At 45.7% G+C, this 121,896-nt stretch overlaps 2 protein-coding genes and 1 long non-coding RNA gene across 5 annotated transcripts; 2 read left to right on the top strand and 1 right to left on the bottom strand.

Moving 5' to 3' along the window:
* Positions 1–817: 817 nt before the first annotated feature.
* Positions 818–106,376, top strand: COL26A1 (collagen type XXVI alpha 1 chain). 3 transcript variants are annotated; one of them, XM_079955756.1, is made up of 14 exons: positions 818–1,369; positions 22,317–22,439; positions 27,092–27,195; positions 87,198–87,259; positions 90,767–90,923; positions 92,513–92,602; positions 94,401–94,553; positions 98,747–98,839; positions 100,762–100,823; positions 101,212–101,274; positions 102,490–102,534; positions 103,801–103,885; positions 104,821–104,961; positions 105,808–106,376. In XM_079955756.1, exons 1-13 carry the CDS (start codon positions 1,212–1,214, stop codon positions 104,952–104,954), a joined length of 1,329 nt encoding a protein of 442 aa, XP_079811882.1. In that variant the 5' UTR covers positions 818–1,211; the 3' UTR covers positions 104,955–104,961; positions 105,808–106,376. The 3 variants fall into 3 exon arrangements, with proteins under 3 accessions (XP_079811882.1, XP_079811880.1, XP_079811881.1); XM_079955754.1 differs by having other exon boundaries at positions 819–1,369; positions 104,797–104,961; XM_079955755.1 differs by having other exon boundaries at positions 821–1,369; positions 27,098–27,195; positions 104,797–104,961.
* Positions 31,665–32,334, bottom strand: PFN4 (profilin family member 4). Its single transcript, XM_079955927.1, has one exon. The coding sequence runs from the start codon at positions 32,317–32,319 to the stop codon at positions 31,840–31,842; it is 480 nt and encodes a 159-aa protein (XP_079812053.1). The 5' UTR covers positions 32,320–32,334; the 3' UTR covers positions 31,665–31,839.
* Positions 106,377–109,553: 3,177 nt separating the features above from the next.
* Positions 109,554–110,361, top strand: LOC307204374. The gene is made up of 2 exons (XR_013833651.1): positions 109,554–109,708; positions 109,992–110,361. It is a non-coding gene; the product is annotated as an uncharacterized lncRNA (long non-coding RNA).
* The last annotated feature ends 11,535 nt before the right edge of the window (positions 110,362–121,896 follow it).

Raw genomic sequence — 121,896 nt, 5'->3', positions numbered from 1 at the left:
CAAAACCCCAAAAGACACAAGCAAAGTACAGTTCCATATGGGTTAAGTAACAAAGTCCAAGTTGTGAAAGGGGAAAAGCGAGAATAAAAGTTTTCTACACATCAACAAGGAATGTGTGTGTTATTTGATAATCAGATAATCAGAGAGCCAGTGTGGTGTAGTGGTTAAGAGTGGTAGTCTCGTAATCTGGGGAACCGGGTTCGTGTCTCCGCTCCTCCACATGCAGCTGCTGGGTGACCTTGGGCCAGTCACACTTCTTTGAAGTCTCTCAGCTCCACTCACCTCACAGAGTGTTTGTTGTGGGGGAGGAAGGGAAAGGAGAATGTTAGCCGCTTTGAGACTCCTGAAGGGGAGTGAAAGGCGGGATATCAAATCCAAACTCCTCTTCTTCTTCTTCTTCTTCTTCTTCTTCTTCTTCTTCTTCCAGATTTGCCAGGCATGTGATGAAAATGATGCTTCCACTGTATATGTAATCAACAAATGCCAAATCATATAAAAAGCACTTAGAGGTTCTGCTCCTTGTGGACATCTCAAAATAAGTGCAATTTTCAAGGCACTATATTAATGGATCTGTTTTGCACTTGGGGGACATATTATTAATGATTGACTGTCAGCTACTCTGAGGTTACTGAGTGGCAGAAGAACAGTATTTACATACAGGCGAGAGGGGGAAAGGCCACCCTCCCCCTAAAGGAGCAAGAGACTTGACTTGCGCCTTCAGGCAAGGTTCATTCCAAAGTTTCGCGGAGCTGCTGTGCCACCTCGCCACTCCTGGCTTGTTCCAAGACAGCTGCTGCTGGAGCAGCCGCGACGACGACGCCCTTGAAGGGTTAATCCGAAGCCCCCCCACTCACGTCCCCACCTCCCGCCCCTTTCGGAGAGAGCCGCTGCGAAGCAACCTCGCTCTGGTTTGAAAACGCACCCGCAGGCTGCTTGTGCGCCCAGGGCGCACGGAGCTCGCGCTTTGGCCACTGGGAAGCCTCCGTCTCTTCTCCGGCTGCTCCCCCAAACAACCAAGAGCCCCCGACGGCAAATCCCTCTCCTGTCTCTGGTCTCTTTCTCTCTCAGCCCCGTTCCCGCGCGGGGCCCTCCGCAGCCTGGGGACGATGCGCCTCTGAGTGGCTCGGTTTTGGGAGACCCCCTCGCCGCTTTTGCGCGCCCAGGTTGCAGCCGTCCAAAGCGCTTCTCCAAGCCGAGCGGCCCTTCCCAAAATGCCGCTGGCGTTCTTTTGGTGCTGCTTCTGCTTCTCCTTTTGGGGATGTACCCTCGGGACGGGATTCCTCTACCAGTTCCCAGCGTCGGCCTTGCAGCACAACTACCCGGAGCAGAGTTCCGGAGGGCCGTCGGGCAATGGCTTTGCCAATCGCCGGTGAGTGACTCAAGCTTCCCTTCCCAGCAAATCCCAGGGTGGTCTGTAGGAGCGAGGAAAGGCGAAGTTCAGGAGCACCGCTGGGGATGGGAGGCTGCTATTCTAGTTTACCGAGGAGTAAGCTCCAGAACTCCATTGAAGTGCGACTTAACTTCTGAGCAGACACACACACACACACACACATTCATGGTGACTTTTCTTTTGGTGATGAAGAGACAGCCTTTGGGGGGGGGTTGTTTTGAAAACTAGCAAAACCATGAGAATAAAAACTTTTGCGGAAAAAAACCCATGTATATAGTCAGTTGGACAAGCCTGCAGTAGATAAACTGAGCTGCATTGTTGTTGTTAATTATCCAGCGGTTCTCTCCATTTTAATTCTTGCAACAACCCTTTGAGGTAGACTGGACTGAGAGGCACTGATAGGCCCAAGATCACCCAGTGAGCTTTCTGGCTTTGAGAGAAAGCAGGATACGAATTCTCCTCTCCCAGCGTTCCTAGTCTGTCTGGCACTCTAACCACTACACCACGCTGTCTCTCAATAAACCTGAAGGGGGTTGTGTTGTGAATCTTATCCTCAATTCAAATAGATCATAAAGAAGGCTTTGCTCCTAAACTGCTCAATCCGGGATGGGGATGCTGTTGTTGCTTTGTGAGTCTCTGTATTGAACCACCACTAGTGTCCATCTTTGTCAAGAGCAAAGGCGTCCAGGTCTTACCTACATGATCATTTGACCCCCCTCCACTCATTCATTTCAATTCCCGGAGGAAATAGTGGGGAGTTCCAGGCACAGGGAGTGACAAAGGAGAATGGGTGGGGTTTTTATAGGAGCAGGTGACCTTCGATTGGCTGAGAGCAGTAGAGGTGGAGTTATTTTTGTGCTGTAAAAAGTGTGAATGAAGCCATGTTTTAAGGGTCTGGTCATTATTTATTAGGGATGGGTGGCTATGTCTATTTTTGATTATCTCAGTTTCTCTGTTTTCCAGTCCTAAATTCAAGTCCTTTCCATTTCTGCATCAGTCTGTGATTATTATTTTTGAAGTCCTCATAAAGAATTCATCAGTGTGTTAGTATTAATTTCTCCCAACACACACATTTTTAGATACAATTTTGCCTAAAATGTGAGTATTTTCACAGAACAATTTCCCCTTATATAATCACAGAATCATAGCACTGTAGAGTTGGAAGGGACCTCAAGGGACATCTAGTCCAGCCCCCCCTGCAATGCAGGAATCCAATGGATTTTAAAATGTTATTTACACAAATGCATGTACAGTGGTACCTCGGGTTACATATGCTTCAGGTTACATACACTTCAGGTTACAGACTCCGCTAACCCAGAAATATTACCTCGGGTTAAGAACCTTGCTTCAGGATGAGGACAGAAATCGTGCTCTGGAGGCGCAGCGGCAGCAGGAGGCCCCATTAGCTAAAGTGGTGCTTCAGGTTAAGAACAGTTTCAGGTTAAGAATGGACCTCCAGAGCAAATTAAGTACTTAACCCGAGGTACCACTGTCCAGTATTTTTGTGCACACTGTTTCATGGTATATACATGTTTGACTGGAGAAGCATGAATTTTGGAGGATGGCTGGGTTTTGGTTCGCATAACCTTTTGGAAATGGCAGATTAAATAGATTCTCCTTGAAATCTTGAGATGGGTCAAGTTTCTCCTCCATCCCTATCCCCATTTTGGAAAGTGGTCTGAATGCTCATCTGCTCTCTGTGCAGTCCAAGGCCTCTTGAAATATCACCCCCAAACTTGGCCCAACAGTGCTTGAGATGGGGGAGTCAGTTTTTGTCTTAACTTTGGATTTCATTGGGCACCATTTTGAATCAAGATGGTGGACCATACCATTCTAAATTGTGCTGCTCAGGAGGTTTCTGAAAATAGATAGAGGAGTGGGTTTTGTCCTATGTTTGGAAATCATCGGGTGCCGTGTTAGATCAATATGGTGGACGAAACTGTTCCAACCTGTGCGGTTTGGGACACCTCTGAAGATACTGCCACTCAGTTTGGCGTGACAGTTCCTGAGACAGAGGAGCAGATATGGCAGCAAATGAATAGGGTTGTGCACTGGATTCAGCCCAAGCCTGATTCCCAAAACAAAATGGGTCAAGTGGATCCAGGCTCTGACCAAGTGGGGTCGAGACAGCCCCAGATTATTCCTGGTCAGGTGCCAAGAGGACTTTCAAACAACCCTGCACTGTACTTTGGCTGTGCATGCCTGTTCCCAGCAGGGTAACACATGTGCACAGTCAAACTGAGCAGGATGGAATCTTGCTGGTTGCAGACATATGCTTTGTCTGTGCATTGTCTCGGTCCAGTATACCTGAAGGAGCGTCTCCACCCCCATCGTTCTGCCCGGACACTGAGGTCCAGCTCCGAGGGCCTTCTGGTGGTTCCCTCACTGCAAGAAGTGAGGTTACAGAGAACCAGGCAGAGGGCCTTCTCGGTAGTGGCGCCCGCCCTGTGGAATGCCCTCCCATCAGATGTCAAGGAAAATAAACAACTATCTGACTTTTAGAAGACATTTGAAGGCAGTCCTGTTTAAGGAGGTTTTTAATGTTTGATGTTTTATCGTGTTTTTAATATTCTGTTGGGAGCTGCCCAGAGTAGCTGGGGAAACCCAGCCAGATGGGTGGGGTATGTATAAATAAATAAATAAATAAAATAAAATAATAGTTATCCACGTGTTTGTTTGCTATGCATTTGAACACTTTGTGGTGCCTATTTTGGTGTGGCATTTCCCGAGTTGGAGGAACTGGTTTTCATCTATGTTTGGTTACCAATGGGGGCCATTCTGAATCAAAATGGCTTACTGAACCATTTCAAACAGCACTGATTTGGACACCTCTGAAGGTATGGTTGCCCAATTTGGCATGATGGTCCCCAAGATCACGTGATTCTTGCTCTACATTTGGAAACCATTGGAGGCCATTTTGAATCAAGATGGGGACCAAATTGTGCTGGCTTGGACACCTCTGAATAGACCACCCCCAAATTTGGCATGGTGGTTTCTGAGGTTGAAGATGAGGGATATGTTTTTTATTTGGATATACTGTAATTGGTTGTTCGGGGTAGTGGTAGCAGGCAGAAAAACTAATAATTACATTATCCGTTTACATATACTGTATCAGTATCTTTTGACTTCCAAGCTACGTCAAGAACTGCCAGCTAAGTGCCATAGATATACCCAGTAGGTCACTGTGTTCTGCAGGCAAGTTTCTCCTTCCAAGTCCCTAAAATGGGTGAAGAAACTCTTGGCCACAGGCTATTTTTGGCCTTCTGACACCCCCCCCCTCTGCTCCTTCTTCTCCCTCTGACCACTCATTGTTGTCCCACCACCAGTTCCCTTGGGGGTTCCCCAGCTGCCCCCCCCCCTGCATCCAGCCGCTCCATGACACCTTATAAAGGATGGTTGAGGGAGCCAGGTATGTTTAGCCTGGGGAAAAGAAGACTGATAGGTTATATAGGATAGGGTTGCCAAATTTCAAAAAGTAAAAACCAGGACACCCCAAAAGTTGTTGAGCTTTTTAAAGGAAGACCACAAAATTGTTCAGCTTTTTAAAGGGAAATCCAAAAGTTGTTGAGTTGTTGTTTTTTAACAAATATGCCTGAACCACTGAATTCAGGTTACAAGGATATTCTGACTAAACATTATGAAGAATTTCTGATGCTAAGAAGAAGAAAAGAAGAAGAAGAGTTTGGATTTGATATCCTGCTTTATCACTACCCGAAGGAGTCTCAAAGAGGCTAACATTCTCCTTTCCCTTCCTCCCCCACAACAAACACTCTGTGAGGTGAGTGGGGCTGAGAGATGTCAGAGAAGTGTGACTGGCCCAAGGTCACCCAGCAGCTGCATGTGGAGGAGCGGAGAAGCAAACCCGGTTCACCAGATTACGAGTCTACTGCTCTTAACCACTACACCACACTAGCTCTCAATGGCTCTCAATGGCAGAACAGACTCCCTCGGAAGGTGGTGGGTTCTCCTTCATTGTAGGTTTTTAAGCAGAGTTTGTTGAATGGTCATCTGTCAGGAATTCTTTAGCTGTGATTCCTGCATTGCAGGGGTTGGACTAGATGACCATTGGGGTCCATTCCAAATCTATGATTCTATGATTTTATGATTAAGGCAACAGAACAATAAAAGTTGATACACACAGTAGGGTATGTTGAGTTTTTGAGCTTGCAGCTTCCAAAAATGAGGGGTGCTAAGAAGTTGTAACATGACTTAGGAATTCAAAAGATATTTTGGTTATAGTTTTCCTTGGTAAGTAAAACGTCTGTAAAATTACATAGAAATCATTAAAAATGATTGTCAAGTACTTACAGTTATATATTAATATTATTTTTATTGTTTATTATTATTATTTAGCATTACCTGACATTTTCAGAAGGTAAAATTCTTTGGTTTTCCAAAAGCAGTCTATGTGCATCTTCATGAAATGTAGTCTTACCAAGATAAATGTTGTCCCAAGCTAACTGTTGTCCATTCACAAAAAATAATAGAATATTTGAAACCCTCACACCCAAAAACCAAATTATTTAGACCCCTTACCAAAGAAATTTGCAAAAATGAAATTTCACCCACTAAAATAACATGCCCTAATGCACAGGGTCATTAATTTAATAAATATACACAGTGGTACCTCGGGTTACAGACGCTTCAGGTTACATACGCTTCAGGTTACAGACTCTGCTAACCCAGAAATAGTGCTTCAGGTTAAGAACTTTGCTTCAGGGTAAGAACAGAAATAGTGCTCCGGCGGCGCGGCGGTAGCAGGAGGCCCCATTAGCTAAAGTGGTGCTTCAGGTTAAGAACAGTTTCAGGTTAAGAACGGACCCCTGGAGCGAATTAAGTACTTAACCCAAGGTACCACTGTATATATAAATTGATATGAAATACATTTGTGTCACCACCTCCTTTTTAAAGGAGAATAAAAATGTAAAAAAACCAACTTTAAAACTCTCAGCTAGGAGGGACAGAGGAGGTTAGTAATGTCATTGTTCCTGGCCTATTAGTGCCAAGCATGGGGGCAGCTTCTGTTTTAAAACATAGGGAATCAATCAGCCATACCCACCGATAACAGTTCTGCATACAGGTTCTTTCCTATAGATCAGTGACTTTCAATCTGTTAGGGCAGCCTTTGCCAACCTGGTGCCCTCCAGGTATTTTGGGACTGATGGGAGTTGTAGTCCAAAACAGCTGAAGGGCAACATATTGACGAAGACTGTAATTTATATATTTATAAGTATTATATTTATACAGATTTATATACTACTCACACATTTGGGTCCCTTCCAACTCCACAATTATATATGATTGATTACTCACTCACTCAAGTATTTCTTTCTATGTTTCCCAGTGTGCCATTGTCCCAAGGCATTATGGGAATTTTAAAATGGTGGCTTATAGCCATCTGCTGGATGGTGGGCAGTTTTCAATACTGATGGGCCTTTGTGAGGTGCATTCGGGGGTGCTGGGTGTTGTCACCGGCCTGAATGTGAGCTGGAAAGAGTTTCTCCAAGGTGGAAAATGTGGACCTCGCTGTAGTGGAAGTCACAAGCCTGGAATATCATTTCTTCCAGTAGAGGGAGCACCTCTAATTTCCAGAACAAGCATTACCAACATTTTGGAGAACAGCTGTGAATCTGGACCCCATACCTTGCTTCCGAAGAGATCTAAGTTCCCCAGCCTAAATGAACCAGCCTAAAGTTGTCAATGACCTGGAGCTGAGGAAGCCCCGTAGAAATCAGTCCTAAGGCTGACCCACGTTGGGAGGAAAAGACGAGAATCGAAAGTACAGACTGATTGTACAAACGTATGAATCTTCCACCTTTAAATCTTTAAATGCAAATGTGGCCTGTATCACCGGAGGGAAGGGAGAAGCTGGCGAGCGCATGCCAAGGATTTTGTGCCATTGTCCACATCAGAACCACACATTTACATCACTCTTCCACCCACTTTAAACAGTCATGGCTTCCCCCAAAGAATTCTGGGAGCTGTCGTTTGTTGAGGGTGCTGAGAGTTGCGCAGAGACCCCCTATTCCCCTCCCAAAGCTATCATTCCTGGAGCGGTTTAAGCAGTCAATCCCTCTTCACAGGGAATTCTGGGAATTGGAACCCTATGAGGAGAATAGGGTTTTTTCCTAAGAACTCCCCTAAAAATAAAAAAGGAAGAAAACCACTTTACTATCCCGGGGGGGGGGGGGGGAATGGTCCCTGCCAGAAATCTCATAACCAAAAGGTCTAGAAACATTATACTTTTTGACAAAAAGTTAGCGTGTGTCTGTGTGTGAGAGACGCACCTACCCAATTCAGAGCTCTTATTATATGCTGGCACGGGACGGCTTGGCTCCTGTTCAGGTCTGGCTCCAGAATAAATAAACGTAAAGCTCGCCTCGTTTCCTTCTCCCCCCCATCTGCGCCTGCCAGACTTGAAGGCTTGTGGGGTGGTGGGCCTGGGGGAGAGACCTGCTGTTTCTTTTCTTTTCTCCCCCCCCCCCCCCGCCTTCCCTCCTTTCCTTCCCAGTTCCTTGATGTGGTTTCTCCCTTCTGGGAGTCAGTCTTTGCATTTGACCTTTCCACAGTTGGCTTGAGTTAGTGGGTCAAGCTGAGCATGTCAGGAGATGGAGAGGGAGGTCGGGGCGGGGGCAGCGAGGGAAACATTAGGAGCTGCCGCTTTGGGGGGCGGCTCTGTCTGAACGGGCGCGGTGGCTGCGCGGACCTGATGGGAAGCAGTGGCTCGGCCTCCTGGGCGGCTTTATCCTGGGAATTTGTCGTGTCGGGGTTCTGCCAATCTGCTGATTTTCCTGCATCCCTCTCAAGTCATTAACGTAATAGGAAAACACTATAAAATGCAAACTCTCCAAATATCCCTATTTTCAGGGGACAGTCCCGGATTTACGGAGGCCGCCCCAGTTTCTGAATTGATCCCGGAATGTCCTGCTTTCCCTTAGGATGCCCCTATTTTCATCAGAGAAATGTTGGAGGGTATGGAAGATGAGCCCTGCTGGATCAGGCCCATTTTAGCCCAGTGTCCTGTTCTCCAAGTGGCCAACCCACAAGTGGGAGAGCCCTCTACTTTCCCATGGTTTCCAGCAAGAAGTGTTTCTGCCTCTGGGGTTGCCAGGTCAGGAACATACCAGACCCTCAGATTTCAGGGCCCAAACCTAAGATTTAGGGATGAGCCCTGTTGATGCCACAGGGGTGGCCCCTGTGATTCTTCCCCCTCCCACCACTGAGCCTTGGAGATGGGGGTTAATTGGGAGGAGGGAGCAGAGGAAAGCAGACCTTCTAAGGAGCCTATGCAAAAGTCTACAGCCAGCTTCTGCCGGGCTGAAGCTTGCAAGCTGCACGTATAGTCTTCTTCATTAAAATGTGAATTAATTAAAGGCATTCTTGCTCACCTGGAGAGTCAAGCCCTCCCCCTGCCACCTGGAGGGGGCCAGGCGATGCTGGATATTTCAGCTCAGCCCTGCTGGTTTGGCAACCCTAACTGCCTCCAGGCACACAACATTCTGTATTAAAAGTAAATTACGTTAAATTAAAAGTAAAGTATATTTTAAAAAAATATATAAAGAGATCCAGTGTGGTGTAATGGTTGAGGTGTTGGACTAAGACCTGAGAAACTAGGGTTCTAGTTCCCCTTAAATTATGCAGCTCACTCAGTGACCTTGGACCCCCCGCTGTCTCTCATCCCAGCATACAACACCTCACAAGGTTGTTGTGATGACAAAATGGGAAGGGGAGAACCATGTAGATTGCTTTAAGCTTCTTGGAGGAAATCTGAGATATAAATGCACCAAGCAAACAAACAAACAAACAAACAATGCATTCAATATTAAATGCCCCATTAGTAATACAGCCGTGTCCTAAAGAGGGTGAAAACATAGCCTTTAGATAATGCTTTTGAGCATCCAGAACTCTTTTCAAGTACAGCTTTGTTTTCACTTTTACAAACGCTGTTCAAGATAGACTAGTATTGCCACCTCCATATTTCAGAGACCTATGTGTAGCTGAGGCATAAGGAGAGCATAAGATGTGGGCCATAAGGTGTGGACCACACTCTGCCCAATTTTTTTTTTGGGGGGGGGGGCAGCGTGCGCGTGTGATGTCATGGCACACACATTTGATGTCATGCATTAGGAGGAGGTCCGGCAGGGCCTGCCACAGCTACGGGTAGGCGCGGCAAGGCCTGGCACACCTGTGGGTCGGCCTGCCGCAGGCCGCAGAAAATGGAGGAGGCCTGGCCCTCTCCTTGAATTTTGTTGGGGGGTCTTTAGCTCCTCCCCCCCAATGGCACCCCTGGTGTAGGCCTTTTATTCTGTTAACTGGGAGTTTTTGTTTTAAGAAGTTTGTCCTGAGCGGGACTCAGTAGATGGGAGAAGCAGAGCAGAATAGGCAGATGCGGTTTTAACCCAAGCGCTTAACCTCAGAGATGCCATGAACTTGTGAACCAAATCACCTCATAACTCAGCAGCATGAAGAAATACAGGATGGGAACTTGCTTTTACACAAGCCAGTGCCTCTCACTTCACATTTACAGAGATAAGCTGCTCTTGATTGCCCGTAAGCTCCGAGCAAACCTTTCTTTCTTTTTCTTTAAAAAATGCATTTATTACATAGTGCAGAAATGTGGGCTGGACAGCATCTGAGTAAGCCAGGCCAAGAAGAAAAAGCGAGGGGAGCAACTGTTTGAAGAAATACAGCACCTTCCCCGCGACACCTTGGGATTCATTTATTATTATTTTTTACAAAAAAGAGCTGCATGGAAACACACTTTCAACCGGACCGTGAGCCAAGTTAAATGGATCAGTTGCTCAGGCTGAGCCAAAAAGCAAATTATCGGAAGGGCAGCATACAAACGAACTTGGCTTCTGAATCCGTCCAGCTTTAGGAGTTGGGAACTCCTGGGCACTGTGAAGGAATGCTGTTTCCTGGTTCTGTATAAAATGTCCTGAAAAACAAAAATCACTGTGGAATCCTATACATTCCTGCTTAGAAGTCTTTGCTTAGAGTTTGGTGGTGCTTACTCCCAGCTAAGCAGGCATCAGAGCCAGATGGCAGGGTCTTCACCAAATATAGAACCAGGAATATAAAATAGCACTTTAACAAAAAGTCTCATCATATTTGATCCAAACATCTCTTATGTTTTGCAGTCCATTCCTGGTAAAATCACAGTCTCCTTCAGAAAGTGCTGTATCTCCTCTTTTTTCCCTAACAACTATAAACAGCTGCTAGGAGACCCTGATTTTTGTCAGGACTGCAGGGAATGGGAAAGAGGTTTCCCTCCACAAGAAACCTGGGGTATGATTTTGGTGCTCCCCTGCGGTTGCTATGCAGCAAACGTATTCAGAGGTACAGTGCCTCAGACTATGGAGGTTGTCAGTGTTTGTAAAAAGCAAAAAAAAGAAGGAAAGGGTTCTGACCTCCCTTTGTCTCTTCAGCCTGGTCCTCGGACCCTTGTCTGCATAAAAGAGTCCACGAGAATATCCTTGCAGAGTTTTTTTCTTAAAAGTCTTTGTGCAAAACACGACTGAATAACTATACACACCAGCACTAACTAACCAACCAACCAAAACACCAGCCTCAGCACAAACTAACATTTCTCACTTATATATACAACTTGGTGCAGACCGCTGAGTCATGCTGACCCAGCTTTATTCGCATTAAAGAATCAGCGGCCATTTTAGCCGTGACAGAGGTTTCATTTCACTACTGGTGCTGGCTTGATAGATCTGTCCTCTCCCACGAACATGTCAAATCCTCTTTGAAAGCCAGTATTATCTGCTTGTTTGATTTCCGTCCCACCTTCCTAACAATGAACTCACCTCAAAAAGGGTATTGAAGAATTGGAAAAAGTTTCAGAAAAGGGCAACCAAAATTGTCAAGGGGACGGAGCCACTCCCCCTGGAAGAAAAGTTGCAGATTTGGGGGCTTTTTAGCTTAGTGAGTACGGTAAGAAGTGATATGATAGAAGCTTATCCAATTTTGCATGGCATGGAGGAAGTGGGCAGATAAAAGTTTCTCTTTCTTTCTCATAATACTAAGAACACGTGGACGTCTCATGAAGCTGAATGTTGGAAGATTCAGGACAGAGAAATGAAAGTACTTCTTCACGCAGCGTATAACTAAACTATGGAACTCCCTCCCACAGGAAGCGGCAATGGCCATCAGTTTGGATGGCTTTGAAAGAGGATTGGGCAAATTTATGGAGGGCAAGGTTTCCCAATGGCTACTATTAGCCACAATGGTGACAGTCTTTCTCTGGTGTTGGACCGGAGGCAGAATTGTTTCTGAATGCCTTTCCTCTCCGGCCCTATTTCATGCTCGTCACAAGTGTCTACGGCCATACTGTTCTGAATGCTCCTGCTCTTGTCAGATCTCGGAAGCTAAGCAGAGTCACGCTTGGTTAGTACTTGGATGGGAGACCGCCTGGGAATATGGGGCTTGCAACAACCCTGTGAGGTATTTCCATCTGATAAATTGTGATTGGCTGCAACGTCACAGGGTGTGTTTAATGGCTGAGCAAGGATTTCAAACTGGGTCTCCCCACTCTGAGTCGGACACTCTAACCACTATACCACATCTAGTCTGGGTAGTGAAAAGAACTCCCAGAGCTTTCCCCTTGCCTCTCTTAAATCTACTTCTAATGGATTTAAGTGCGTGATCCCAAGTTCTTGGAGACAGATAGGCAATATTGTACCCCCCCTCCCAGATGTTGTTGGTCTCCCAGCTCCAGCCAGCCTCTGCCAACATGACCAGCATTCAAGCATGATGGAAGTTGGAATCCATAAGTCCCTAAGATGAGTCTGCTGGATCAGGCCAATGGCCCACCTAGTCCAGCATCCTGTTCTCACATTAGCCAACCAAATGCCTGGAGGAAACCCATAAGCATCATTTAAGCTCCTGAGGTTTCCAGCAACTGGTATTCAGAAGCTTTGCTGCCTCCAATTCAGCGATGTCTGGGGGCCTCCACCCTGGCTATGCCTGGCTTAGTGTTTGGAAAGGGAAGGCGAAAATATCCCTCTTCCCCACAATGCCTGATTATTATTATTTTTTTTTTTGGACTAAACAAATTTGGCAGATTTTTCTTCCTAAACTAAAACAGGTATCCACTCCCCCTGCCCACCTGATATTTTTGATTGCCTCTTTCTGCCCCTTTTCCCAGCTCTAAGATCTTTTCTTTATTATTATTACCTTTCTCCAGCTCTAGGGCCTTTTTGAGAGGCTGTAACTTCTCCCATACACTCACGCACACCTTCACTAGCACTCGATGTCTGAAATAAAACACTTGCTCTTAGCACAAGTGCTGCATTCCCTGGTGTGTCTCGGATATTGCGAGAAACAATTGTGGGGCCTGCCATCCCTCCCTCCTCACTTTGGCAAGAACCGCTGCTTTTTGGCAAGGGTTCTTCTTCCTATGATGCCTGTCTGTATGTGTGTTTGTGGGTGCATTACAGTGTGTTGTGCTAGTGTGTGGCATGCTTTTCCATTCGGCCTTATTCCTCTTTGTTACCTTGTGGTGAGTGTGAAGGGGAGTGTGGTCATGCCTTGTGACCAGGGATTTTAAAAGAATAAAGGGCTCTCTTGGTTGTTTCAGCAGGATAGCAATAGCCACTGGCTTAGATGGTTTGTTTGTTTATTTAAAGCAGTGGTCCCCAAACTTTTCTGGGCCACTGCTCCTTTGGTTCCATAAACTCATCTCCAATGTTTGTGCATTCTCTAGCAATATCTACCCTATCCTATGAAAAGCATTATCCAGGAAGCGATTTGCACCACCCATTTTAAGGAAGATAGTAATAAAATTCAGAACAGGAACAATTAATTGCACATTTATATAAAGTCCGATTCAATTTGTTTGAATTAATTCAACAAAATCAATGAATGTGATCCGGTGATACCAGTTTTCAATGCTTTTTTTTCTGGGGAGACGCAGGGGCATGCATACCCCTAAACATGTTGTGAATCTCAGTTTGGCCAGCGTGGTGTAGTGGTTAAGAGCGGTGGATTCGTAACCTGGTGAACCGGGTTCGCGTCTCCGCTCCTCCACATGCAGCTGCTGGGTGACCTTAGGCTAGTCACACTTCTCTGAGGTCTCTCAGCCTCACTCACCTCACAGAGTGTTTGTTGTGGGGGAGGAAGGGAAAGGAGATTGTTAGCCGCTTTGAGACTCCTTAGGGTAGTGATAAAGCGGGATATCAAATCCAAACTCCTCCTCCTCCTCCTCCTCCTCCTCCTCCTCCTCCTCCTCCTCTTCTTCTTCTTCTTCTTCTTCTTCTTCTTCTTCTTCTTCTTCTTCTGGCAGTATTTCAGTATGAGTAGGAAAATGGGAGTACCCCTAGACAAAAAAAGCACTGCCAGTTTTTCAAGGTCTGATAGTCACTTATACCTCCAGCGCCACCTAGGTAATCCCACCATTCCCAGGAGGCGGTACCACTCACTGAGAACCACTGCTGGGGAAATATACCAGTTGTGGGGAGGGAGGGGGGTCACGACTCGGCAGAGTCAAAGGGAATGTATGGTGTTATTACAATTTGTTGGAAAAGAATATGTAAGGAAAACAATAAAAATTTACTTAAAAAAAAATAGAGAGAACCACTGCTGGGTGGGTGGGTGTGGTTTGCACAGATTTTTCATCCAGCAAGATAGTTCAAGTGCAATATCACTGCAAGAGCTGTCATCTTTTGCACCAATCTGTATCCTCCTATCTATCTGCACACCCAACTACTGCCACAATTTAAGAAAGGGCGAAAAGACTGCTGTACTTAACCTTCTTGCATTTAAAGGACCAAGGATATTAAGCTGGGTGTAGTGCAAGCCTGTTGAGCTGCACAATCTGTGATCCCACCACTAGCTCCATATTCCCATTCCCCCCCACCCTGCATTTTTAAAGCAAAAGTTCAAAACGTCTTTGTTGAATTCAGCCAGCCCCCTTTCCCCTCTCAGAAGCAATGACCTTTGAGTTTTTATTGAAATTCCTCTCCCCTCTTGAAGAGAAATGAGATCTCTCTGGAATGAAACACTATGGAGAAGCTTGGGTGTGGTTGTGGGGGGGGGGGGGAAACCCTCTCCTTATCAAAACACTCCCACTATTTTCTGTGCCCTCAGAGCTGATCTCCATTAAATATCGCACAGAGACCTTTCCTCCTTAGGAAAACAAGGAGATAATTCGGTGCAGTTGTTTGAGCTGATAACAAAAGCTTTAAAGGCAGCCCACAGCTCTGAGATCCATTCCAGCCATGCAGAGGCACAGAACTGTGTTTCTTTGAGCAACAGATCCTGATATTATTTATCTTTCCATTTATTTCAAGGATCTTTACCTTGCTTGGATGGAGTGGTCCTGCATCCCCATCACTCCATCTGCTTGATGGAACTGACCTATTCTCATTGTACCGTTTACAGACCCAATTCTGGACCCAACACGCTCTGCAACTGAGGCCCAGAATCTCTGTGTGCCCCCTCCACGGGAGGTCTGGAGGGTGGCAATATGAGAACAGGCCTTTTTGGTGGAGGCCCCCTGCTTGTGGTATGCTGTCCCCCATCCCCATCACTCCATACCTTTAACGGACACGGAGCAATGGATCCAAACTACAAGAAAGAAGATTCCACCTAAACATTAGGAAGAACTTCCTGACAGTAAGAGCTGTTCAACAGTGGAATTTGCTGCCAAGGAGTGTGGTGGAGTCTCCTTCTTTGGAGGTCTTTAAGCAGAGGCTTGACAACCATATGTCAGGAGTGCTCTGATGGTGTTTCCTGCTTGGCAGGGGGTTGGACTCGATAGCCCTTGTGGTCTCTTCCAGCTCTATGATTCTATGATTCTATGACTGATTCACCAGCTTCCTCTTGTAGATCCTATCCTCTGTTACAGGGTCACAGGTTTGGAAGGTTTGGGACACAAGATATCATCCAGACGACCTCCCACCATCCCTATAACAGTATATCACTCTTGTTCTGAATTGCTTTGGGACTTTTCCTTTTGCAGGAAGTGGCTCATATGTCCGCTTATCACACAAATGCTCTCTACCAGTGATTTACCACATGATTTAACAATAAAAACAGCAATAACAATGCATTTAATTGTAATAACGCTTTACTCTAGTGTAAGCATTTCAGTGCACATTGCTTGATCGGAGAACTGCACTGTAAAATTTGTAAAAGGGGTGAATTTTGGCCATGCTTTGGTTCGTGAATTGTTTCTGGAAAAGTAAATGAGGCAGATTCGCCTTTAAATGTGAACTGGACTGAATTCCTTCCCCTGCTCCTGCAGTGGCCCAGGTGAAGCAGAGAACCCCCAGGGGGGCACGGTACTGAGAACCCCCCCCCCAAAAAAAAACCCTGGCAGCCCTCCCACTTATACTGAAGTAGCCCAGTCCATAAATATAAACTCTGAGCAGAGAGTGAACCCTGTAAGGCATTTTTTTTGTAAAGCTTTTGTTAAATCAGTTGCTGATGGACATAGTTTTGAAAGACACAGCAGGCTTGTGCACTTGGGGAGTTGAAATCTGAGCTGTTACATTTTGCTCAGCGTATCTGTTGCTATCCTGGGCTGGGGCCAGCTGCGTTCCTAACTTTCTTGCACCAGTACATCTGTATGTAATAGAGTTGACGGGGGTGGGGGGCATCTATAATCTCTAAAACCTAAGATGGAGGTCTTTTCATTACCGTTTCGTCTTAGGGCTTTGGAACGCTTTTGCACATCAGTGGGGCTGTTTTAAGATATTGGTTTAAAGGAAAGGAGAATTCCCGCCCCCCAACTCACAGACGTCAACCAGTATCTTGCCTGTACCACTTCAGACTGTGTAGCTCATGTGGTTGTGAACTGCACCATTCCTCCCACTCCAGAAAAAAAAGATTCCTTGCATATAGAAAGCTAGCTGCCACTGAGAACTCAAACCCTTCTCCCTTCCCTTACAACTAGGTATCTTTTGGATGGGCTGTAAGCGGGATTATTCAGATGTATAGCTGCATCATCTTGACCCAAAGTCCATTACAGTGGTACCTCAGGTTAAGTACTTAATTCGTTCCGGAGGTCCGTTCTTTTTTTTTTTTTTTTAATAATTTTTATTCTTTTTTCGAACACATAATAAAAACAGAACAAGACAAACAGAAGAAAAACAGAAGAAAAACAAGAAAATCAAAACACAAGCAAAAACATACAAAACAATTAAACCAATATAACTTCAAAATCATAGTTTCATACCCTTCTTTCTTTTGACTTCCCCATACCTCCCCATCCCTGCATCCTTGTTTAGTGATTCTTTAGCAACCCTTTAGTCAATTGTCTTAATTCCCTTTCATAAAATTTCCTTTAGTTTTTTAGTTACTGCTGCAGTTCTCTGCCTCTTACCCCCTGACATCTTAACATTCCTCAATTTTGCAATAGTTTTTAAGATATATTTTGAATTTCTTCCAGTCCTCTTCCACTGTCTCCTTCCCCTGGTCGCGGATTCTGCCCGTCATCTCAGCCAGTCCCATAAAGTCCATCACCTTTGTTTGCCATTCTTCCAGAGTAGGTAGTTCTTGCATCTTCCAATACTTTGCCAGTAGAATTCTTGCTGCTGTGGTGGCATACATAAAGAAAATCCTATCCTTCTTTAACACCAATTGGCCAACCATGCCCAAGAGAAAAGCCTCTGGTTTCTTAGGAAAAGTCCACCTAAGGACCTTCTTAATTTCATTATAGATCATTTCCCAGAAAGCTTTAACCTTTGGGCAGGTCCACCAAAGGTGGTAAAAAGTGCCTTCAGTCTCATTACATTTCCAACACTTATTGTTAGGCAAGTGGTAAATTTTTGCAAGCTTGACTGGGGTCATGTACCACCGATAGATCATTTTCATAATGTTTTCTTTTAAAGCATTACATGCAGTAAATTTAATACCGGTGGTCCATAACTGTTCCCAGTCAGCAAACATAATATCATGACCGATATCTTGTGCCCATTTAATCATAGCTGATTTCACCGTTTCCTCCTGTGTATTCCATTTCAACAGCAAGTTATACATTTTTGATAAATTCTTAGTATTGGGTTCCAACAATTCTGTTTCTAGTTTTGACCTCTCTTTCTGGAATCCTATTTTCCTGTCCTGTTTGAATGTCTCATTTATCTGATGATAATGCAACCAATCTCGAACCTTGGGCTTTAGTTTCTCATAACTCTGAAGTTTAACCCTTTCACCATCATATTCTAAAATTTCATGATATTTTGGCCATTTAGAGTCCATATTAAGCTTTTTTACTTCCCTCGCCTCCATTGGTGACACCCACCTGGGGGTTTTACTTTCCAACAGATCTTTATATCGAATCCAAACATTATACAATGCTTTCCTTACAATATGGTTTTTAAATCCTTTATAAACCTTTACCTTGTCATACCATAAATATGCATGCCAACCAAAACTATTGTCGTACCCTTCCAGATCCAAAATGTCCGTGTTCTCAAGAAGTAGCCAGTGTTTCAACCAGCAGAAAGCTGCCGATTCATAATAAAGTCTTAAGTCCGGCAGGGCAAACCCCCCTCTGTCCTTTGCATCAGTTAAAATCTTGAATTTTATTCTGGGCTTTTTGCCCTGCCAGACAAATTTTGATATGTCTTTCTGCCACTTCTTGAAACAGTCCATCTTGTCCAAAATCTGCAGCGTCTGAAATAAAAATAGCATTCTAGGCAATACATTCATCTTAATAGTAGCAATTCGGCCTAACAAGGAAAGTTTCAGCCTTGACCATATTTCCAGATCTTTCTTTACTTCTAACCAACATTTTTCATAATTATCCTTAAATAAGTTCACATTCTTAGACGTTAAGTTTATCCCCAGGTATTTTACCCTTTTCGTTATTTCCAAGCCGGAGGTCCGTTCTTAACCTGAAACTGTTCTTAACCTGAAGCACCACTTTAGCTAATGGGGTCTCCTGCTGCCGCCGCACCTCCGGAGCACGATTTCTGTTCTCATCCTGAAGCAAAGTTCTTAACCTGAAGCACTATTTCTGGGTTAGCGGAGTCTGTAACCTGAAGCGTATTTAACCTGAAGCGTATGTAACCTGAGGTACCACTGTATAAGAACATAGGAAGAGCCTGCTAGGTCAGGCCGGTGGTCCATATCGTCCGCCATTCTGTTCTCACAGATGCCTGTGGGAAACATGCAAGCAGGATTCAAGCTAAAGAGCACTCTCTGGCCTCCCGGGGTTTCCAGCCGCTGGTATTCAGAAGCATTATTGCCTCCAACTGTGGAGGTTAGAGCATAGCCGTCAGGGCTAAGAGCCGCCAGTAGCCTTATCCTCCATGAATCTGTCTAATCTGGCTTTTAAAACCATTCAAGTTGGTGACCATCCCTGTCTCCTGTGGGAGGGAGTTCTATAGTTTAACTATGCGCTTCATGAAGAAGTCCCTTTTTTTTAACTTGTCCCGAATCATTTTAACTTCTTTGGATGTCCACAAGTCCTTGTGATGACCTGGGACTTGGGCTTGGACTCGGAACCAGAGGAGACGCGGTCCGCCTCAGGCATCATCTGAACCAAGTCTGGGGCCTGATCCTGAAGAGTCCCTGTCTGCACAGGTTCCCCTGCAACAAACGCCAGTTGGGCCGAGTTAGGGTCCTGAGCCTGCCCTGGCTCCAGATGTAGGGATTACCTTGTTGCCTTCAGCTGGGCCACCTCTGACACCTGCTCCACTACAGGTTGGGTCAGGGGAGGCCCCTGGGTCCAGTAACCCACCGACGTCTCCCGAGCTGCAGAGACTAAGGTCTGAGAGAAGGAGAGACCTGAGTACTCACAGAAGGAGTGCTTGCCTTCGGGCGAAACAGGGAGGTGAGTCACTGGGGGATCAGGACTGGACACTACCCCGACAAAGATAAAAGGCTGTGGGATCCCACTCCAGGGAACAACATTGCTGTATGCTAGATCCTGCCTGAGATCCTGTACCTATCCTTGCCTGGTTTCCTGCCTCGTGTCCTGCCTTGGCCCTGTCGGACTGACTTCCAGTGGAACCTTCGGATTCTGGACTGGACCTGGACCGTGTTTCATGGGTTACCCCCGGGCCCAGCACAGTCCTAGTGTTATGAGAGAAGGAGAAACATTTTCTCTATCCACTTTCTCCATGCCATACATCATTTTATAAACTTTTATCATGTCATCTCTTTCTTGTCTTTTCTCTAAACTAAGAAGTCGTCGACACCTGCAATCTTTCCTCATAGGACTGTCACTTCATTCCCTTTATCGTTTGAGCTGCTCTTTTCTCAACCTTTTTGAACTCTTCAATATCCTTTTTGAGGTGAGATGACACAACAAAGATTTGAGTAGATCTTAGCTGAATTAAACAGTCTCATTTTCTCTACACAGTGGCAGTCTACCTGTTGTTGTTTTGTCGGGTATGCCAGAATCACAAGTGCATGAAGAATACTTGCTTATAATGCGTTAAGTCTACACTGCTCCTGATAGTACGACTGTGAGTTGTGTCCTACTATGCAAAGGACAAGTTCTCTCTGTGAAGGGGTTTTCTATCTGTAAGGCTGTCTGGTTTAAAGAACCCCAAGAAGGTATGCCAAGCACACTCCAGATATTGAAAAACAATACAGGTCCAAAATTGGATAGGCTGCACGTTGAGACTCCACTGTGAAATCCCGCTCTTTCCCTCTAACTTACCAGGATGCAAAAATCAGGCCATAGGTAGGTAGGGAACCATGGTATCATGCACAGACCCTGAGAGTCATGGGAACTTCCATATCCATGGCTCCTTGGAATCCTGGACATTGATTAGGGTTGCCTGAACTCCAGGTCTGACCGGAAGCATTCAGGTTTGCGAGTGTGCCTAGATAAGACTCTCAGAATCACACAGGAACATCTGGGGCACACAAAAATCTAACATAAAGGACGCTTCTTCCATGTGTTTTGTGAAAATTCAGCAGACTCCATTATTCACTTGAAAGTTGTTGTTGTTAAAAAAAAAAAAGCCTCTCTCTTAGTCTTAAAATTACAGCTCTGTCTGGTCAAAACCATGTTACTCCCCTAAAGATTAGAGGGTGCATCTGACAGACTGAGAAGAGCTTTTTAATTAGGTGGCTTGCTTTATTGCTAGGAAATCCTTCATCCTGGGATGCAGGCTTTGAAGTGCATAGGGCAATGTAAACAATGCTTGAGTGCCGTCCCCTCCAGCGGTAAATCTTTTCATGGAGTTTAATTCTGCTTAGATGACGTTCCACCTTGTTTCCTTTCCTCCAGGTCCATTGGCACAAAAATGATAGCTACCCTCTCAGTAGAGGTAGTGCTAGACGTCGGTTCTGTGGTTTCCTCCCAGTAGCTCTGTGCATTCTCTAGCATCTAAACAGGGGCTGGCCAACATTATATTTATTTGGATGCTCATCCTATTTCCAGGGAGAGCTGAAACAAGCTTGTTTCCCAAATGCAGTCTTTGTGGGGCTGCCCTTTGACCTGGTTCAGAAGCTCCAGCTGGTGCAGAATGTGGCAGCCAGATTGCTGAGGGGGCCTTCAGGATGAGAACATGTGACACCTTTAATAACAACAACAGCAGCAACAACAATAATAATTTTATTATTTGTACCCGACCCATCTGACTGGGTTGCCCCAGCCACTCTGGGTGGCTTCCAACAGAACACAGTAAAACACCATACATTAAAACCTTCCTGATACAGGGCTGCCTTCAGGTGTCTACAGAAGGTTGTGTAATTTATCTCTTTGATGGGAGGGCATTCCACAGGGTGGGTGCCACTACTGAGAAGGCCCTCTGCCTGAAAAAAGGGGGGAAAAGACCCGCAGTGAGGTAGATGGAAGTCACCTTTAAAAAGTAGAAGACTATCTAATCATGATGTAAAATCCTGGAGACATATGGTTTTGAACCATTAACTATGGGTGTTTCTTCATGATCTCTCTTTTTTTTTTTTGTATTTTGTGTACCTTGTGTTGTTTTGAAGATGAATGGAATACTTGTAATATCTAATGCGGCAGCTAGACTGGTGACTGGGAGCGGCCCCCAAGACCATATAACACCGGTCTTGAAAGACCTGCACTGGCTCCCAGTACGTTTCCGAGCACAATTCAAAGAATTGGTGCTGACCTTTAAAGCCCTAAATGGCCTCGGCCCAGTATACCTGAAGGAGCGTCTCCACCCCCATCGTTCTGCCCAGACACTGAGGTCCAGCGCCAAGGGCCTTCTGGCGGTTCCCTCCCTGCGAGAAGCCAAGTTACAGGGAACCAGGCAGAGGGCCTTCTCGGTAGTGGCACCTGCCCTGTGGAACGCCCTGCCACCAGATGTCAAAGAGAAAAATAACTACCAAACTTTTAGAAGACATCTAAAGGCAGCCCTGTTTAGGGAAGCTTTTAATGTTTAATAGGTTATTGTATTTTAGTGTTTTGTTGGAAGCTGCCCAGAGTGGCTGGGGGGACCCAGCCAGATGGGCGGGGTATAAATAATAAATTATTATTAGTAGTAGTAGTATGAAACTAATAAAAAGCACTGCAGAGAGAGAAAGAGAGAGAGAGAATGCCCTCTGCTTGCTTCCCCACTTCTTGCAGTGAAAAGCATGGTAAGGTAGCACCTTGGACAGCCCCAAGGGAAACCTACACTGGCAGGCTTGAATGTCGTTCTAACAACCAGAAAACTTAGGCAGAGCCTTAAATTGGACCTCCAGCTTCCTTTGAGCATCTAGCTCCTCCCTAATGGGCGGAGCCTCTGCTCTTAAAGGGGTCCAAACTATTTCAGGAGCCATGCGTTCTGGCAGTGCGGGGACGGCTGTGGCTTAGCTATGGTCTCTGCGCTGGACTCCTTGGGAGGGCTGTGTCCTAGCAGCAGCCCTAGTGGACCAGCCAGTACTGGAATTTTTAATAATATCTAGTCCCCCTCTGTTCTGTGCTAGTTATTCCACCTTCTTGATTTGCAGCAGTCAGCGATTTGGCCTTAATGACATCGAGTTTGCCTTCTGTTCCTCTCTGCAGGCACTGGTGTCAACACACGGTCACCCGGACTGTTTCCTGCCAGGTGCAGAATGGCTCGGAGACTGTGATCCAGAGGGTTTATCAAAGCTGCCGGTGGCCGGGACCTTGTGCCAACTTAGTGAGGTAACCGCTGTCTGAATAAGTTCTCCTGGCTTGGTTGGAATGCTGGATTTTCTGCTCAGGGTTGTAGGGGCAGGCTGCTCGCCATCACAGAGAAGGACCCAAGTAGTTGAGAGACTGCCTTGTACACCCACCAGATCACTGCAGTCTGTGGGAGAGTTTCTCCTGCAAAGATCTCAGAAGCCCTCTCTGCAGGAGCTCAGAGCAGGGCCTTCAGGGTGGCTGCCCCTGTCCTGTGGAATCGCATCCCTGTCGAGATATGATAGTCGCTCCCTAGCTGCACTTTCTGGAAACAGTTGGAGACTTTGTTGTTTTGACGGTCTTTCCCAACTGGATAAAGGCATCTTTACTACAAGTGTCCACTTGTTAAGGTTTTAGTTTTTGTTTTCAATGTATTGGTTGACCCCGCCCCCCCCATTTTTGATCATCTTATACGCAAATTGCCTTGAGATGGTGGTTTGGAAGGCAATTAATAAATTAATTATAGTAGTAATAATAAAAAAGTGGTTCTGAAGGGAGTGAAGAAGTTAAGAGTGTATAAAAATACCTGCTAGTTCAGGCCTGCTAGTTCAGGTCTAAACCACACAGCCTAGACAAGGTAAAGGTGTACAAAAGTTTTAAAAACCATATTGTGAGGAAAGCATTGTATAACGTTTGGATTAGATATAAAGATCTGCTGGAAAGTAAAACCCCTAGGTGGGTGTCACCAATGGAAGCTAGGGAAGTAAAAAAGCTTAATATGGACTCTAAATGGCCAAAATATCATGAAATTTTAGAATATGATGGTGAAAGGGTGAAACTTCAGAGTTATGAGAAACTAAAGCCTAAGGTTCGAGATTGGTTGCATTATCATCAGATAAATGAGACATTTAAACAGGACAGAAAAATAGGATTTCAGAAAGAGAAGTCAAAATTAGAAACAGAACTGTTGGAACCCAATACTAAGAATTTATCAAAAATGTATAACTTGCTGTTGAAATGGAATACACAGGATGAAACGGTGAAATCAGCTATGATTAAATGGGCACAAGATATCGGTCATGATATTATGTTTGCTGACTGGGAACAGTTATGGACCACCGGTATCAAATTTACTGCATGTAATGCTTTAAAAGAAAATATTATGAAAATGATCTATCGGTGGTACATGACCCCAGTCAAGCTTGCAAAAATTTATCATTTGCCTAACAATAAGTGTTGGAAATGTAATGAGACTGAAGGCACTTTTTACCACCTTTGGTGGACCTGCCCAAAGATTAAAGCTTTCTGGGAAATGATCTATAATGAAATTAAGAAGGTCCTTAGGTGGACTTTTCCTAAGAAACCAGAGGCTTTTCTCTTGGGCATGGTTGGCCAATTGGTGCTAAAGAAGGATAGGATTTTCTTTATGTATGCCACCACAGCAGCAAGAATTCTACTGGCAAAGTATTGGAAGACGCAAGAACTACCTACTCTGGAAGAATGGCAAACAAAGGTGATTGACTTTATGGGACTGGCCGAGATGACGGGCAGAATCCGTGACCAGGGGAAAGAGACAGTGGAAGAGGACTGGAAGAAATTTAAAATATATCTCAAGAACAATTGTAAAATTGACGAATGTTAAGATGTCAGGGGGTAAGAGGTAAAGAAATTGCAGCAGTAATCAAAAAAAACTAAAGGAACTTTTATGAAAGGGAATTAAGATAATGGACCTAAGGCTTGCTAAAGAATCACTAAACAAGAATGCAGGGATGGGGAGGTATGGGGAAGTCAAAAGAAAGAAGGGTATGAAACGATCAGTTGGAAATTATGTTGTTTTGTGGTACTTTTGTTATCTGTTTGAAAAACGAATAAAAATTATTATATAAAAAAAAATAAACCACACAGCCTAGGGCTTGCCAATCAGAAGGCCAGCGGTTCGAATCCCTGCGACAGGGTGAGCTCCCATTGCTCGGTCCCTGCTCCTGCCAACCTAGCAATTTGAAAGTACGAAGTGCAAGTAGATAAATAGGTACCACTCTGGCAGGAAGGTAAACGGTGTTTCCGTGCGCTGCTCTGGTTCGCCAGAAGCAGCTTAGTCATGCTGGCCACATGACCCGGAAGCTGTTTGTGGACAAACGCTGGCTCCCTTGGCCAGTAAAGCGAGATGAGTGCCGCAACCCCAGAGTCGTCCACGACTGGACCTAACTGTCAGGGGTACCTTTACCTTTAGTAAAGGCCATTCTCACACTGGAAGCCCACAAGCAGCAGCGCTCTCTCCATTTATGAAACCCGGCAGAATACAGAGTTAACTGCACTGACAATGGAGCCCCACGTCTTTCATTCTGACCAGTGTCTGACTCCAGCCCTGACGGTACCCACTGACAGGCACAGATTTGTCTGATTTTAAAGCCATTCAAGATGGTGGGTGGGTCCTCGCCCCATCCTGTGGGAATGAATGCCACAGTTTACCTGTGCGCTGTGGAAGTGGATAAGAAAGCAGGCCCGACATGGCATGTTGAGTGTACATGCCGCATCATAGAATCACAGAACTGTAGAGTTGGAAAGGGCCTCAGGGGTCATCTAGTCTTAATGCCCTGCAAGGCAGGGATTGCAGCTAAAGATTGAGATTCAGGGATGGTGGGAGTAGGCATCCAAAACATCTGGAGGCAGCAGGCAAGGAAAGAAGGACACAGAGTTAAAAAGGAGAAGGTGCAGACAGGGCAAACACAATGGGCCAAGCAGGGGAAATGATCAAGAGGCCACACAATAGCCGCTGCGAAATAGATGATGGAGCAAATTTTCTTTCTTTTGCTCCAGAGTCCAAATTGCAAGGAAGGGCATTTCAGTTGGGCATTTGGAAGAGCTTTTAAGGACGGTGCACGATCTTGAATAGGCTGTATCGGAAGTGGGCGGGCTTAGGCTAGATGACTTTTGAGGCCACTTCAAACTCTCATGAGTCTATGATTTTTTAAAAAATAATAATTAAGGAACTGATCCATCTTTCTGATAAAGGGAGGATGAAACACTTGGGGCTTTTTTGTCATGAAACAGAAGACGACTTAAAGGGAAGGATAAAGGATAAACTCTGTTTCACCCAGTGGAACTGTTTGGCAATCGGTTTACTGGACTGACAGAAGGAAGTGCTTTTTCAGGCAACAGATAATTAACTCTGCAAATTTCACTGGCCACACAATGCTGAGATGATGGGTTTAGATGGCTTTAAGAGGGTATTAGGCAAGCTAGTGTTAGGATCAGCCTCCAGCTTTTACCAAGGTGTGCCAAGGTGGTTGTTGGGGATGGTATGTGCAAGCTTGGATCAGATTATGATTTCTTCTTTTTCTGTGAGGGGGGGGGCAGTGTTCTTTTCTGTCTGCCCTCCCAACATGTTAAAAAGCAGAATCATAGAATTGGAAGAGACCCAAAGGGTCATCTAGTTATTCTAGTACAACCCTTTGCAATGCAGGAATCACAGCTAAAATCCATTTTCCAGTTCTCGTAGAGGCTAACCAGATAGCTATAGGTTAGCATCTAGCAACTCATACTGATTTTAACAAGGCATTTTAACAAGGCAAAGGTAAGGGCAAGGAATCACCAGGGACCAAGAAATCGAAACTGTCACTGATAAATAGTCACGGCTGGAATGTTTGAACTTCACTTTTTTGGGGGTGGGGAGAGTTGTTTGTTTTAAGAGGATTTCAAGCATGCAACGATTCCAAATGCAGAACATCAGATTCCACATTTGGCACCAAAGGCTAATTCTTCAGAAACAAGTACACTTTCAAGACCGGAAACTGGTCAGGACAATATTTTTTTTGGGGGGGGGGATTGGGGAGGGGTAGAGATATGGCTTATAGCATCCTGGGACCCAAATGGAGTACACAGGAAATGTCTTCCTCCTGTGTGTTTAAAGCATTTGCCCTGCAATGCATATCAGTTTTGCAAAGAAGCCATTTGAGTACACAATTCCCTTGTAGACTGGGATCCAACTTGCAAGTCTCCTTTCTCGATTGTGCCGGCAGAAAGTTGACAGGCTCATCTGGGGCGCTTTTGAGTCCATTTGTGTGTGTTGACAGTTGAGGGAATTAGGCAGGTTTAGCTTGGAGGAGAGAAGACTGAGAGGCGATAGGACAGCCATCTTCAAATATCTAGAGGGCTGTCACATGGAAGAGGGAGAAAGCATGGCCTTGTCTTATGTTCCCATGAAACTGCAGTGAGGCTGCACCTGTACTCGCTTACCTAGGAGTCTGTACCCTTGTTAGAGTTCATCCACACTTCCTCTTGTCCCAAACTTCCACTTTCCCCTTGGGGAAAACTGTTTTTTAGCACACAGTCTGTCAGAATAAACAGCAGTGGTGTGCAGTCGATGGATTAGACTGTCCACTAAATGTTCAGGGTAAATTAAGAATATTGAAGCCTGACCCTCCTCCCCAAAGCCTGGGAAGCTTCTGCTCTTATTTAGCACTAAAGAGTGGATTTTCCCTGGAAAAGGAGCAGGACAAGTAGGAAACTGCATGGACCCATGCTTCCTAGGCCTAGGACCAGTGGGAAGTGTGGGTGAGTGTTTTGTGTTTTGTGCTGTGTCAGCCTTGCATTAGAAGAATACCTGAGCTTACTTGCAAATGTGCAGCTTTTGATATTTGCAAGGTTGGCAGGTTTGGGGCAGAGCCGTCTGCGTGACCTCTTGCTTGTGTTAGTTACAGGACTCTCATCAGACCCATGTACAAGATCTCCTACAGAACACTGACTGCCCTGGAATGGCGATGCTGTCCTGGCTTCACGGGAAGGAACTGCGAGGAAGGTAAGCATCTGTGAATGAAAGTGTGTAGAGCTTCCTTCCCGTCCCCCCATACCCTGAGTTTGCAGGATCTTCCAGTTGCACTGTTCAAATATGGAAATACAGATCTGTGGGAGTTCCTTTCCCAACCTTCTCTTGAAATGAAATCTTCTCTCTCTCCCCATCCCTGGAAGACTCTTGCATTCTACGAGAGGGTTTCAACCATTGTTGAAACTTGCTACGGAGTATAACAGAACGTCTTGACCCTTTGCTAATAGGTTCAGGTTTCTGGAAGAGAAAAAAAAAAAGGAACCACTTAACCATCACCAGCTGGTGGGCACCTCCTTAGTGCTGATGGCTACAGATTGTTTAAATTAGAATTATCTGAGGAATTTTAACTCTTAACCAGGCAGCCGACGAGGAAGGTCTCCAGCCTGCGAGGAAGTCTTGCTGGCAGCTAGCTAAACTCCGCTGTGCAATATTGCGGGCTTTAAATCTTCGCTTTTAGATTTTATCTTTTGGAAGAAAACGGCTTGCCTTCTTCACGGGCTGCCTGTCATTTGATATGCTCCACGGCTGTGTTTACGTGGGGAACTTGGAGACCGTTTGTGCTCCCCGGGAAGCACCGTCTGGGATCCTCTCATCCGAACCGCAGGCTTCCCTGCATGAGATGTAATGCTTCTGATATGTTCTGAGTGGAATTATTTATGATCTATTATTGGGTCCCAGGGCAGGTTACGACATTAAAGCACAACCATGCAACTAAATATTAAAAACAGTTTAAAACGTCTTTCAATTAGAGAAATAGGGCGAGTCCTAAAAATACACACCTCAAGCGTTGAAAGGGTAGGGCGAAGAGGCGTCTCTTCAGAATTTGCCAGAAGCTGTATAATGAAGGTGGCATGGGAGTTTCACAACTGAGGGGCTGCCACAGAGAAGGCCCTTTCCCAGGCCACCCTCACCAGGCCCTGCTTCACACCTTCCTTGGCTGGAATGTGTCCTTGAACTTTGAACACTTGCTCACCTGATATGGTCCAACATCAAGGGTTGACCCTAAACTCCCTAAGCTGGACTGCAACTCTCAGGTGCAGCAGAGGGCTCTATGCCATCACCAGAGTTGCTGCAAGATTCAGTTGCCAGTGCAGCCGCTCTCTGGTGGGGACACCATCTTCATTCCGGGCAGCAGAATGTCTTGTGCAGGCCCCAAGCAGTGATTAAATCACTAATTTGGGTCTGGCTACTGCAAACTTCCAAGTGTTCCTATTTTCTGGGGACAGTCCCAGAATTACAGAAGCTGTACTGGTTTCTGATTTGATCTGGAATGTCCTTAGAACGTCCACATTTCCATCAGAGAAATGTTGGAGCGTATGTAGTTATGCGACCCCTGAGCCAAGGATGTAAGTAACTCCACAACCTTTAGAAGACATCTGAAGGCAGGCCTGTACAGGGAATTTTAATGTGTAATGTTTTGTTATGTTTTTATATATGTTGGAAGTAGCCCAGAATGACTGGGGCAACCCAGTCAGATGGGCAGGGTGATACTAATACTAATACAGTCATACCTCGGATTACAGATGCTTCAGGTTGTGTTTTTTTGGGTTACAGACCCACCGAAACCCGGAAGTACTGGAACAGGTTAGTTCCAGGTTTTGGCGGTTGCACATGTGCAGAAGGCGCATGCGCAGAAGCACTGGATCGCAACCCCCGCATGCGTAGACGTGCTGCTGCGGGTTGCAAACACTTCGGGTTGCGAACATGCATCCTGCACGGATCACGTTCACAACCCGAGTGTCCACTGTACTAATACTAATACTAATAATACTAATACTAATACTAATAGAATCGGTTGTCCCTGTTTTCATTGGAGAGGAGAAATGTTGGAGGGTATGCTTCTGTTCTGAGGCCTCCAGTGCTTTCTGGTTTTATTCCTATGTCTCCCTAGGCCCAAAGAAGTCTCAGGTAAACCCCAAGTGATGGAACATGTCAGATTCCCTGACATTTGGAGTGAGTCTTAAGTTAATTCCTGCCTTGTTTGGGCTTCTCTCTGCATCTAGCTAAGTTGATAAGATAACAAAGAACTTAATCGGAGCTGTTGCTTCAGCTTTGGAGGGACTTTAGTCAAACAGTTCTGCTGGACGATCAGTCTCGCTTTGCTTTGTTTTCTTTCTCTCTTTTTGGAGCGAGGGGGATTTTTTTAGCTGCAGCAGGAAATGAGCCACCCAGCCTGCGGAATCCTGATATAAAGACCATATGGAAAGGGGCAGCGCAGAGGTGATGTGGGCTAGTTATTGCAATCATGCATCAGTCTGATTGATTTCAATCCAAGATGATGCTGGCACCTCCAACTAGCCTCTTTCCCCTCCTCTCATACGCTTCAAAGTTCAAAGCCCAGGGACCCTCTCCTGGGAGGCAAATGTGTGTCCCCCACCAACCCGGGAAACTTGGCGCCAATTTGAGGGCAGCCAGAAAATGACAACCTTGTTTTACTTTTGCTAATATCAGACGTCATCTCTCTCTTCTCCCGTCTTTAGACCCAAGTTTTCTTTTCTTCAAACGGAACGCTGCAAATCCGGGAAACAAAATTACCCCCTCCGCCTGGCTGATAACGGGAAGGGCAGTTTGCATGCTGCGATTCTGTCGCAGTGTAGAAACTCTGTCCCTACGACTCACATTGTTAAAAAAAAGTTGTGTAATGCATTCTGATTTAGGCGCATAGGAATCATCCTTAGACCAAGGCAGACCACTGAGATTTCCATCTCAGTATTGTTAACGCTGGCTGGCAGCAGCTTTCTAGGGTTGCAGGCAGTAGCATGCAATGAATTTTTTTTGTAGGGGAACTGTTAGGGCCAGGGGTGACAGGTGGGTTCCTGGACCGATTCAGAACATCGTGCCTCCCAGCTGATTGAATCTAGCTGACTGAGTTGCGTTTCCCCTAACTTCTGATAAGTTCTGAATTTCATCAATCTCTTTTTTTTAACACCATACACATGCACAGGTGTACAATTTGGAGAAATAAGCCATATGGGTACAAGGAAGGAGAAGTGGTGAAATGTTTCTTTTCCAGAGAGAGGATCACTAGATGACCTATTTATGACATAAGATAGAACCCTTAAAAAACTACAGATTTGTCCCAGTCATTGTTGCCAGAAGCACCAAGCCCATCATCATCATTGACGGACTTCCATCATTATTACTTTTTATTTTGATGTTTTGATCTGTTTTGTAATCCGCTTAGAGTTTTGTTTTTTTAAAAAATATATAAGCGGTATATAAATTGTAGAAATAATACAAAACAGTAAGTATAAATTAGATCAGTTTGCTTTTAAAGGAGAACTGAATCAAGTTATATATACCTTGCCAATCTCTTACACAGAATGTTCTAGAACAGAGGGGTAAATATTTAGCCCCGAGGGCTACATTCCCTCATGGGGAATCTTTTGGGGTTCACATGCCAGTGGTGGGCATGCTCAGAGTCAAAAGTGTGTGGGCCCAGAGATAAAGATTGGTGGAGCAATGGATATGATGACTCTTACCTTTGTTCTGTAGTACACCTTCCAGTCTACCCCAAATTTCTGTGCCCACACCAGTGTCAGAAACTTGGATATATAAGCTAATCATCAAATGGTACCTTAAACCTGGGTTACGGTTGCCACAATGGAATGTCTAGGTGCCATTCCCCCCCCAATGAAATTGAAGATGATGATTTTCATTTCTATACCTCTTTATATTTTAAAGGGGGGGAAATCTCAAAGCAGTTTATAACACATTAAAACATCAAATTAAACAACCCAGAATAAATCACATTCAGGCTTCAAGGGAAATAGTTCAGATCCTTCTCCAAGTAACATTTTGCTTTCCCCATATTTATTTACCTGCTTAATTTATAGAGCTGCCCCATAGCAGAAGGACTCTAGGAAGTGTGGTGTAGTGGTTAGAGTGCCGGACTAGGACCTGGGAGATCAGGGTTCAAATCCCCACTCAGTCAGGAAGCTCACTGGGTGACCTTGGAATCATTCACAGCCTCGTAACTTCCCTCACAGGGTCATTGTAGGATTTAACCAAGGAGTGAACCGTGTACTCCTTAGAGGAAAAGGTGGGATATAAATGCAGTAAATAAGCTCTTTTGCTTACCTGCTTAAGAAAGCTGGAGGCCGTCAGTTGTCAGTCACCAGCCTGACATTCAGAGAGCTTCATGTGGTCACAACTAGACTCGCGCCAGTCACAAAATGTACCTGGCACCTGGGGAATTTCTAACACTGTCTACACCCCTCCACCCAGGAAAGCAAGAACCACTATCCCAACACTTGAGAGAGGGTTGGGAGCAGGGCTGCTGGTGGTTGTGTCCTGGGGTCAAGGCATGGCCTGGAGTGTGGAAAGTCTTTAAGGGCCAGACAGAGAGGGCCACAACTTCCCCAGCCAGGAATTGCAGCCAATCAAGGCTTCAGGCCAGGGAGAACCTGAAACTATACACATATATCAATCAAGCATAAAGATTTTACTTCTCGTGCATTTAATTTTTCTCCCCTCCAACCCCACAAGTAGGATGCTTGTGAAAAGGATTTGTGGTCCTTGCATCAGCTGCCCTCTCTTGCCGATAGCGATCGGTTCTCTTGCTGGGCTGGGCTGGGCTGGGTCTCCGAGTAAAATGGCTTCATCTCCACAGCCTTTTCAGTTTCCCTTTGCTCTGAAGTAGTCTGCCAGCTTCTCCACGGCTTCCACACACACGCTGGGGTACATGCCTTGGGCGTAAGTGCCGACCACGATGAAGGTCCCAGTTTTGGCTAAAATCACCCCGTTGTCTTTCCCTTTGAGGTAGATGGAGTGGTCGTCTGCTCTGACACACTTGTAGTACCGGTCTTTGAAGTAAAGCCCGTCCCTTCTGACTTGGAGCAGCTCCTTAAAAAAGGCTTGGAGGAAGACCAGGGCTTGGCTTTGGATGTTGAAGCCCGGAGTCGTTGCCAGGATGTTGCCGTCCACTATTCTGATGAGAGCGGCGTTGGCAACATGCTTGGTCTGAGTGAGGCCGTCTATCAGCAAACTTTGTGTCTGGTTCATTTTCGTCTCTCCCTGGCTCTCTGCTGTGAAGGATTTGTCTGCTTCCTTGGTTACACAAAACAGCTTCAACTGCCGTGGCTTCTCCCAAAGCATTCTGGGAATTGTAGTTTGTTTGGTTCCCCACCAAAGGAGGTGAGATGAGACTCCTGGCTCCTGAAACGAACTAGGCCTTCTCTCTGAATTTTTCAGCTCTCGTTTCTTTTTAGAAAGCCTTCTTTAAAAAACAACACCACAGAGATACAATTCAAAGGGTGCAAGCTATATGGGAAAGGGAGCTGGTCTGGGATCAAGTAACCCCTTGCTGGCCATGCCGATTCTCACATTCATTCATTTCCTTTCTTTTTCATTTGTTGAACGTCAGTAATGACAAGCTGAGAATGTGCATTTGGCAGGAATTCCAAGGAGGTTTACCTCATTTTTTTCCTTGTTCCCCCTTTGTTTGTTTCTTTAAGGCATTTAAATCCCACCATTTAGGCAAAAGGGCTCTCAGAATGCCTTCAGAAATTCAGTATTTCTGTGTACAATTGGGAGGGGAGGGAGTTTTCTCAGGTATAGGGGGAGCGGTGCTAAAGTTAGGGTAGCCGCTTATCTTTATTTATCTTGTTTAGCGTCTATATGACCTGCTTTTCACCAAACGTCCCAGGGCAGTTAACCTCATTATAAACAACAAAAAATAAAATTGATAATAAACAATGAAAACAACTATCAGCCCTTTGTGTTGAAGACACAGATTTGCATGTGATTTTCATATTTTAATGTGTTAATGCAAATTTAGAAAAAGAATGGCGGATTTGAATAGAAGCTCAATCCATCACATCATAGTGAGGAACATAGGAACAGAGGTAGCTGCTTTATACTGAGTTAGGCTGTTGGTGTTGGTTTGTTTCATTAGTTTGAAATGGACTTGGATCATTGCTGGTCAAACAGGCCTTGCAGGTTTTGCGATGTTTCAAAAAACGTGAAGAACCCGTTTGATTTCGAGGCAAAGAAAATGCCTGTATCTGAAAGAAAGCAATACATCTGAAAAAGCCACTTCAAAAATCTCCTATAGCTTTACTATAATTTCTTTTAATGTTTCCTTTTACTGGTTCTTAAAGGCATCGTCTATCAAATGGACCATTCTCTGCGTTTTGCTCTTAAATAAAACCATTTACATTTCCAGGCTACCCCCCTGGCATTCCCCCTCCCCTCCTCAAACCCACAAAGAGCAGTCCGCTTGGGAAGACTGAGCTGAACAACACCAGATTTATTTCTGCAAGAGGCCCTGAATGCATTTGGTAATCCAGCTCCCCAAGAGATGGGCTTCCTTTGTCTGTACAACTTCCAAAAATGATCCAGGAGTTTTCCCTTTATATTGGAGCAAGATCTGGTTTCTCAAATGCTGTGTTTTTAGCCAAAAGCACACAATTGCTCTCTGCTTGGGACTACCAAGAGATTGGTGTGGGGGTGGGGCAGGGACTGTAGGAAGAAGAGAAATACGCTGTATTTCTTAAGCTCAAAAAAAGAAGCAGCGTTTTATGGGGGTGAAATCTTAAGAAACGGCAGCATCTCATAGGTTTATCCAGGTGTCCCTACTCCAGGCTAAATTTACTTTTGTTATATGCACATCATACATTTAAAGCAGAATGCTACCCTCCCCACAAAACAATACTGGTCAATGTAGTTTATTCCACACAAAACTACAATTCCCAGCACCCTTAGAAAACTACAGTGCACAGGATTATTGGGATGGGGAGAGCCATCTGTTTTAAACATATTTGTAAGTTAGTCGCAGTAGGAAGTATTTGTTCTTGTAAGTTAATGGCAGTGGGAAATGTTTGTTTGTTTGTTTGTTTTCCATCCTCTACCCTAAGGTCCCAGGGTGTGTTACAACATTAAAGCACAATGTTAAAAGCAGCTTAAAACAAATTAAAATTATAAAAATAAGATGGTTCCTATAGATTTGCACTGCAAGTGCCAGAAACTGAGGTAAAGGGTTACAGATAGGTAGCCGTGTTGGTCTGCCATAGTCAAAACAAAAAAAATTCCTGAGGTAAAGGGGTGAGTCTTCAGCATTTTCCGGAAGCTGTGCAATGAAGGTGCCAGGCATACCTCTGTGGGGAGGGAGCTGCACAACTTAGGGGCAACCACAGGGAAGGCCCTGTCTGTGCCCCCCCCCCAGCCTCTGAGGGCCAATTCTGCCAATTTCAGCACCCAAAAGAGTCTGTAGGGAAGGAAGGAGGTGGCTTTTCAGGTATTCAAATATCAAAATGTGCCACTGGAAGAATGGGGATGGAGGAGTAAGACACCTTAGGTGGTATATGTTTAAAAAGGCAGACAGTGTCACAAATTATACATGCCTTGTTCAAGATCTACCATCTAACAACTATCTGACTTTTAGAAGATACCTGAAGGCAGCCCCGTTTAGGGAAGTTTTTAATGTTTGATGTTTTAGTGTGTTTTTAATTTTTTGTTGGGAGCTTCCCAGAGTGGCTGGGGAAACCCAGCCAGATGGGTGGGCTATAAATAAATGATGATGATGATGATGATGGCTGAAGGGCATTACAATAGAAGTGCAAAACACTAATGTGTAAACAAACAAACAAACAAACAAGGGGGGAGCTAAAGGATCATCAAACCAATAAGTTGGGAATAAAAAGGTAAATGTAAAGGGACCCCTGACCATTAATAATAATAATAATAATAATTTATTATTTGTACCCCGCCCATCTGGCTGGGTTTCCCCAGCCACTCTGGGTGGCTTCCAACAGAGATGAAAAATACACTAAAATGTCACATATTAAAAACTTTAGGTCCAGTCATGGCCGACTCTGGGGTTGCGGCTCTCATCTCGCTTTACTGGCCGAGGGAGCTGGCGTACAGCTTCTGGGTCATGTGGCCAGCATGACTGAGCCGCTTCTGGAGAACCAGAGCAGCGCACAGAAACGCCATTTACCTTCCCGCCAGAATTTACCTATTTATCTACTTGCACTTTGACGTGCTTTCGAACTGCTAGGTTGGCAGGAGCAGGGACCGAGCAACGGGAGCTCACCCCGTCACGGGGATTCAAACCGCCGACCTTCTTATCAACAAGTCTTAGGCTCTGTGGTTTAACCCACCCACGTCCCTTGCGCCACCCACGTCCCTTAAGTGAATTCAAAGCAACAGGATTTAAAACATTCAAGCTACCCTAACTTTTAGCACTTGCACAGTTCAGAAAGGCTTATCCTACCTTTTCTGCAGCAAACACAGATGACGCTACCCTATGGCTGATATACTTACCTGCATCATCCAGCAGCTACATGATCTTAAAATCATCTGGTTGGCCTGCTGAGGAAGGGCTGAAAGGGAAGATTAAACTCTATCTTAACTGCAGGTTTCTCGGGATTAGCTTACAGGGACAGGAAACCATTGGCCATGCTGGCTGGAGCCGATGGGATTTGGAGTCCGTCAACATCTGGAGGAGAGCTACAGATCTTCCCACCTCTGTGCTTTACTAAAGAGAACGTGTCCTCGCTCCCATTATACGTTGAGGAGCAAGCAGTACATTATATTAACTCCCCCCCCCCCACTTTTAAAGCCACCTAACTACTCTTATTTTGAATGAAATGCAGCTGTGTGGGCCCCTGATTTCCTGCCCACCTCCCAACTGCTATTTGACCCCTAAATATGCTTTCTACTGCGCCTTTGGGGGCAGCGGGGGGTGATTTTTTGGCAGGAAACCCAACGCTGGACCCTGCTCTTGATTGGAAGGCTGATATAGAGCCTGGCCAGCTGTTTTTCCTTCAAAATAAAAATGGCCTGCATAAGCATGCATGCACATCTCACGCATGTACACATGTTTCCTGTAGCACGTAGTTTGTGCCTGAGATTTAACTTCTGCAAACCCTCTGAGGTTAGGAACTGAACCTGGAAGGCTATCAGCTGGTATGACTCGATTTTTAAAAGTTTGAAATCCTTCAAAGGTAACAGTGGGCACAAATTAGATACAGTATGGATGCATCGTACATGCATTTCGCTTGCACGATTTCAACCATATGAGTTTGGAGGCCACTGGTTGAAATCCTGCAAGTTAAATGCAAGTAAGGCAAAGAGTTCAAAAGATTTTTTTTTTTCATGCTGGGAAAGCACAGCAGAAAAGGAGTCTTTAAGCTCTTTCCCTTGCTGAGGGTGGGGAGGTGGGGCAAGAAAATCTCTACATGCCGCCTCCAGAAGCCTTGAGATGTTTGTGGGGGTTGACTCCAAGGGTTTGAGTATATCCAAGGTTTTTCCCCCCAGCCAGAACTCGCTGGAACTCAGTTCCGGCACCTCTCAGGTGGGCATCATTGCAATTAAAAGAGAACAAGGGAGGCGTTGAAGGCGAGCTCTGGCACCTCTTTTTCTAGAAAAATAGCACTGAGCAAATGCATTTTTGTGTATACAGTCGTACCTTGGGAGTTGAACAGAATCTGTTCCAGAAGTCTGTTCGACTTCCAAAACGTTCGGAAGCCAAAGCGGAATCGGAAGCTGCGGAAGCCCTGCTGGGCGTTTGGCTTCCAAAAGAACATTCAAAAACTGGAACAGTCACTTCCGGGTTTCAGTCGTTCAGGAGCCAAAATGTTCGAGAACTAGGCTGTTCAAAAACCAAGGTACGACTGTATGTGGAATCCTTGGAACCGACCCCACGCACAAGATGTGATTGAACTTTTATAGCAGTTGTCCTTTATAAGAGGGTTGTCCATTTAATAGAGGGAGCCTTTTGCTCAAGTCCCACAGCAGCTCCACAAACTGTTTTGCAAAGGAATCAAGGGTCTTGCCTTTCAGCCTTCACCCATGCGAGTAGATCCAGGCCGCCATCCACAGCTGGTTTCCCTTCATGGCTTTAATAGGAACTGTTCACACCGAAACCATTTGCGAATCGGAGATTATCTGCGGTATGTGTCGTTCTCCCGCACTCTCCCTTTTGCTTCCCTGCAAGGGATAGCGGTTCAGTGTGGATTCGAGAGCATTGTTAGGGCTCCGTTTCCTTGGCAGAAAACAACAGGCTATAAAAACCGCTCTCCAGAACAGCTGCGGAGAGAAAGGCCTTTGTGATATTCCTCCTCTGCTCCTCCACCACCGCCACTGCCCCCCTCCGCTTCCCAGCCCACTAATCGCCCCTTTTGCTGACCTGAATGAAGGCAATTATTTTGTTGTTTAGTCGTTTAGTCGTGTCCGACTCTTCGTGACCCCATGGACCAGAGAACGCCAGGCACTCCTGTCCTCCACTGCCCCCCGCAGCTTGGTCAGACTCATGCTGGTAACCTCGAAAACACTATTCAACCATCTCGTCCTCTGTCGCCCCCTTCTCCTTGTGCCCTCCATCTTTCCCAACATCAGGGTCTTCTCCAGGGAGTCTTCTCTTCTCATGAGGTGGCCAAAGTACTGGAGCCTCAGCTTCACAATCTGTCCTTCCAGTGAGCACTCAGGGCTGATTTCCTTCAGAATGGAGAGGTTTGATCTTCTTGCAGTCCATGGGACTCTCAAGAGTCTCCTCCAGCACCATAATTCAAAAGCATCAATTCTTCGGCGATCAGCCTTCTTTATGGTCCAGCTCTCACTTCCATACATCACTACTGGGAAAACCATAGCTTTAACTATACAGACCTTTGTTGGCAAGGTGATGTCTCTACTTCTCAAGATGCTGTCTAGGCCTGTCATTGCCCTTCTCCCAAGAAGCAGGCGTCTTTTAATTTCGTGGCTGCTGTCACCATCTGCAGTGATCATGGAGCCCAAGAAAGTAAAATCTCTCACTGCCTCCATTTCTTCCCCTTCTATTTGCCAGGAGGTGATGGGACCAGTAGCCATGATCTTCGTTTTTTTGATGTTGAGCTTCAGACCATATTTTGCACTCTCCTCTTTCACCCTCAATAAAAGGTTCTTTAATTCCTCCTCACTTTCTGCCATCAAGGTTGTGTCATCTGCATATCTGAGGTTGTTGATATTTCTTCCGGCAATCTTAATTCCGGCTAGGGATTCATCCAGCCCAGCCTTTCGCATGATGAATTCTGCATATAAGTTAAATAAGCAGGGAGACAAAATGCAGCCTTGTCGTACTCCTTTCCCAATTTTGAACCAGTCAGTTGTTCCATATCCAGTTCTAACTGTAGCTTCTTGTCCCACATAGAGATTTCTCAGGAGACAGATGAGGTGATCAGGCACTCCCATTTCTTTAAGAACTTGCCATAGTTTGCCATGGTCGACACAGTCAAAGGCTTTTGCATAGTCAATGAAGCAGAAGTAAATGTCTTTCTGGAACTCTCTAGCTTTCTCCATAATCCAGCGCATGTTTGCAATTTGGTCTCTGGTTCCTCTGCCTCTTCTAAATCCAGCTTGCACTTCTGGGAGTTCTCGGTCCACATACTGCTTGAGCCTTCCTTGTAGAATTTTAAGCATAACCTTGCTAGCATGAGAAATTAGTGCAATTGTGCGATAGTTAGAGCATTCTTTGGCACTGCCCTTCTTTGGGATTGGGATGTAGACTGATCTTCTCCAATCTTCTGGCCACTGCTGAGTTTTCCAAACTTGCTGGCATATTGAGTGTAGCACCTTAACAGCATCATCTTTTAAAATTTTAAATAGTTCAGCTGGAATACCATCACTTCCACTGGCCTTGTTATTTGCAGTGCTTTCTAAGGCCCATTTGACTTCACTCTCCAGGATGTCTGGCTCAAGGTCAGCAACCACACTACCTGGGGTATATGAGACATCCGTTTCTTTCTGGTATAATTCCTCTGTGTATTCTTGCCACCTCTTCTTGATGTCTTCTGCTTCTGTTAGGTCCTTTCCACTTTTGTCCTTTATTATGGAAATCTTTGTACGAAATGTTCCTTTCATATCTCCAATTTTCTTGAACAGATCTCTGGTTCTTCCCATTCTATTGCTTTCCTCTATTTCTTTGCATTGCTTGTTTAAGAAGGTCTTCTTGTCTCTCCTTGCTATTTGGAAATCTGCATTCAATTTCCTGTATGTTTCACGATCTCCCTTGCATTTTGCTTGCCTTCTCTCCCCCGCTATTTGTAAGGCCTCATTGGACAGCCACTTTGCTTTCTTGCATTTCCTTTTCATTGGGATGGTTTTCGTTGCTGCCTCCTGTATAATGTTACGAGCCTCCATCCATAGTTCTTCAGGCACTCTGTCCACCAAATCTAAATCCTTAAACCTGTTCCTCACTTCCACTGTGTATTCATAAGGGATTTGACTTAGATTGTATCTTACCGGCCCAGTGGTTTTTCCTACTTTCTTCAGTTTAAGCTTGAATTTTGCTATAAGAAGCTGATGATCTGAGCCACAGTCAGCTCCAGGTCTTGTTTTTGCTGACTGTATAGAGCTTCTCCATCTTTGGCTGCAGAGAATATAATCAATCTGATTTCGATGCTGCCCATCTGGTGATGTCCATGTGTAGAGTCGTCTCTTGTGTTGTTGGAAAAGCGTGTTTGTGATGACCAGCTTGTTCTCTTGACAGAACTCTATTAGCCTTTGCCCTGCTTCGTTTTGATCTCCAAGGCCAAACTTGCCAGTTGTTCCTTTTATCTCTTGACTCCCTACTTTAGCATTCCAATCCCCTATAATGAGAAGAACATCCTTCTTTGGTGTCACTTCTATAAGGTGTTGTAAGTCTTCATAGAATTGGTCAATTTCAGTTTCTTCAGCACCAGTAGTTGGTGCATAAACTTGGATTACTGTGATGTTAAAAGGTCTGCCTTGGATTCGTATCGAGATCATTCTATCATTTTTGAGATTGCATCCCAGTACAGCTTTTGCCACTCTTTTGTTGACTATGAGGGCCACTCCATTTCTTTTACGGGTTTCTTGCCCACAGTAGTAGATATGATGGTCATCCGAACTGAATTCACCCATTCCCGTCCATTTTAGTTCACTGATGCCCAGGATGTCAATATTTATTCTTGCCATCTCATTTTTGACCACCTCCAACTTACCCATGTTCATGGTTCTTACATTCCAGGTTCCTATGCAATATTTTTCTTTACAGCATTGGACTTTCCTTTCGCTTCCAGGCATATCCGCAACTGAGCGTCCTTTCGGCTTTGGCCCAGCCGCTTCATCAGCTCTGGATCTACTTGTACTTGCCCTCCGCTCTTCCCCAGTAGCATGTTGGACGCCTTCCGACCTGAGGGGCTCATCTTCCAGCGTCATAACTTTTATATGCCTGTTGTCTTTGTCCATGGAGTTTTCTTGGCAGGGATACTGGAGTGGCTTGCCGGTTCCTCCTCCAGGTGGATCACGTTTGGTCAAAACTCTCCACTATGACCTGTTCATCTTGGGTGCCCTGCTCGGCATAGTTCATAGCTTCTCTGAGTTCTTCAAGCCCCTTCGCCACGGCAAGGCAGTGATCCATGAAGGGGAAGGCAATTATACATCCTGGTTATTGTAAACGGACCACAGAACACCAGGCATACCTTAAAATGATGTCATGTCTAGACGAGCCATTCAGGTATAAATTATTGAGAGAGAAGGGGGGAGGGGAGTAGCTTGTTCAGTGGTTAGAATTGTAAAAAAAAAAGTTAACGAGATATTTTTGTGTTTCTCTTGTGTGTCGTCTCTTGAACGCCGTACCGTGCCTTTGGACTGGGAGAATTCTCAGCTGCCTCTTGGTTTGACAATGAGGGTTGACTTTGTGAAATTGGAGAGTTCTTCCTCGGTTTTTTTCCTCCTCCCTGCCGAAATAACCCTGTCTCATTTCCTGTTAGTACAGAGTTTTGGGGTGGGGTGGGGGCATGAGACACCTGTGTATATGAAGGTGGGCTGAATCTTCTATAAGCCGGAAGGAAGTGGCCAAATAATAATAATAATAATAATAATAATAATAATAATAATAATTTATTTGTACCCTGCCCATCTGGCTGGGTTTCCCCAGCCACTCTGGGCGGCTTCCAACAAATATTAAAAATACATTAAAATGTCACACATTAAACACTTCCCTAAACAGGGCTGCCTTCAGATGTCTTCTAAATGTCAGATAGTTGTTTATCTCTTTGACATCTGATGGGAGTGTGTTCCACAGGCGGGTGCCACCACCGAGAAGGCCCTCTGCCTGGTTCCCTGTTGCTTTACTTCAGAAGACAGTCCTCTACCAGCACTTCCCTTTGGGGCGGGGCACTGCCCCTTTGGTTTCATAAACTCACCCCGTGCCCCCCCTACCCTATAAAAAACATCACCCACTGCATAATCCACTAAGGAAGATAACAACACAATAAAATCCAAAATGATAACAATTGCACATATATTCGAAATCCAGTTACAGCTCTTTAGTTTAATTATTTCAACAAAATCTGTGAACTCGATCCAGTGATACCAGCTTTCCAAAGTCTGATCTTCATTTTCAGATCCAGTGTCTTCTCTTCTTGCTGCCCCCCCCCGCCCCAGGGATGGTACCACCCACCTTGAGAAATACTGCCCTGAACAATTTAGATCCCCAAGCAACAACATCACCCTTGCAGCCTCCCCAGCTTTTATTGGCACTCTTATTTGGGTATTGTAATAGTTCTAGGGGGTTGCTCGTGCATAAGTCGTCGCCACACCTGGCTGAGTCACCTGGGTGAACCCTTTCTATCCGGACAGCCACCCATCCGTGGCTGTCTCAGTCGCTGGCAGAATCTGTCAGTGGGAGTTTCTTGAACTTCTTCCAGCAAAGAAGTTCTTTGACGCCCAGTCACCTCCTACTCTCCCTGCGCGGAAGTCTTCTGCGCAGGGAGGGTGTGGGCAGCAGAGGACCCGTGCTCTCCCCGCTGGTCTCCGGTGAGGAGTCCAGGAGCCTTCTCTCCGATTCCCCCATCTGCCCCCCTTCTCCACTGGTGCTACGCTGATTTCCTTCCCCACCAGATGGGCTGCCTCTCTCCCTACTGGGACCCTCTCCGGCATCCCTCTGGAGCCTTCCCTCCGCCTCTGGCTCCAATGACAGTTCCCTGACAGGTATTATTACTATTACCATCTTAAATGCACTTGCTGCAAAAGGGACCTAGTCAGTTCTACCACCACAGTTCATCCTCCAGTTTCCTACATCACATTTTTAGCTATCTGCTGGTATCCTTCTAGGAGAACTCTGAGGAAAGGACTGTGGGAAGGAGATTGCATTGGAGGATGGACCAGTGGCCCCCAAGAAAGAATTTAATACCTTTTCCCTCTGTGTTTTTATTTTTATTTTTAGAGCTTTTGTGCTTTAGGGACTAATGCTTCTGTTTCCAGATGCAAAATAAGCTCTGGTTGTTTTTAAAGCATGGGTCAGCAAACTAAGGCCCGGGGGCCGGATCCAGCCCAATTGCCTTCTGGATCCAGCCCGCAGACAGTCCGAAAATCGCTGCGTGGATTGGCGTGGGGATTCTGATGGTTTGGGCTGCGCCATTTCCCCCCTCTCCCTCCCTGACACACACCGCGTCGGTGCCTCCTCCCTCCCTCCCTCCTCCTGGCTTCTCCCTGCCCTGCCTAGAGGAGGAAGGGGGCTGGGCTTTGTTGAGCCACAGTTGGCTGAGCACCATTTTAAGCAGCTCCTCTCTGGAACCGGCCCTTTCACGACGCTCATCATCCCGCCGCTGCCACCAGCCCCAGCCGCTCTCAAGGCACAGTTAAGCAGCCACTGGGGCTCGTCCTGTGCTAGGGAGAAGGGAGAGGAGAGCTGGGGGGATTCCCCTCCAAAAAATATAGTCCAGCCCCCCACAAAGTCTGAGGGACAATGGACCGGCCCCCTGCGGAAAAAGTTTGTTGACCCCTGTTCTAAAGCCTGATTTGTTAACTCTGTCAGAGAGTCTGAAGGGCACCTGGGGAGTAAAGATGGACTATTTGCCTTGGAATGCTCTGCACAGGGGATTCTGCCAATTTGCTGTGTATGTCCCATCCCCAAAAGTTGTTGGGAGAAGGCATAGAATGAGGCAACTGAATTGAAAAGAGTTGAGGCACCAGCACAGGAAAGCTACAAGTTTTGCCCTGTGGCCTATCAGTTTAGACGCCAGAAGGGCACTCAATCTCCTGCGCTTTCGCAACATTTGGTTTCCTTGGAATAAAAAAAAAAATGGAGACTATGGTGTCGTTATGATACATGGTTTTCTTTACCCATATATACAACATCAGTATAAGATAGAGGTGCTCACAGCTTTAACACTCCAACAGATCTTGCTTCCCTGTTGGGTTTCCAGGGAAGCCGCAAACCACAGCTCTTGGCTTCAGCACAGAGCAAGCCATGTCTCTGTGTCTCCAGCTTCTAGCATCCAGCAATACTCACCCCTTCTTGGCCTGTTGGTCTCCATCCTCCAGCCAACCAGGTATGGTGGGAAAAGTCCCACCCATTTATCTCTGTGGCAACCTCTTTGGACATGTAAATGACAGTATTTTAGAAAAGCATGGCTGCCGTGAAATAGGTTATCAACTGATATATATATATAGATATATATAGATATATATAGATATATATATATATATATATATATCCCCAGCTGAAGTGTTGGTAGTAGATAGATAATAGATAGATAGATAGATAGATAGATGATAGATCAGCAGTTGTGGCGCCTTAGGGTTCAAGTACCTGCATTTTCACACTAAATATATGTTGACTTGCCCACTCTAACATTTCATTTCAGTGCAAAATATGTCTCACCAGCTGCAATATATACAGTAAACACACACAAAATTGGCAAGCTGTGTACCTTGTGTTCATGCACACACATTTGCATTTATGTGTACTAAAGATGTGTAGACTCACACTGAGATTTAATTTGAGTTTTATATATCTATATACACTCTCTATGAGGTCTACTTTCTAAAAACTAAAATTCTAAAATTCCCAGAGTGGTTTAACAACCAATTTCTCTTCCCAGGAAACTCTGAGAATTATAGCTTTGTGAGGGGAATGGATTTCCTACCAATTCTCAGGACCTACATGTTCCAGGATTCTTTGAGGGACGCCATGACTGGTTAAAGGGGCATGGCACTGCTTTAAATGTATAATGCAGATGGTTCCTAAGTCTGAGCAAAGGTCCATCACCCTAGCATCCTGTTTCCCATCATAGCTGCCTATTAAGCTTTAGAATTTTGCCTCCACATTTTGCTTTCTAACTTTCTTTGTCTGATTGACACTTACGGTTCCTAGAAACTGGCATTCAGAGATGTACTGCCTCTGACAGTGGCGGCAGAGCATAGCCATCATGGCTCAGTGAGGGAAATAGGGGTCTCCCAACAACTCTCAGCACCCTTTACACATCATAGTTCCCAGGATTAGGAGAAGCCACGATTGCTTAACGTGCTGTGCTTTAAATCTATAGTGCAGATGGGGCCATATTAGAGCTCTTCTTAAGATTTTGCTGCTTAAGAGGGGAAGTGGTTTTCTTAACCATCCTTTCCCAGGAAGACTGAAATGGGTGACAGGCAGGCAAAATGCCTTGGACTACAATCTTAGACTTGATTGCTTCCCCCTCTCCTAATTTTCCCCTCGCAACCTCCCTGGTGCTTAACAGCTAACAAGTAAGGGTAGCGCAAGAGAATCAGCTCACTGTCAGAAAGTTTCAGAATTAATGGGATAGTGTCCGATTCCAAAAAACCCGCATAAATTACATCCTGGAATCCATTATGTCTTGCTCTTGTTCGACAGGAGGAAACACGGTCTATATAGTGAAATAAAAGACATCCTGGAACCTATTATACTCTCTGAGAAAAAGACAAAAGGAACACAGGGAAGGATGTTATAGGATCGACGGGTCTAATAAATGAAGTGTTGGCATCCTTCTTCCACCAAGACGTGGATTAACAACAGATGTATTACACTAATGTCTATTTATACGTTAATCTAAAACAACTGCATTGCTGTTACGGACAAGAATTCTGTATATTCAACTCCCTCCAACTTCACTCCTCACCCCCCCCCAAATATTGATTCTGCTTCTAGGACAGCCTTCCACAACATTGTACCCCCCATATGTTCTGGACTACAACTCCCATCATCCACGGCTATGCAAGCAGTGGCTGATGGACATTGTAGTCCATAATGCCCAAATGGACTGGGCATTATGTTGGGGGGAGGTTGCCAAAGTTGGGGAAATGAAGTCAGATGGAGGGTGGGGGATGGAAGGATTGGTCAATTTAATCCTCTCCATTTCTCCTTTTTCCAGTCTTAAATTCAGGTCTCCACATTTCTGCAACCATTTTGCATTAAAAAAATCCTCATGGAAATTCTCCAGCATTGAATTTATCCTAATAAACACATTTTTGTATGCAGTTTTGAGGAATGTACATACTTTCCTCAAGCAGTATCTCCTAACATAACACAGTTGTGTATGTTATTTTCTCTAATGTATTAATTTATATGCAAGCTTTCCCCTAATATATGCATTTCTGCAAACATTGTTCGGTTGGAGAAACGTACCACAGAATTCAGACTATAACCTTTAAAGGATGGCTGTTATTCGGTTTTTGGAAACCGCAGGTTTTTAGAGTTCCCTTCAAATGCAAACCAAAACCAATTCTGCCCATCCCCAGTTGTGGCAGAGGACATAAGGCACCCCAAAGTTAGATGCATAAGAGGAGAATTATGAATTTGTACCTGTCATTTAACCAGCACTCTTGCTTCAACACTTCGTTTCATAACTGAGAGTCAGACGATGTTCCCTGAGTCAACAACACATATCACCAATAGCTTAGACAGCCCACACCTAGTTCAGTGGTGTATCCCGATTTCAAGAGATGTCAAATAAATCTGGAAATACCTGCTAGTTTCTCTGGGTCTAGCCCATTAAGGACATCCACCTGAACACTTGTAATGACAGCAATTATAACATATCTGGACTGTGTTGGACTCCTCTGAAGGAACAGGTATGCCATCTAGGGATGCTATTGGCATCTGTCCGCCTTGGGAGACAATGGAGGAGTGTGCCTTTGGGGTTGAGGTCAAACTGTTGGATGGTTGCAGCGCCTGCAGTGACTGTAGAGACCGAATTGGGAGAGACATGTTTTGCTGCAGCTGAGCAGATGAAGGTGTCCTGTTGTGCTTCTTCCAGTAGTCATTTCTCTTCCGGTCACTGCTGTGAATGCACAGATTGACTGTCTGTCTCCAGGCACTGCAGTCGTCTGTAAGGGATTCCCACATGGGAAGGGTCAATGTTGCCAACCTTCATGTCACGTCTTACAAACAGCAGTACAGTGGTACCTCAGGTTAAGTACTTAATTCGTTCCAGAGGTCTGTTCTTAACCTGAAACTGTTCTTAACCTGAAGCACCACCCCAGCTAATGGGGCCTCCTGCTGCCGTTGCGCCGCCGCTGCGCGATTTCTGTTCTCATTCTGAAGCAAAGTTCTTAACCTGAGGTACTATTTCTGGGTTAGCGGAGTCTGTAACCTGAAGCGTATGTAACCCGAGGTACCACTGCCACCCCTGTTCACTGTGGGAATGTTCAGGGTGGCAGGAGAGGATATATTGTTTATTCATATCCTTCCTAACTTGCACTAGCAAGTTCCTTTACTTAGCAGAGTGCATTCCCCTTTACACAGCAGAAAATTAGTTGCCAACCCGTGTGAGTTTCTTAATACAATAGGCAATTCAACCTGGCTTGTCCAGATTGAAATGTGTTCTAATATTTTCCTGGTAAGACCCCTTGAATCCCCCCTAAAAGAATAAAGGCACCACAGTCTTAGTCACAAGTAATAAAAAGAAAGTTTACTCACAGTCAAGCAGAGTGCAGTGTGATCCCTGAAGGCAGGCTTTTAGGCTTAAAGTTACAAACTTATACTAACAGGTTTACCCTATAAGGGAGATGACCTCAGGGACCGCTTGGCTGGCAACCAGCAGTTCATTCCAGGAAGTTTGCAGGACGAAAAGAAGATGGAGAAGAGAAGAGTGGCAGCATGCCTTGTCCTTTTACCAGGTCTGGAAAGGTCATGCCCACCTACTAGTCACATGCAAGGAAGGATGTTCCAGACCAGGAGGAACAGGAAGTTTCGACTGGCTGGAATCAAACATTTCCTTGCATGTCCACTCTAGGAAAACAAGGAATGTTGTATTTGACTGCTCCCAGTGGATTACACCCCACATTCACTCCATGCACCAAACCTGCCTACCTGACAACTTCTTTGGTGGCTCCCTGTCCTTCACACCTAGCTAACTGCTCCTCTCTTTACATCTGACCAGACCCTCCCCACCCTTTACAGCTGCCCCATGCCCTTGCCTATCCTTTCACAGTTGTCTCCAAGCTTGTCCCCCTTATAAAGGAGGTTGGGAGGAGCTTTGGAGAGCACTTTGACAAACTGCTTTCTATAGCACCTCCTCTCCATCATTAAACATCTTGCCTGGGCTGCCTGCCACCCGCGCTGCTTGCTCGCTTGCCTGCCTGCCTGCCTGCCATTCTGTCATCGGTCCTGACCATTGCCCATAATGGCTGCCACGCATGGAGGGAGACAGCCAGTGTGGTGTAGTGGTTAGAGTGTTGGACTAGAACTTGGGAGACCGGGGTTCACATCCCCACCAAGCCATGAAACTCACTTTGTGTGACCTTGGGCCAGTTGCTGCTTCTCAGTTTAACCTACCTCACAGGGTTGTGGTGGGAAGTCAGTGAGGAGAGGGACAACCATGTATGCCAGGGGTCAGCAAACTTTTTCAGCAGGGGGCTGGTCCACTGTCCCTCAGAACTTGTGGGGGGCCGGACTATATTTTGAGGGGGGGGGAATGAACGAATTCCTATGCTCCACAAATAACCCAGAGATGCATTTTAAATAAAAGGACACATTCTACTCATGTAAAAACACGCTGATTCCCGGACCGTCCACAGGCCAGATTTGAAGGCAATTGGGCTGGATCCGGCCCCCGGGTCTTAGTTTGCTTAGCCATGATGTATACCCATCTTGAACTCCTTGGAGAAACAAGGTAGGATGTGAATTTAATAAATAGTTCGACAACATCTGGAAGGTACTACACTGTCTACCTCCCTCTCCCCGTTTAAAGAAAAAATATAAATGTATCATGTAAAGGGGCCCAACAGTTTATCGATTCTGTTCTAGAAACATCTGACAGATTTATAGCCGTCTCGCCTCTTCCTCCCGATTTGTACAACCTTTATTCCTTTTGCTTCCCCTGCCTTTTCATCTTGAAGGGAGCTGCATAATGCAACTTAATGTACCTCACGCTGTTACTCTTCCTTCTCCACCTGCTGGGTGTGGGTTCAAGCCATTGGGGAGTACTGAGGGGCAGGCAGGAAGAAAAAAACTGATGGGAAAACAGGGTTGGATGTTAAGCAACCCCCTCCACCCCATTTTGCAGCTTTTTATTTGTTAATAAGAGTTTAAAGCCTCAACCCCACCCACTCCCTCTGTTCCTCCTCTTTAAAGTCGCAACTTCAGCCGACAACCCGAAAAACTTTTTACATTTGATCTCTCAATGGAGTTCGTGAACTGGTTGCTAACGGTTACTATGATGTTAGACATCTGGGAATAGCCCTAATCAAATAAACTGCTGACTCAGTTAGGCTGGATAAACCCAGACTAGTGAATTATTAGGTTTGACATAATGTTATATTTATTTTTTCCTTGTGTTCAGATGTCTCTGGCGAACAGGCCCTGTCTGAAAAAAGGATATACAGGGTTTTTTAGTTGTTGGGTTGTTTTTTTTAGTTGAGGCAGATAACGGCGCTATATCCCTGACATAAAAGGCTTCTGCTCAATCAGTGCGTGTTCATCTGGCCAGCGTTTTGGAGAATTTGCCAACTAAAGAAGCCACAGAGACTTTTCGTTGCTAAGTTAACTATGAAGACATATGTGTCTGTATACGAGAGAGAGAGAAGGGTGTCTGGCGTTGCTTGGGAAATCTAAGAAACAAGTGCAGTATTAAAATCAGTACAGTTCTGAACGCTTTGGTCCGCCATCTTGATTCCAAATGGCGTCTGATGGTCTGAAAACATAGAAGAAACCCTTTTCTTCCATCTCAGGCACTGTCATGCCAAATTAGGCGATGATATTCCAAGAGTCATCCAAATGCATAGAGAACAGATGGACAGACAAACCACTTTCCTAAACGCACGCGCGCACATACACACAAACACAGTGCTCATGCTTTCTCCATCATTTTATGGGGATTGGGGGTGCAATGTAAAAACACCCCCCGCCCGCCCCATTCAGATCAGGAGCAGCCATCTTTTCCCCCCTTAAGATGTAGCATTTTTAAAAAATTAAAAAGGTGAGGGGAAACCCTAGCAACCTCATGTTAAGATAAGAAGACATAGGAACATAGGAAACTGCCTTACAAAATGTCATACAGTTGGCCCACCCAGTTCAGTACTGCTTACACTGGCTGGCAGTGGGCTTTGATGGCCCCTCAGAAATAATTTTAGGATGCAATCCAAACTTCCTATGTGCAAGGCAGGTGGGGGGGGATTGTTGGTTAGAATGGCAAAGCTGCCCCTTCACCCAGCCCTGCTGGCCTCTGCCTGCTCATTTACTCAGATGCTGCCTGCCTGTGTCTGGTGTGTGTGTGTGTGTGTGTGTGTGTGTGTATGTAATGTAGCTAGAAAGCAAACAGAAGAATGAATCACACCGTTCTGTGTAATGTATAGTTTGAACCTCAGACAGAAGACCTTTGCCACGCTTGCCAAATTTGTTTCCCATCATCTGCCATTGAGTGTGCAAAACTTTGCTTGGCAATTAAAAGGATTTAAAGACTCAGAACTAGGAGACTGGTGTGACGCATTGCCCTGGCACCAGTTTGTTACTTGGCTTAATAGTTTAGAAGTGAGTTAATCTCTGAGCTTAATTGAATTGAAGGTGTCATGTCAAAAGATAAACAGTGTACGCACAACCTCGGTTAAAGGCTCTGGCACCAGTTCTTCTGTAGAAATGGAAATGTTTCCTTTTGCGGAGGGGAGCCTGTGTATAAAATGGGAGGCTGAGTAGCGTAATTAGATCACAGGGTGGTTTAATTTCTTGTTTATTGTTTCGTGAGGAATTGATTGTGGTTTCTATTTACCTTGACTTCTTGGGCAGGTGATGCTTGATGGTCGTTTCTGACAATAAAATTAAAATATGTTCAGGGACAGCCAAAATGATCAGGGGCCTGGAAACCAAGCTTTCTAAGGAACAGTTGAGGGAGCTGGGTATGTTCAACCTAGAGAAGAGAAGAATGAGAGGTGGAATGAGAACCAGCTTCAAATATCTGAAGGTCTGCCGCATGGAAGATGGAGCAAGGAAGCTTCTCAGCTGCTCCAGATTGCAGAACCTGAACTAATGGATTGATAGAATCATAGAGTCAGAAGGGACCCCGTGGATCATCTACCATGCAGGAGCTATGCACCCATACAGGGATCAAGCCTTGGCCTTATCAGCACCATGCTGTAACCACCTGAGCTGATTCAAATGACAATAAAGGAGATTTTGACTGAACCTTAGGGAGAACTTTCAGGCAGTTAGCAGCCGCTCGATGATGGAACAGGCTGCCTCAGAAGACTCTTGCGTTGGAGGTTTTTAGAAGGCCACCTGTCCAGGATTCTTTCGATGTGAATTTGAGAGGATGGGCTGGGGCGGGCTGCGGCAGGGAGTACTAAGATTTGAGGTGAAGCTGGCACAAAAAAAGATGTGGGAAAGTGGATGCAGCACCTCTGGGTGACACGAGGAGGATCTGGCGCAATGTACCCACCTCAAGATTTGGCTCCTCTCCTGTAACACCCTCCTCCCCCAGTGCCCCAACACAGCGTATTCCTCCCCAGAGTTGTCAATGGGCAGTTCCTCCAGTCCCCTGCCAGACTGCCAGACTTCCCCAATGTGGTGCTTTCCTAATAATAATAATAATAATAATAATAATAATAATAATAATAATATAATTTGGACCCCACCCATCAAACACTAAAAACTTCCCTAAACAGGGCTGCCTTCAGATGTCTTCTAAAAGTCAGATAGTGGTTTATTTCCTTGGCAACTGATTGGAGGGCATTCCACAGGGTGGGTGCCACTAACAGGAAGGCCCTGGTTCCCTGTAACATTAGTTGTTGCAGTGAGGGAACCACCAGGAGGCCCTCGGAGCTGGACCTCAGTGTCCAGGCAGAACAATAGGGGTGGAGACGCTTCTTCAGGTATACTGGGCCGAGGCCATTTTAGGGCTTTAAAAGTTAGCACCAGCACTTTGAATTGTGGTGGAAAACGTACTGGGAGCCAATGTAGGTCTTTCAGGACCGGTGTTATATGGTCTCAGCAGCCACTCCAAGTCACCAGTCTATCTGCTGCGTTCTGGATTAGTTGTAGTTTCCGAGTCACCTTCAAAGGTAGAGCGTATTGCAGTAATCCAAGCGGGAGATAACCAGAGCATGCACCACTATGGCAAGACAGTCTGCAGCCACAGGGCTGGCCATAGTATTGGGAAAAGCAAGGTGATGGTCTCACGCCTTTGCCTCTGACCAGTGGCTGCTCTCCAAGGTCTCTCAGGCTGCAATCCAACTGGAGTTGCTGAGGATGGAGCCTGGGACCTTATTTATTTATTTTTTATTATTTTTTGCATGTGGGGCACATTCTCTATCCGGCAAGCTATAACTTCCCCACTGGCTTTGCTCTTCCATCAGACATCATTAGCTGTGCTCATGGACCCTATGACTGTCTATATGCCCAGGCACCTTGTGATGGGGTTGAGTTAATTGGCTTAAACATTAATGTTTAGCTTTTTGGTATGTAACCTATTGGCAGCTGGTGCTGGTGCCAAAACGCAGCGGAGAGTGAAATTCGAATAATACCTTTTATTTCCATTTGACTGCGCGGTGGTAAAAATAGGTTGGCGGGGGCAGGAAGTGAAAGGTAGCTGGCAATTGCTATCCTTCCTTTTTGATTAAAATGGATGGCTTGTTAGATATTGAGCACAACAATGTCTTTCTACAGGACCGCTGTGCTTCTGTTACAGCAATGAAGCCTATTCTGTTTTTGTGCAGCTACAACAACCACCTTTTAGTGCAGCAGCACCCAAACTATGGAACTGCAGGCCTTTTTTTTAATTTCAAACTATTTATATTTATTTTTATTTTCTGTACTAAAAAAGAAACCTATTCACATAGAGGAACGCGCTTGTTCAGTAAAAGCAACAGGTATGCTTTCTTTAGGTAAAGGTAAAGGTAAAGGTCCAGTTGTGACCGACTCTGGGGTTGCGGTGCTCATCTCGCTTTATTGGCCGAGGGAGCCGGCGTACAGCTTCTGGGTCATGTGGCTAGCATGACTAAGCCACTTCTGGCGAACCAGAGCAGCGCATGGAAACGCCGTTTACCTTCCCGCCAGAGCGGTACCTATTTATCTACTTGCACTTTGATGTGCTTTCGAACTGCTAGGTTGGCAAGAGCTGGGACCGAGCAACGGGAGCTCACCCTGACGTGGGAATTCGAACCGCTGACCTTCTGATCGGCAAGTTCCAGGCTCTGTGGTTTATCCCACAGCGCCACCCTCTTCCCTTCCACGCTTTCTTGACAGTAACTTAATTCCACCCTTGAAAATTTAAAAGACAACAGCAAATAGGCAACTGCTCCCCACCTGCAGAAACTAATAGTCTTGATGGTTCCAAGTATTATAGTCTTTGTCATATTACACAGCAGCAGAAAAACAGGCCAAGGAAGTAGTTAACAGTTAATAGAATTAATTTATAAATAATCCAATCCAATCCAATCCAATCCAATCCAATCCAATCCAATCCAATCCAATACAACACAACACTACAATACAATACAATACAATACAATACAATACAATACAATACAATACAATACAATACAATACAATACAATACAATACAGGAGAAGGAAAACTCCAATCCTAAAGCTCTGCTGCCTTGCAGGGTATCTTCAAGAAAAGAAAAGGCTAAGGAGTAAACCCTTTACAGTGTTACCTCGAGTTAAGAACTTAATTCGTTCCAGAGGTCCATTCTTAACCTAAAACTGTTCCTAACCTGAGGTACCACTTTAGCTAATGGGACCTCCTGCTGCTGCCACGTGATTTCTGTTCTCATTCCTAAAGCAAAGTTCTTAACCTGAGGTACTATTTTTGGGTTAGCGGAGTCTGTAACCTGAAGCGTCTGTAACCTGAGCCTCTTTTACCCCGAGGTACCACTGTACAAATCCGGAGTAGAGTCCCTAAGACGGTTGGAAGGCGCCTTGTATGCCTCCTTCCGGCAACTACTTCAACCAAGCTGGTGCCAAACGTATTGCTCTGCTTTCCGTTAGACCACATCCGCAAGCCCAAGGGGGGCGGTTGTGGTCTGAGCAGCCCTGGACCTCCTTACACCATCCAACCTTTGCTTGGAAACCTCCATGGAAGGAGAGTCCACCACCTTCTGAGGGAGTCCGTTCTGCTGTTGAACAGCTCTTCCTGTCAGAAAGTTCTTCCCGATGTTTAGCCAGAATCTCCTTTTTTAATAGTTTGAATCCATTGGTTCGAGTCCTCCCCGCTGGAGCAGCAGAAAGCAAGCTTGCTCCCTCTTCCATTTTTGCAGCCCTTCAGGTATTTGAAGCCTAGAATTGCATTCAGAATGGGCAACAGGCCTGTTCCTTAAAATGCAAATTCTGCGCTCTCTCTCTTTCTTTCTCTAGCCTTTTTATAGTGTAAAGCTTCGTTAAGTTCTCCAGAAAGCCTCTTTGGTAATTTAAGCCCTCCCTGGGAGTAATTCAATGTGTGGTTTAATCATCGTTACTAACGGTAGATTAAATAGTCATAGGAAAACAGAAAAATACTTGCAGTGCCATAGCAACTGCTGCGTGACTCAGGACACAGGCAATTGCGACCCCCTTCCTCGCTTCCAAAGCAACTCTCTTGGCTCCCTGTGATATCAGAAACACAGCAGCAGCTGTGGAAATATGTCAGGATGATCCTCAGTTTGCAGGACAGGGCAATTTGCCCTCTATCAAATGGCAAATAAAATGGTGGGCAGGGACATATTTCACTTGGATACAAACAGGGAATTTACTCATCCTACAACCAGGCTCTTGAGAGTCCCATGGACTGCAAGAAGATCAAACCTCTCCATTCTGAAGGAAATCAGCCCTGAGCGCTCACTGGAAGGACAGATCCTGAAGCTGAGGCTCCAAGACTTTGGCCACCTCATGAGAAGAGAAGACTCCCTGGAAAAGACCCTGATGTTGGGAAAGATAGAGGGCACTAGGAGAAGGGGACGACAGAGGACGAGATGGTTGGACAGTGTTCTTGAAGCTACCAGCATGAGTTTGACCAAACTGCGGGAGGCAGTGGAAGACAGGAGTGCCTGGCGTGCTCTGGTCCATGGGGTCACGAAGAGTCGGGCACAACTAAACAACAGCAACAACACAACCAGGCTCAGACAGGGTTGCCATCTTTTTCTCCCTCTTTCCCAGCCAAAGTTAGGAGAAATTTCTGATCTGTTTGTGAGTTGGACTGCCTGCTGCCTCACCCTTGCTGGAGGTGTTTAAGGAAGGACTGGGTGTGCCATTTGTCAAGAATGCTGTAGTGTCATGCTAAAGTCCATAAGACTTCATGATAATCACAGCCATCCTGCATCCCATAAGATTATACCACCTTCCTTGATTACACAACAATTTTATAATTTGCACTCTTACAGGTGCCACCTAATATCCATTCCGTGATTGCAAGAAAATGACTTTTCGGTGTGGCAGCACACATCCTTTGGAACTTCTTGCCGATGGATAGTAGGCAGGTGCCTTCACTGCAGTCTTTCCAGTGCTTGTTTAAAACCCAGATGTTTAGAAAGCTGATGCAAGTTTTAATCTGTTTTTAGGTAAAGGTAAAGGTACCCCTGCCCGTATGGGCCAGTCTTGCCAGACTCTAGGGTTGTGCGCCCATCTCACTCTAGAGGCCGGGAGCCAGCGCTGTCCGCAGACACTTCTGGGTCACGTGGCCAGCGTGACAAGCTGCATCTGGCGAGCCAGTGCAGCACACGGAACGCCGTTTACCTTCCCGCTGGTAAGCGGTCCCTATTTATCTACTTGCACTTTGATGTGCTTTTGAACTGCTAGGTTGGCAGGCACTGGACCAAACGATGGGAGCGCACCCCGCCGTGGGGATTCAAACCGCCGACCATACGATCGGCAAGTCCTAGGCGCTGAGGTTTTACGTCCCTGTCCCTGTCCCTGTCCCTGTTTTTAGTCTTTTGTTAATTCAACTTTTTGAAAGGCTTAGATTATTTCTCTTAGTGCTAATTTTACTCTTTTATCTTTTTTGTAAACCGCTTTGAGGGTTGTTTTTTTTTGGGGGGGGGGGTTTGCAACCAAGCGGTCTATAAATGTTGCGAAAGAAATACCGGTAAATGAAATAATTATACAATAATAATGACAATGATAATAATTAGGAATGCATTTCAGCAATGAATGTCTTGCACACCATTCTCTTGAAACGAAAGCTTCTTGTGTTTTCAGTGCTCCCAAATAATTTATTGCCATTATTATTATTCATATTATTATTATTATTATTAAAATTTGTACACTGCCCTTCACCTGAAGATCCCAGGGCAGTTCACAACAGAAAAAAAATACAAAATGAGAGTACAAAGTACGTAATAAAAGAAAAAGCAAAGCAAACCAATAACCCCCCTCCCACAAGCACATTTAATTGCTTAGCTTTGGAGCATACAGATGTTCTTCCTGTGTGCCTTCTTCAGAGAGACCCTGGAAGCCAATCCTCAGTGGCTGATTCACATCCTTATACTCTGCCTGGCTCCAATCAGCACAAAGGATGAGAAGACTTCTTCTCAGTAGCTACATTGGTGTGCGTGTGCGTGCTGCTACACGCTGTTACATGCTTGATGCACAACTCTCGCTTCTGACGATGCACAACGCGTGCGTGACTGTCGCACTGGGAGGTTGATAGCGAGAGGAGGCCAGTCCTCACCGCATGGCATGGCGTTGTGCTCAGCTCCTGGCTCTCTGGCCCTGCAGAGGAAGTGAGCTTGGCGAAGGGGGTGGAGGCATGATGGGACGCATGGTCCCTACTCACCCTGCCCTGGAGGCTGGACTGGGAGGCGCAGCAGAGGCAGTGACCCATTGGGAGACAGCACAACGGCTTGGCCATGAAGTCCTTTTGCTGCTACTCCAGCTGACCTTGTGGGACCCCCACAGTGAAATGCCCCCAGGACCCTTTAGACCAGTGGTTCTCAACCTGTGGATCCCCAGATGTTGTTGGACTACAACTCCCATCATCCTTGAGCTGTGGCCTTGCTAGCTAGGGGCGATGGGAGTTGTAGTTCAACAACATCTGGGGACCCACAGGTTGAGAAAGGCTGCTCCAGACAGTCCTGGTCACTCCATCGTGAGAACAGCACTGGTTGAAGGAGGCTGACCATCTGGCTCTGTGCTTAGTCTCCTCTGCCCCCTCAAGCTTGGGTGTTTCAGCCCCGTTCCAACAGACATTGTGGGGGCTGGAGACACCTCAGCCCTATAGAGTTGACAGTGATGCTTCATTTTTCATGCTCATGGGGCAACTCCAGGACTCTGGAGACAGGAAGCCCTTTGAGACCCTGCTTAACGGGCCTCCAACGGGCCGCCACTCTGAAACACTACATGATCGGTCACATCCTGTACTGCAGAACCTAGAGTGGGCAGATCACCTTCCAGGTGTGACCGTGGCGATTCTATGTGGCTCCATCCTAACTCACCTGCAAACGACCGGCCTTCCTGTCCTTTGCTTGGAAACTGTTCCCCGCACTCCCTCTTCCCGCACCTGGAAGGACAAAGGCCCTCTTGTGCAATCTGAAGTGTCAGCTTGGCCAGAGATCATTGGAAACGAGATGCTGATCCTGTGTCAACTCGGTGGCCAAGGAAGGGAGCCCACTTCCCCTTCAGCTACACCCTGGCTGATTCATGGGGTGTTTCCCCTTCTGATCCTCTCTGGCAGCTCATGAATTTATCGCCAAACCAGAATAATAAAAACATCAGCAAAGTTGTATCTGTTCCATGGCTCTGCTGATGTGGGAGAGGTGTGAGGAAAGGGCGTTTTGTTCCATGCTCCTGACACTCCATAGCTTTGGGTGGGTAGACAGTGGACCTGTTCTTCTCGAGGTGAACAGGTCCAGAGCTTTGACATGTGTTGCTGAGCTACTCAGATCCACCCACAGAACTGGGGCTGCAGTGTTCAGTTCATTCGTTGGTTAGGTTTTTAATGAGGAATTATTTTCAGTAAATCTGATTATATATACGAGGGGCTGCCACCCCTGCTTGCACAGCTGGCCAACCAAACCTTCTCCCACCCTCTCCCACCCCTTCCCCTATCTTGCCAACCCTTTACAACTCACCCAACCAGTCATCGCCTCCCAGCTCTGTAGAGCCCCCCCCATATCTGTACAGCTCATCCCTGCTTCATTCAAATCTTTGCTGTTGTTAAGAGCTGCTTTCTGACATCGCTGCCCTGAGCCCGGCTTCGGCTGGGGAGGGCGGGATATAAATAAAAATTATTATTATTATTATTATTATTATTATTATTATTATTATTATCATTAAAATCCAGGATTGTGATGTAGCACTTGTTGTTGTTGTTGTTGTTGTTGTTTAGTCGTTTAGTCATGTCCGACTCTTTGTGACCCCATGGACCAGAGCACGCCAGGCACTCCTGTCTTCCACTGCCTCCCGCAGTTTGGTCAAACTCATGCTGGTAGCTTCGAGAACACTGTCCAACCATCTCGTCCTCTGTCGTCCCCTTCTCCTTGTGCCCTCCATCATTCCCAACATCAGGGTCTTTTCCAGGGAGTCTTCTCTTCTCAGGAGGTGGCCAAAGTACTGGAGTCTCAGCTTCAAGATGTAGCACTACAAATGTTCAAATGTGGACTGCGTGATGACAGACTTGCGTTTTTATGTGTATAGGAAGATGTATAACTGAGCCAAAGTTTCTCAAAGACCTGCCCTTCCAGAAACATTTTCTCACCTTTTTTTTGGAGGGGGGCACCTGCTATTTCCCCTGATATCAATGCTAACTTCTCTACCTATAAGCTTTTACACAAACTGTGAAAAGTTTGATGTGTTTCAGATGTCCATTCTATGTATTATCTTTGATAATTTTTCTCAATTTCTGAGGTTTCCCTTTCTTTTCTGCTTTTTAAATCCTTTGCTAACTTATCTGAAAATCGATAAAAAATACTTTAGAAAAAAAAGAATTACAAGACCATAAATGATCTGCACCTTCTTAGAAGTTATATTCCTTATATTCCTCTTAGAAGAGATGTTGCCTCTTCACTCCCACAAAGGGTCACATCACTGGAAGTACTGTCGTAGCTTGGTTCTCAAACGCCTTGGTACTCGTACGTTTTGGCTCCCGAATGCCGAAAACCTGGAAGTAAGTGTTCTGGTTTTCGAACGTTCTTTGGAACTCGATGTCCAACGCGGCTTCCGTGGCTTCCGATTGAGTGCAGGAAGTTCCTGCAGCCAATCGGAAGCCGTGCTTTGGTTTTCGAACATTTTCGGAAGTCAAACGGCCTTCTGGAACGGATTACGTTCGAGAACCAAGGTACCACTGTTTTACCTGCAGCGACATTTGCATGTGTTAAGAATTCTCCCCTGCCCCCCGGGTTAAGTAGCATTGCTGGATTGCCAACATACGCAGATGTAATTGGACAACTTAAACAGGTACGACTGATCAACTGACTATAAAACTATAAAACAGGTACGGTTGATCAACTGACTATAAAAAGAAAGAAAGCTGAGAATTTTATGCAGTAGCTGTGTCATGGAGTGGGGGGGTGGTTCTTGAGAGCAGTAAAGGAGAAAGGTGACAAGACATTTTCATGTGACATTTCTTGCTCTTTTATGGGCATCATTCACCAAAGTGGTTGCACATGGAACTTTTGGCCCAGGTACCATTTGACGTAATGCTTCCTCCATGCTTCATGCTTGAGGTGGGTCAAGCACGCTGGCTGAGGGCACCCATGGATCTCATGTCCTTTTTCGGCCTGTTTGTATTTTTATTTTTGCTGTTGAAACGTTGCAAACATATTGCAAGCACATGTTCTTGGCATGGGATATTTTTAACCCCCCCCCCCTAAATTCCAAATCCTGCTATGCATAACAAGGAAACCTAAAAGCTGAAAACCACATTAGAAAATGATGTGTGGGGCGAGGTTGTGTATTTGTGTGAGGTTACTCTTTCGCTAATGGTTCAGAGCTTTCATTGTTGTTGTTTTGTTTAAAGAGGTGGAAGAAGGCATTCTGGCCACTAGCCAGAGAACAGGCATGCTCTTAATAACACAAATGTATAACTTTTTCCAGCACCCTCAGAGCAATGCAATTCAACCCAGGGACATAGGAAAATGGCCTGAGTTAGACCATTAGTCCACCTGGCTCATTATTGGCTGTACTCAGTGTTTTTCAAACTATCTGATGTGGCCGTTCCACCCGCCCCCCAATTTGCCAGAGGCTTTGCTCTGCTTCCACAGTCGTCAGAAACCACAGGAGAGGAGAGGGCTCCTGTCCTCAAATCTTGCCTGCGTGCTTTATTATTTATTACAATTATTTTTAAAATTTCAAGAGTGCCCTTCATCCAAAGATCACAGGAAGGTTTACAATGTAAAACCACAAAAATACACACCATAATAACAAACAAAAACAACCCCCTGGCCACAGGCCCATAGGTGAGTTAATTAGCCAAAAGCCTGGGAGAAGAGGACTGTTTTTGCCTGGTGCCTAAAGATGTGCAGTGAAGGCGCCAGGTGAGTCTCCCTGGGGAGCGCATTCCACAAGCGGGGAGCCACCACAGAAAAGGCCCGTTCTCATGGAGGAGTCACATGAAGAACGGCCTCACATGATGATTGCAGGGTCCGGGTCAGTTCATAGCAGGAGAGGCTGTCCTTGAGGTATTGCAGTCCTGACAGTAGAACGGACTACCTTGGGAGGTGGTGGACTCTCCTTCCTTGGAGGTTTTTCAGCAGAGATTGGATGGCCATCTGTCATGGATGCTTTGGTTGAGATGCCTGCATTGGAGGTGGTTGGACTTGTTGTCCCTCAGGGTCCCTTCCAACTCTACAATTCTGTGATTCTAAGCATGAACTCTGCCACTGAGCAGTAGCTCCTTCCCATAAATCTCCAGGTACCTTATTTTTGCGCCATTGCTGGGGAATTCCTCCCATGGGTTAATGAATGTCAACCAACTAGACCTAGAACCACGACCATTCCTCACTACGCTTCAAATAACTCTTTTCCACCAGCGTCTGTTTCTTCTGTCCACTTTGAGGTTTACATCTCACGGCCTCTGAATTGTTTAGCAGTCTTGATTTAACGGGGTTGGCTTTTCAGCTCTCTGCTGTGACGCACCTCAGCAAACAGTATTTTACAGAAAGGAGACAAATGCTGGATCCGGCAGTTTGGAGGGCCTTACCTCCTCCCTAAATCAAAGCTCTTTTATTGGGATATGCTGGAAGGAGTGTGGGACTTATGGAAGCCTGGCTGGCCTGTGTTCATGCTCTCATCTGGATCTGATTCTCTCTGCTTTGGGTAAATGAAAAGTGGTTTCTCTGCCGTTTGGCATGGCGTTCTATGCAGAGAAGTCAAGATGAACCAGAGAGAACTGTGTGTTATGTTGCAAAGAACAAGCCATGGCTGTGTCCCCTGCATAGGAGGCAACTCCTAGGGCCTGAGGTCCCTTCTGGCCCCCCAATAAAATTTTGAGGGGGCCAGACTCCCCCAAAGTTAGCCAGGTAAGCCCCAACCTCCATAATTGATCACATGGCATGGTGCATGCACACCATTTGAATGGCAATACCCATTATCTTTGCGGGGGTCCTTCAAATATTTTATTGGGGGGGTCTGAAGACTCCTCGGCCCCAACTTCATAGGAGTTGGTTCCCTGTCTCCTATGAAACATTCCAAGCAAATGTCAGCCTAATTGCGTTCGAGGAAGAAGAATCACACCCAGAGGAGCATATGTAGCTTTTTGCAAACGAAACAAAAAATGTGCATTGTGACTAGTCCGGTCAGCTTCAGAGCATGGAATAAGGGTCTTCTCTTTTGCCTCAGGCAGCAAAATATCTTGGGCAGGCCCTGCTTCACAAAATCCTGGAGCAAAAGACTGAAAGCACTTAGAGAATATCCAGCTGCCTCTTCCTGCTGGTTTCCTCCCATCCCCTTGCTTCCCACCCCACACCCCCCTCTGGAGCGCTCTTGACATGTCTCCAGAATGCGGAGCCCTGGATCCAGGTGTCTGAAATGAATGCAGACTTTGTACAAGTCGGACCAGGGAGGAGGGTTATGGTCTTGCTGTTTCCCCCTTTCCTTAATGCTTTCAAGACAAGAGAATGCGGACGGCAGATCACCCCAGATGTCTGGACAGTATATCAACCCCGGGTTCACGCTTGACGTTGACTCAGCGTGTTTGAGAGGAATCTTTGACCTCTGTCTGGTTCAGAAGGAAGAAGCCATAACTTTCCAATCCCAGTTGCTTCGGGAAGGGACGTCACTTTCGAATGGCCATCCCAGCTGTGTGCAAGGATACATCTGCACCTGGGGATAGACAAATCTGTCAATTTGGGTTTCTCGTTTTTCCAGTCTCGAGCTCGGTGCACCACATTTCCATATCAGTTTGCAGTTTTGTTTTGTTTTTTTAAGGTCCATGGAGAAAATTCACCAGCATTTTAGTCTCCATTTCTCTTCTTTTTGCATGCAGTGTTGCCCGATAGACACATTTTTGCAAGCAAGCTTCCTCAATGTTGTGCAGTGATGTACATTATTTTCATGAACAAATGCATTCTTCTATACGCTTCCTCCTAATGTGTACACACGTTGGAAACTTGCACGTGAAGAAGTGCAAATATCCCTTCATTGCAGGGGGTTTGACTAGATGACCCTTGAGGTCCCTTCCAACCATAGCTGTCAACTTTCCCCTTTTCTTGCGAGGAATCCTATTCGGAATAAGGGAAGTTCCCTTAAAAAATGGAAAAGTTGACAGCTATGCTTCCAACTCTATGATTCTAAGATGCAATTGCACTGAATAATCAAATGAGGAGAAGAGGCACCTGACCAAAAAAAAGGGAGCCATTTATTTTTTAACTCTATTTTTTTAAAAAAAGAAAAGAAGCCATTGGTTTCAAAATAGCATCTGATTCCCTCTCCGATGACCCCCAGAAACCATTGCCATCATTACAACAATTTGCTGAATCAAGCTCTTTGCGTTGGGATAATATGCTACTAAGTGCTTCTCACATGTATTGCTTTTGGGATGGAAACTGGAGCGAGCTCCCAGAGGTCTGTTTAGAATTTGCTCTTCTGTAATTTCCATGTTATGTTTCCTTGTTCGGCGGTCAGACTTGGAAATGTTTGTTGGCATTCCGTGTGTGTCGAGATTTGGTGTGTTGCATGTAGGGGAGGTTCTGCTCCAAGCCAGCGCACCATGGGAACCACCATGACAAAATCAATTCACTATATATTTTTTATGGCCTGCTGGGGGTCAATCGACTCCTTTGCTTTTTTTCAGCCCCGGGCAGATAGCAAAGGAACAAGTTCATTAAAGTCCTGGGTGGGCCAAGAGATGCCCGATTAGCCAAGAGCATGAACTCCCATCTCTAAACCTGGAAGGGAGCCTTAGAAGACTACGCTTCAGAACCTGGTGGTACAACCCTACATCTTTTAAGAGCATAATAACACAGGAAAAGCCTGTTGGATCAGGCCAATGGCCTATCTTGCCCAGCATCCAGTTCTCACAGTGGCCAAGCAGATGCCTGAGGGAAACCAACAGCAGGATTCAAGCACAAGGAGCCCTCTCCCCTCCACGTCGGTGCCCATAGTTTTAACTATGCACTGTGTGAAGAAGCTCCTTTATCCCGAACCTTCCAACATTCAGCTTCATGGGAGGGACACAAGTTCTACTAGCATCATATTGGTTACCATCACAGCCTCCTGTGGCAGTGAGTTCCACAGTTTAACTATGCCCTGTGTGAAGAAACTCCTTTATCCTGAATCTTCCAACATTCAGCTTTGTCGGATGGCCACAAGTTCTAGCATCCCGAGAGAGGGAGAAAACCCTTTCTCTCTCCATGCCAAGCATACCGTATTTTTCGTTCCATTAGACGCACTTTTTTCCTCCTAAAAAGTAAGGGGAAATGTGAGTGTGTCTTATGGAGTGAATGGCACTGCGCAGAGAGGTAGAGCTGCGCAGTGCCCCTTCAGCGAAGTGGGAGGAGGAAGGGAAGCGTCTCCTTCTGTTCCTTCTCCAGCTTCGCTGAAGGGGTGCTGCGCCTTCTCCCTCTCTGCGCAGCGCCTCTCCTGTGAAGGAGAGGGGCTGTGCAGAGAGAGAGAGAACTGCGCAGCGCCCCTTCAGCGACGCGCCTGTCATGCAAAGCCGGAGGAGGAACAGAAGGGACTCCTTCTGTTCCTGTTAAGTTGTGGGCGAACATATCAGACGGCACAGTGATTCTTCCAAAGCAGCTCTTTATTTGTAACCTGGAACAGAACTGAACTGAGGAGCTCAGTCAGCCTGCTTATATACAGCTCCAGAACAATGTAACTGTTGCCATTTTCTAAAACTATCCAATCACTGAACATCACTTTCAATCCTTCATTTGCATACAAACTATCCAATCACTGAACGTCACTTTCGATCCTTCATTTGCATAACTATTTACTGTATCCCCCTGCTGGCCCAGGGTGAGAACTTCAGTACATAACACCTCCTTCTCCAGCTTCACTGATGGGGTGCTTCGCCTTCTCCCTCTCTGCGCAGCGCCTCTCCTGTGAAGGAGAGGGAGAATTGTGCAGCGCTCCTTCAGCGACACGCCGTCCTGGCTTCTGCCTTAGCCATGCACAGCCTCTTCGGGCAGGGGGAGCCTTCATTTCGCTGTCCTGAAGAGGCTTGGCGCGGTTATCCCAGAAGCCAGAACAGCCACACGGTATCCCAGAAGCCAGATCCCTCTTGCTGTTCTGGCTTCTGGGATTCAGAATAATTTTTTCTTGTTTTCCTCCTCCCAAAACTAAGTGCGCCTTATTGTCTGGTGCATCTTTTGGAGCGAAAAATATGGTAATTTTATCAATTTCTATCACATTGTCTCTCACGCGCCATTTCTCTAAGCTGATAAACTCCACAAACGCTGCAACTTTCCCTCAGAGGGAAGTTGTGCCATTCCCTCAATCATTTTGGTTGCTCCTCTCTGAGGGAGACTAAAATGGACAGGCTTTCCTATCTCTATCCGCAGTCCTACAAGGTTGTCTGCATCCACAATGGAAACTTGGTCGAAATTTCCACAGTAACCGCAGGTAACCTTAGCCATAACGGCCCCTCCCGGCTTTGCTGCCCTCAACATTTGGTCATCACCCAGCTCACCCGCCAACCATGACATAAGTCCAAAAACATCTCAGCTGACACCCATGGATTCTTGGGTTTTGCCGCATTTCTCATGACTTTGAGAAACATGTACAGTGGTACCTCGGGTTAAGTACTTAATTCGTTCCAGAGGTCCATACTTAACCTGAAACCGTTCTTAACCTGAAGCACCACTTTAGCTAATGGGGCCTCCAGCTCCTGATGCACCGCCGGAGCACGATTTCTGTTCTCATCCTGAAGCAAAGTTCTTAACCTGAAGCACCATTTCTGGGTTAGCGGAGTCTGTAACCTGAAATGTATGTAACCTGAAGCGTATGTAACCCGAGGTACCACTGTCATGAGAGATGGATGTCTAGCTGGATTCCTTGAAATATGTAGAACGGTTATGCCTTGAACATGCTATCAGGGTTGCAAAATATCAGGATGGGAGCATGCACAGCCTTGCTTACAGCCTGCAAGCAGAATTCTGTTTGCCTGCATCCTGCAAAGGGCCACCTCTGCCTCCCACTTCCTCTTCCCAGAGGTGAAGAAATTTATCCGTACTCAAGGACAAGAAAATGTATTTTTCAAGTGTGCTTGAGGCCATTGTACATCTACTCTTAGAATGCACTGAATGCATTCTACAGGAATCCACAGGTATAATAGGGGGGTATTTTAGGGACGTGGGTGGCGCTGTGGGTTAAACTACAGAGCCTAGGACTTGCCGATCAGAAGGTCAGCAGTTCGAATCCCCGTGACTCGGTGAGCTCCCATTGCTTAGTCCCTGCTCCTGTCAACCTAGCAGTTCGAAAGCACGTCAAAGTGCAAGAAGATAAATAGGTACCACTCCGGTGGGAAGGTAAATGGCGTTTCCGTGCGCTGCTCTGGTTCTCCAGAAGTGGCTTAGTCATGCTGGCCACCAGCTCCCTTGGCCAATAAAGCAAGATGAGCGCCGCAACCCCAGAGTCGGCCACGACTGGACCTAATGGCCAAGAGTCCCTTTACCTTTACCTATTTTTAGTTAGGGGATGGAATTGGGAAATGGGATTGGAAGAAGTGGAAGTACAGCAGAGAGGATTCATAGAAGTGGAGGAGAGGGTTGGGGAAATAGGGGTTTGAGAGAGGCAGCGGGGTGTAGTGGTTAGAGTTTTGGGAGGGTGCTTTGTGATAAAAATGCATCATCCCAGATTTATGGGGAAACGAGGCAGAATGGCACTTTGGAAAGACACAGATCGGAAATATCCATCCATTCATTCCTTCTATTTATAGACCACCTTTTCCTACAAAGGAGCTCAAGGTGACGTTAGTGGTTCTCTCCCTAACCCCCACAACAACCCATTGAGGTAGGTTAGGCTGAGAGGCAGTGACAGGCCCCCTAAGGTCATCCAATGAGTTTTGTGGCTGACTGGGGATTTGAACCTTGGTTTCCCAGGTCGTAGTTTGACACTCTAACCACTAAACCACACTGCCTCTGACCTGATCTGTCTATCCCTAAAACACGGGACATCTTACAGTGGATGATGAGAGGTCGAATGGTTATTGTTCCATTGTTATACTTACTTCAAATGTGTTGGGATACAACATGAGTCCGGGAGGGGGAGAGGGGGCATTCACTGAGACAAAACAGATACACCCAGATGGTTCATAAGGTCTAGTTCATGGCCCAAGTCATAAACATCTGCTTAAAATAATGTTCTACGGTGGGGAGCATAAAAAGGGAATTAAATCTTTACTTCCTCTTCCATGGCTATATGTTTGTCAGCTGGAAATCCGATACACCAGGCAAATATTATTCCTTGCAGTTGCTGGCTAGAGTATGATTTTGTGTGTTTGAGGTCCGGTGGGTGGGAAAACAATTGGAGTGTTTGTGTGTGTGTGTGTTTCCCCAGATTTTGAAATGGAAAATGTTTCATTAAAATAAAAACCAACCCAGAGGGCACCATCTGTAAAAACCGAGTCTGTCATTTACTGATATTCCTTTAGTGTTATGCCTTGAGTCACATGACCTGGGCAGTTTCTTAGGCTTTTAGTTTTGAGTTTTAGCAGAGGGCCTTAGAGCCTCCTCTGAATAAAGCTCTGAATAAACTATTCCTCATTCTTGGTACCTGTTATTGGACCCAGAAACGTTACATGGTGTCAGAAGTGGGGAATGAGGAGCACGATGCATTAACTGGCTGACCCATTCATTGGGGATGCCAAACATCGACTTGAAGGTGCATAACAATGCCCTGGATTTTAAACACTGGTTCAGTTTTTCATTGGTGCCTGGCTTTGCTTGAGTATTCTAAGAAACAAAACAAAACAAAACAAAATCAGTTTTGAAAGTAGTGTTTAAAACCAGTGCAGTTGTGAAAGGTTCAATCCACAATCTTGATCCAAAATGGTATTCAATTGTTTCCAAACTTGGGGTGGGGGGTGGGACTGCTCCTTGATCTCAGGAAGTACCATGAGAAATTCAGTTGAAGCCAGTGCAGTTTTGAAAAATATCAGTCTGAATCAAGATGGCATCTATCGAATCACAGATGAAAACCATAATGTAAAATTTGGCTATGATATCTGAAGTGGTGTTCAAATAATATATAGCAGATTGTGCTCCCCCCCTATTTTTAACTCCTCTATATTTGGCCGGAAAAGCAAACAGTTTTTAAATGAGCCATGCCCAGTAGATTTAAACACTTAAAGAATATTGAGCCTGCTATGGCAGGGTGAAGTGACTTCCTTCTGACAGGTGTCGGTGGTAGGTAGGAGCAAGAATTTATTTTATTTTTTTATTTCACAACATTCATATAGTGCTTGATTGTTATAAAACCTCAACATTGTGTGCACACAAAAAGATGCCTGAGACGTTTGTTGGGGCACCATTTGGGCGACTGTTTCAAAGCAAAGGGTAACATTCAACTCTAGTCCTGCTCAGAGTAGACCTATTGGAAGTGATGGACATGACTAACTTAGCTTCATTGATTTTGGTGGGCCTACTCTGAGCAGGATTAGCATCTGGGGTTACCACTGGCTGCGTTGTGTTCAGATCTGATTCTGTCTCCCATGGGGATCCAGGGTCCTAGTAGTGGTCAGCACCATGGATAGCTCCAAGTGAGCAACTTGCTCTAATGAAGGCAGAGAGCCAACTGAGCCTTTGAAAAGTCTCTGCTTGCAGATTGCCTTTCCCAGGTTCTGCCCTCTTGTGGATAACTTTAGAGTCCTAAAAGCCCAACCCTGTGGCCTGAAGACAGGCACTCCTCTTCTGTCCCATAGCCTGGTATGCTCCCTGTACCACCGGGTGCCTTGGGAGGCATTGGGTTCCCCAGGCTTACAGGAAGGTTGTGTGTTAGGGAAGAATAAGCCTTGCTGACACTGAGTCAGCATGGCTTCAGCGAAGGTGAGCTCTGTCTCACTGACCTATCAAAGTTATTTGAGAGTGTCAACAACCAAACAGATAAAGGTGATCCCAGCTCTGCCCCTACAGGCCTGGCGGTATAGGAGATTGTTCTATGGGCTCCTGTCAGCCTTGAGCTCAGGGACCTCCCAAATTCAGCCCCTGAACTTTGTGTGTGTGTGTCTCCTGTTATTCTTTTTTTAAATAACTTTTTTATTCAAAATTAAAACAAAACATATTACCCAGAAACATATCATCCTTATTTCCCCCCCATTTTTCCTCCCTCCCCCTCCCTCCCCCCATAGAACCCACCCACCCACAACTTCCCTCAGTTCCAGTCTTTGGTTTCTCTAAAAATGCTGTTTTCTGCAGGTTACACAGTTGTATAGATCCTCAAACTATTTAGCTGATTATTATCAATAAAAAGTTTGTGAATGTTTATTCAAAGTCAGCCAAGGTGTCCAGTTTGCTTTGTTGTGTCTTCAAATACTTTGTAAAGGGTTCCCATTCATCTTTAAAGTCACAGTTATCCTTGTCCTGTAGTTTGTATGTCAGTTTTGCCAGTTCTGCATAGTCCATCAATTTTTCTTGCCACGATTCTTTAGTTGGGGTTTCTTCAGTCTTCTATCCTTGTGCTATTAAAACTCTCGCGGCTGTGGTTGCATACTGTCAGGGAACTGCCATCGGAGCGCAAGGCGGTGGCAGGGCTCCCAGATGCAGGGGAGGGAACTAGCAGGGAGAGAGGGAGAACTTCCGCTGAGGAAGGAGAGGAGGAGGAGGGGGCGTCGGAGGGAAGGCTCAGGGACGCTTCCAGCGAGGGCAGCGGAGAGAGCTCAGGACCTCCCATTGGGACGCCCACTCTGCGCAGAAAGTTGTCGCGCAGGGAATCTAGGCGGAGACTCACTGTCAAGGAGCTTTTATGTTGGAAGAAGTTTAGGAAATGCCCACTGATGGATTCTGCCAGTGATTAAGACAGCAACGAAGTAAGGGCTGTCCGGTTAGGGAAAGTTTTAACCCAAACACTCTGCTTGGAGCAAGTTTGCGCTTACGCACAAGCAACCCCTTATCCCTTTACACATACATGAAGATGTTTTTCAGCTTTTTTTGCAGATCTTTCCCTACGATCCCTAATAAAAATGCTTCAGGTTTTTTAACAAATGTTAAATGGAACATTTTCTTCAATTCGTTGTATATTCAGCACCTGAACTTGATCTGGATTTATAGCTGGGGATTCTGCTGTCTCTCATGCTGAATCTTGGTTGCTGCTAGACTCTGGGGTCATGACAGGCTGTTTGCCCTCCCAGCGACTGACACACGAAGAAACAAGGATTATAGACATATAGAGCAGAGATCTTGCACCCACAGGCTGCCAGTTTGTTTCCAGACCTGTTCCAAGTTGCTCACGTTAATGTTTAAAGTCTTAAGCAATTTGGGCCCAAATACCTGAAAGACTGCCTCCTTTCCTACAGCCCTTCTTGGGTGCTAAGATATGCCCGGGGGGTGGCTCTTGGTTGTCCCACCATCCTTAAAAGCTCCTAAGTTGTGGAACTGCCTCCTTGCAAAGGTGTGTCTTGCATCTTCAGCTGTCAGCGAATCCTGAAGATGCACCTCTTTATGTTCTGGCAAAACAACAAATGCAGTAAGTTTATTTTGCCCTTGACAAGCAAAGACACCAGCAGGGAAAACCATTTCTGGGCAACTTGCAAAGTTGAGTTAAAACAGTATCCTGTTGAAAACTGTTCTCGGGGATGGCTCTGCTGCCACAGCTGAGATGTGGAAGTTCAGTCGAAGGAAAATGTGTAACCGTATTAGCTCCGCTTAAGGGATTGCCATCCTCCCAGAGTTAGCCAGTGGGAATTCTGGGGAATTTTGGCAGAGGAGAAAGATGGCACCCCCTTTCAGATGCCGCCATTGCGGGTGGGAGAGGGGCAGTGGGAGGGAGAAAGGAGGGAGAAAGGAGATTAACTTCACATATGTTACTCCACTTGGGCTGGTGGTTCTTGTTTCATGCTATTAATCTTCAGTTATCATTTGATACACTGTTCTGATCACGACTGAGACAAAATCACCTGCTGCTCACTGGGAACATTTTCAGCCGTGTCTAAAATCCGCCCCAAGGTTTTCAACGATTGTTTGCTTTCCAGAAGCATTTGCCAGTCTATTTGCATTTCTCTCTCTCCCTTCCTTCCTTCCTTCCTTCCTTCCTTCCTCTTTCTCTCTCTTTCTCTTTCGCCAAAATTTACCTTCATTTATTGGCTATCTAGCACTCACTTGTCGTCCCTGGTTAGCTGGGATCATCCACATAACTAATGAGGAGGCTTTGGATGATGATGATGATGATGATGATGATAATAATAATAATAATAATAATAATAATAATAATAATAATAATAAATTTATACCCCCACCCATCTGGCTGGGTTTCCCCAGCCACTCTGGGCAGCTTCCAACAAAAGATTAAAAATACGTTAAAACATCAGTCATTAAAAACTTCCCTAAACAGGGCTGCCTTCAGATGTCTTCTAAACGTTGAAATCTCGGCCGAATTAACTTGCCTTCTGTCTCAACCTCCTCACTGTGCCCAACCGCTGCCCCCTCCCTTTGATGCCAGGGCTCACAAAGAATCACCTCCAGCATTTTTCACCAAGCTGGATTTGAGAAGCACATATAACCTAGGTATGCCAGGGATTCTTTGGCTGTGAGTCCATCATCGCAGGGGGTTGGACTAGATGACCATTGGGGGTCCCATCCTACATTGTGATTCTGTGATTAGAGTGCCGGGCTCTGTGTTGGAGAGAAGGGTTGGACGTGGGCGGAAATGCAGTTGTCCTTCCAAAAACAATGGGAGAGGGGAGTGTGATTTGGGAGCGGGTAGCATCCAGAGCAAATTACAGAGCACATCTTGCGTGTGTTGTTCTTTCCTAGGGTTCACCGACTTTGGAGTTTCCTGTTTGAAGGCTGAGCAATAACACAAAGGTTGTAATTTATCTTAGTCACTCAACGTCAAGGCAGCCCCTCCGCTCCCAAGTCTGTGGCGCGATCCTCCTGAGTGCACTTCCATCCTTTCCTTTTCCTTTCTTGCTGCAAAGGGCAGGCACCTCCTGAGAAAATGTGGCTGTGTGTACTTTGAGCCGAGAGCCACCATCTCTTCCCGGGATGACATAGTTAAGTGCAAAGCACTTCAGTAACTCCAGCTTGCCCGTAAAAAAGATTATAGGCCCTGGGAAGGGAAGTGGGGGACTCGGGCATCCGTAAAAGTTTAAAGCAAACGGCGGGTTGTGCTGTGGAAGCCCTAGACAGTCTTTCGTTTTATTTTTAGAAAGCAATCTTGGCTACTTTTCCCTGGGGACAATGTGAAACCTAAGGGCTCTACTTTTGCAGATACAATACAGTGGTACCTGGGGTTACATACGCTTCAGGTTACATACGCTTCAGGTTACATACGCTTCAGGTTACAGACTCCGCTAACCCAGAAATAGTACTTCAGTTTAAGAACTTTGCTTCAGGATGAGAACAGAAATCATGCTCTGGCGGTGCAGTGGTAGCAGGAGGCCCCATTAGCTAAAGTGGTGCTTCAGGTTAAGAACAGTTTCAGGTTAAGAATGGACCTCCGGAACGAATTAAGTACTTAACCCGAAGTACTATTGTACTGTATTCTGCATTCAGCTCACTGCCTGTTGTACAATGTGGCTCAGTGGGCAGAGAAGCTGATTTGTATGTAGACCAGACTTCCTCAACCTCGGCCCTCCAGATGTTTTTGCCCTACAACTCCCATGATCCCTAGCTAGCAGGACCAGTGGTCAGGGATAATGGGAATTGTAGTCTCAAAACATTTGGGGGGCCGAGGTTGAGGAAGCCTGATGTAGACGGTCCTAGATTAAATCCCTGATGTTTCCACATAGGGCTGGGTGAAATTCTTTATCTGGAAAGCCCTGGGAAGCCACTGCCATTGAATGTAGGCAATGGTGAGCTCAATGGACCACTGGCCTACTTAGAAAAGGCACCTTCCTTTGTGCTTAATAATGACGGAATTTAACCTACAATCTTAAACATGCACTTTTAACAACAACAACAATAATAAAAAGCACAGGGAGATCACAGCTTACACACATTTAACTTGTGCGGTTTTGGCTGCAAGCTGTTGAAGAAGGGTAAAGGTAAAGGGACCCCTGACCATTAAGTCCAGTCATGGCTGACTCTGGGGTTGCGGCGCTCATCTCGCTTTATTGGCCGAGGGAGCAGGCGTACAGCTTCCAGGTCATGTGACCAGCATGACTAAGCCGCTTCTGGCGAACCAGAGCAGCGCACAGAAACGCCGTTTATCTTCCCACCGGAGCAGTACCTATTTATCTACTTGCACTTTGACGTGCTTTCGAACTGCTAGGTTGGCAGGAGCAGGGACCGAGCAATGGGAGCTCACCCCATTGCGGGGATTCGAACCACCGACCTTCTGATCGCCAAGTCCTAGGCTCTGTGGTTTAACCCACAGTGCCACCCACGTCCCTCTGTTGAAGAGAGGCCAATTCAAATTGTGCAGAAGAACTTAAAAGCTGTTTTGTGCCACATCTGCATGGGGTTACCTGGCAGGGAAAGAGCTTGTTTGCTGGGGAGAAGCCCAACTCTAGGATGCTTAATTGTGAGACAATCCATGAGTTTCCATGAACCATCTTTGGGCCAGTCTTTGGTTGGGTGGTAAGGTAGAAATATTTTCATAGAATCATAAAACTGTAGAGTTGGAAGGGACCCTGAGGACCATTCCCCTGCAATGCAGGAATCTTTCGCCCAAAGTGGGGCTTGAACCCACAACCCTGAGATTAAGAATCTCATGCTCTACTGAATGGGCTATCCCAGCTATCCCAGATTTTATTTTAATCCACCTGTCGATTAAAATTCTGCTGGGGAAGGGCCATGCTAGAACATCTGGCTTGCATGTAGAAAGCCCTGAGTTCAATTCCTGGCATCCCTAGGTGGTGCTGAGAATGCCTGAAACCTTGGAGAACCAATGCCAGTCATTGTGTACACCCAGCATAGGCAAACTCGGCCCTCCAGATGTTTTGGGACTACAACTCCCATCATCCCTGACCACTGGTCCTGTTAGCTAGGGATCATGGGAGTTGTAGGCCAAAAACATCTGGAGGGCCAAGTTTGCCTATGCCTGGTGTAGACAACACTGAGCTAGAAGCACCAATGATCTGGTGGCGTAAGGCAGATTTCTGCCTCCTATTTAAAGCTAACACCCTCCTCCTTTATTTCTTTAATCCAGTTCACCATTTTACACTCTCGTAATTTTCTGCTGATATGTTTTGGCTGCAGGCCAGGACCTGAGACTCTGTGCTCATATGGTTTCAATAAAACAACAACAACCCCCGAAAGCAGACAATACGTCTTCTTGAACATGGCTTCCTGTAAGATTGGAGGGTGATAGCGAGCAGCTAATATTTTATCAGAAGCAGATAGACATCTGATGCTGTGGATCTGCATTAGCTAGGAAAGCATCATGGGCACAGCAGTTTGTGGAACGAGCCCATCAGTCTTTCGGACAAAGAAGCGAGCGGACAACGTTTTATTTCGCAGAGATTCTTAGATTTAGCCGCGTTACTTAAGAAGATAATAATAATAATTTAAGAAGATAAGAAGAGGCGTTTGGCAATGGGAGATTAGATTAGGCAGCATCCCTCTGCATTTTAGCGGCTGGCATTTGATTCCTATCTTCGTGCACCTTTTCTCAAGGATTTAGCTAAGGCTTATCTAGCTGCCTCTTGCAGGCTTGTTAGCCTGCTAGGAGTGAAGCAGGCTGACAGCAGGATCCGAACTGGCAGCAGCACAGAAGCAAAAAGAGAGATAAGTTGTCTGAGTGAAGATTATAAGGCAACTCCCAATGACTAAAGTGGAGGAAGGCCATATTCTGGTTTTGTTTTGTTTTTTAAATTAAAAAACCCACTTGTGCTAGCGTTGCATCTCACCTCTGTGCGTAGCTGCCAACTTTTCCCTTTTCTTGCGAGGAATCCTATTCGGAATAAGGGAATTTCCCTTTTAAAAAGGGAAAAGTTGACAGCTATGCGTCTGTGTGCTTAGTAGCAATAGGAGCCCAATAAGAACTGCCTGGCCAGATCAAACTGAATCTCTAGTCTAGTATTCTGTTTCCAGCAATAGACGGGATAATCCATGGGGTGCAAAAAAGTTCAGGTTTGTTCCAAACATAGGAGCCAATTGCTAGAGGCTTCTAGCAGAGAGGGCAGGTTGAACAGGCAGCCGCAACAAGGAGGAATAGGAGAGGCTGCAGAAAGGGCAGCAGGCAGCAAGGTTTGGCCAAACCAGGGGCCCCAGCAGGAACCCAATGGAGCCAACCTCTCATTGACCTGAAGATGCAACCTATATGACTACATAGAACTGAATTCTCATTCTATTTATTTGCACTTGTTTTGGAGTTGTTGTTTTTTTGCAAATGCCTCCAGACACGAGCAAGGGGTTGCAAATGTGGAATTGGGCTTGGGAACCTGCATCTATGCTGGGGAAGGGTTTGGGTTTTTTAAAATATATATATATTTCATTGCAGCGAATCAAACAAATTGATGCAATAAAAATAAGGGAGGTACAAAAAAGCAGTGCAGTATATCCAGAAAAAAACTTAATATTAGGTTGGTAGAGAACTTAAGACCACGAGGAATGCCAAATGTCATGTTGTGCTGTACAGAGGGAGTCCTGTGGGTCTGCATTTGTTGTATATAAAACAAAACCCTACCAAAAAAGCGTATAATGTTTCAGGGTATTCCAAGCTTTTGGCAACACATAATTTACAAGTTGTTGTCCCTCCCCCCCAGCCAATGCTAAACTCCACATAAAAAAAATAAAAATACAAAAGTAAAAGTAAAAGTTCTGTAAGGTTTTCCATTTTGGGGCAATTTTGAGGTTCTGGCAACCACCGCCGTCCCCGTCAAGAGTTCCCGAGAGCTGAAACCTTTCAGCTGATTGTCCCATAGATTTAGTAAACAAAGCTGTTGTGAAATTGGAACAGGATGTTTGGGTAATCTCTTGACAAATCATTGTCCAGAATGGAAGGATCTATACTCTGAAGGTGCTCTGGCTGCCAGTGTGGTACAGTGGTTACTGTTTTGGACTAGGACCTGGGAGACCAGGGTTCAAATCTCGCACTCAGCCATGAGGCTCACTGGGTGATCTTGGAGGCCCATCACTGCCTCTCAGCCCAAACTCACAAGGTGGCTCTTCTGGGGGTTATATGAAGAGGGTGAGAACTATGTCCGCCACCTTGAGCTGCTTGGGGTGGGGTGTAAATGCAAGAAACAAGCAAGAAGGCACAGACTGTGGTGTCATCAATTCAGTCCTTATAATGAGTGGAAACCTCTATTAACCACTGTGGTGAAGAGTTTTAGCGGATGGAGCATTGGGCTAAGACTTTGTTCTGCCACGAAACTTACTGGGTGAGAGTGGGCCGTAGCTGTCCACTTTTCCCTTTTCCTGCTAGGAATCCTATTCGGAATAAGGGAATTTCCTTTTAAAAAAGGGAAACTGAGCCAGTTACAAACTCTCAACCCTAACCCACCTCACAGGGTTGCATACCCTCTAACATTTATCCATTTAAAATAGGGACGTCCTTTTTAATAATAAGAATAAGAATAAGAATAAGAATAAGAATAAGAATAAGAATAAGAATAAGAATAATACCACCTCACCAATCTGACTGGATTGCCATGGCCAATCTTGGCAACTTCCAACATATATAAAAACATAATAAACTATTTAACGTTTTTTTAAAAAACCTTTCCTATACGGGGCTGCCTTCAGATGTATTCTAAAGCTTGGCTTGGGGAAGATACCCTCCAACATTTATCTGATGAAGGTCGGCGGTTCGAATCCCCGCAACGGGGTGAGCTCCCGTTGCTCGGTCCCTGCTCCTGCCAACCTAGCAGTTTGAAAGCATGTCAGAGTGCAAGTAGATAAATAGGTACCGCTCTGGTGGGAAGGTAATTGGCGTTTCCGTGTGCTGCTCTGGCTCGCCAGAAGCGGCTTAGTCATGCTGGCCACATGACCCGGAAGCTGTATGCCGGCTCCCTCGGCCAATAAAGCGAGATGAGCGCCACAACCCCAGAGTCGGTCACGACTGGACTGGAACTAAGGAAAAGTGGAACATTATGGGGATCAAATCAGAAACCAGGATAGCTCCTGTAAATCCAGAAAATAGGGACCTTTGGAAGTTCTGGGGGTTGTTGTGTGGATTAAACGAGGAGAGGGAGAATTGTGCACCCCACCTTGAGCTCCTTAGCCAGGAGGAAGATGGCTAGAAATGCAGTCACAAAATAAATAAATAAACTGCCTGCCTAACAGGGCAGCTGTGAGCGGATATGGGAACAGAGCCATGTACCCCACCTTAAATTCCTTGGAGGGAATAGTGGGGTCATTTGCGAGGTTAAAATGGGGATAACGCCCAATATGTTACCCCTGAGCAACATAGACAGATAGAAAAATAAATGGATAAATATTGCTATCCTTCCCCGCCCCCGAGATATACTCCCTGGAAGCAGCTCTGCATGAATCCTTCAGGTTAAATTAGATCAACCTGCATTAATTGTCTGCCTCTAAATATATTGTATTTGGCCCAGAAAGTCATATAAATCAAGGATTTAAAAAGTCCTCGTCCCAAGCAGGTGGAACCTCTGTTTCCATGTAAAAACATATTTCTACTTTGGCACTCGCCCTACAGGATTCTCTCATAATCCAAGGCTCTTTCTTTTTCTTTTTTTAAAAAAGGAAATATTTATGAAACGTATAAAACATAAGTCCTTCTTTCCAACCAGCTTTCTAGATTCCTTGCCAAGCGTAGTTTTCTCTGAGCCATAGGAAGCTGGACGGAGAGGGTTTTTTGGTTTTTTTACAGGAATCTTTGCAGAAATGTCCTCCTTGTGGAATACACATTGCTTACATTACAGCACAGTCCCCAATGGGGAGAGTAAGAACTCTTTGCTGCTCTTTTTCAGCTTGGGGGCCATGTTCCCTTCTGGGCAGGCTTACAGGGGCCACATGAGAAAAGTAAAAATGTCAATGTAAAAAAAAAGGGAGGGGAGCCAATGGCAGAGGAGTATATTCCAGAACAAGTCATCACAATTAAAATACAGTGGTACCTCGGGTTAAGTACTCGTTCCGGAGGTCCATTCTTGACCTGAAACTGTTCTTAACCTAAAGCACCACTTTAGCTAATGGGGCCTCCTGCTGCCGCCGCGCCGCCGGAGCACGTTTCTGTTCTCATCCTGAAGCAAAGTTCTTAACCCGAGGTACTATTTCTGGGTTAGCGGAGTCTGTAACCTGAAGCGTATGTAACCCGAGGTACCACTGTAACTTGGGGCCAGTTTAACAACTTGGGCCCAGTTTTCCTGCAAGAAAACTGCAGAGGAGGGCAACCAAGATGATAAGGATCGGGAAACTAAGCCTTAGGAGGAGCGCTTGAAGGAGCTGAGTATGTTTAGCCTGGAAAAGAGGAGACTGAGAGGAGATATGAGAGCCTTCCTCAAATATCTCAAGGTCTGTCACATGGAAGAGGGAACATGCTTGTTTTCTCCTGCTCTGGACGGGAGAACTTGAACCAATGGCTTCAAGTTACAAGAAGGGAGATTCTGACTAAACATTCGGTAAAAACATTCTGACAGTGAGAGCTGTTTGACAACGGAGAAGTCTGCCTCCGGAGGTTGTGGATTCTCCTCCTTCCTTGGAGGCTTTTAAGCAGAGGTTGGATGGCCGTCTTTCATGGATGCTTCAGCTGAGATTCCTGCATTGCAAAGGGTTGGACTAGATGACCCTCAGGATCCCTTCCAACTCTATGGTTCTATGATTCTATGATCACCTTACCCTAGAGAGGCGCACTCGGTCGCTTTCATTTGTAGAACTGGCACAGTTAACAGGCGCCACATAATACCCACAATACCCATTTAATCTGTCAGAACACACCTTTGAAACTCTCTGCCTATTGACAACACTGCACTCTTTTTGCTGCCCGCTGAAAATACAGTGATACCTCTGGTTGCGAACGGGATCCGTTCCGGAGGCCCGTTCGCAACATGAAAAGAGTGCAACCCACACCGGCGCGTCTGCGATTCGGCACTTCTGCGCATGTGCGTGACATCATTTTGCGCTTCTGCACATGCGCAAGCGGAAAAACCCGGAAGTAATCTGAAATAACATAACATGAAGCAAACGTAACATGAGGTATGACTGTATTTCTGTTTCAAGCCTACCTAGATAGGTAGAACGTTGGCACGTTGTCAGGAGTGGGCCAGCAATAAATCACAAGGAGTAAGTCAAGTTAACTGTTTATTAGAAGAAACCAGGCCTGCTCAGGAGTTGCAGGCCTATTGAGCACAGCAACTCTTAATCTCGGTAGGTCTGCCCTCTATGAGGCAGCTGTGGAGACTGAGGGTCCCTGACTTCCCACAGCTGCCCCACTCGCACTGGCCGTCATTCTCCTTCCTAGCAGCTACAGTGGTACCTTGGTTCTCAAATGTTTTGGTACTCAAACAACTTGGAACCCAAACACTGCAAACCTAGAAGTAAGTGTTCCGGTTTGTGAACTTTTTTGGAAGCCGAACGTGCTCCGTTTTGAGTGTTACACTTCCATTTCGAGTTCCATACTTCCGTTTTGAGTGTTACACTGAGGTCTGTCTGTTTTTGCTATTTATTTTGCGTTTTTGTTTTTGCGGCACTTTTTGTTTTTGCGACTGTTTGGAACCCTGTTCAGCTACTGCTTGGTTGATTGTGTGACTGCAGTACATTGTTTACTGCTTTTATTTTATATCAGTGGTCTCATTAGATAGTAAAATTCATGTTAAATTGCTGCTTTAGGGGTTGTTTTTAAAAGTCTGGAACAGTTAATCCATTTTGCATTACTTTCTATGAGAAATCACGCCTTGGTTTTGGAACGCTTTGGTTTTGGAACGGACTTCCAGAACGGATGAAGTTTGAGAACCAAGGTATCACTGTACATTAGGAAAGACCTACCAGCTAAGGTCATTCTCTCACAAAGAAACATGTCTGGCTAGATCAGCAGCCTCTTCCTGCTCCCTTAGAATCTAACTCCAGGACACCAAGAATTGAAAGGGACTCTGTTACAAAATCTGCTTTTTTCCCTTAGCAGGCTTCCTCAACCTCGGCCCTCCAGATGTTTCTGGCCTACCACTCCCATGATCCCTAGCTACCAGGACCAGTGGTCAGGAATGATGGGAACTGCAGTCTCAAAACATCTGGAGGGCTGAGGTTGAGGAAGCCTGCCTTATCGGGTATCCAAGAGCCCGTATAGAGTCCTTAAGTCGGTTCCCTATTGGTAGGAGAAAATAACCAGAGGCCAACCAGAGAATATTGAGAAGCAACACAGCTCGTAAGTCTAATCTGTATTGTTGTTGAATCAACTTGTTGGGCAGAGTGAGCTAAGATATTTGAAGATTCTGTGTTTAGTGAGATAGGCAGTTCTAGTATTTTTTTCTAAATTTGCACCCGTACCTACAAATTTGTTGTTGCTTAGTTGTTTAGTCATGTCCGACTCTTTGTGACCCCATGGACCAGAGCACGCCAGGCACTCCTGTCTTCCACTGCCTCCCGCAGTTTGGTCAGGCTCATGTTTGTAGCTTCGAGAACACTGTCCAACCATCTCGTCCTCTGTCGTCCCCTTCTCCTTGTGCCCTCCATCTTTCCAAACATCAGGGTCTTTTCCGGGGAGTCTTCTCTTCTCATGAGGTGGCCAAAGTCTTGGAGCCTCAGCTTCAGGATCTGTCCTTCCAGTGAGCACTCAGGGCTGATTTCCTTCAGAATGGATAGGTTTGTTCTTCTTGCAGTCCATGGGACTCTCAAGAGTCTCCTCCAGCACCATAATTCAAAAGCATCAATTCTTCAGCGATCAGCCTTCTTCTGTATTAAACTGTTGCAACAGGGTCCTCACTCACCACATGCAGGAGGGAGGAGGAACCCAGAACAATGGTGTGCAAGCCCTTATATAGATTTTTGAAATTGCCACCCTGTAGCCCAAGACCACCCCCAATACATCATACATACATCACAGAAAGAGGTGGTCCCCAGCAGAAATACATCACAGGGGGCAGTCAACAGCAGAATCCTGTCTGGCAGGAAACCTGTTAATGGTCATTGACTGCTTTTACCTGGGCATCCTGGCCATTCTTTTGTGATGATAAATACTTAATTCCTGAGTCCAGGTCACAGGCTCACCCTATTCATATCTTAAATGTGCCCTTAAGGCAGGATTTGTGAGCACAGAGACAATGGAGAGGGTTTTCCCATTTCCATCCAAACTGCAGAGGAATTTTTGAGGTCACTGGGAGAGTCAAAATGATTTCTGTCTTGTTCTCCTGTACTATTTCAGACACGTGGTTTACATACGTATGTATGTGTTTGCCTTGTACATTTTGTTGTTGTTTAGTCATTTAGTCATGTCCGGCTCTTCATGACCCCATGGACCAGAGCATGCCAGGCACTCCTGTCTTCCGCTGCCTCCCGCAGTTTGGTCAAACTAAGGCCTGGGGGCCAGATCCAGCCCACGCCTTCTAAATCCGGCCCGCGGACGGTCCTGGAATCAGCGTGTTTTTACATGAGTAGAATGTGTGCTTTTATTTAAAATGCATCTCTGGGTTATTTGTGGGGCATAGGAATTCGTTCATATATTTTTTTTCAAAATATAGTCCAGCCCCCCATAAGGTCTGAGGGACAGTGGACCAGCCCCCTGCTGAAAAAGTTTGCTGACCCCTGCCTTAAATTCTTATAACACCGCCAACCCATATTACCAAAGCATTCTGTTCCTCTTCCCTCTGGACTGTGAAACACTTGCTTTTCCCAAGCTGGTAAATGCATGCAGTTGGAAATTGCTTCGGTGTGCACACACTAAAAAAAGAAAGAAAAAAGAGAAGAATCTGAGCTCAGATTTGAAAATAGATTTCAGGTCTCCTGCGAAGGCTAATCAGGAACCTCCGGGGATTTCCAGAGGAGGTAAAAGGTTGCTTAGGAAGCAGCTTTGTACCTCGATTAACATCTGCAGATTTGTTGTAAGGGAAAGCCTTGGGAGCTCTGGGAGCCGCACATCTGCTCGGCAGATGAGCTACCTAAAAGCGCACAACAAGAGGGGCTTTTGTGATGGCAGCAAGGCACATCTGGCGAGAGGGAAGTTTGGATGCCTGCCTTTTGCCACCCTTGAAAAAAAAAAGCAGGGAAAGGGGATAAAGCAGGTTTAGAAGGAACTGAAGTCCCCCTGTGGTGTGCACACATGCCATTTACTCCAGAGGAGTCCCACAGCAGCAGATGGGAAGCAGTGCTGAAGGAAAGTGGAGGTTCAAGGCCTGGGCTCCTTGGGATGGACCTGCCTCCACAAAGAAGATACAGTGGTACCTTGGATCTCAAACGCCTTGGTACTCAAATGCCTTGGTTCTCAAACACCGAAAACCCAGGAGTAAGTGTTCCGGTTTTTGAATGCTTTTCAGAAGCTGAATGTCTGATGCGGCAGTCAGCTATTGTTTCTGGGGTGCCTGCACCATTCGGAAGCTGTGCCTTGATTTTCAAACATTTCGGAAGTCAAGCGGACTTCCGGAATGGATTAGGTTTGGCGCTTTTGTTTTTGCTATTTATTTTGCGTTTTTGTTTCTGAGGCTTTTTCGGCTAATTTGTTTTTGTGACTGTGTAGAACCCAGTTCAGCTACTGATAGATTGATTGTGTGACTGCAAAAAAAAATTTAAATTTTGATTTTTATCATCTACAATACTGTCTTATTTATTTTATAGTACAGTACATTGATTATTGCCTTGGTTTTATGGATCGATGGTCTCGTTAGAAAGTAAAATTCATGTTAAATTGCTGTTTTAGGGGTTGTTTTTAAAAGTCTGGAACAGATTAATCCATTTTGCATTACTTTCTATGGGAAAGCGCACCTTGGTTTTGGAACACTTTGGTTTTGGAACTGATTTCTGGAACGGATTAAGTTTGAGAACCAAGGTGCCGCTGTATTTATCTTGAAATGGTAAGCTTGTGTGGCTGGGCCTCCTGCAAAATCAGCCTCTGGGGTCCCTTGTGGAAATGGCAAGAATGATAGCCGTCACAAAGGAATGGGTAGGCAGAAAGAAACCGTTAGTGATAGATCCTCTGGTTGCTAGATGAACTCCTTGAGGGATGCTGTTGGGGTTTTTGCAAAGGCTGTTAAAGAAAGCACAAAAGGGGAACTCTCTGGTAAGTTCTCTGTCCTGAAATCTGGGCAACACAGATATAAGATATAAGAATCAAAGGCACATTGGAATGCCTCCTTTTTTTAAATCCCTGCAAGTAGAAAACCAGTCAAATGACTGGATTAGAAGTTCTCTCCCTGAAGATCTGGTTTTCTACTTGCAGGGAGTCTCTCAGAATCTTTCTGAAATTTGCAATGAAGAGAATTTTGGAAGAACTGTTTTTAAACGTGTGGGGTTTTTTTTGGTTTTTTGAGGGGGCATATGGAATTACCTGACTTTCCAGAGTGAAACCAATGCCTTAGAAACCCTCCATTGGCCCATATTTCTTCAGTTTGCAGTCATAGAAGGTGCTGCGTGGAGGTTTGCCACAGCTTACAGTTCATTCACGTTTTCCTCCCACTGAAGTCCTGATGGGCATGAAACACACCTTGATAAAACACTACAATAAAAGGAAACTTGGTGTAAAAACACAGCTTGATATCATACAGCCCCTAGCACAGTGTGTTACGATGGCTGCAGCGTTCAGAGAAATCATTAAGTGGTCTGCCAAGACACCAAACAATTTTCAAGTAGTCTGGGGGTTTGGGAGGGTTCTCCTGGTCCTGCGTTACATGACTGATTGCTAGTGAAAAGCCCTGGAAACGAGGGACTTTCAGTCTTGGCAACTGATTTTCGTGAAGTAAGACCACTGGAAATAAGCTGCTCTGCTCATTAGGCCTGACACTCAACGAAATCTGTGGGGTTCGTGTTTTTGCTAATACAGTGGACACTTGGGTTGCGAACGTGATCCGTGCGGGATTGCGATCTGGCGCTTCTGCGCATGTGCAAAGCGCGATTTAGCGCTTCTGTACATGCGCGACCGCCGAAACCCGGAAATAACCCGTTCCAGTACTTTTGGGTTTCGGCAGGTGCGTAACCCAAAAAAACGCAACCTGAAGCGGCTGTAACCCAAGGTATGACTGTAAAGAGTTCAACTTCGAACAGTGTGGTTACTGACCAGCATGCTCTGGCAACAGTGACAATCCTGTGGGAGGGAGTTCCGTAGATTAACCATGCCCTGCCCTGAAGGAATTCTTTGTTCTAGGTTTGCTGAACCTTCCTCCATTCCTTTTCATTGAATGACCATGAGTTTGGGCATTAATGAGAGAGAACGATTTGTTGCTGCCGTTTAAAATATTGCTGCTGAAGAACCTGCCATAGGAGGCTCACCTTAACCCCGTCCTCTTTTTCTTCTCTGGTAGATTCTCCTCCAACCTGTTGTCCTACCCCCACCCCCGCTTCTTTGCACTACAATTCCCATCAGCCTCAAGCCAGCACAGGGTGGAGAAGGATGGCCTACACTGTGGCCATAGCTTTGCCAATGCTGCCATCTAGTGGCTTGATATATAGCATCGTTGCTATTGCCTTGGTCCAAGCGGCTAATTTCATAAAATGTGTGAGCCCACAAGCAGTGGCCCTTACTGTGGGATGGATGAAACTTTGTGCAGTCGGTATTTATTTGTGTTCATGCATAATTCCGTTCCATGCTGTTTCTGCCTTTGTCTGCAAATGATTTTTTAAAAACAACTTTGCATGAAAATTCATAAAGGTAAAGGTAAAGGTACCCCTGCCCGTACGGGCCAGTCTTGACAGACTCTGGGGTTGTGCGCCCATCTCACTTAAGAGGCCAGGGGCCAGCGCTGTCCGGAGACACTTCCGGGTCACGTGGCCAGCGTGACATCGCTGCTCTGGCAAGCCAGAGCCGCACACGGAAACGCCGTTTACCTTCCCGCTGGTAAGCGGTCCCTATTTATCTACTTGCACCCGGAAGTGCTTTCGAACTGCTAGGTTGTCAGGCGCTGGGACCGAGCAGCGGGAGCGCACCCCGCCGCAGGGATTCGAACCGCCGACCTTTCGATCGGCAAGCCCTAGGCGCTGAGGCTTTAACCCACAGCGCCACCTGCGTCCCATTGAAAATTCATACTTGAACGCAAATTTAATTGCATATCAAAAATGTCCTAAAAACACACTCTTATATCCAGTATGATTCTTAGATAGAGAACTGCACTGCTAAATTTGGAGAAGTGTGAAAACAGAAGGATTATCAGTTGATAAGAGCATGAGACGCTTAATCTCAGGGTCGTGAATTTGAGCCCCATGTTGCGCAAAAATATTTCTGCATTTCATTGGGTTGAACTAGATGACCCTTGGGGTTCCTTCCGACTCTGCAATTCCATGATTCTATGATCCATGCGTGAGCCCAGGAGCTGCAGATCAGAGAAGTTGGCACTGGGATTCACAGAAATAAAACCCCTCTAGCATCCCTGCTCACATGGCTACCGGTGTCTGAGAAGCATCCAGAGCCCAACTAGAAACCCCTTGAATAACAAAATTGGTGTCAGCTTGGAAACAAAAGTGGGGCTGTCACGAAAAAGATGAGAAGTTGTTGCATACCTGGGGGAATCCCAAGAAGATACAGAAGTACATTCCTATTACATTCCTAGGGGACTTCTGGGAGAAAATTGTTTTCTCTCCCGCTGCCCTGGCCTGTTTGCTAGCAAGTGCCACCAGCTTCACTAGCAGGTTTGGCCCAATTTTGCCCCCTTCCCCTCCTGAAAATGTTAAATTTGCTAAACTTTTTTTTACAAATAGATGCCTTTTCTTCTACAGGTGCAATCGCGAATTCTCCATGAATTTGCCCAATCCTCTCTCTTTTTTTCTTCATATAATTTTTTATTAAATGTTCTGTTTTACAATTTAAAGTACTCATTTTTACATCCTTAAGATATCGACGACTTCCCTTCTTCTCTTTCCATGGTTCATTTTACATATCATAAATCCCTGCGTGTTTTACAAAAGCCATACCATTCAGTATTCCGTTATTATATCTGTCAAAACTTATTTACACTGTCAAATTTATCTTAATGCTGCCAGCGTTTTCAGCTGTACACAGTTATTTCCCATATTTTCAATAAACGTTTTCTAATCTTCTCTAAACGTATGTTCTTCTTGTTCTCTTGTTCTATATGTTAAGTCTGCAAGTTGCACATATTTTGTCAACTTAAGTTGCCATTCTTCTTTGGTTGGGACCTCGCTCGTTTTTCATTTTTGGGCTAACAAAACACAGACCACAGCAGTGGCTTTCATAAATAACCTTTTTGACCCCTGGGAATTTCTGACTGAATTATCCCCAGCAGGAAGGACTCTGGTTTGTCCAATCATCTTTTATTTATTTTTATTTTTTTAATATATTTCTTGAAGTTTTTGAACAACAAATAGAGTTGCAAAGTAAATATAAAAAATAGAAAATACAGAATTACAAAAGTACATAAAAGACAAAAGGTTACAGAAAACAAATTAGAAAGAAAAGAAAACAACAACAACACAAAGTTAAAAATAAGTCTATCTTTTCATTGCTTATACTTCATTTACTTAATTTCCTGACCCCCTCTCACCTCCCTTTTCTATATTCCAAATCAGATATTTAGTTCAGCAAATCCTTTCCCTCTATGTTTTAGTCTTAATCCAATATCTTAACACATTGTAACTTTATACTTTCATCTATTATCAATCTATTTTTGCACATTGATTCTAACCTTATTGCTAAAACCACTTCGTTTCAATCCAACATCATTTTAACTTTCATTAATTTTATAGTGTTTCTGCAAATAGTCTTTAAATTTTTTCCAGTCTTCTCCCACCAACTCTTCTCCCAGGTCTCGGATTCTGCCGGTCATTTCCGCCAATTCCATGTAGTCCATTACTTTCATCTGCCATTCTTCCAGGGTGGGTAGACCTTGTGTCTTCCATGTCCAATCATCTTTTAAAGCCATCCAAGTTAGCGACCATCACTGCCTCTTGAGGAGTGAGTTCAATAGTTTTAATTACGTCCTGAATCTCCCAACATTCAGTTTCATTGGATGTGTCCATGAATTCTAGTGTTTTGAAAGAGGGAGACAAACTTTCTCTTTCTACCTACTTTCTCCATGCCATGCATCATTTTATAGACTTCTCTCATGTTGCCTCTTACTGGCCTTTTTATAATTGAAAAAGTCCACAACACGGCAAGATTTCCTCATAAGAGAGTCCCATAATCATTTTGGATGCCCATTATTGAACCTGGATGGCGGCAGGCTGCTCTCAGTCGGTCCTGCAATTTACAAGAATGGCCACTAGCAACAAATGTCACTAAGAGAATTCTGCTCCACATTTCCAAGCTACACTCTTGGGTATTGATTGATTGATTGATTGATTGATTGATTGACTGATCGATAGATCAATCAATCTGAGAGAGAGATCTGTGCACCGACTTATTAATAAATGATCCAACTTTACAGAAGGTCAGAAAAATTAGCTTTCTTGCCTGATTGCTGCAATGTGTTTGAAAAGCGTTATTTGCTAAAACTGCTGAGAATCTTGCGACTAATCTGTAATGAAAGAAAATGACGTTCCTTGGTTTGGAGATCAATACGCACCGTGAAGGATCTTTTTGTGTATTTTTGCTTCTTTGTATAAATATTTGTCCCTAGAGGAGATTTCATTTATTTATAGTTGATCTAATAAAATAGTTCACTGAATGATGGGAATTGGGAATGGAGATGTTTCCTCCCACAAAATGACTTTCTTCTTAACCAATAGCTGCTGAAAAATTATGGCTGACAGTCCCCAGATACGCTGGTGGTTCTTTGCAACTCTCATTGTGATTTGACAACCAACCTCCTAACAACTCTCAGCATCCTTAACAAACTACAGCTCCCAGAATTCTTTGGGGGAAGTCATGACTGTTTAAAGTTGTGTCATAGTGCTTTAAATTTATGGTGCAAATGTAGCCTTGAAGACATTCTGTTGCTGTCAGGGGGAACTGTATAGAGAAAAAACATGGCAGCCCCATGTAAACACTGGAGACAACCATGTTTCTCCCCTCCCCCTTACAATTCCCCCTGAGGGGAAGGCAATGGCATCTTGAAACTAACTGCTTATTTATTTTCATATTCAACCTAGGAAAGAGGGTTTTTCTTGACATTTAGTTGTGCCAAATACAAATAACTTGTTAGAATCCGCCACTCAGAAAGTCTTTTTTGCCTGAACAGTGGGGCAGAAGCAAACAATAAATGTTAATACATATATGAAAATAAAAAGAATGGCAAATATTTCAAAATGTTGTTAATTTCTTTTTAACTGTGTTTCCCCTGTCCCCCTTTTTAGAATGTATGAATTGCACGAGACTCACAGATATGACTGAGAGGCTGAACACCCTTGAAGCCAAGGTAAAGTATTATTATTATTATTTCTATTACTACTACTACTAAAAGGTAAAGGGACGCCTGACTATTAGGTCCAGTCGTGGACGACTCTGGAGTTGCGGTGCTCATCTCGCTCTATAGGCCGACGGAGCCGACGTTTGTCCGCAGACAGCTTCCGGGTCATGTGGCCAGTATGACTAAGCTGCTTCTGGCGAACAAGAGCAGCACACGGGAACGCCATTTACCTTCCCACCGGAGCAGTACCTATTTATCTACTTGCACTGAGTGCTTTCTAACTGGCAGGAGCAGGGACCGAGCAACGGAAGCTCACCCCGCCGCGGGGATTCGAACTGCCGACCTTCTGATCAGCAAAGCCCTAGGCTCTGTGGTTTAACCCACAGCGCCACCTGCGTCATCTACTACTACTACTACTACTACTACTACTACTACTATCACTACTATCTATTACCTGCCCTTCACCCCAAGGTCCCACTGTGGGCTACAACAATTAAAACACATTACAGTAATATTAAAATACAGTATTACACTATATTTGAAACAGTTTTAAACAATAAGCTTCTCAAGGAAGAGTTGGATAGGCTAAGGGCTCTTATGCCCTAGAAGCATAGAATCTTAGAATTGGAAGGAACCCCAGGGGTCATGTAGTCCAACCCCCTGCAATGATGGAGTCACAGCCCAAGAATGGCCATCCAACCCCTGTTTAGAAATCTCCAGTGAAGGAGAGTCCACCACCTTCCAAGGGACTCCATTCCATTATCAAACAGCTCTTGATGTCAGAAAGTTCTTCCTAATGTTTAGTCGGAATCTCCTTTCTTCTCACTTGAAGCCATTGGTTCATGTCCTCCCCTCTGGAGAAGGAGAAAACAAGCTTGCTCTCTCTTCCATGTGACAGCCCTGTAGATATCTGAAGCTGGCTATCATACCTCCTCTTAGTCTCCTCTTTTGCAGGCTAAACATTCAACGCTAGCTCCATACAGCCAGCTAGATTCTGTTCAATCTTGTAGGGTGGGCTTCCTATTTTTTAGACCAGCTTCCCCCAAACCTGGTAGCTTTCCAGGTGTTATTGGACTACAACTTCCATCCTCCCTCCCTGGTGACTATGTCAGGTGAGGCTAATGGGTGTTGGGCGAGTCCATCATCATCTGGAGGGCTGCAGGCTCTCCCCATCCCTGCTGTACAGTGTCCACCCAGAGGCCCAGTTTCTGGGGAACATGAGGAGGCAAAGGCTACTGGACTCAGATCCTGCTGGTAGGATCCCCAGAATCACCTTGTTGGGCAGAGTGACCTAAGATATTTGAAGATTCTGTGTTTAGTGAGATAGGCAGTTCTAGTATTTTTTTCCAAATTTGCACCCGTACCTACAAATTTGTTGTTGTTTAGTCGTTTAGTCGTGTCCGACTCTTCGTGACCCCATGGACCAGAGCACGCCAGGCACTCCTGTCTTCCACTGCCTCCCACAGTTTGGTCAAACGCATGCTGGTAGCTTCGACAACACTGTCCAACCATCTCGTCCTCTGCCCTCCCCTTCTCCTTGTGCCCTCCAGCTTTCCCAACATCAGGGTCTTTTCCAGGGAGTCTTCTCTTCTCATGAGGTGGCCAAAGTATTGGAGCCTCAGCTTCACAATCTGTCCTTCCAGTGAGCATTTAGGGCTGATTTCCTTCAGAATGGAGAGGTTTGATCTACTTGCAGTCCATGGGATTCTCAAGAGTCTCCTCCAGCACCATAATTCAAAAGAATCAATTCTTCGGCGATCTGCCTTCTTTATGGTCCAGCTCTCACTTCCATACATCACTACTGGGAAAACCATAGCTTTAACTATACGGACCTTTGTTGGCAAGGTGATGTCTCTGCTTTTTAAGATGCTGTCTAGGTTTGTCCTTGCTTTTCTCCCAAGAAGCAGGTGTCTTTTAATTTCGTGACTGCTGTCACCATCTGCAGTGATCTACCTACAAATTAGCATGTGCAAACCTGGGTCCTCTTTCACCTCTTCCTTTTGGTGATGCATCTCCTCTGTTTTTGGACAAGATTCTCCCTTAGCCACTCTGCACCTGATGCATGCTTCTCCGTGGCTTTGCAATCAGATGGCGAGTGTCGTTCATCTGGCTATGAGGACAGCCCTGATCTACACACACTTTATGAATCCCCATTTAATGACTAGATTTCTCGCATGACCACATTCCCTAGCCTGTTATTGTGAAACCCGCCCACATATTTTAACAAAAACCCTCCAGAATGCGGATTAAATGTCTGCTATAAATCCCAGCTTCCAGGCACTCCGTCTCAAACCTTCCAGTATTTGACCTGAGCTGGTGTCCCCCAGTCCAGTGCAAGAAGTAGGCCAGGATGATTGGAACGTCACAAAATAACATGACACAAATCATAGATACGATTGATTCCGCATGGGATTGATAGAATGACCCGCATCATTTCTGCATGGTTGTAGTTTCCTATAATGCAGTCCCGGTTTTTCAATGGGTTCCAAAATGGAAAAAAGGAATTCTTTTCTTCCTATATACATACAAATGTAAGGCCGTCATCACACAGCCCTTATTGGAGGATTGGCTCATCACAGTCCTTGATTTGCATGAAGACAGGCATAGGCAACAACTCCTAAGGCCAAGGCACTTTGGGGCCTTCCAATGTTTATTTTTTTATGAGGGGGCCACCATTCCCATTATTCAGAGGGTGGAAGAGGGCAAACACGGAGCTGAGTGTGGCTTGGCTTCGGTGGCTGGCGGCTCCTGCTGCTGCTGCCACCACTGGCCAACGGTGACTTCCCCCATCTTTCACTTGCGAGGCAGGGGGAGTGGATGCCGCTGGCCTATGGGGCCATGCTGTCACTGTGTTAGGGTCCACGCCTGGCTCCTCATGATGTTGTGAAGGAGCGTCTCCACCCACATCGTTCTGCCCGGACACTGAGGTCCAGTTCAGAGGGCCTTCTGCCGGTTCCCCCACTGTGAGGTTACAGGGAACCAGGCAGAGGGCCTTCTCGGTGGTGGCACCCGCCCTGTGGAATGCCCTCCCATCAGATGTCAAGGAACACTATCTGACTTTTAGAAGACTTCTGAAGGCAGCCCTGTTTAGGGAAGTTTTTAATGTTTGATGTTTCATCATATTTTTTATATTCTGTGGGGAGCCACCCAGAGTGGCTGGGGAGGCCAGGCCAGATGGGTGGGGTATAAGTATATGATGATGATGATGATGTCAGGAAGTTGCGTCGGGCCCCTGCAATCTTTTTCAGAAGTTGGTGCTTTTGAAGTCAGGAGCAAAAAGAGAAGGCAGGTTTTTAAATGGTGGTTTTAAACAACTATAGGGGTTTGAATAGTGATAGGGCTGCTGTAAGAAGCTGAGGGGTTTGGCTGAACAAGTATCATGTGGCCTCTGTAACAGTCCCAGTTCTGCAGGTCAAATTGGTTGGAGTGGGCATTTGCAAGGTAAGATGACCTCACGGTTAAACTGGTCTCTCAAGCTGTTTGGGGCTCCGGTTGATTGTTATGACTTGAATCCAGATCCTTCTGCTCGAGGCTGCAGAGCAGGCTCCGCCGTCGGAAAATGACCTGCCGATTGGAAAGACGACAGTCCCCACGTGGTACGACGACTTGGTGCCAGATGCCATTCCGCTGGCCAATCCAGGGACCATCTTGAGGAAAGCAACAGGACCCATTGGTGAGCCAACTGCAGAGAATCCTTTCCCAGCCCATCACGCTGGGCGAAGGAGAAGCCGGTCAGATTGCAGCCTGATCTGTGTCGCTTTTGCATGCGATTATCTGTAATTTTATTTGTTTACTTGCAGCCCAAGTCCGTTCCATCCCACTTCTGAATTACAGGGCTTTATTTCATTTATTCACTTGCAGCATTTATACCCGACTGGTTTGCAATAGCTGCTGTTAGTCCAATAAATTAATTTAATTGGTTAACATTTTTCTCATGGGGTTGTCGCCCAAGTTAGACCACAGGGAAAGCTCTGATAAATCAACAGAGGGCCATTGAGTCCAGTATATTGTTTACTGTAGTAGCGGACCAGGAAGTTACAGAGGCAACAAACAGCCCTTGTCTGAATCTAAACAGATAGAAAAAACACTGTGAAAATGTGTGTGGTTTTTTTTTTTAAAAAAGTTGTAAAATATATAGTACAGTGGTACCTTGGTTTACAACCATAATCTATTCCGGAGGTCCGTTTGTAAACCAAAACAGGTTGTAACCCAAGGCGCACTTTCGCCAATGGGGCCTCCCAAAAAAATTTCTTAATCCCCCCCAAAATATGGGTTGTAATCCAAATAAAGGTTGCAAACCGGGACACCCACTTTGGTTGTAATCCAAATAAAGGTTGCAAACCGGTTTGACGTGTTTGTAATCCAAAATGTGTGCAAACACGTACCACTGTATATGGAATTTGCCATTAGCCCATCAGTGCCATCTAGTGTTACATTTGTATAATGCACTTAAAACACACTTAAAATGTTCTATTTGCAGCTGTATAGCTGAGTCCCTGGTATGGCTAGCATTGGAGCTCACCCTCCTTCTCCAGAGACAGGAGAGAGCCTCTTCCCATTTTTGATGGTGTTTGATGACATTTTCACACCTGTGCCCCACGGAGGACCTTAAGGTCCATAAATAGCAACACCCTAGAGGTCCCAGGCCCTAAGGAAGTTAGATTAGCTTCAACCAGAGCCAGGGCATTTTCAACACTGGCCCCGGCCTGGTGGAACACTCTGCCTCATGAGACCAGGTCCCTGCAGGATCTGATTTCTTTCCGCAGGGCCTGTAAGACAGAGTCATTCCGCCTGGCCTTTGGCTTGGAGCCAATTTGATTCCCTCCCCCTCTTTCTTTTTTTCCTTTCTCCTCCTGTGATGAGGCTGCATTTTAATGTTTTAATGTTGTATTTTAATCTTGTTTTTAAGCCGCATTCATTCAACTTGTTTTTATTATTGGTTGTTAGCTGCCCTGAGCCTGGCCTTGGCTGGGGAGGGTGGGGTATAAATAATAATAATAATAATAATAATAATAATAATAATAATAATAATTCATCGAGAAGGCATTTTCTCTCAGAGTCTGCCATTGTATGTTTGTGTGTGTTTTCATTTTGAATCCTACTGGCTCATCTCTCCACCCAAGCCCACCGCTTGAGTTGACCTGAGCGAATTGCACTCTGCTGTTGCTCAAGGTGCTCTCTTCCATGTTACATATTTGTTTTGCAAAGGGGTGCAGCTTCTTATCTTTTCTGCCAAACTGTTTGTGCCCTCAATGTTTTCAGGATTACCGGGGCCAGCTGGGAAACCAGGACCGCAAGGCCCGAAAGGTGAAAAGGGAGAGACTGGTGAGAGGGGCCCGTCTGGACCACCAGGTGAGTCTCGGGAGGAAGGGCCACAGCTCAGTAGTAGAGTGTCTTCCTTGCAAGCAGAATATCCCGGGTTCAAACCCCAGCATCTCCAGGCAGGGATGTAGTTTCCCCCTCACAGACCTATTGGTGGCTGTCTACCAGCTGCATCTGGTATGCCAGCTGAGACCCTACCTGCCTCTGCACAGTCTCGCCAGAGTGGTACAAGCCCTGGTTATCTCCCGCTTGGACTACTGCAATGCGCTCTATTGTGGGGCTACCCTTCAAGGTGACTCGGAAACTACAACTAATCCAGAACACAACTGTCACACTGGTGTCTGGGAGTGGCTGTTGGGACCATATCATACCAGTCCTGAAAGATCTACATTGGCTCCCAGGACATTTCCGAGCACAATTCAAAGTGTCGGTGCTGTCAGGATGCTGTCAGCGGCCCCCCCAGTTGGTTGCCCAGGAAAGTATAAAGACAAGGAAAAGTTTCTTGCAGTCCTTTTTTATTTCAAACTTTACAGAGAGAGGCTATAGAACCCAGCCTCTTGGATAATGACATTGTCCTGAGTGAATCTCCATCCCCTTCTCTCCTGCTTCCTCGTTCGTCATCATCATCACCTCCTCTACATGTGCTGCTAAGTGCCTTCTGTCTCCAAGCTCTTTGCTCTCCTACTTTTAAGGCTTGCTAGGTTCTGGGAGATGGTGGGCCTGGGATGCTTTCAAATGACAACATGTCAGCCAGCTGCTGGTCTGGCTCTGCCTGCTCCTCCTCTCCCATTATTTCCCAACTTTCCCCCTCATCTGCCCCTGAGCTTTGACCTCCCTCAAACCACTGTTATAAGTCTATACTGTCTTCCTTTTCCTCCTCCCTGGAAGGGTCAGAATCGGGAGGCGGTCTCCAACTTTCCTCCTCCTCTGCCCAGCCCCTGACAGGTGCTGACTTTTAAAGCCCTAACCGGCCTTGGCCCTGGATACCTGAAGGTGTGTCTCCACCCCCACCGTTCAGCCCAGACACTGAGGTCCTGCTCTGATGGCCGTCTGGCAGTTTCCTCACAGCAAGAAGGGAAGTTGCGGGGAACCAAGAAGAGGGTCTTTTTGGTAGTGGTGCCCACACTGTGGTACACCCTCCCATCAGATGTCAAGGAGATAAAGAACCATTCAACTTTTAGAAGACATCTGAAGGCAACCCTGTATCGGGAAGTTTTTTTAATGTGCAATGCTCTGTTGTGTCTTTGTATATTTTGTTGGAAGCCGCCCAAGAGTGGCTGGGGCAAGCCAGTCAAATGGGTGGGGTAGAAATCAACAACAACAACAACAACCATTCCCAAGAACCCTTAACAAATGACGGCTTCCCCGGATTCTTTGGTAGAAACCATGTGCTTTCAATGTGTGTTGGATGCGCTTTAAATTTATGGTGTGGCTCTCTCCTTGCTGGCTGGTCTCGACTTCTGGCTTGGTAGTCACCGTTCCTGGTCCCCAGCTCAACTCAGACTCCTGTCCGAGGCTCAAAGCTGACACACGGAGGATCTCTTGCTCCTTGATCCACCATGACTGCCTCCTGGAACATCTGGAACTTGCATGTAAACACATGGTGCTTGATGTTCCAGCTGTGGCGCGGCTGTGACTTGGCAATGGAACAGCAGTGCATGTCCAGCCAGGCTTTGGTGCTGGGGGAGAAGCTCTCAATCAGTGCTCCTCGTGTTCCAGGGTGACGCCTTGGCACCTGGAACAGGACCTTGCTATCTCAAGTGCATGCAGTGCTAGCATTCTCCAAATGCCTGGGTAATCCCTGACTTCTCTTTGTTCTGGTTCGCAGGGCTGCTTGGGCCTCCGGGACCCAGGGGATATCCAGGTGAAACCGGCATTCCTGGCCCTCCGGGACCCCCGGGACCCCCAGCATCTCCTGGCTTCCCATTAACCTTCCAGCAAGGAGTTCTGTACTCGCTGCAGCCCAACGCTGAGAAAGAAAGTAGGTCTCCTTCCATTTCGAAGAGGAGCCAATCATCTACTTCACTCAGTGGCCCTCAAACCTTTTTCTCTGGGACACACTTTCAGAATAAAAATCTGCTCATGCCAATTTTTTGTATTGCTAGGAAATACATTAGCAAACTTTTCTGAAATTGTGATATGTAAGGCCTTCTTAGGGACGCAGGTGGCGCTGTGGTCCAAACCACAGAGCCTAGGGCTTGCCGATCAGAAGGTCAGCGGTTCGAATCAACACGACAGGGTGAGCTCCCGTTGCTCGGTCCCTGCTCCTGCCAACCTAGCAGTTCGAAAGCACGTCAAAGTGCAAGTAGATAAACAGGTACCGCTCCGGCGGGAAGGTAAATGGCGTTTCCGTGCGCTGCTCTGGTTCATCAGAAGCGGCTTAGTCATGCTGGCCACATGACCTGGAAGCTGCATGCAGACAAACGGCGGCTCCCTTGGCCTATAGAGCGAGATGAGCGCACAACCCCAGTGTCGTCCACGACTGGACCTAATGGTCAGGGGTACCTTTACCTTTAAGGCCTTCTTAAACCAAACGTGAAGGGGAAAGTCTGACATATTTCTCCATCCTTGGGCAGCGGTCAATCTGGCTGCATCCAGATGTTTTAGGACAACGTGCTTGGCCACTGGTCATGCTGGCTGGAACTGATCATCCCCGAAAGGTTTCCAGAGTGGTTTACAACGATCGGTGAGAAGATCCTGCGAGGTCTCCTGTTCTCAGGCTCACAAATCTAAGAGGCACAACCCTGGGGGTTGTGGAGAGGGGGAAAGCACGCTCAGGCACTAATTCTTAGCTTGGTGTTTGGTGACAACATGATTGGGACTTGGCACGGGGATAGCAATATAGTTCAACAGTGTGTGATGTTTGGGCTTGCTAGCTGCCTTGGGTTTCTTTTGAGAATTCGGGAATGTGCATTTTTAGAATAAATACCATATTTTTTGCACCACTTTTTTCCTCCTAAAAAGTAAGGGGAAATGTCTGTGCGTGTTATGGAGGGAATGCCTACGGGGGCGGGGGAGATCTGCTGCAGTTGTGAGCAGAGGATCCATGGTTCCCCTTCCTTCCCTCCTCCGTGGCTCGCTTTGAAACAGCAAAGCGGGAGAAGAGCCGCTGAGTGGGGAAGAGAGAGGGACAGAGAGCCTGCTTCTTTAAAGGAGCAAAGCGGGAGAGGAGGGGAGCCACTTACACGAGTCCTATCCGGTTGGTTCCTCCCCTTATACCCCTCTTCATTATTAGCAGCATCCTTCTCCACCCACCCCACGTGTGCTCCTTGTCCCTTGAGTGCTTTTCCTTCCCTCCCCACTTAAAACGTGGTTACAAAGCACGGATCCACATGGGTCACCCCAAATTCACCATCAGATCACATAGCATGTCCATGGCTACATCTTGCACCAAAAAAATCACGCACCCACTGTTGCCTGGGGTGCAAAAACGCAGTTACAAACATGGATTCACATGGCTCCTCAGGATTTTTGCATTGGGCTACTCCAAACTCACTGTCAGATCACGTGTCTGTGGCCACAGCATGAACCACAAAAATCATACATCCCCTGTTTCGTTTAGAGTATTTTTTTTCTTGTTTTCCTCCTCTAAAAACTATGTGTGTGTTATGGTCGGGTGCGTGTTATAGAGCGAAAAATATGGTATATAAAGCAAGTGTGACACACCAAGCAGCCTCTACATAGCTTGCTCTCATAAGAACTTAAGAGCCTGCTGGATCAGGCCAATGGCCAATGACCAGTCCAGCATCCTGTTCTCACTGTGGCCAACCAGATGACCCCATGGCAAACCCTCAAGCAGAATTCGAACACAAGAGTCCTCTCCCTTCCTGTGGTATTCAGAAGCGTTGCTGCCTCCAGCCGTGGATGAGCTATCTTTGAGATGATGTATCTTTGAATTCTACATGCTGGAACACCAGCAATGTGGAGAAATGCTGTTGTCCTCATGTCCTGCTCATGCGCTTCACAATAAGTACCATATTTTTCGCTCTATAGGACACACTTTTCCCCCTCCAAAATTTAAGGGGAAATGTGTGTGCGTCCTATGGAGTGAATGCAGGCTCCTTGGCTTCAGCGATAGCAACGCAAAGCCTCCGAAGCACAGAGGGAGCGCTCCCTCTGCGCTCCGGAGGCTACGCTTTGCTTTCGCTGAAGCCTGGAGAGCGAGAGGGGTCGGTGCGCACCGACCCCTCACGCTTTCCAGGCTTCAGGGATAGCCACCTGAAGCCTTTGGAGCGCAGCGGGACCTCGCGCTGCACTCCGAAGGCTTCGGGTTCCTTTTGCTGAAGCCGGGAGAACAAGACTCTCCTGGCTTCAGCAGAGAGGGAGAGCTGCGCAGCGCCCCTTCAGCCAAGCGGGAGGAGAAATGGAAGGGGCTCCGTTTCTCCTGCCACTTCGCTGAAGGGGTGCTGAGCAGAGAGGGGGAGAATTTTTTTTCTTGTTCTCCCCTCTAAATCAAGGTGCGTCCTATAGAGCGGAAAAATACGGTATCTGTTTGGCCACTTTGGGGAACAGGATGTTGGACTAGATCAAGGTTTCCCAAACGTGGGTCTCCAGATGTTTTTGGACTACAGTTCCCATCATCCCTGACCACTGGCCTGGCTAGATAATGGGAGTTGTTGTCCAAAACATCAGGAGACCCGAGTTTGGGAAACACTGGACTGGATGGTCCTTGGTTCAGATCCTGCAGGGATCTATACTGCCTTGTATCAAAGCTGGCCTTGCACTTGCAAACATTGGAGCTTGGCTAGTTTTGTTTATTGGCTTTTGCGCAAGTTCCCTTCCCTTGAGGCTGGCTGGAAACGCCGGTTCTTCAAGCTGTGGAGACCTAATGCATAAAAGATTCCTTTGCATAATGCAGCACACCCAAAAACCGATGACATGGGATTCCAAACTGCCAACAGCAGAGGGAAGTAGAGCCCTGCTTACGGACGACACACACTCCCAAAACAATTATGGGAAGAACAGACCTATTTGGGGTATTTTATGGGTGTGGGTGTGCCTGATTGTGACAATCCAGCATGCTTTCAATGCACCAGAGCTTCCTGCTGTCAGCAATTGCCTGTCACTTTTTCAGCCATCCGTGGTAAAGAAAGCAGGCTCCATTCTGGAGCAAGCTGCAACTATGATCTCTTAGCCTCACATGGCTCCAAATGATGGACCTTCCAGAAAAAGGGTGGGGAAGCATCCATACATGCTGATTACTGAAGCAGTTAGATTAAGTCCCACTTTTAAATAGTGCTGCACTGTTTTTAATCTATCTCTGTTTTAACAGACCTGATTTTGTATATTACTTTCCAGCTAGTATTATTATTAGCCTTCTGTACAGTGGTACCTTGGTTCTCAAACTTAATCCGTTCCGCAAGTCCGTTCCAAAACCAAAGTATTCCAAAACCAAGGCGTGCTTTCCCATAGAAAGTAATGCAAAATGAATTAATCTGTTCCAGACTTTTAAAAACAACCCCTAAAACAGCAATTTAACATTGATTTTACTATCTAACGGGACCATTGATTCATAAAATGAAAGCAATAAACAATGTACTGCAGTCACACAATCAATCAATCAGAAGCTGAACTGGGTTCCACACAGTCACAAAAACAAAACAAAAAGAGCCACAAAAATGCAAAATAAATAGCAAAGACAAACAGACCTCAGCGTAACACTCAAAACGGAAGTATGGCACTCAAATTGGAGGTGTAACACTCAAAACGGAGCACGTTCGGCTTCTGAAAAAAGTTCCTAAACCGGAACACTTACTTCCGGGTTTGCTGTGTTTGAGTTTCAAGTTGTTTGAGTACCAAGGCATTTGAGAACCAAGGTACCAGTGTAATAATTTTTCACTGACTTGCTCAAGGCAGCTAACAAAGGGTTAGTTCCGCTCTTGTTCCGCTGCTTTCCCCAGGGGGGAAGCCTCTATTTAGCACTCAGTTGGAGCAAATGGCAATTTGAGGGTTTTCCTGCAGAATGCTGTTTGTTCCGATTTATCGCTAAAGGCCAGGTTTTTCCTAGGAAAGGAACGAGACATGGTGAAAACTGCTGGAACCCCTCCATGGGGCTAGTGGAAGCGGGGACGAGCTCCAGATCACTACAATGTCACCAAACGATGGGAAACATTCACCAAATTCCTGCGCTCCTCAATTACAGCAGTTTCTTCTCCTTGATTTTCTCTAACGCAGATGGGGAGCCACAGCTGGCATCTACCGTGATTGACACCATCCTGGCTGGTTTGCCTGGGCCTCGTGGTGCACCTGGGCCCGTTGGACTTCCAGGTAAATAGATCTGGTTGAAGAGGTGGGCTCAGGGAGTGAGAAACTACAGGGACAGCAGTCGGAACCACGAAACCTGGCACTGCCATGGATTCTTTAGCCGAGATTCCTGCTTTGTAAGAACTTGGACTAGATTACTCCATGGGATTCCTTCCAGCTCTACAATTCTACAAAGAATCCCAGCTATTAGACTTGAGCGTGCACTTCCATTTTTTTAAAAAATGTTGATTTAAAGAAGAAGGAAAAAGTCTTAAGTGGTTTTGCATGAGAGGCACTCAGAAATGACCTCCTGTCAAGAGCGCAAGAGGGCCCCCAGTCCCCCCCCCCGTTCTTATTACCACATTCATCCATTTAGACTTCATTTCATTTCATCCCTGACTTTGATATATGAGGGCTGCATTAATTATGGAGGCTGATTCAATTGCCCTGGTGGGTGCCTGATGCTTGTGGGGGTCTCATCCGAAACAATTAAAAGCTGAGTTTGGAAGGAGTCCTCATCCGTCCCCCCCCCCTCTCCCCGATGAACTGCAAGTGTAATTAATAGTCGGCGTCTGGAAGAAATTATAATCCCCCCACCCACCCACTCCCTAAGTGGGATAAAGCCATTAGGAGACATCTCCTTAACAATGCCGCATAACAAGTAGATATGTTCAAATGAGTGTTCTCATTCTGCCAAGCACTTCAGCTCCATGCCAGGAAGACGCTCTTAAAAAAAATAAAACGCTTCCTTGTTAGAAAAAAAAGACACACAGAGAGAATCTCTTGCCCAGAGTTGCAAACTTCCGATTCTGGAGCTGGGAAAGGTCAAAGGCCAAAGCAAAAATAAAATAAAATTGGTGGGTTGTGCAGATCTCCAGAGATGAATGCGAGAGGGTTAGCCGGGTGTTGCTGTCCATGTGTAAAGTATTATCCAGGAAGTATCCAGGAAGCCGGCTTTCTTCAATGGCTACTAGTCATGATGGCTATGTGTCACTGTGAGAACAGGATGCTGGGCTAGATAGGCCATTGGCTATTCTCCTCTACTTAGAGCGCTTTGGGTTCTATCCAACTACACTGGTACCTCAGGTTAAGAACTTAATTCGTTCTGGAGGTCTGTTCTTAACCTGAAACCTTTCTTAACCTGAGGTACCACTTTAGCTAATGGGGCCTCCTGCTGCCACCGAGTGATTTCTGTTCTCATCCTGAGGTAAAATTCTTAACCCAAGGTACTACTGATCTTTTATTCCCCTTCCTTTCCTCCACCTCCCCTTTTTATGAAGATTACCCGCTGTGGGATCCCACAGCTAATTCTCCCCTGGTCTTCTCGCTGGCCCAGATAGGACTAATTTAGCCAGCTAGCCCTGGGGATCATCTAATGTTTATTGGATGAATTTCCCCCCTAAATTGATTTTGGAATTCTGAATTTATTGTTATTCACATTTTATACTGTTATGCTGTTTTTTGTTGCATCAATTAAGTGTTTTAAATTTGTTGTTAGCCACCCTGAGCCCGGTTTTTTGAACCAGGAAGGGCGGGGTATAAATAAATTATTATTATTATTATTATTATTACTTCTGGGTTAGCGGAGTCTGTAACCTGAAGTGTTTGTAACCCGAGGTGTTTGTAACTCGAGATACCACTGTATGTTCCATTCAGAGTAGATTTCATTCACTGAGATTAATAGACCTAGGATAGTTGTACCCATCGATTTCAGTGGGTCTGCTCTGGGTACGACTAGCATTGGCTATAACCCAATGTCTTTTAAGAACAAAAGGAGAGCCATGCCATACCAAAATAGAATTTATCTTTTTTGCTTTGGCCTCTAAGGACTCTTAATCTGAATGCCAGTTGTTCAAGTAAGGCCATATCCTATACTTTATTGTGCTGATAATCCAGACTAGCTCCTAATATTCTCAGTTGATGATCTATTTTCTCCCCCCAACTAGGGCCACCTGGATCTTCAGGTCCCAAAGGGGCCCTGGGACCTATTGGCGCACCTGGGCTGCAGGTAGGCAAACCAGCTCTCTCACAGATGAAAACGGTGGCAATCTTCTAACCGCCTTATTTCTCCTGCCTCAACCCTACTCACACCTTCCCCCATTCCCAAAGGCCCAAGGTCTTATCTCGGGGGTTGGAAACCTCCAGCCCACGGTTCTCTCCCCTCCTTTGGCCCACCAGGCTGAACCACGCCCACCTGCCCCTCGTTGATTTCCCATGTGATATCAGATGTGGGGCAAGTCTGCCTAATAAACAGAAGATGCCTTTCAAGAGAGGGCTGCTTTTTCTGAAGTTCTACCTGCTCCCAGATCAAGGTCTTGTTCCACCGCACAAGATATTGTACAGAAGCAAAGCATTCCTACACTCGCCAGCTACCCCCTTCTCTTTCCTCCCTGCAGGGCATGCCTGGTTCTCCTGGACAGCCCGGATCAAAAGGCTCCAAAGGAGATCGAGGAGAAAGGGTGAGTTCACCTTCAAGTCCATGCATGGCAAATCACCTGGTGCCTCCTTCATTCATGTATTTGGCTGGCCTTGCTTGGCAACTGCAAGGAAATCAGGGGTGGGGAACTTTGGGCCCCCCAGTTGTCGTTCCCATCAGCCCCAGCCAGCGTGACCAATGATCAGGGATGATAAGAACCTAAGAAGATCCCTGCTGGATTAGACCAGTGGCCCATCTAGTCCTTCTTTGATCACAGATATTTTAAACAAATTAAGCCATTCAGTAATCCATTGTTACACCATCAAAACTTATTTACACTGTTCAATTTATGCTACCAGCATTTTTAAATGCACACAATTTTCATCCATATAACCAGTAAACATTTTCCAGTCTTCTTTAAACGTATATTCTTCTCCTTCTCTTATGCTATATGTTAAATCTGCAAGCTGCACTTGTTCCATTAGTTGAAGTTGCCATTCTTCTTTGGTTGGGACTTCACTCGTATTCCATTTCTGAGCTAGCGAAACACGGGCCGCAGTAGTAGCATACAAAAATAGTCTTTTTTGACACCTGGGAATTTCCCTCTGAATTATCCCCAACGAAAAGGACTGTGGTTTTTTTGGAAAGGTACTTTTAAACGTTTTTTTCAATTCATTGTATATCATTTCCTAATACTCTTTTACCCTTTACAAGTCTACCACATATGATAAAACGTACCCTCTACCTCACTATATCTTCAGCATATTTCTAATATCTTCTAACCATGGAGGCAGAGCATAGCCATCCTGGCTAGTAGGCACAGATAGCCTTATCCCCCACCCTCCACCTCAGAATTTGTCCAGTCCATCCAAGTTGCTGGTCATCATTGCCTCCTGGGGGAGCAGGTTAGTATCAGCTATCCCTGTGCAAAATCTGCCACCCACAACCATTTGCTCCAAAGGAAGTTCTATGAAAGTCAAGGGCTTCCCTTGTGGCAACGCATGTAAACTATCACTATTTCCCAGTGGGATCCAGTTGCAATGAAAGCTGGTTTGGGAGCGCGGGATAACTTGCTAGCCTCCCCACCAACAAATCAAAGTAAAAATTCAGCCAAACAGCGAACACCATCAGTTCCCCTTGCAAACAAATCAGGCTCAATGTTCAGTAAACAGATTGTTTGAAACACCCCTAGTTAGTGATTGGGATTCTTCTTCTGCTTCTGTTCCTCATACTTTCCTGGTGTTCTTCGTTTTTTTAGGGGGAACCCGGTAAAAAAGGTGATGAAGGAGACAAAGGTGCAGATGTAAGAGCACAACCAGTTCTTTATTGTTGCTACACTCTCCCCCCTTGCCTTGCTAGCTGCCTTCGCCAGCCCGATGCTCTCCAGAGGTTGTGGACTACAACTTCCATCAGGCTGTGCAACTGCGCTGTTACTGGCTGTCGCCAATGGGAGCCAACCTCCAGAGGGCACCACGTTGACGAAGGCTCCTTAATATCGTAGGATTTGCCTTGTGGTCCTTCATGTATTGTGTCTGCAAAGTCCCCGCGAGGTGCCTTGCAGCTAAAATAGATCCCAGAAGAGATACGTTTTAATGGCCGAAAACATAAGAATCTAGAATGGCCAGGCAACACTAACTCTCTGAAAATGGCAATGTTAAAAAACAACAACCACCCAATAATCTGCTGTATATTTGGGAAAGTTGCTTGTTCTCTATGCATTTGGATGCTTCTTAAGATATCATGGGGACGTGGGTGGCGCTGTGGGTTAAACCACAGAGCCTAGGACTTGCCGATCAGAAGGTCGGCGGTTCGAATCCCCGTGACGGGGTGAGCTCCTGTTGCTCGGTCCCTGCTCCTGCCCACCTAGCAGTTCGAAAGCATGTCAAAGTGCAAGTAGATAAATAGGTACCGCTCTGGCGGGAAGGTAAACGGCATTTCCGTGCGCTGCTCTGTTTCGCCAGAAGCAGCTTAGACATGCTGGCCACATGACCCGGAAGCTGTACGCCGGCTCCCTCGGCCAATAAAGCGAGATGAGCACCGCAACCCCAGAGTCGGCCACCACTGGACCTAATGGTCAGGGGTCCCTTTACCTTTACCTAAGATATCATGACCAAATTTTGAACCATGGGTGAACAGGTTTTCACCTATGCTTGGATGCATTTGAGTGCCATTTTGAGTCAAGGTGACAGTCGGAACCTTTCAAAACTGCAATTTCCATGCAATGCCAGGTTTCAGGCTGCTAGTTGTTAATTAACCATTATTAACTGAGAGTTGTGCAGACGGGAATGAGTGAGTCCTAAGGACATATTCTAGAGACCTATACCGAAGGCAGCCTTCCCTTCTCCCTAGTGTGCATGCATATATAGATTATCAACCATCTATATATATTCTACCACGTGACGCCCCCCCCCCTGTCTGCAGTGGTACAGTCCAGATATAAGGTGGCTGTTTTAGTAAGGAAGGAAGAAGCCTAAGCAGGGTGGTTGCAATTTCCCTAAGGAACGGGTGTCCCTTGAATGCATGAACCAATGCCTTGCCTCCAGCAACCCAGACCTCTTCTCCTTTGTAGGGCGAAGGTGTCCAACAGCTTCGGGAGGCCCTGAAGATTTTAGCAGAGAGGGTGTTAATTTTAGAGCATATGATTGGAATCCATGGTGAGTGATGGGGAAATGTTCTGCTCAGCTTTGCCTTATGGGGAGAGAGGAGGCGCTTTTGACTGAATAATATTTATGTAGCTATTCCATCAGAAAAGGCTCCCTGAGTAACTTACAGATCACGTTAAGCAAGACTTCTCGGTGGCCGCTCCCAGACTCTGCAACTCCCTCCCTCGAGACGCCAGACAGGCTCCCTCCTTATTCTTCCACCGACAAGTGAAGACTGTTTTATTCCGACATGCTTTGGTAGTAGACTGTTTTTTTAAGGAAAGGGCTTTCAATAGTGCTGTGCTGTTTTTGTTATCTGTATTTTCATAGATTTGTTTTTCTATTGTTTTAATCCTGTTACAGCTTAATCACGTTTTTAAGCATGATATTTGATATGTTTTTAGTTTCTGCCTTGTTTTAATTTGCATAAGCTGTCTTGAGTCCCAGGCCAGGAAAAAAGAAGGGATATAAATAAATAAATACAAACACATTTCCAATCATTGGGTGAAGTGTAGTATAGAAATGTAATTGATAAATAGTAATGATAAATAATAATAATAATATTTCCCATGCTGGGGGGTGGGGAAAACTGCATGCATAGGGTGGGCAGGGCTAGAAGTAAAAGTGGATGATATGCATAGGCTATGATGCTTACCTTCAGTACAGTAAGCTTCTGCAACTGTGCAAAAGAGGTTTCTTTCTCCCAGTTCCTGCCACATCACATCTCTCTCCATTGAGGCATTGCCACAGTTCAGAGATGCATTCCAGCCAGGCATTAGCGCCTGTGGAAGGGATAGATTGGGGCCAGTGAGGGGGGTGGCCCCGGGGAGAATCCCCAGGGCCGCATCGAGAGATCCTGAGGGCCACATCTGGCCCCCAGGCCTGACTGCCTCTCCCTGTCCCTGGCTTTCCTTTGTTTTCAGATTCTTTGTCTTCCGTTGAACCAGGCTCGGGACAAGACGTGATCCTGGGCGCCCCTCTCCGCGCAAACGTGAAAACCAAGCGGCATCACTCCAACCAGATTCTTTCCTCGCTTTTGGACGGCAGCGAGAGCAAAGGGAAAAGGAGCCGAAGGAAATAGGACACCAGTAAGGGCCCTGATCCATTGTGTCTAACCACAATGACAAATTGCATGCAGAGGCTGTGCTGGGGAAGGGCTTGTAGCTCAGGGGCTGAGCGCCTGATTTGCCTTGCAGAAGGCTGCAGGTTCAATCCTCAGTGGCGCCACTGGGAAAGACTGTGACGTTTCCATTGCCAGGTTATAAGGGAGCTGAGTTGCGTCATGTGCTCATTGAGCTTCGGCTGGCCATGCCTTGACCGCATTGAAATCAAGGGGACAAGTTGGTCATGCCTTAACTCCCGTTGTTTTATATGCAGAACATCCCAGGCTCAAACCCCAGCAGCTCCAGTGAGGGCTGGGAAGGACTCTGTCCTGGATCCCTGGAGATCTGCTGCTAGATCAGGGTGGACCCTGCTAGTTTAAAGTTTCCGTTTATTCAAACCCTTTTCCTCCAGGGTACTTGATCTTGTGGGTCTGCTTTGCATAGAAGGCTTTCTTTGCACTGATTGGATCAGTACAGCTTCCATCACCATTTTGCTTCAAATGACATCCACCCATCTGACTGGGTTTCCCCAACTACTCTGGGCAGCTTCCAGCATATACAAAAAGTCAAATAGTTCTACAGGGCAGGTGCCACCACCAAGAAGGCCCTGTGCCTGGTTCCCTGTCACTTCACTTCTCGCAGGGAGGGAACTGCCAGAAGGCCCTCAGAGGTGGATTTCAGTGTCCAGGCTGAACGAAACAATCTCAAGGAGGAAAGTTTCCTCTTTGGAAATAAAATTGTGCAGGGGCCGAGGTCAGACAAAATTGCAGCATGTGTATTTTTTCCCGCATCTGGGAGGCGTCCCACTGTAATGAGCCCTTTTATTGATAGGTCCAAGAGCGAGGGCTGAAGATCTTCCAGAGATTTAGGCACAGAGGTCCCTGCAGGACAGGAGGATGGATCACCCCGTCGGAATAGGAAGGCATTCCTTGAACTCTCTTTGATCTTTAAAATGTATACTTCACAGTTACTACATTGCCCTATCTCTGCCCCTGTGTCAGTGTCCATCTCAGATGACCGCCGTCATGCCCAGAAACCCCAAAGGCCACGTGTGATAAAGACACTTCTTAGAGGGTCTCTTGATGCAAGAGCTGCCCAAATTTTCCACCTTCATGGAAGTCTTTGCATCGACCCCTGCTTGCCGAGGTACCCTTTTGTGTCTGCAGTGGAATCCGCCTGCATTCTGGAATATTCCAAATATGTAGCTGTGATTCTGTGAATTCATGCTGGGTGTGGCTATTGTACCAATTTAATTTTTAGGTGGGTTTTTCATTAGGTACCAAAACGTTTGATCGGGGAACTAGTACAAGACAGACCTGACAGACTTCAGAACAAATCACAGATCTAGCAGGAAGTTTGTTTGAAAGGCAGCCCAACAGGCTTCCTGCAAACTCGAAAGGGGGGAAAAAATGAAACACAGCCATGTAAGTATATGAACAAACAAAGGAAGGAGACATTTCAGCTTTTCCAGGAGAGCAGTGGTGGTGATTGGAGTTCCAGATCCCTCATTTCACATATGAGCAAGGGTACAGTCCCAGAGAATTCATGCACACCAAACAGACTGCTCTGTTCCTTCTTGCAGAGTTCTTTCTCTCTCCATTCAGGATGGGGGAGAAATTGCAAAGAGAATTTATCGACGTCGCACAGCATGAGAAGCGAAACACAACCATCCTACAAAATTCACACGTATCCATACTCTGCAGGGCAGTTCTCTCATCCACCAGTGTTTACAAAAAATAAATAAATGCATCTTTTGGGAGAAAGTGCACCTACAAACGCATGCACTAGTGAAAAGAGCCTACCAGGGGAATTTTGGTTCATCGGTTTCAGCTAGGCTTATCAACCAACAGTATTTACTAGTCCACAACCAATAAAAGTGATTGCAGGCAGTTGGAGTGGCTGACCCTCTGGGACCCTCCCAAGGCTACAATTCTATGATCCTAAGTGCATTCTCTCAGGATGCAAGGCCAATAAGGAACTGGTTCTGCAGAGTTTACCCACACCCTGTTAAAAGACTGACTACCCTTGTTAGTAATGCAGTTATTTCAAACATTCGGGTCCTTTCTTTGAGCTGAGAACTCAAAGCCGCATTCCAACCCGTAAGATAAGTCCCAGGGCAGGGGTTAAAAAGCCTGATCTCTGCTATAAATCAGAAATCCTCCCCCATCTCATGCCACTTTGTTTGAGAGAAGTAATAACTGGGGATTCCTACACTCTTCTTTGCCTCTGCAAGTATGTATATAGGCTTGCTCCCAGTGTGCAAGAAGAAGATAAGAAAAGCCATTTTAGGGGTTTAATCCTCTTTCAAAGCCGTCCAAGATGGCGGCCATCTCATCTCTTGTGGCTGTCAATACCATTCTTTATGTTTATGCCTGTCCTAAGACTTACATTTGTTGCATTCAGATCCTAGCTAGCTCTCCAGGAGCTCAAGATGGTGTACATGGTTCTCCCTCTCATATAATCCCCACCCACTGTAAGATAGTTTGGGCTGAGAGGCAGTGACTGGTCCTAGGTCCCAGCCAGTGAACTACATGGGTGAGTGGAAATTTGAACCCGGCTCTCCCATGTTCAACGAACTAAACACTTCACTGCACTAATACCTCTCCACACCATGTATATTTTTTTAAAAAAATCTCTATAACCTCATTTCGTACTCCCCTTTCCCCCTAAACTAAAAGTCATAAATAAAGTGAGCTTTCCTCACATCGGGGAGTTGTTCCGGCCCTTTGGTCATTTTGCTCAACATTTTCGCAAACGTTTCCCTCTCTGCAATATCCTTTTTGACGGAGCGGACAGCCACCTGTCCCTTCTGCTTTAGTGTTTACAGGGATGTCCACAAAACCCGCCGTTTGCTGTGGAATCAAACGAACGGGAAAGGTGCTATTAATTTCCGCAAAGCTCGTTCTGAGCTGTTTTGAGCTATGCAAGACGGTTTAGGCCGGATCTCTGTGTGGTTTTAAATGTTCGCAAATATCTCGTCTTGTTATAAACTCCTTGCCTTCGCAACTGGTTGTGTGGTCTCGCTGATGTTCAGCTACCAAGGTTCATCGAGCTTTCGCCCTGTTTCATGCGCTCTATTGGTTTATCAGGCTATAGAGCAGCGATCTCCGGTTAGGCAGCTAGATTTCAGGCAGACACTGAAGCCAGCTTGGGTCTCTCCATCGCAAAGCAGCCTGCTTTCAAAAGTTCGTGTTGCAGCTTCCTGCAGACCTCGCTTTGGGTCTGAGGTGTGGAAACCTGATGTGGGCAGGGCAGTTTTGAAATCTGGTTCAGCCTGGAGGCTTCCATTTGCTGACCCCTAAAGGGAAATAGTTCCCCTAAAGGGAAAAGAAAGCTTTTGCCTACAGATTGTGCATCATTACTGTTCAGACCTGCCAGCTGTTAATTGTATCTTCTCCCACCCTCCCAATTTGCTATGGGTTTCATTACTGCGTATGAAATGTTTTGTACTATTGGAGACACTATTAAAGAACCCATAGATACCAAAACTTTCTTATTTAATGCACTGAGAAATAAAACATACTGTAAGCGAAAAGTGGAGCCTTCTGTCCTTTATTTCTCTATTAGGCCCAGCTTTTTGGCCAAAAGTTGCACCACAAAATATAACTACACAATGTGGGGGTTTCTTAGCACAGAGTCGTGCTGGATCAAACCAGGAAGCACTATACTGCTTTGAGGTTTGTTACGATCAAGAGGCATATGAATTTTATGAAATAGTAAATAAATACTGATCCCGGACATTGTTCATCAAGCTTAGTATTGCCAACACTGACCTGCAGTTGCTGTCCAGGGTTGCAGTCAAGGAACGTTCCAAGCCCAGCTTGTGGATACTGGAGGTTGAACCCAGATCGTTCGCCCTTGTCATGGACTGGTTGGACACAGGGGAATATAGGGAAGTTTTAAAATGTTTAATGTTTTATTATGTTTTTATATACAGGGTATGTTGCTAGCCACCCAGAGTGGCTGGGGCCACTCAATCAAATGGGCAGGGTATAAATACTAGAATTATTATTATTATTATGAAATGTTGTTGTTGTTGTTTAGTTGTTTAGTCGTGTCCGACTCTTCATGACCCCATGGACCAGAGCACACCAGGCACTCCTGTCTTCCACTGCCTCCCGCAGTTTGGTCAAACTCATGCTGGTAGCTTTGAGAACACTGTCCAGCCATCTCATCCTCTGTCGTCCCCTTCTCCTTATGCCCTCAATCTTTCCCAGCATCAGGGTCTTTTCCAGGGAGTCTTCTCTTCTCATGAAGTGGCCAAAGTATTGGAGCCTCAGCTTCAGGATCTGACCTTCCAGTGAGCACTCAGGGCTGATTTCCTTAAGAATGGATAGGTTTGATCTTCTTCTCAAGTCCCATTATGGAATAGGGTGTCCCTATTTTTACTGGAGAGATGTTGGAAGGCATGGAACTGTAGTATTGGGAAGGATCCCAAGGATCATCTAGCCCTTAGCAGGATTCGCCCTGTGGGCCAGATTTGACAAGTGACCTAGAATTCAGCCCCACCCATCAGCTGACATCACAATGGTGTCAGCTGATTGACAGAGGGTCATGGCTTGGGGGAAATGGCCTTGTGGGCCAAACTTGGGGGACAAGATGGGCCTGCAGTCTGGAGGTTTCCCCCCTCCCAGTCTAGTGAGTGCCATGAAAACCTGAGTTCACTGAATTGGACATCAGTATAATTGACAATGGACCCATTGTATGATATTAACCCCACTTCCCAGGTAGAGTTTTCCCACATGTTCCATATTGAATCTGGTCTAACTGTGGGTATTATGGGACCTATCGTGGGATAGGGGAGAACATTGCCAAAAAAGAAAAAAGACATGCACAGCTGGTTGACACTTGTGACATTCAGTAGATGGGAAGAAGATATTTCCACAAATAAAGAGAACTTAGCTTGGTAGATCTTGGAGTCAAAAATGGTTTTCCAAACCAGTGTTCCCCCATTCTCCTGCAACCCCTCCAATCTTGCCCTCTTCCCTCCCTTTTAATTTCCTTTTTCAACAAAGAGGTCTGACACTGACAACACTTGATTCACCCTCAGCCAGGGCAATGGGAACAGGGAGAGCGCTAATGTCTCAGCAGCCGATGATAAGGGAGGGAAGAAAAAGTCTCTGTCAAGCTCAGTCCCCTTGGAGATGTCCTCTGCCTCGATGCCTTCTGACAACACCGCTCTGATCTCATTTGCTTTCCTCAGCCTGTAATTGTTTTGAAAAGCAAAGCACATCATGGCAGCTGCAAGCTTCGCAGGGCTTGTGGAGAACTGGTCGTGATCCCAGAAGCTTGGAGGAAAAGCAGGGAGGTTCTTAACGCTGTTCCTTCTGCAGCAGAGTCATGGCCACATCCAGCGTTGCTGTCAAGAGGTTTGAGATCCTCCGACTCTAATGATGTAGTTCACTTTTTTGCAAGGGTGTGTATGAGTTGGCCCAAACTGCCCTTTTATGCTCCTCACTGCTCTGATCATCAAGATAGCAACATGTCTCTTTCCACCTGGGAGTCTAGAATAGGGGTAGGCAAACTAAGGCCTGGGGGCCGAATGCGGCCCAATCGCCTTCTCAATCCGGCCTGCGGATGGTCCATGAATCAGCGTGTTTTAACGTGAGTAGAATGGTCATTTAAGATTTATGATTTCTCTATTTCCTTCTGAGGAAACTGAATAGTTCAGTGAAACGAGGTTTGTAGCCAGCATCCCGTTAAGGCTTTGTTCAATTCTAGGTTTTTCTCATTTTTCCCCGTAAGCTTTTTGATGTTTGTTGTTTAATTTAATTTTATAAGATAATATCTCTAGTCGATTACTTCTCGTTTCAGGGATTTTCACGGTATTTCATTTGTTTGATGTTTTTACATGAGCAGAATGTGTGCTTTTATTTAAAATGCATCTCTGGGTTATTTGTGGGGCATAGGAATTCGTTCATTATTATTTTTTTCAAAATATAGTCCGGCCACCCTACATAGTCTGAGGGACGGTGGACTGGTCCACGGCTGAAAAAGGTTGCTGACCCCTGGTCTAGAATGCCTGGCTCTCACGCCAATGGACATTTTTCGAAGGAAAGAAAAGCACAGACACCGGCAGATACCGTTGAAGCTCCCTGAACTTTGGGAATTTTCAGCTTTGTGCTGTCAGAAACCAAAAACTGGGAACCACTAGATGGCACTAACAAGCCCACTTGAACTACAGCAGACTCCACAGCCCCTCAGCTTTTCATAAACCCAAATGGGTTGTGTTTGGCGTTCCATTACAATTCTTGCACCAAGAACCACAGCTTTCTCTGTTATGCACTGCTGGTACCTTCTGCTTGCTTCTCTTTTTGCAAATGTATTTTTTTGTTTTAGGTAAGTATGAGAAAAACAAATACAGAACCGGAGTACAACGGTTGTTAATTACTCAAAGCAAAGTGTGCAAATACATTACAACATTTGTATTATGAAATTGCTGAGAGTAAATATTTGAAAGACATTTAGTTCACAACATCTTATTTATTTTATTGCCTTGCATTTCTATCCCACCTTTCTTCCCCCAAAAGCTCAAGATGGCGTATGCTGCTCTCCCCCCTCCTCATTTAATCCGCACAACAACCTTGTGGGGTAGGGTAGGCTGAGAGACAGTGAATGGCCCAAGGTCGCTGTCAGGAGCCAGAGTCAGGTGTAGATCAGCAATAAGCAAACAGTGTTTGCTGAAGTTAACTCCTTATTCAAAGAAACCAAAACAGCACAGGCCTAGTGATCACAACAATTCTTCTCCGTAGGTCTTGCTCTAATGAGGCAGTTGTGGGGACTGAAAGTTCCTGCCTTCCCAGAGATGCCTAAGTTCTCTTCAGGGTTTTCCCCCCAAGCAACCAGAGACTGCCATCTGCATGCAACCAATCTCTCCTCTGCTCTTTTCACTTCTCTGCGTGTTCTGGGGGACCAGAGGGGAGGGGAGCTGGCTTCCTCAACAGCCTGCCTCTCCTCTGCCTCTTGGCCCTTCTCTACTGCTGCCTCTGAGTCTGGACTGCTTTCTGCCACAGACTCTTCCTGCTCACTAAACCCTGTTGCCTCTTCAGCTTCAGACACCTCCTCCTCCCAGTCTTCTCCTTCTGACCGCTCATCATCATCCCATACCCCTGGTTCTGAGCTTTCTTCCCCTGGGGGTTCCCTTTGGGATTCCCCAGCTGCCGCCTCCCACCTCTCCTCTGCATCCAGCCAATCCATGACAGTTGTTCCCAGTGAGCTTCATGGCCAAGTGGGGATTTGAACCCTTGTCTCTCAGGTTCTAGTCTGACACCCTAACCATTGTACCAGACTGGCCTTCTTACAGAACCTCTCCGTAAGGGGTTGAGTGATTGGGGGTGGGAGGGATGATAGCATTGATATAAGATAGCAAAAAGGGACGTGGGTGGCTCTGTGAGTTAAACCACAGAGCCTAGGACTTGCTGATAATAAGGTCGGCGGTTTGAATCCCTGCGATGGGGTGAGCTCCCGTTGCTCTGTCCCAGCTCCTGCCAACCTAGCAGTACGAAAGCACGTCAAAGTGCAAGTAGATAAATAGGTACCGCTCTGGCGGGAAGGTAAACGGCGTTTCCGTCTGCTGCTCTGGTTTGCCAGAAGCGGCTTAGTCATGCTGGCCACATGACCTGGAAGCTGTACACCGGCTCCCTCGGCCAATAACGCGAGATGAGCGCTGCAACCCCAGAGTCAGCCACGACTGGACCTAATGGTCAGGGGTCCCTTTACCTTTAAAAGAGCAAAGGGAACCACACAAAATTGAAGTTACCGTATTTTTCGCCCTATAGGACGCACCGTCCCATAAGGCGCACCTAGTTTTTTTGGGGGGAAATAAAGGGGGGGTTTCCCCCAGGAGCGGGGCTGGGGCCAGCTCCGACCCCAGCCCCCAGAACAGGCAACTCTCCGCAAGCCGTGGGAGCCCGGAGCCCGCACAGGCTCCCACGGCTTGTGGAGAGCTGCGCGAAGCCTGGAGAGCGAGAGGGGTCAGTGCGCACTGACTCCAGGCTTCAGCGAAGCTTGCATTCGCCCCATAGGACGCACACACATTTCCCCTTCATTTTTGGAGGGGAAAAAGTGCGTCGCATAGGGCGAAAAATACGGTATCTCTTTTCAATACCCTTTGGATTACTCTGCTGCATTATTATTATTTTTAGCTAAAGCAAGTTCTCAGATTCCAGCTGTCTACCTCTCCGGAGAGTGGTTCTCTACAGTTTTCCATTGGGATTTCCATGCAATGTCGGCTTTATGAAAGGTATACAAATAATTGAAGAAAAAAACCACACTAGCTAAGCTAATCCTATCCAGGAAAGGGTGTAGTTGTTGTACCAACCAAAGTTGGTACTGGGCACTCTGAGCCACAGAGGGGGTCACTTGGGCTTCATATGACAAAAATAGTCCCAGGAACCCCTCCAGGTTACTTAATTGTTCCTTCAGGAATCATGAATTGTGCAGGCTGTTTATGTTAGCCATATTAAATATGTTTCCCTCAATGATAGTGAGAGGAAGCTATTTAGCTCTCCCAGAATCAGAGCATCTCTGCAAATGTAGTAAACAGGAACCTGATACTTTGGAGCATATTTTCTTTTCTTGTGATTTTGGCATTTATGCCAGAAGACAATTATTAGAGGCCTTACAACTCAATAGGCTGATTTCTATGATACCAACGGTTCAGGACCTGCTTTTGGACAGGAATGATCAAATTACTTTAATAGTGGCTGAATTTTTGAGTGCTGTCCATGTAGAAAGACTGGGCCATTATAAAGAGATTTAGTGGTTCTTAATTGATCGGTGATGTGGTAGTGTTGTATTGTATTATTTATGCAAATTGATTTTCTCTGGAGTTAAAGATCTGATTGGGACAAACCTTGTTATGCTGAGCTTGTATTTTGCACAATTTGTACACAGTGTCTGTTTGATAATGTGTGGTTTGCTATGCCTAATAAAGGATATTTGATATCAATTGTTCCTTCAGATTGAATGCAACCCTGTTCAGAACAGGCAATTGCAAACTACTCGCCTACAAGGTCTTGGCTTGAGAACTGCCCTCTCCTGGGAGAAATTGTGACAGTCTTATCAAAATTCATCTTCCTGCCCTCAAGCAGGAACCCACAAATTGCCTTTAGTGTGATTCAATATTTTTTTGTCCAAATTTGTACTGATTGCTGAAACAATAGGTATGTCTTCCTTTACAACACATTCCTGCAAGCAACCATTTTTCGGCATGTGTCGCACACTTTGAGAAGCAGGCAAAGTGCACCGCAGCCGCTCATCCTACAATACCGAACTTGCCCACCTGCTAATTTCTTCAAGATGGGTGGTAACAGGAAGCATTAGATGTAATCTCCGGGAACAATGGATGTGCCTGGATTTAACAGGGCTGCTTTCTCCCCACCCAGGCAGGCTCCAACTCAATCCAAACGGCAACGCCTTCTAATTATATTGACTTTGCTCCTTTAACTGCAGCTACTGCCTAAAGGACGAAGGAAAGAAACAATTATTTCACACTCTGGTATTAAGCAGGGAACCTAAATCAGGAGTGGCTTCTGGTGTTTCTATAGTTAATCTTCTAAAGAGCGACACTCTTCTACGTTTTTCATGGTGGTTCTTGAAAAGGACAATTAAAAACGACTGTAAAAGGAAAGGAAATGTTTTCTCAAGTTTTTCACATATTACTCAAGCAATTATTATCACTCAAGCAATAGCATGAAACACAAACCTGTATATAACACTGTTAGTACAGTGGTACCTCGCAAGCCGAATGCCTCGCTAGACGAAAAACGTGCAAGACGAAAGGGTTTTTCATTTCTTGAGTTGCTTCGCAAGACGATTTTCCCTATGGGCTTGCTTCGCAAGACGAAAATGTCTTGCGGGTTTGCTTCCTTTTTCTTAAAGCCATTAATACCCAGGGAATCCGCGCTCCGCAAGACGAAAAAATCGCAAGACGAAGCAACTCGCAGAATGAATTAATTTTGTCTTGTGAGGCACCACTGTAATTTGAAGAGGCAGCGATTCAGGGATGCGTGTTGATATAGACACTAGGGCTGGTCGATATATCAATATAACAACCAAAACCGGTTTGAAGTCCATTTCGTGATATCAGTGTAGTAGTTTTTGATTCGGCAGTATATCGTGAATCATGGTTTGTGTTGGGGCTGAGTGATATATCGTCCAAAGCCAGTTTCAAGTCCATATCATGATATTGGTTTCATAACTTTTGACCTGGCAATATATTGCAAATCATGATGTGTGTGTGTATGTGTGCTATGCAAAAATCACAATGTGGGAAAAACTGTGAAGCCAGCCAATGCCTCTACATAGCTCCATCCTTAATTCAGACACTGTGATATATCAGTATATTGCGATGTTTAGCTGATGATGTATCACAAAGTTGAAAACCAGATATTGCCCAGCCCTGATGGACACCTCCCAAATCATCTTGACTATGGGTTATTCAGTATAAGAGGTGTCTTAGCAACAGGTTTCTGGGGGTCTGGGGCAGTGTAGTCCAACACATGGCCCTCAAGGCCATTTTGGCAGCCCTTGGTAACATTTGATGCCCTGCCCCCCTGCTGCCTTCCCAAAGCCAGGTAGGAGAGATGCTGGGCTTTGGGAAGGAAGCATGAGGGCTCTGACAGGGTCTAAGAGTCCTACACCCTCCACCCCAAAGCCTAGTTTTCTCTTTCCCAGCTTTGGGAAGGAGATGGGAGGGCTCTAGGACCCTGCCAGAGACTCGTGGCTCCTTCCCAAAGCCCAAAGCCCACTTTGGGAGGCAGCATGAGAGCTGGGGACTGGGGGGCAGCAAATTTTGGCCTGCAAGTTGCGTGTCAAAGTACTCTTGCAGCCCTTTCCACCCAAGAAGCCATAAGTCTTCCTGCTGGGGATACTGGACAGTGAAATTCCAAAGAAAGCTTTAACTGTATTTATGTGTGGAACCACAATGGCAAGGAATATTTATGCACAGAAGCGGAAGGAGGGAAGAATATCCTCAAAGCAAGAATGGGGTGGTGAAGATAACGGAATATGCAGAGATGGCAAAACTGATGGTGCTGATAAGAGACACAAATTTAGAAACTTTCAAGGAGGACTGGAAACTTTTTCGAATTTATTTAAGAAATCATTTCCTATGCGCGGGGTCCACAGCAGGGTTTGAAGTTCAAGAAAAAATAGCAGCACATCTCAAGAAACCCGTTAAAGAGGATGAAATTGGATATGATGGGCTTTGAAGATGCAATTGTATGTAATTGTGATCATAAAAACATTGAGGATGGGTGAGCAGGAAGTTGTTAGTATTGTAGAGTAAGGATGATAACTGTTGAGTGTTAAAATGTAACTTCGAATCTTAAAAGAAAAAGAAATCTGAAAAAAGTACTATAGCGGACAACTTGGTATGAGAAGTTGGACTATCCTGGACTGGGTTTTTTTGCACTTCTCTTCTCCCAACTAGAAGACATAGGAAAGGGTCCCAGGTAAGTATTCACTGAAAAAGGATCCAAACTTATCCACCAGATTCCACAGGGGTAGGAGACTAGTGTTGAGTCACAAGGGGGCAGGAATATGCCCCGACCAATGTTTAGTACAGTGGTACCTCGGGTTAAGTACTTAATTTGTTCCGGTGGTCCGTTCTTAACCTGAAACTGTTCTTAACCTGAAGCACCACTTTAGCTAATGGGGCCTCCCACTGCCGCCGCGCCGCTGGAGCACGATTTCTGTTCTCATCCTAAAGCAAAGTTCTTAACCTGAGGTACTATTTCTGGGTTAGCGGAGTCTGTAACCTGAAGTGTATGCAACCCGAGATACCACTGTACAGGCATAGGCAAACTCGGCCCTCCAGATGTTTTGGGACTACATCTCCCATCATCCCTAGCTAGCAGGACCAGTGGTCAGGGATGGTGGGAGTTGTAGTCCCAAAAAACATCTGGAGGGCCTAGTTTGCCTATGCCTGGCTTAGGGTCCACAACTGCTAGCACCAAGGCCAAGGAGAGAAGAAATATGTTGATACAGAAGTAAACCTAACAACAACAACAACAACAACTTATAGCCCATGTTAATCAGTGACACATTATTATACATTTAGTTCTACCATATATTTGGAGATATCTATGACTCTGTAGACCACAGGCCACAAATCTGCCACTGGCTCTGGTTGCACGTATCTGCTCATCTAACTAGACCCCCCCCCCCCGCTTCCTTTCTGCACCTGAATGAACACAATTGTATTTAATGCATTGTGACTTCAATTAAATTGCCATTAAGAAAAGAAACCCAAACACTTTTAACTACAAAATTGGCCGCTTTGTATCCTTGGGGTATCGTATCCAAAGTTAATAAAAGCGCAAATGTCTCCCCACCAAAAGTCATTAACCCGTCAAAATATTTCTTACAAGACATGGGCTCGGTGAATAATACATCCCCACAATCATTCATTGGCACAACACACCTAAAATAAGCCATTACTAAAAACACCGGGGATTTAAAATGGCACCTTAATTATGAAAGGAGTTAAAAGCCTGAACATTTTGCCTTACCACCTTCCTCGTTTTGTGGGTGCGAATGTGTTAGCGTGGAATATTTGACTCGGGAATAGAAAGAATGGAAAGGTCTTGCATATAACGGCACACTTTAAATATTTGTGTGTCACTGCAAGTCAGTGAAAGATTCACTAAAGAAACACCAGGTCACCGAGAAATGCCAGGAAAGATTTGGGCCACAGCTGCACCATACATTTTAAGCAGTGCTGTGCCACTTTAAACATTTTTAACTGCTTCCCCCAAAGAATCCTGGGATGTTTGAATTGAATTGAATTTTATTACTATGGTCACAGACCAGTTCTGGCTCACTTACAGTATCAGGAAAATCATAAAATACAACAGGAATACATTTCTTAAGGGTGCTGAGAATTCTTAAGATACCCCTATATCTCCCAATTGCAGAGCTACAATTGCCAGAGTTCTATGGGAAAGAGGGATTGGTTGTTGAACCTCTCTGGAATTGTAGCTCTGTGAGGGGAATGGATAAACCTTGCAAAAAAGAGATTTTAAGCTCTCTGCCATACTTGGGAAGCAAAGCTCTTTCCATGCTCCAGAAGTCTCAGGTTGCTTGTGGAGGGGCAGTTCCAAGGGTTTGAATATACACATTTTTGAGTATATGTGGATCCCTTGGAACCGAACCACTGGATAAGATGCGATTGTATTGTATTATTATTTTCTTAAAGTCTTCCTTCATCATTTTGGTGTGAATACACACGTTTTGATGAAATTTTGCCAGATGCAAAGCAATTTTTGCAAGGCAATTTCCCTTGATATAATGGCATTTAGCATGTTGTTTTCACCAATATTGCTGTGCTCACCTTACATCATTAGAGTGCGCATTACTCAGCTGTAGAACTGCATTGCAAAATTCAGGAAAGTCTGGCTTTCAAAGGTGGGCTCTGTTTCAATTCTATTGTTTAATGCTGTATTGTGTTTTTAATATTCGATTGGGAGCCGCCCAGAGTGGCTGGGGAAACCCAGCCAGATGGGTGGGGTATAAATAATAAATTGTTGTTGTTGTTGTTGTTGAAAGTGCAGGAGTTCACCACTGAAAGCAAAGTGAGCTGAATTTCTTCCCCATCTCTAACCACGTGCAGGTCTTCGTCTCTCTCTCTCTCTCTCTCTCTCCGCTGATTCATTTTGGAAGCTTTGGTGCGTAATTTATATTTAATCATTCTAAGCATATAGCGTGTTCATTGTGGTTGGGTTTTATTGTATGGCTGTCAATTTGTGTGGATGGCATTCACAGCTTAGTCATCAGCACAGCACTGCTCCCCGGAGGGCTTGTTGCTTCGTGCTGTGATTTCGTGCTGCTATAATATCGTTGTGGGTCAGTCTGGATGCTGCACTGAGTTGCTTCTAACTCTTAGGGTCTGGTACCCAGTGAGGGCTAGAATCTAAGAAAGGAGGAGGTTGCTGAACAGGTCAGAGGACTTTCTTTGCACGGCGATGACCTGAGCTGGCCACTTAAGTGTCCTCATCAGTGCCCCAAAAGAACGAGCCAGGTTGCAACAAAGTGAGGGTGCCCTCTGCGCTCATGGGCGGGCCTTTCCTCCACCCTCACACCTAGCTGCTAGAAAGGAGAGCAATAGCCTGTGGTGTGTTAGCAAGCTAAGCTGGAAGCAGCCTGGGAGCCGGAGACACAGAGATCTGCTTGCTCTGTGCTGGATCCAAAACTGTGACTAATGGAGAAGCAAGATCTGTTGGGGAGTTTAGGGAAGCTTTTAATGTTTGATGTATTACTGTATTTTAATATTTGGTTGGAAGCCGCCCAGAGTGGCTGGGGAAGCCCAGTCAGATGTACGGGGTATAAATATTATTATTATTGTTGTTGTTGTTGTTGTTGTTGTTGTTATTATTATTATTATTATTATATGCTGTGAGCCCCTCCATCCTATGCTCAGGTTGTAAAAGGTAAAGGTAAAGGGACCCCTGACCATTAGGTCCAGTCGTGGCCAACTCTGGGGTTGTGGCACTCATCTTGCTTTATTGGCCGAGGCAGCCAGCGTACAGCTTCCGGGTCATGTGGCCAGCATGACTAAGCCGCTTCTGGCGAACCAGAGCAGCGCACGGAAACGCTGTTTACCTTCCTGCCAGAGTGGTACCTATTTATCTACTTGCACTATGATGTGCTTTCGAACTGCTAGGTTGGCAGGACCTGGGACTGAACAACGGGAGCTCACCCCGTCGCGAGGATTCGAACCGTCGACCTTCTGATCGGCAGGTCCTAGGCTCTGTGGTTTAACCCACAGCGCCACCTGCGTCCCTTATGCTCAGGTTGTAGATATTTGTAAATGAAGCCATATATCCTTCATATATCACAGTCTCCACTGCCCTTCATCCCAAGGAAACTAAACCCTGGGTAAGTGCCTGGAACTCCTGAAGCCTCCACTTGAAGATTGGGGATGTGTCTAACACTAGCAACAATTTGGGGTGCTGCCAGTGGCATTTTACTCCGCTGCTGCCCCGCTTCTCCTGTTAACTCTCACATCATCATCATCAAAATCCATCCTCCGCCGCCATATTAATCATAGCCAGTGCTTAGGAACTCACTAGGAAGTTGTCACAGTAAGTTGCCAGGCGACTCAGGGCAGCCCAGATTTCGGTTGGACAACAGCTGCATTCACCGCCTGCAGAGGGAAAACTATGGCAAGCTGCCTCCCAGGAGTTGCCCCTGGTTCTGGTATAGGTCACATAAGCGCACCTCTGCCTTCCTCGTTCTTTTAGATCCAGGCAGATGGCTAGGGCAGCTTGGAAGGGCCCTCACACAAATGTTAATGCGTGTAACAGTAGAGACCTGGTTGGAAAGCTTAAAGGCCTCCATCGCTATATGGGAGATGGATTGAAGAAAAGGAGTATTGGCCCGACTCTGGAGCTTGAACAATCGTGGCTAGGAGCTAGGTGTAGACATAGATCTTTTTTAAAAAGTGCAGACTTGCACACATTGGCCAGCTTCCATTTTGACTTGAAATGTTTGTTTTGGGGCTTCTTGGAAGTACGTAGAGGCACGAAGTGGGCAAGACGAGTGCTGGCCCACAATGGCGCCCACCTGAGAGGAGCCAGAACTGTGCTACGGTACGCTCAAGCTGAAAGCACACACAATATTAGAAGAAATTCCGACGAAAGAAGAATGGGAGATGAAAATAATGGACTTTGCAGAACTGGACAAAATGACAGGAAGGATTTGAAACCTGCGGGACCAGAGATATACAGAAGATTGGAAGAAGTATATGAACGATTTGAAAAGCAATTGTAACCAACAAATTATGCTAGTAGGACTGCAAGAAGTTTTGTAAGGAGGAATATATGAAGTGCTACAAAGTAGATAAAGAACAGAGATATTGGTTATGAGTTTTAAATGTAACAGGGAAAATAAGAAATGTATGCTGAGAGATAAGATTGGAAAATTTTCAGACAGGACTGATGGAAGTCAAAAAAATTGAATAAGATGTGAAAATATGTTTAATTACTGTTGAAAATGGTATGTTAAAAAAACTAATAAAAATTTTAAAAAGGTAAAGGTACCCCTGCCCGTACGGGCCAGTCTTGACAGACGCTGGGGTTGTGCGCCCATCTCACTTAAGAGGCCAGGGGCCAGCGCTGTCCGGAGACACTTCCGGGTCACGTGGCCAGCGTGACATCGCTGCTCTGGCGAGCCAGAGCCGCACACGGAAACGCCATTTACCTTCCCGCTGGTAAGCGGTCCCTATTTATCTACTTGCACCCGGAGGTGCTTTCGAACTGCTAGGTTGGCAGGCGCTGGGACCGAGCAGCGGGAGCGCACCCCGCCACAGGGATTCAAACTTTATATATATATAAAAAAGAAAACACACACAATATTAGTCTTGCTCATAGTAGATCCCTGGAAATTGATGGACCTAACTGACATGGGCCCATTCATCTGAGGGGGTTTAAGAACATGAGAATTGCTTGTTGGATCGGGCCAGGTTGCAGCGTGTCGGATATGTGAAGGTAGCGCTCCAAGACAGAAGTGGGGATGCAATGTGGAAACTTTGGGGGAAAGCTCAGGTTTTCTAGAGGCACCGGACTGGTCACTAAGAACAGGATGCAGGCCTGATTCAGCAGTTCTTACGTTCTTATTCAGAATGTGATTCTTGTCTTACTCAATATGCTTTTGTAGTTTTTCTGGTGATGGGAGGAAGTGGGGCGTGAGGACATAATCTGACTTTGAGTTAAACACCTCTTACTCCTCCCCCAACCAATTCCTAAAGTTTTTTTTTTTTTACTACTGCGCCAAGGAACCTCTGATTTAATCCCCATTGACTCCTTGCCATTCCTGGCAGTTACGCCAAAGACCCCAGGCGTTAAGTACAGAGCATCAAAAGGAATATTAACATCTTCTATCAGCAATTACAGGAAATTATGTAGATATAAATCTTGT

Source organism: Podarcis cretensis (assembly GCF_951804945.1).
Source record: "Podarcis cretensis genome assembly, chromosome: 15".
Lineage (NCBI taxonomy): Eukaryota > Metazoa > Chordata > Lepidosauria > Squamata > Lacertidae > Podarcis > Podarcis cretensis.
Note: the sequence above shows the minus strand (reverse complement) of the source record. Positions and strands in the feature narration are given on the sequence as shown.

Excerpts from the sequence above, each read along its gene's own strand:
- COL26A1 (XM_079955754.1), top strand. The coding sequence starts at position 1,212 with ATGCCGCTGGCGTTCTTTTGGTGCTGCTTCTGCTTCTCCTTTTGGGGA. Across the intron at positions 92,603-94,400 it reads GGGCCCGTCTGGACCACCAG|GGCTGCTTGGGCCTCCGGGA; the intron begins GTGAGTCTCGGG and ends TCTGGTTCGCAG. Across the intron at positions 102,535-103,800 it reads AAGGAGACAAAGGTGCAGAT|GGCGAAGGTGTCCAACAGCT; the intron begins GTAAGAGCACAA and ends TCTCCTTTGTAG.
- PFN4 (XM_079955927.1), bottom strand. The coding sequence starts at position 32,319 with ATGCTTTGGGAGAAGCCACGGCAGTTGAAGCTGTTTTGTGTAACCAAG.